The sequence below is a fragment of the Xiphophorus hellerii genome, chromosome 17 (genome assembly GCF_003331165.1).
Source record: "Xiphophorus hellerii strain 12219 chromosome 17, Xiphophorus_hellerii-4.1, whole genome shotgun sequence".
Taxonomy (NCBI): Eukaryota; Metazoa; Chordata; class Actinopteri; order Cyprinodontiformes; family Poeciliidae; genus Xiphophorus; species Xiphophorus hellerii.
Genome location: NC_045688.1, coordinates 2,001,583 through 2,144,205, shown reverse-complemented (window position 1 = coordinate 2,144,205; position 142,623 = coordinate 2,001,583). Strand labels below are relative to the sequence as shown.

The 142,623-nt window shown below is 41.0% G+C and overlaps 10 protein-coding genes across 23 annotated transcripts in view; 2 read left to right on the top strand and 8 right to left on the bottom strand.

Annotated features, from left to right (window-relative positions):
- cpm (carboxypeptidase M) overlaps window positions 1–5,429 on the top strand; it is an 18,946-nt gene extending 13,517 nt beyond the window's left edge. Inside the window, exons 6-10 of one of the 2 annotated variants that reach the window (XM_032589880.1) lie at window positions 964–1,069; window positions 1,207–1,377; window positions 2,546–2,698; window positions 2,779–2,927; window positions 3,560–5,429. In XM_032589880.1, the coding sequence (XP_032445771.1) occupies window positions 964–1,069; window positions 1,207–1,377; window positions 2,546–2,698; window positions 2,779–2,927; window positions 3,560–3,814 (834 nt within the window). In that variant the 3' untranslated portion in view covers window positions 3,815–5,429. The remainder of the gene's footprint in view (window positions 1–963; window positions 1,070–1,206; window positions 1,378–2,545; window positions 2,699–2,778; window positions 2,928–3,559) is intronic. The other variant, XM_032589881.1, reaches the window with a different exon arrangement.
- Window positions 5,430–37,517: 32,088 nt separating this feature from the next.
- Window positions 37,518–61,863, bottom strand: eps8a (EGFR pathway substrate 8a, signaling adaptor). 9 transcript variants are annotated; one of them, XM_032589797.1, is made up of 24 exons: window positions 61,653–61,861; window positions 54,828–54,899; window positions 53,588–53,655; window positions 52,080–52,147; window positions 51,840–52,001; window positions 51,419–51,568; window positions 50,929–51,011; window positions 50,724–50,857; window positions 49,345–49,415; window positions 49,025–49,151; window positions 48,469–48,557; window positions 48,285–48,359; window positions 48,056–48,204; window positions 47,494–47,650; window positions 47,285–47,418; window positions 45,592–45,703; window positions 45,261–45,401; window positions 45,121–45,156; window positions 43,220–43,445; window positions 42,473–42,662; window positions 42,271–42,403; window positions 41,171–41,215; window positions 40,008–40,018; window positions 38,622–38,723 (listed from the first exon to the last, which is right to left on the bottom strand). In XM_032589797.1, exons 2-22 carry the CDS (start codon window positions 54,875–54,877, stop codon window positions 41,204–41,206), a joined length of 2,367 nt encoding a protein of 788 aa, XP_032445688.1. In that variant the 5' UTR covers window positions 54,878–54,899; window positions 61,653–61,861; the 3' UTR covers window positions 38,622–38,723; window positions 40,008–40,018; window positions 41,171–41,203. The 9 variants fall into 9 exon arrangements, with proteins under 9 accessions (XP_032445682.1, XP_032445685.1, XP_032445686.1 ...); XM_032589796.1 differs by lacking the exon at window positions 40,008–40,018 and having other exon boundaries at window positions 38,617–38,723; XM_032589791.1 differs by lacking the exons at window positions 40,008–40,018; window positions 41,171–41,215 and having other exon boundaries at window positions 37,518–38,723.
- A 2,404-nt stretch (window positions 61,864–64,267) lies between these two features.
- On the bottom strand, window positions 64,268–73,306 carry dusp16 (dual specificity phosphatase 16). Of its 2 annotated transcripts, none has more exons than XM_032590148.1 (7): window positions 73,283–73,306; window positions 69,183–69,605; window positions 68,816–68,954; window positions 66,569–66,732; window positions 66,344–66,503; window positions 66,143–66,266; window positions 64,268–66,069 (listed from the first exon to the last, which is right to left on the bottom strand). In XM_032590148.1, exons 2-7 carry the CDS (start codon window positions 69,408–69,410, stop codon window positions 65,007–65,009), a joined length of 1,878 nt encoding a protein of 625 aa, XP_032446039.1. In that variant the 5' UTR covers window positions 69,411–69,605; window positions 73,283–73,306; the 3' UTR covers window positions 64,268–65,006. The 2 variants fall into 2 exon arrangements, with proteins under 2 accessions (XP_032446039.1, XP_032446038.1); XM_032590147.1 differs by lacking the exon at window positions 73,283–73,306 and adding an exon at window positions 71,082–71,441.
- A 45-nt stretch (window positions 73,307–73,351) lies between these two features.
- On the top strand, window positions 73,352–75,427 carry crebl2 (cAMP responsive element binding protein-like 2). The gene is made up of 3 exons (XM_032590152.1): window positions 73,352–73,609; window positions 74,242–74,439; window positions 74,730–75,427. Exons 1-3 carry the CDS (start codon window positions 73,595–73,597, stop codon window positions 74,883–74,885), a joined length of 369 nt encoding a protein of 122 aa, XP_032446043.1. The 5' UTR covers window positions 73,352–73,594; the 3' UTR covers window positions 74,886–75,427.
- Window positions 75,422–81,314, bottom strand: gpr19 (G protein-coupled receptor 19). Of its 2 annotated transcripts, XM_032590150.1 has the most exons (3): window positions 80,108–81,314; window positions 79,184–79,499; window positions 75,422–77,685 (listed from the first exon to the last, which is right to left on the bottom strand). In XM_032590150.1, exon 3 carries the CDS (start codon window positions 77,657–77,659, stop codon window positions 76,391–76,393), a length of 1,269 nt encoding a protein of 422 aa, XP_032446041.1. In that variant the 5' UTR covers window positions 77,660–77,685; window positions 79,184–79,499; window positions 80,108–81,314; the 3' UTR covers window positions 75,422–76,390. The 2 variants fall into 2 exon arrangements, with proteins under 2 accessions (XP_032446041.1, XP_032446040.1); XM_032590149.1 differs by having other exon boundaries at window positions 79,184–81,314.
- Window positions 81,315–81,800: 486 nt separating this feature from the next.
- Window positions 81,801–90,955, bottom strand: tbk1 (TANK-binding kinase 1). Of its 2 annotated transcripts, none has more exons than XM_032590145.1 (21): window positions 90,837–90,955; window positions 88,121–88,225; window positions 87,902–88,042; window positions 87,704–87,833; window positions 87,453–87,634; window positions 87,193–87,353; window positions 87,010–87,120; window positions 86,623–86,802; window positions 86,356–86,552; window positions 86,217–86,275; window positions 85,746–85,837; window positions 85,534–85,635; window positions 85,376–85,454; window positions 84,746–84,867; window positions 84,571–84,647; window positions 84,433–84,472; window positions 84,142–84,243; window positions 83,976–84,072; window positions 83,759–83,853; window positions 83,613–83,684; window positions 81,801–83,469 (listed from the first exon to the last, which is right to left on the bottom strand). In XM_032590145.1, the coding sequence occupies exons 2-21, from the start codon at window positions 88,205–88,207 to the stop codon at window positions 83,430–83,432; spliced, it is 2,166 nt and encodes a 721-aa protein (XP_032446036.1). In that variant the 5' UTR covers window positions 88,208–88,225; window positions 90,837–90,955; the 3' UTR covers window positions 81,801–83,429. The 2 variants fall into 2 exon arrangements, with proteins under 2 accessions (XP_032446036.1, XP_032446037.1); XM_032590146.1 differs by lacking the exon at window positions 90,837–90,955 and adding an exon at window positions 90,238–90,339.
- Window positions 90,956–93,376: 2,421 nt separating this feature from the next.
- On the bottom strand, window positions 93,377–110,867 carry lrp6 (low density lipoprotein receptor-related protein 6). Its single transcript, XM_032589187.1, has 23 exons — window positions 110,403–110,867; window positions 108,170–108,566; window positions 107,762–107,959; window positions 107,493–107,689; window positions 107,235–107,369; window positions 105,715–106,111; window positions 105,474–105,645; window positions 103,771–103,987; window positions 102,693–102,982; window positions 102,391–102,617; window positions 102,133–102,317; window positions 100,839–101,162; window positions 100,561–100,763; window positions 100,063–100,256; window positions 99,737–99,927; window positions 98,755–98,964; window positions 98,148–98,273; window positions 97,828–98,073; window positions 97,543–97,653; window positions 97,241–97,468; window positions 97,036–97,172; window positions 96,872–96,969; window positions 93,377–95,567 (listed from the first exon to the last, which is right to left on the bottom strand). The coding sequence occupies exons 1-23, from the start codon at window positions 110,455–110,457 to the stop codon at window positions 95,273–95,275; spliced, it is 4,833 nt and encodes a 1,610-aa protein (XP_032445078.1). The 5' UTR covers window positions 110,458–110,867; the 3' UTR covers window positions 93,377–95,272.
- Window positions 110,868–114,999: 4,132 nt separating this feature from the next.
- On the bottom strand, window positions 115,000–118,286 carry mansc1 (MANSC domain containing 1). The gene is made up of 3 exons (XM_032589786.1): window positions 118,023–118,286; window positions 116,866–117,006; window positions 115,000–116,143 (listed from the first exon to the last, which is right to left on the bottom strand). The coding sequence occupies exons 1-3, from the start codon at window positions 118,252–118,254 to the stop codon at window positions 115,245–115,247; spliced, it is 1,272 nt and encodes a 423-aa protein (XP_032445677.1). The 5' UTR covers window positions 118,255–118,286; the 3' UTR covers window positions 115,000–115,244.
- A 3,816-nt stretch (window positions 118,287–122,102) lies between these two features.
- Window positions 122,103–124,341, bottom strand: c4h11orf98 (chromosome 4 C11orf98 homolog). Its single transcript, XM_032589790.1, has 4 exons — window positions 124,227–124,341; window positions 123,564–123,688; window positions 123,379–123,476; window positions 122,103–122,459 (listed from the first exon to the last, which is right to left on the bottom strand). Exons 1-4 carry the CDS (start codon window positions 124,263–124,265, stop codon window positions 122,341–122,343), a joined length of 381 nt encoding a protein of 126 aa, XP_032445681.1. The 5' UTR covers window positions 124,266–124,341; the 3' UTR covers window positions 122,103–122,340.
- Window positions 124,342–125,122: 781 nt separating this feature from the next.
- On the bottom strand, window positions 125,123–138,894 carry pthlha (parathyroid hormone-like hormone a). Of its 2 annotated transcripts, none has more exons than XM_032589787.1 (4): window positions 138,674–138,894; window positions 129,865–129,975; window positions 126,696–127,205; window positions 125,123–125,668 (listed from the first exon to the last, which is right to left on the bottom strand). In XM_032589787.1, exons 1-3 carry the CDS (start codon window positions 138,808–138,810, stop codon window positions 126,719–126,721), a joined length of 735 nt encoding a protein of 244 aa, XP_032445678.1. In that variant the 5' UTR covers window positions 138,811–138,894; the 3' UTR covers window positions 125,123–125,668; window positions 126,696–126,718. The 2 variants fall into 2 exon arrangements, with proteins under 2 accessions (XP_032445678.1, XP_032445680.1); XM_032589789.1 differs by lacking the exon at window positions 138,674–138,894 and adding an exon at window positions 130,353–130,530.
- Window positions 138,895–142,623: the final 3,729 nt, after the last annotated feature.

Genomic DNA, 142,623 nt, shown 5'->3' with positions numbered 1-142,623 from the left:
TGAGGTGGTTTATATTGCAAACAGAAGAAGCTCCAGTACTGTGCCTTGGGGCACGACCAGGTTTATGAGTTATGACTGTCATGGTGGATATTTATTAAACATTAAAATACCTGTGTAGCTTTAAGATACCCACAGGCTAGCTACCAACTTCTTTGACTGATCAATCCAGTTTCTGAGAAATATTGCAACCAATTTTAAACTAACATGAATCAAAATAGCGCCATCCTGACTTATCTGTGTTCGATCATGTTTTTCTGCAGCAGCCAGATAAATGCTGGCAGGCATTGAAATGTTGGAGTTTCTGTCTGAACCTGCCACTAAAGAAGGAAAATGAAGTTTATTTTGCTCCTTTCCTCCCCTGCAGCTGAGCAAAAACCACATCCTGATATAAAAATGAGCAAATAAATCCAAACCAGCTCTGCTGAAAACAACACAAGTATTTTATTTAAACTGCCTTCCTAAAATCCTATAGTAGAGCTCTTCTGTAGATTAATCCATATTTAATAAGCAATAAATCAATTAATCGCATGATAAATTAAAACTAGCTCAATAATTTCCAATTGCAGGATTTATCATTTTTCCAAAAACTGGATGATAAATTCTTCAGTTTGGTGATTTGGTCTCAACTAGGCCCTTATTTTGAAGGACAGTTTTGTTTATAGAAACTATACAATTCATTTTGTTTGTTGTTTCTGTTGCTTTATTTATTTTGGGTATTTAAAAAGTCTTCCAGTTCCAGTGTTAAATAATCATTAGTATTTATAGTTTATTGATCTTGAAGAATGTGTTCTTGAATTATTACCATTTTAATACTTGAAAATGGTCAATATTATTGTTTATCACGATAAATTCTGAGATAATTTATCACCCGGCAAAATGTTATTGTGACAGGTCTGTCTGTATCAGCAGTATTTAAGGTGCGACAGTGTTTTGTTCAGCCGATTTTTCGGTCATGTGATCCAGGTCAGAGCTGTGATTGGCTGGCTGCGAAGCGAAACTTTTGTTCTCTCCGCCAACCTTCATGGAGGCGCCATGGTGGCCAGTTATCCTTACGACAACAGCGACCAAGGTAGAAACAAACCCAGAAACCTCTTGTTGCTAAATTCTGCTACTGGTTCTAATGGAGCCATTTATGTCTGGATCTTTTTCTTTAAGGTGTGTTAATTGGTTTTAGAAATGGTTTCAGTTTCCCGGCTGGTTTTGCAGGTTCTGTTTGGACGGTCTCGCCCAGCATCGCGCCTGATGACGACGTGTTCGTCCACCTAGCGAAGGCTTACTCATACAACCACGCCTCCATGCACAAGGGGAACATCTGCGTCGACAGCGGACCTTTCCAGGACGGCATCACTAATGGCTACAACTGGTACAAGCTGGAAGGTGAGCACGAAAACTGTAAAAACTGAACTACAGTATTTTTAAAATCTTTATATTATGTTATAATGTTATTTCTTTATTTAGGCTTGTTTGAAAAAAAAATCTTTACTCTCCTTGGCAACCATTCAGTTGTTCAAAACACTTGGGTGGACCTAGCTCCGCCTTCGACTCACAGCTCTGCCTCCACTCGGCTCCTTCAGACTAGCCGGCAGCAATTAGCAAACAGCTGCTGAGCTCATTAGAGGAGCTGCTGCTCAGAGCAGCGCTGGTAAAAACTTTAAAGGGTTAAAGAGGAGCCATGTTGGGACGACTTCCTGGAGGCGGAGCTGCATATCTGCAGGAGTTTTAAAGAGACAGAGGCCCAATTTCAAGACGTTAAAACATGAAGTAAATTTCTTTTAAGTCAGGAAAGTCAAATCAAGATTCTGAATGTTCTTAAAGGGCCGGTTGTGCCAGAATGATGAAACTCAATAACAAACTGTTAAAATATTAATAAATATTTGTTCCTGCAATCCATAAGTTCTTGTTAAAGTTTCATATTGATCAGTTTCTCTAGTTTCTCCAATCAAAATCAGACTTTGTAGTACTAATTTATAAATATTTGAGATTTTTGTACTCATGTTAAACGTGTCTTTTTGTTTCTCATATCGATCACAGACATCAAGTAAAGCTGAGACAGAAGTGTTGTAAAAGTAAGAAATACTGCCACCTCAATGTTTTTGACCATTTTTATAGAAAATTTGCTATAAACTCTAAATTATGCATTCACATGAAAAACTACAGGGATCTGTTGATTATGCGTGAATTTGACTGATTGATGTAATTTGATGTCTGGAGTCTAAGGGACCACATAACGAGCTGCAGTGGGCCAGATTTGGCCCCCGGGCCTAGAGTTTGACACTTAATTTGTAGAAGAATGGGCCGGTGCTAATTAGAAACTGGGTGCAGCTGTCAGGGGAGAGCAGCAGGCAGGCTGAGTGAGAGAGAGCAGCAATGAGCCGTAAACAAGCATGCGAACAAAAATCTAAAAGCAAAAAGAACACCAGGAGTAAACAATAAACGTGATCTAACTAAAATAAACTAAAAGACAAAACAAAATACAGAAGCTATGGCTAGTCATGAATGGAAAACACATAACACCGCCCCTTTAAGAGCTTCTGTGTGGTCCCAGGTGGGATGCAGGACTACAACTACGTTTGGGCGCAGTGTTTGGAGCTGACGCTGGAGCTTTCCTGCTGCAAGTTTCCTGAACCCAAAGAACTTCCTGCCCTGTGGATGGAGAACAAAAAGGCTCTGCTAGCTTACATCCAGCAGGTCCACCTGGGTGAGAACCCGTGTGTTAGCTTTAGCCTGAAGCTAACACCAGGCGCTGAAAGGATTGATGGGTCTCTGTCTGTCTTTTAGGGGTGAAAGGTCAAGTGTTTGACGGTTGGGGGAGGCCGGTGCAGAACGCGGTGGTGGAGGTCAAGGGTCGCAGGAATATGTGTCCGTTCAGAACCAACCAGCATGGAGAATATTACCGACTGCTGTTGCCTGGAAACTACACCTTCAAGGTAAATAATAATTACACTTTACTATTTTTAAAATTATACCTGCACTTACTAGATCTCAGGTTTTAAACTATGTCTGGCAGCACAAGAAGGAAAAAACGAATCTTTTCAAACAAGGAATGCAAATTCTTAAAAGACGATGTGAATTAGCCGTGTTTCCATCTGAAGAGAATCAGGCGACGCAGAGCGGAGTTTCACCGCAGGATGACGTTACGCATGGCTGTAAAAAATAAATGATGTAGAAATGTTTTAATTTTAATGGCAAAAATTAAAACAACTCAGATTAGTAACAAAATTAACAAAATCAGGCAAAAGATTTTGTTCCAAATCAGTTTCTTTCAATGAGCAACTCATGAAGCTTTAACAGAAACTGCAGGTGTGTGTCTGTCTGCTGAACTTCTGGTTAAAACATTTTTGTTTTTCATTCGGGGGCAGAAACTTTACTGAAGTAAGAGTAGAAATACTTCATAATAAAACTACTGAAGTAAAAGTAAAAAGTAAAGCATAGAAAAAATACTCCTAAAAGGACAGTTTTTTGAGTAAATGTAACTATATCCCTGCATATCAAATCTGCCCTGCAGGAACAAGAAGTCAGAGTTTCTAATTTTTTTCTTTCTTTCTGATTTTGGTCTCAGGTGTCGTATCCGGGTCACAAGGTTCTGACAGAAACGCTCAGCGTCCCGTACGGTCCAGAAAAATATTCTGCAATGAAGCACGACTTTAAGCTGCGACGCATCGCCTCGACAACGGTCCGCGCTCAAGCTGAGCCAAACCCGTCTTGTAGTTACTCATTACTGCCTCAAGGTGGCGGCACCGCGGCCAGATCCGCCTGGTACGGACTGACAGTTGGGTTCAGTTTAGTGACGGTGCTTCAGTCTCTGATGGACTGAATAACACGGTCTGAACCCAAACCCCGAAACCAAACGAGGTGAGAGGTCAATAAAGGTTGGCTTTACTGGCTGCTGACTTCAAAATGTGCAGAGTGAAGAAAACGGAGCTGCCAAGTGAAAACAATGTTTTAGCAACATTAATGACCAGGAAAAACAGAAAAGATTTCAACAAATCAAAGAAATGATGGCTGGATTCCATCTATCTGTTTCAGTATGGAAGAAGATTAGTGCCAAAGAAAAAAAAGAATTTTGATTTTGATTTTTTTTTAAATCAGAATTCTGTATTATTCTGGGATCAAAAATCAGAATTATAATTTTTTAAAAGTCAAATTCTGAATTCTGATTTGTAAAAATTCTGAATTCTGAAGCCAAAATTTTGAAAGAAAAACCTGAATTCTGAGTTTAAAGTCAGAAATTTGAGGTTAAAGTCAAAATATGAAGAATTTTGACTGATTTTAAAAAGTCAAAATTCTGAGGTTAAAGTCAGAATTAAGGCAAAAATTCAAAACTGTTGAGAAAAAAGTCAGAATTCAGAAATTTAAGTCAGAATTAAAGTCAACAACTTGAGGAAAACAATCAGAGTTCTGAGTCAGAATTTTGAGGTTAAAGTCAAAATTCTAATTTTTTTTCAAGGCAGAGAAATCCAAATTTGTTTAATTTTTACTTTTGTCAGAATTCTGATATTTTATTTTTATTTTTTTAAGTCAAAGTCTTGGGATTAAAGTCAGAATTCTGAGAAAAAAATGAGCAGTTTTTTTCACTGGCCCTCATCCTCTCCTCTAGTTTACTGTTGAATTCAGTTGAACAGAAATTGTTTTAGCATTAAAATGTAAAACATATTTAACAAATTTTACGTTTTCCCAACCACTGATACATTTCTGACGTTAGAAGCACAACTTGAGATTTTTCTACGTCTAACATTTTAGTTAGAAAGCTAACAGCTAGAATTTCAGGATAATTGTACAGTATTTAGATGACTTTAACTTCAAAGAAGTTATTAAAAATAACCAAAAATGAATTAGCTTACTTTTGGTCTATTTACATTTATAAAGGAAGAAAAAAGGCAGACATATTTATTTTGAGCTTTTGTACTTTTCAGAACAGACTGTCCATGTTTGTGAACTAAAATTGTACTTAAAATAATTTAAATTAATAAATAAGTAAATTACTTAACTGACTAAGTAAACAGTTACCAGTTAGTCGAGAGCGTTTCAACATTTCTTCTGTATATTCAAGGTGTGTTTTATTCATGAAGAATTTTTATTAATAACATTACTTCTGTAAAAACTGCTTTTATTTTTTTTAATGCACTAATTACTTAGCTTTATTAAGGTAGTAAACTGATAGCTTTAGCATAGATAATGCTAAAGCTAAAATAAGTTTGGTCAGAATAATTTCCATAAGCATTCACATAACATACAAATTTATTATTTAATATTTATACTAGTTACAGTATTTATTAACTAAATTCAAAAATAATTCTGCTATGTTAACTGTTTCATCTTTCATTCTTTTTATAGACAGGTAGTTGTTGGCAAAATTAATATATTTTATAATATCTACATTTATTGTATGTATTTTATTGCAATTTAATAAAAAGTCATATAAAGATTAATTGTAATTTTTGATTTCAGTGAAAAATGTATTTAATTCTATATATTTGAGGATCTAAAGGGGTATCTTGGCTAGCTCTTAGAAAGCTAGCTACAGTTAAAACAAATATTGCTGATTGTTTTATGGTCTTGGCTTTTCACAGAAAGCTACATGTTTGTGAACTAACTGCAGGTTCTACGTTATATCAGTAACTAAATCAAATCAATTGCTGTATAAACGTAACTGGTCACAACTTTTAATTTCATATAGAGAAAATCATGAGCTAAGAGCTAATGCAGGCTAGCTAGCAGCATCAGGTTACCTACAGCGATAAGGTTGAAGAAGATTTTGGTATAATTATTTTTCCAGATTATCCAGTTTTATAAACCAACATTTATCTGTAGGTCATTCATCATAAAAATGATCTTAATCGTAATAAAGCTGTGAAAGTAAAGAAGTATCAGCTGTTAGCCAAACAAATAGTTAGCTTATCGTGTAGTTATTTTTTTTTAAGGAAATCTTAATTTGAAGCAATATTTCAGCATATATGTAAATTAAGTCCAAGTCTAAAGCCAAAACTTTAAATTGATTAATACAAGATGATACTGTATCTATGATGGCGCGTTAGGATCCTTGCAGATGGAGAAAAGGAGCTAATTCCCACCAAAAAAACCTAAATCTTTTTAACTTAAGTTTTCTGCACAAAAAAAAAGTTTGAAAACTTGAACATGTATTCTAGAAAAAAGGGAGAAATTTTGAGATCAATCTCGGAAATTTTCTGGAATACATTTGGAAATTTCTTATATTGAAAAGTCAGAAATTTGCTAGAAAAAACTCAAATTTCTAGATTGATTTCAGAAATCACCTGGAATAAACATGGAAATTTCAAAAGTCATAAATTTTTGACTTTCAGAAATTTTCAAAGTAGCAAAAGTCTTAACATTTTCAACTTTTGAATCTCAGAAAAGTCCATTTTTTCCCCCAGAAAATTTCTGAGGTTTAACCCCAAAATTTGGTTGTTTTTTTTCCAAGAAAATTGTTGGCTTAAGAAGCATAGAAATTTACTTAATTTCTTTTTAGAAAATTATTTGTTTTAGTTTTTTTGCCAGCAATGTAGCCCTCCTCTTTCTTATATCTACAGTATCTCTTAAGTAACTCCAGTAACTGAATTTGAATTTGAAATGCCACTGGGCGGCTGGGAATTGCCGTAATAGTTCAGTTTTTATATAAAAGCATTTATTTTTCTGTATTTCTAATTTAGACGGCTATAAAACTCCAAGATTACACTTGGAGGTAATCTTTATATTTCTGCTCCTCTCAGAAATGAAAAGGGTTTAAATGAGTTTTTTTCCTTCTTCAGAAAACATCAGGGAGGAAAAATCCTCTGCCTCAGGACTTAGTGAAGTCTTTCCAACCTGAGATTCACTCCAGTTAGCTGGAGTGTAATTTTATCTGTGTGGAAAAGCCTTTTAAAATTAGCACTTGAAAGGAGAGAGAGCTGCGTTTAGAACGGCTGGGATTAAAACCAGAGCAGAGCTTTCAGCCCTCAGAGAGGAAAACATGTAACTGGTTTTGTTCCCCTCAGAAATTAGTGTTTTTCATCTGTGTTGAGGATTTTTTAAACACTAAATTGCAACAAAAAAGCAAAAATATATTTTTTAGTTTGTAAAATAGACCAAATGTGCACTAATAATACACTAAAATGACTGAATATAAAACCAAACATTTAACATTTTTGTTTTTTATGTATTTATTTATAAATCTAACCAAAAATGAGAATAAGCAAGAAAAATACTTGAGAGCACCACCTGGTGGCCAATCTTGGTATCTATGACTAAATAATTTCATAAAAACATATTTTAAAAACTTTAACATTTATTTAGAGGTAGAATTAATCCATGTTTAAAACTGTTTCAAAAACTTTATATAAATATTATTTTATTATCTGTAACTGACATACTCAAGTATCTTCTTAATACATCAAAAACATTTTTTATGACTTTAAATCTTTAGGTTAGTCTTTATGTCAATAAACAGAGGTTTATTCGGAACAGCAGGATGTCTGTTTGTTGCTCCAACACAAATCCCGTTTAATTTAATGTTTAATTTAGGGACTTAAACTGAGTTAAGGTGAATTAAGGACGGATTAATTCTCCGGTTTTTATCCCTGAAGTTCCTGGATTGTGGGAACCTTTCAAACCTCAGGACATGATCAACTCTTCAACTGGATCAGGAGGCAAATAGTAATCATGGAAGTCACAAATCATGTGGTAGCTGCTAGCTTATTTGGCTCAGACTTGTTCTTACAACTTCAGGGTAAACTGACTCTTCAAATCTGATGTTTTTCTTGCCATATTTAATTTTTTTCTACTTTTGTTACTGTTTGATATGGAATTTGGCCTCATAAAACCTTCTGTGCCACGCTGGATTGGGAGCGACTGCAGGCTTCAGTCGCTCCTCAAACATCAGACCTCAGTAAAGCAGATGCCTTTCATGTTATTTTGTTTTTGTTTGTTTATTTGCTGTGAAAAACTGATGGAAACTGAAATGTGCTGAACCTGGTTCTCATAATGTGAATAAAAAGTATATGAGTAAAAAACTCTGTGTGGGCGTCTTTATTTCATTCTGGAAATGCTTGTTTTGAGTTTGCTGTTTGATAAAGAGGAAAGTTTGAGATGAAACCAAGAGTATGAGGTCTTAAAAAATGGATTTTCAACATTACTGAAATGGATTTTCAGTTACTAGCAGCTAAAAGCAAAGTTAGTTAACGTAAATCTTTAAACCTGAGGGAATTTGATATTAAAAAAAAAAAGAAGAACCAGCTTTGTATGGTCATCAGATGACATTTAAAGACTAAAAACAAAAATATCAAAGTAAAGAAGCTCATTTTTAGGCACTGCCACTGGAATTGGATTAGCTTTAAAATATTAACTCAATTAGTATTTTACTACTAATTGGGTACTAAAATACCCAAATAGTATTTTAATGGGGTTTTTCAGGTACATATTAAGAGTAAAATGTACTATTATCATCCTAAATTAATCCTGACGCTTCATGATGAAGAAAAGTTTTATTTTAATAAGAACACACTGCCCTCTTGTGGGCAGAATTAGAAACTACATTCAAACTGTATTGAATAAAACTGATTTTTCCCCTTAATGTTGACTGTCCACTTCAGATGCATTATTTTATTTAATGTCTCACTTCTTGACTGTCATACTATGACTCACTTTTGCATATTTTCAACATCATACTAAATATGCAAAAATGACACAGTTGTATGACATCAAAAAACTGAAAGGATTACACATAGGTTACTAAAATCAGTTAGATAGTTAGTTAGATAGATAGTTTGATTGTTTGTTAGTTGAAAATTACTAAATAGGTCATTTTTGCATATTTTCGCCTTGATTAATTTTTTTAACTTTTTCGACATGTTATCTACAAGACTAAATTTTTTGTGTTTTCGACATACTATACTATGACTAAATTTTTCATATTTTTGACATCATACTATACTATGACTAAATTTTTCATATTTTTGACGACATACTATTCTGACATTTTTTCATGTTTTCGACATCATACTACATCATATGATGTCGAAAACATGAAATAGGTCATAGTATGTTGTCGAAAATGTGAAAAATATAGTCATAATTTAGTATGTCTAAAATATGAAAAATTTAGTCATAGTATAATATGATGTCGAAAAAAAGAAATATTTAGTCATAGTATAGTATGTCGTCGAAAATATGAAAAATTTAGTCATAGTATAGTATGATGTCAAAAATATGAAAAATTTAGTCATAGTATATAGTATGTTGTCGAAAATATGAAAAATTTAGTCATATTATAGTATGATGTCGAAAACATGGAAAATGTTGTCAAAGTATGTCGTCAAAAACATGAAAAATTTAGTCATAATTTAGTATGCTATCTAAAATATGAAAAATCTAGTCATAGTATAATATGTCAAAAACATGAAATATTTAGTAATAGTATAGTATGATGTCGAAAATATGAAAACTTTAGTCATAGTATAGTATGATGTCAAAAATATGAAAAATTGTGTCATAGTATAGTATGATGTCAAAAATATGAAAAATTGTGTCATAGTATAGTATGATGTCAAAAAAATGAAAAATTTATTCCTACTATAGCATGATGTCAAAAATATGAAAAACTTAGTCATAGTATAGTATGATGTCTAAAATATGGAAAATTTAGTCATAATTTAGTATGATGTCTAAAATATGGAAAATTTAGTCATAGTATAGTATGATGTCAAAAATGTGAACGTTTTTGTCATAGTATATAGTATGTCGTCGAAAATATGAAAAATTTAGTCAGAATTTAGTATGATGTCTAAAATATGAAAAATTTAGTCATAGTATAGTATGATGTCAAAAATATGAAAAATTGTGTTATTGTATATAATATGTCAGCAAAAATATGAAGAATTTAGTCAACATTTATAAGGTATGTGGTCAAAAACATGAAAAATTTAGTCATAGTTTAGTATGACGTCGAAAATATGAAACATTTAGTCATAGCATAGTATGTTGTCAAAATTATGAAAAATATAGTCATAGTATAGAATGATGTCAAAAATGTGAAAGATTTTGTCATAGTATATAGTATGTCGTCGAAAATATGAAAAATTTAGTCATAGTATAGTATGATGTCAAAAATATGAAAAATTTAGTCATAGTATAGCATGATGTCAAAAATATGAAAAATTTAGTCATAGTATAGTATGATGTCAAAAATATGAAAAATTTAGTCATAGTATAGCATGATGTCAAAAATATGAAAAATTTAGTCATAGTATAGTATGATGTCAAAAATATGAAAAATTTAGTCATAGTATAGCATGATGTCAAAAATATGAGAAATTTAGTCATAGTATAGTATGATGTCAAAAATATGAAAAATTGTGTCATAGTATATAATATGTCAGCAAAAATATGAAGAATTTAGTCAACATTTATAAGGTATGATGTCAAAAATATGAAAAATTTAGTCATAGTTTAGTATGATGTCAAAAATGTGAAAGATTTTGTCATAGTATATAGTATGTCGTCGAAAATATGAAAAATTTAGTCATAGTATAGTATGATGTCAAAAATATGAAAAATTTAGTCATAGTATAGTATGAGGTCAAAAATATGAAAAATTTAGTCATAGTATAGCATGATGTCAAAAATATGAGAAATTTAGTCATAGTATAGTATGATGTCAAAAATATGAAAAATTGTGTCAGTATAGCATGATGTCAAAAATATGAAAAATTTATTCATAGTATAGTATGATGTCAAAAATATGAAAAATTTAGTCATAGTATATAGTATGATGTCAAAAATATGAAAAATTTATTCATAGTATAGTATGATGTCAAAAATATGAAAAATTTAGTCATAGTATAGCATGATGTCAAAAATATGAAAAATTTACTCATAGTATAGTATGATGTCAAAAATATGAAAACTTTAGTCATAGTATAGCATGATGTCAAAAATGTGAAAGATTTTGTCATAGTATAGTATGTCGTCGAAAATATGAAAAATTTAGTCATAGTATAGTATGATGTCAAAAATATGAAAAATTTAGTCATAGTATAGTATGATGTCAAAAATATGAAAAATTTAGTCATAGTATAGCATGATGTCAAAAATATGAAAAATTTAGTCATAGTATAGTATGATGTCAAAAATATGAAAAATTTAGTCATAGTATAGCATGATGTCAAAAATATGAGAAATTTAGTCATAGTATAGTATGATGTCAAAAATATGAAAAATTGTGTCATAGTATATAATATGTCAGCAAAAATATGAAGAATTTAGTCAACATTTATAAGGTATGATGTCAAAAATATGAAAAATTTAGTCATAGTATAGTATGAGGTCAAAAATATGAAAAATTTAGTCATAGTATAGCATGATGTCAAAAATATGAGAAATTTAGTCATAGTATAGCATGATGTCAAAAATATGAAAAATTTATTCATATTATAGTATGATTTAAAAAATATGAAAAATTTAGTCATAGTATAGCATGATGTCAAAAATATGAAAAATTTAGTCATAGTATAGTATGATGTCAAAAATATGAAAAATTTACTCATAGTATAGTATGATGTCAAAAATATGAAAAATTTAGTCATAGTATAGCATGATGTCAAAAATATGAAAAATTTAGTCATAGTATAGCATGATGTCAAAAATATGAAAAATTTAGTCATAGTATAGCATGATGTCAAAAATATGAGAAATTTAGTCATAGTATAGTATGATGTCAAAAATATGAAAAATTTAGTCATAGTATAGTATGAGGTCAAAAATATGAAAAATTTAGTCATAGTATAGCATGATGTCAAAAATATGAGAAATTTAGTCATAGTATAGCATGATGTCAAAAATATGAAAAATTTATTCATAGTATAGTATGATTTAAAAAATATGAAAAATTTAGTCATAGTATAGCATGATGTCAAAAATATGAAAAATTTAGTCATAGTATAGTATGATGTCAAAAATATGAAAAATTTACTCATAGTATAGTATGATGTCAAAAATATGAAAAATTTAGTCATAGTGCTATAGCATGATGTCAAAAATATGAAAAATTTACTCATAGTATAGTATGATGTCAAAAATATGAAAGATTTAGTCATCGTATAGTATGATGTCGAAAACATGAAAAATTTAGTCATAGTATAGTATGATGTCAAAAATATGAAAAATTTAGTCATAGTATAGCATGATGTCAAAAATATGAAAAATTTAGTCATAGTATAGCATGATGTCAAAAATATGAAAAATTTAGTCATAGTATAGCATGATGTCAAAAATATGAGAAATTTAGTCATAGTATAGTATGATGTCAAAAATATGAAAAATTTAGTCATAGTATAGTATGATGTCAAAAATATGAAAAATTGTGTCATAGTATATAATATGTCAGCAAAAATATGAAGAATTTAGTCAACATTTATAAGGTATGATGTCAAAAATATGAAAAATTTAGTCATAGTATAGTATGAGGTCAAAAATATGAAAAATTTAGTCATAGTATAGCATGATGTCAAAAATATGAGAAATTTAGTCATAGTATAGTATGATGTCAAAAATATGAAAAATTGTGTCAGTATAGCATGATGTCAAAAATATGAAAAATTTAGTCATAGTATATAGTATGATGTCAAAAATATGAAAAATTTATTCATAGCATAGTATGATGTCAAAAATATGAAAAATTTAGTCATAGTATAGTATGATGTCAAAAATATGAAAAATTTACTCATAGTATAGTATGATGTCAAAAATATGAAAGATTTAGTCATCGTATAGTATGATGTCAAAAATATGAAAAATTTAGTTATAGTATAGTATGATTTAAAAAATATGAAAAATTTAGTCATACTATAGCATGATGTCAAAAATATGAAAAATTTCGTCATAGTATAGCATGATGTCAAAAATATGAGAAATTTAGTCATAGTATAGTATGATGTCAAAAATATGAAAAATTTAGTCATAGTATAGTATGATGTCAAAAATATGAAAAATTTAGTTATAGTATAGTATGATTTAAAAAATATGAAAAATTTAGTCATACTATAGCATGATGTCAAAAATATGAAAAATTTCGTCATAGTATAGCATGATGTCAAAAATATGAGAAATTTAGTCATAGTATAGTATGATGTCGAAAACATGAAAAATTGTGTCATAGTATGTAATATGTCAGCAAAAATATAAAAAATTAAGTCAACATTTATACGGTATGTGGTCAAAAACGTGAAAAATTTAGTCATAGTTTAGTAAGACGTCGAAAATATGAAACATTTAGTCATAGCAAAGTATGATGTCAAAAATATGAAAAATTTGGTCATAGTCGAAAATATGAAAGATTTAGTCATAGTATAGTATGATGTCAAAAATATGAAAAAATTTAGTCATAGTATAGTATGATGTCAAAAATATGAAAAATTGTGTCAGTATAGCATGATGTCAAAAATATGAAAAATTTATTCATAGTATAGTATGATGTCAAAAATATGAAAAATTTAGTCATAGTATATAGTATGATGTCAAAAATATGAAAAATTTATTCATAGTATAGTATGATGTCAAAAATATGAAAAATTTAGTCATAGTATAGCATGATGTCAAAAATATGAAAAATTTACTCATAGTATAGTATGATGTCAAAAATATGAAAACTTTAGTCATAGTATAGCATGATGTCAAAAATGTGAAAGATTTTGTCATAGTATATAGTATGTCGTCGAAAATATGAAAAATTTAGTCATAGTATAGTATGATGTCAAAAATATGAGAAATTTAGTCATAGTATAGTATGATGTCAAAAATATGAAAAATTTAGTCATAGTATAGCATGATGTCAAAAATATGAAAAATTTAGTCATAGTATAGTATGATGTCAAAAATATGAAAAATTTAGTCATAGTATAGCATGATGTCAAAAATATGAGAAATTTAGTCATAGTATAGTATGATGTCAAAAATATGAAAAATTGTGTCATAGTATATAATATGTCAGCAAAAATATGAAGAATTTAGTCAACATTTATAAGGTATGATGTCAAAAATATGAAAAATTTAGTCATAGTATAGTATGAGGTCAAAAATATGAAAAATTTAGTCATAGTATAGCATGATGTCAAAAATATGAGAAATTTAGTCATAGTATAGCATGATGTCAAAAATATGAAAAATTTAGTCATAGTATAGTATGATGTCAAAAATATGAAAAATTTACTCATAGTATAGTATGATGTCAAAAATATGAAAAATTTAGTCATAGTATAGCATGATGTCAAAAATATGAAAAATTTAGTCATAGTATAGTATGATGTCAAAAATATGAAAAATTTACTCATAGTATAGCATGATGTCAAAAATATGAAAAATTTACTCATAGTATAGTATGATGTCAAAAATATGAAAGATTTAGTCATCGTATAGTATGATGTCGAAAACATGAAAAATTTAGTCATAGTATAGTATGATGTCTAAAATATGAAAAATTTAGTCATAGTATAGTATGATGTCAAAAATATGAAAAATTTAGTTATAGTATAGCATGATGTCAAAAATATGAAAAATTTAGTCATAGTATAGTATGATGTCTAAAATATGAAAAATTTAGTCATAGTATAGTATGATGTCTAAAATATGAAAAATTTAGTCATAGTATAGTATGATGTCAAAAATATGAAAAATTTAGTCATAGTATAGTATGATGTCTAAAATATGAAAAATTTAGTCATAGTATAGTATGATGTCAAAAATATGAAAAATTTAGTCATAGTATAGTATGATGTCAAAAATATGAAAAATTTAGTCATAGTATAGCATGATGTCAAAAATATGAAAAATTTAGTCATAGTATAGCATGATGTCAAAAATATGAGAAATTTAGTCATAGTATAGTATGATGTCAAAAATATGAAAAATTTAGTCATAGTATAGTATGAGGTCAAAAATATGAAAAATTTAGTCATAGTATAGCATGATGTCAAAAATATGAGAAATTTAGTCATAGTATAGCATGATGTCAAAAATATGAAAAATTTATTCATAGTATAGTATGATTTAAAAAATATGAAAAATTTAGTCATAGTATAGCATGATGTCAAAAATATGAAAAATTTAGTCATAGTATAGTATGATGTCAAAAATATGAAAAATTTACTCATAGTATAGTATGATGTCAAAAATATGAAAAATTTAGTCATAGTATAGCATGATGTCAAAAATATGAAAAATTTACTCATAGTATAGTATGATGTCAAAAATATGAAAGATTTAGTCATCGTATAGTATGATGTCGAAAACATGAAAAATTTAGTCATAGTATAGTATGATGTCTAAAATATGAAAAATTTAGTCATAGTATAGTATGATGTCAAAAATATGAAAAATTTAGTCATAGTATAGCATGATGTCAAAAATATGAAAAATTTAGTCATAGTATAGCATGATGTCAAAAATATGAAAAATTTAGTCATAGTATAGCATGATGTCAAAAATATGAGAAATTTAGTCATAGTATAGTATGATGTCAAAAATATGAAAAATTTAGTCATAGTATAGTATGATGTCAAAAATATGAAAAATTGTGTCATAGTATATAATATGTCAGCAAAAATATGAAGAATTTAGTCAACATTTATAAGGTATGAGGTCAAAAATATGAAAAATTTAGTCATAGTATAGTATGAGGTCAAAAATATGAAAAATTTAGTCATAGTATAGTATGATTTAAAAAATATGAAAAATTTAGTCATAGTATAGCATGATGTCAAAAATATGAAAAATTTAGTCATAGTATATAGTATGATGTCAAAAATATGAAAAATTTATTCATAGCATAGTATGATGTCAAAAATATGAAAAATTTAGTCATAGTATAGTATGATGTCAAAAATATGAAAAATTTACTCATAGTATAGTATGATGTCAAAAATATGAAAGATTTAGTCATCGTATAGTATGATGTCAAAAATATGAAAAATTTAGTTATAGTATAGTATGATTTAAAAAATATGAAAAATTTAGTCATACTATAGCATGATGTCAAAAATATGAAAAATTTCGTCATAGTATAGCATGATGTCAAAAATATGAGAAATTTAGTCATAGTATAGTATGATGTCGAAAACATGAAAAATTGTGTCATAGTATGTAATATGTCAGCAAAAATATAAAAAATTAAGTCAACATTTATAAGGTATGTGGTCAAAAACGTGAAAAATTTAGTCATAGTTTAGTAAGACGTCGAAAATATGAAACATTTAGTCATAGCAAAGTATGATGTCAAAAATATGAAAAATTTGGTCATAGTCGAAAATATGAAAGATTTAGTCATAGTATAGTATGATGTCAAAAATATGAAAAAATTTAGTCATAGTATAGTATGATGTCGAAAATATGAAAAAATTTAGTCATAGCAAAGTATGATGTCAAAAATATGAAAAAATTTAGTCAGAGTTTAGTATGATGTCTAAAATATGAAAAATTTAGTCATAGTATAATATGATGTCGAAAAAAAGAAATATTTAGTCATAGTATAGTATGACGTCAAAAAAATGAAAAATTTATTCCTACTATAGCATGATGTCAAAAATATGAAAAACTTAGTCATAATTTAGTATGATGTCTAAAATATGAAAAATTTAGTCATAGTATAGTATGATGTCAAAAATATGAGAAATTTAGTCATAGTATAGCATGATGTCAAAAATATGAAAAATTTAGTCATAGTATAGTATGAGGTCAAAAATATGAAAAATTTAGTCATAGTATAGCATGATGTCAAAAATATGAGAAATTTAGTCATAGTATAGCATGATGTCAAAAATATGAAAAATTTAGTCATAGTATAGTATGATGTCAAAAATATGAAAAATTTACTCATAGTATAGTATGATGTCAAAAATATGAAAAATTTAGTCATAGTATAGCATGATGTCAAAAATATATAAAATTTACTCATAGTATAGTATGATGTCAAAAATATGAAAGATTTAGTCATCGTATAGTATGATGTCGAAAACATGAAAAATTTAGTCATAGTATAGTATGATGTCTAAAATATGAAAAATTTAGTCATAGTATAGTATGATGTCAAAAATATGAAAAATTTAGTCATAGTATAGCATGATGTCAAAAATATGAAAAATTTAGTCATAGTATAGCATGATGTCAAAAATATGAAAAATTTAGTCATAGTATAGCATGATGTCAAAAATATGAGAAATTTAGTCATAGTATAGTATGATGTCAAAAATATGAAAAATTTAGTCATAGTATAGTATGAGGTCAAAAATATGAAAAATTTAGTCATAGTATAGCATGATGTCAAAAATATGAGAAATTTAGTCATAGTATAGCATGATGTCAAAAATATGAAAAATTTATTCATAGTATAGTATGATTTAAAAAATATGAAAAATTTAGTCATAGTATAGCATGATGTCAAAAATATGAAAAATTTAGTCATAGTATAGTATGATGTCAAAAATATGAAAAATTTACTCATAGTATAGTATGATGTCAAAAATATGAAAAATTTAGTCATAGTATAGCATGATGTCAAAAATATGAAAAATTTACTCATAGTATAGTATGATGTCAAAAATATGAAAGATTTAGTCATCGTATAGTATGATGTCGAAAACATGAAAAATTTAGTCATAGTATAGTATGATGTCTAAAATATGAAAAATTTAGTCATAGTATAGTATGATGTCAAAAATATGAAAAATTTAGTCATAGTATAGCATGATGTCAAAAATATGAAAAATTTAGTCATAGTATAGCATGATGTCAAAAATATGAAAAATTTAGTCATAGTATAGCATGATGTCAAAAATATGAGAAATTTAGTCATAGTATAGTATGATGTCAAAAATATGAAAAATTTAGTCATAGTATAGTATGATGTCAAAAATATGAAAAATTGTGTCATAGTATATAATATGTCAGCAAAAATATGAAGAATTTAGTCAACATTTATAAGGTATGAGGTCAAAAATATGAAAAATTTAGTCATAGTATAGTATGAGGTCAAAAATATGAAAAATTTAGTCATAGTATAGTATGATTTAAAAAATATGAAAAATTTAGTCATAGTATAGCATGATGTCAAAAATATGAAAAATTTAGTCATAGTATATAGTATGATGTCAAAAATATGAAAAATTTATTCATAGCATAGTATGATGTCAAAAATATGAAAAATTTAGTCATAGTATAGTATGATGTCAAAAATATGAAAAATTTACTCATAGTATAGTATGATGTCAAAAATATGAAAGATTTAGTCATCGTATAGTATGATGTCAAAAATATGAAAAATTTAGTTATAGTATAGTATGATTTAAAAAATATGAAAAATTTAGTCATACTATAGCATGATGTCAAAAATATGAAAAATTTCGTCATAGTATAGCATGATGTCAAAAATATGAGAAATTTAGTCATAGTATAGTATGATGTCGAAAACATGAAAAATTGTGTCATAGTATGTAATATGTCAGCAAAAATATAAAAAATTAAGTCAACATTTATAAGGTATGTGGTCAAAAACGTGAAAAATTTAGTCATAGTTTAGTAAGACGTCGAAAATATGAAACATTTAGTCATAGCAAAGTATGATGTCAAAAATATGAAAAATTTGGTCATAGTCGAAAATATGAAAGATTTAGTCATAGTATAGTATGATGTCAAAAATATGAAAAAATTTAGTCATAGTATAGTATGATGTCGAAAATATGAAAAAATTTAGTCATAGCAAAGTATGATGTCAAAAATATGAAAAAATTTAGTCAGAGTTTAGTATGATGTCTAAAATATGAAAAATTTAGTCATAGTATAATATGATGTCGAAAAAAAGAAATATTTAGTCATAGTATAGTATGACGTCAAAAAAATGAAAAATTTATTCCTACTATAGCATGATGTCAAAAATATGAAAAACTTAGTCATAATTTAGTATGATGTCTAAAATATGAAAAATTTAGTCATAGTATAGTATGATGTCAAAAATATGAAAAATTTAGTTATAGTATTGTATGATGTCAAAAATATGAAAAATGTAGTCATAGTATAGTATGATGTCAAAAATATGAAAAATTGTGTTATAGTATATAATATGTCAGCAAAAATATGAAGAATTTAGTCAACATTTATAAGGTATGTGGTCAAAAACATGAAAAATTTAGTCATAGTTTAGTATGATGTCAAAAATATGAAAAAATTTAGTCATAGTATAGTATGATGTCAAAAATATGAAAAAATTTAGTCAACATTTATAAGGTATGTGGTCAAAAACGTGAAAAATTTAGTCATAGTTTAGTAAGACGTCGAAAATATGAAACATTTAGTCATAGCAAAGTATGATGTCAAAAATATGAAAAATTTGGTCATAGTCGAAAATATGAAAGATTTAGTCATAGTATAGTATGATGTCAAAAATATGAAAAAATTTAGTCATAGTATAGTATGATGTCAAAAATATGAAAAAATTTAGTCATAGCAAAGTATGATGTCGAAAACATAAAAAAATGTCATAGTATAGTATGTTGTCGAAAATATGAAAAATCTAGTGATAGTATAGTATGATGTCAAAAATATGATAAATTTAGTCATAGTATTGTATTATGTCAAAAATATGAAAAATTTAGTCATAGTATAGTAGGATTTAAAAAATATGAAAAATTTAGTCATACTATAGCATGATGTCAAAAATATGAAAAATTTAGTCATAGTATAGTATGATGTCAAAAATATGAAAAATTTATTCATAGTATAGTATGATTTAAAAAATATTAAAAATTTAGTCATACTATAGCATGATGTCAAAAATATGAAAAATTTAGTCATAGTATAGTATGATGTCAAAAATATGAAAAATTTATTCATAGTATAGTATGATGTCTGAAATATGAAAAATTTAGTCATAGTATAGTATGATGTCGAAAACATGAAAAATTTAGTCATAGTATAGCATGATGTCAAAAATATGAGAAATTTAGTCATAGTATAGTATGATGTCAAAAATATGAAAAATTTAGTTATAGTATAGTATGATGTCTGAAATATGAAAAATTTAGTCATAGTATAGTATGATGTCGAAAACATGACATATTTAGTAATAGTATACTATGCTGTCGAAATTATGAAAAAATGACATACTATAGTATGTCGTCGAAAATACGAAAAATTTAGTCAGAGTATAGTATCATATCAAAAATATGAAAAACGTTGTCATAGTATTTTATGACGTCGAAAACATGAAAAATCTTTTGATAGTATAGCATGATTTCAAATATATGAAAAATTTAGTCATAGTATAGTATGATATCAAAAATATGAAAAAATGAAAAATCTAGTCATAGTTTAGTATGTCGTCAAAAATATGAAAAATTAAGTCATAGTATAATATGATGTCGAAAACATGAAAAAATGTCATAGTATAGTATGTCATCGAAAATACTATTCTATGACTACATTTTTTATGTTTTCGACATACTATACTATGACTAAATTTTTCATATTTTCGACGACATACTATATATACTATGACATTTTTTCATGTTTTGACATCATAATATACTATGACTCAATTTTTCATATTTTCGACATCATACTATATACTATGACAATTTTTCATGTTTTGACATCATACTATACTATGACTCAATTTTTCATATTTTTGACGACATACCATACCATGACTAAATTTTTTATGTTTTCGACGACATACTATACTATGACAATTTTTCATGTTTTCGACATCATACTATATTATATTTTTTCATATTTTCGACGACATACTAAACTATGACAAAATTTTTTTTATTTTTGACGACATACTATACTATGACAATTTTTCAAGTTTTTCAACATCATACTATACAATGACTAAATTTTTCATATTTTTGACAACATACTATACTATGACATTTTTTCATGTTGTCGACATCATGCTATACTATGACATTTTTTCATATTTGTGTCGACAAAGTATACTATGACATTTTTTCATGTTTTGACATCATACTAAACTATGACTAAACTTTCATATTTTCGACTACATACTAAACTATGACAATTTTTCAAGTGTTCAACATCATACTATACTATGAATAAATTTTTCATATTTTCGACGACATGCTATACTGTGACATTTTTTCAAGTTTTCGACATCATACTATACTATTACTAAATTTTTCATTTTTTTGACGACATTATATATACTATGACATTTTTTCATGTTTTCGACCACAAACTAAACTATGACTAAATTTTTCATATTTTCAACGACATACTATACTATGACTAAACTTGTCATATTTTTAAAGACATGACTAAATTTTTCACATTTTCGACGACATACTATATATATTATGACATTTTTTCATGTTTTTGACATCATACTATACTATGACTTTTTTCATCTTTTTGACTACATACTATACTATGACTAAATTTTTGATATTTTTGTCATCATACTATACTATGACTAAATTCTTGATATTTTCGACATCATACTATTCTATGACATTTTTTCATGTATTCGACTGTTATGTGCTCCGGCACATTGTATTTATTTCTGTCTCTTTTTTTTCACTTGGTTTATTTTGTATAGAAGTTAGTTGTATGATTTTTTGTTTTGTTGTTTAATATACTTTGGAGTTTTGATAATTCTTTCTTGTAATTGGTCCGTTAATTTGTGACGCTGTTGGACAGCCTATAAATAGGCTGGGTTGCGCCAGGTAAAGGCGACGCCCTCCCAACCAACACCCAGGATGCGTTCTGACGCTGTGTGCACGTCTCCAGCCTGCCACACGGTAGTTTTTGTTAGCTGTTTGTTTGGTTGATGTTTTTTTTGTTGTAATTTTTGACCTGGTGGGACCGGTTGTCCTGTTTTCGATTTTTCTTTAACAGTAGTTTCTTTTTTCTTGTAGTCCGGTACTAGCAGGGGCTTCGACGGCCCTGTATAGGGTTGGCCCCCTGCTGTACCGTTTTGTTCTTTTTGACCGGCTCATCAGGTCCAACTTTCTGTTTATACTTTGGGATTTTTGTGTTCTTTCTTTTTTGGGACACGGGGAACCGAGGATTTAATTCTCTTTTTCTTCACAGAAAAATCAAAAGAAGCTCATCTTAAAGAAAAGGTCGAGAGAATTGAAAATAAAAATTACTTTTGAATCCTCATTTTTGTCTTCGTGTCCTCAAATATGTTGTGCCCTTTGTGGACGTAACATCGACATCATACTATACTATAACTAAATTTTTCATATTTTCGACGATATACTATATATACTATGACATTTCTTCATGTTTTCGACATCATACTATACTATGACTAAATTTTTGATATTTTCGACAACATACTAAACTATGACTAAATTTTTCATATTTTTGACGACATACTAAACTATGACTAAATTTTTGATATTTTCGACAACATACTAAACTGTGACTAAATTTTTCATATTTTTGACAACATACTAAACTATGACTAAATTTTTCATATTTTTGACGACATACTATATATACTATGACATTTTTTCATGTTTTTGACATCATACTAAACTATGATTAAATTTTTCATATTTTCGACGACATGCTAAACTATGACAATTTTTCAAGTTTTCGACGTCATACTATACTATTACTAAATTTTTCATTTTTATATACTATGACATTTTTTCATGTTTTCAACATCATACTATACTATGAAATTTTTTCATGTTTTCGACATAATACTAAACTCTGACTAAATTTTTCATATTTTCGACATCATACTAAACTATGACTAAATTTTTCATATTTTCGACATCATACTAAACTATGACTAAATTTTTCATATTTTCGACATCATACTAAACTCTGACTAAATTTTTCATATTTTCGACATCATACTAAACTATGACTAAATTTTCATATTTTTGACGACATATTATTCTGATATTTTTTCATGTTTTCGACATCATACTAAACTATGACTTAATTGTTCACATTTTCGACGACATACTAAACTATGACTAAATTTTTCATATTTTTGACGAAACACTATACTATGACATTTTTTCATGTTTTCGACATCATACTATACTATGACTTAATTTTTCAAATTTTCGACGACATACTATATTTACTATGACATTTTTTCATGTTTTCGACATCATACTGAACTATGACATTTTTTCATTTTTTCGACATCATACTAAATGTCATAATTTTTCACATTTTCGACGACATACTATATACTATGATATTTTTTCATGTTTTCGACATCATACTAAACTATGACTAAATTTTTCATATTTTTGACAACATACAATAATTTGAAATATTTTCATGTTTTCGACATCATACTAAACTATGACAAAATTTTTGATATTTTTGACAACATAATAAACTATGACTTAATTTTTCATGTTTTTGACGACATACTGACATTTTTTCATATTTTCGACATACTGATCTATCACTAAATTTTTCATATTTTTGACGACATACTATATATACTATGATATTTTTTCATGTTTTCGACATCATACTATGACATTTTTTCATGTTTTCAACATAATACTAAACTGACTAAATTTTTCATATTTTCGAAATCATACTAAACTATCACTAAATTTTTCATATTTTTGACGACATACTATATATACTATGACATTTTTTCATGTTTTCGACAGCATACTATACTATGACTTAATTTTTCACATTTTCAACGACATACTATATACTATGATATTTTTTCATGTTTTCGACATCATACTAAACTATGACAAAATTTTTGATATTTTTGACAACATACTAAACTCTGACTTAATTTTTCATGTTTTTGACGACATACTGAACTATCACTAAATTTTTCATATTTTTGACGACATACTATATATACTATGATATTGTTTCATGTTTTCGACATCATACTATGACATTTTTTCATGTTTTCAACATAATACTAAACTGACTAAATTTTTCATATTTTCGAAATCGTACTAAACTATCACTAAATTTTTCATATTTTTGACGACATACTATATATACTATGAAATTTTTTCATGTTTTCGACATCATACTAAACTATGACTAAATTTTTCATATTTTCGACAACATACTAAACTATGACTAAATTTTTCATATTTTTGACAACATACTAAACTATGACTAAATTTTTCATATTTTCGACGACATACTAAAATATGACTAAATTTTTCATATTTTTGACAACATACTAAACTATGACTAAATTTTTCATATTTTCGACGACATACTATATATACTGACATTTTTTCATGTTTTCAACATCATACTTAAACTATGACTAAATTTTTCATATTTTCGACGACATACTAAACTATGACTAAATTTTTCATATTTTCGACGACATACCATATATACTATGAAATTTTTACATGTTTTTGACATCATACTATACTATGACTAAATTATTCATATTTTCGACGACATACCATATATACTATGAAATTTTTACATGTTTTTGACATCATACTATACTATGACTAAATTATTCATATTTTCGACGACATACCATATATACTATGAAATTTTTACATGTTTTTGACATCATACTATACTATGACTAAATTATTCATATTTTCGACGACATACCATATATACTATGAAATTTTTTCATGTTTTCGACATCATACTAAACTATCACTAAATTTTTCATATTTTTGACGAAATACTATTCTATGACATTTTTTCATGTTTTCGACATCATACTATACTATGACTAAATTTTTCATATTTTCGACGACATATTTTTCTGATATTTTTTCATGCTTTCGACATCATACTATACTATAACTTAATTTTTCATATTTTTGACGACATACTATACTATGACATTTTTTCAAGTTTTCGACATCATACTATACTATTACTAAATTTTTCTTATTTTTGACAACATACTATTCTATGACATTTTTGCATGTTTTCGACATCATACTATACTATGACTAAATTTTTCATATTTTCGACGACATACTAAACTATGACTAAATTTTTCATATTTTTGACGACATACTATATATACTATCACATTTTTTCATGTTTTCAACATCATACTATACTATAACTTAATTTTTCATATTTTTGACAACATACTATTCTATGACATTTTTGCATGTTTTCGACATCATACTATACTATGACTAAATTTTTCATATTTTCGACGACATACTAAACTATGACTAAATTTTTCATATTGTCGACATACTAAACTATGACTAAATTTTTCATATTTTCAACGACATACTATATATACTATGAAATTTTTTCATGTTTTCGACATAATACTAAACTCTGACTAAATTTTTCATATTTTCGACATCATACTAAACTATCACAAAATTTTTCATATTTTTGACGAAATACTATTCTGACATTTTTTCATGTTTTCGACATCATACTAAACTATGACTAAATTTTTGATATTTTTGACGACATATTATTCTGATATTTTTTCATGTTTTCGACATCATACTAAACTATGACTTAATTTTTCAAATTTTCGACGACATACTATATTTACTATGATATTTTTTCATGTTTTTGACATCATACTATACTATGACATTTTTTCATTTTTCGACATCATACTAAACAATGTCTTAATTTTTCACATTTTCGACGACATACTATATACTATGATATTTTTTCATGTTTTCAACATCATACTATACTATGACTAAATTTTTCATATTTTTGACGACATACTAAACTATGACTAAATTTTTCATATTTTCGACGACATACCATATATACTATGAAATTTTTACATGTTTTCAACATCATACTAAACTATGACTAAATTTTTCATATTTTTGACGACATACTAAACTATGACTAAATTTTTCATATTTTCGACGACATACCATATATACTATGAAATTTTTACATGTTTTTGACATCATACTAAACTATGACAAAATTTTTGATATTTTTGACAACATAATAAACTATGACTTAATTTTTCATGTTTTTGACGACATACTGACATTTTTTCATGTTTTCGACATCATACTAAACTCTGACAAAATTTTTCATATTTTCGACATACTGAACTATCACTAAATTTTTCATATTTTTGACGACATACTATATATACTATGATATTGTTTCATGTTTTCGACATCATACTATGACATTTTTTCATGTTTTCAACATAATACTAAACTGACTAAATTTTTCATATTTTCGAAATCGTACTAAACTATCACTAAATTTTTCATATTTTTGACGACATACTATATATACTGTGACATTTTTTCATGTTTTCGACATCATACTAAACTATGACTAAATTTTTCATATTTTCGACAACATACTAAACTATGACTAAATTTTTCATATTTTTGACAACATACTAAACTATGACTAAATTTTTCATATTTTCGACGACATACTAAAATATGACTAAATTTTTCATATTTTTGACAACATACTAAACTATGACTAAATTTTTCATATTTTCGACGACATACTATATATACTGACATTTTTTCATGTTTTCAACATCATACTTAAACTATGACTAAATTTTTCATATTTTCGACGACATACTAAACTATGACTAAATTTTTCATATTTTCGACGACATACCATATATACTATGAAATTTTTACATGTTTTTGACATCATACTATACTATGACTAAATTATTCATATTTTCGACGACATACCATATATACTATGAAATTTTTACATGTTTTTGACATCATACTATACTATGACTAAATTATTCATATTTTCGACGACATACCATATATACTATGAAATTTTTTCATGTTTTCGACATCATACTAAACTATCACTAAATTTTTCATATTTTTGACGACATATTTTTCTGATATTTTTTCATGCTTTCGACATCATACTATACTATAACTTAATTTTTCATATTTTTGACGACATACTATACTATGACATTTTTTCAAGTTTTCGACATCATACTATACTATGACTAAATTTTTCATATTTTCGACGACATACTAAACTATGACTAAATTTTTCATATTTTTGACGACATACTATATATACTATCACATTTTTTCATGTTTTCAACATCATACTATACTATAACTTAATTTTTCATATTTTTGACAACATACTATTCTATGACATTTTTGCATGTTTTCGACATCATACTATACTATGACTAAATTTTTCATATTTTCGACGACATACTAAACTATGACTAAATTTTTCATATTGTCGACATACTAAACTATGACTAAATTTTTCATATTTTCAACGACATACTATATATACTATGAAATTTTTTCATGTTTTCGACATAATACTAAACTCTGACTAAATTTTTCATATTTTCGACATCATACTAAACTATCACAAAATTTTTCATATTTTTGACGACATATTATTCTGATATTTTTTCATGTTTTCGACATCATACTAAACTATGACTTAATTTTTCAAATTTTCGACGACATACTATATTTACTATGATATTTTTTCATGTTTTTGACATCATACTATACTATGACATTTTTTCATTTTTCGACATCATACTAAACAATGTCTTAATTTTTCACATTTTCGACGACATACTATATACTATGATATTTTTTCATGTTTTCGACATCATACTAAACTATGACTTAATTTTTCAAATTTTCGACGACATACTATATTTACTATGATATTTTTTCATGTTTTTGACATCATACTATACTATGACATTTTTTCATTTTTCGACATCATACTAAACAATGTCTTAATTTTTCACATTTTCGACGACATACTATATACTATGATATTTTTTCATGTTTTCAACATCATACTATACTATGACTAAATTTTTCATATTTTTGACGACATACTAAACTATGACTAAATTTTTCATATTTTCGACGACATACCATATATACTATGAAATTTTTACATGTTTTCAACATCATACTAAACTATGACTAAATTTTTCATATTTTTGACGACATACCATATATACTATGAAATTTTTACATGTTTTTGACATCATACTAAACTATGACAAAATTTTTGATATTTTTGACAACATAATAAACTATGACTTAATTTTTCATGTTTTTGACGACATACTGACATTTTTTCATGTTTTCGACATCATACTAAACTCTGACAAAATTTTTCATATTTTCGACATACTGAACTATCACTAAATTTTTCATATTTTTGACGACATACTATATATACTATGATATTGTTTCATGTTTTCGACATCATACTATGACATTTTTTCATGTTTTCAACATAATACTAAACTGACTAAATTTTTCATATTTTCGAAATCGTACTAAACTATGACTAAATTTTTCATATTTTTGACAACATACTAAACTATGACTAAATTTTTCATATTTTTGACGACATACTATATATACTGTGACATTTTTTCATGTTTTCGACATCATACTAAACTATGACTAAATTTTTCATATTTTCGACAACATACTAAACTATGACTAAATTTTTCATATTTTTGACAACATACTAAACTATGACTAAATTTTTCATATTTTCGACGACATACTAAAATATGACTAAATTTTTCATATTTTTGACAACATACTTAAACTATGACTAAATTTTTCATATTTTCGACGACATACTAAACTATGACTAAATTTTTCATATTTTCGACGACATACCATATATACTATGAAATTTTTACATGTTTTTGACATCATACTATACTATGACTAAATTATTCATATTTTCGACGACATACCATATGTACTATGAAATTTTTTCATGTTTTCGACATCATACTAAACTATCACTAAATTTTTCATATTTTTCACGACATATTTTTCTGATATTTTTTTATGCTTTCGACATCATACTATACTATAACTTAATTTTTCATATTTTTGACGACATACTATACTATGACATTTTTTCAAGTTTTCGACATCATACTATACTATGACTAAATTTTTCATATTTTTCACGACATATTTTTCTGATATTTTTTCATGCTTTCGACATCATACTATACTATAACTTAATTTTTCATATTTTTGACGACATACTATACTATGACATTTTTTCAAGTTTTCGACATCATACTATACTATTACTAAATTTTTCTTATTTTTGACAACATACTATTCTATGACATTTTTGCATGTTTTCGACATCATACTAAACTATGACTAAATTTTTCATATTGTCGACATACTAAACTATGACTAAATTTTTCATATTTTCAACGACATACTATATATACTATGAAATTTTTTCATGTTTTCGACATAATACTAAACTCTGACTAAATTTTTCATATTTTCGACATCATACTAAACTATCACAAAATTTTTCATATTTTTGACGAAATACTATTCTGACATTTTTTCATGTTTTCGACATCATACTAAACTATGACTAAATTTTTGATATTTTTGACGACATATTATTCTGATATTTTTTTTCATGTTTTCGACATCATACTAAACTATGACTTAATTTTTCAAATTTTCGACGACATACTATATTTACTATGATATTTTTTCATGTTTTTGACATCATACTAAACAATGTCTTAATTTTTCACATTTTTGACGACATACTATATACTATGATATTTTTTCATGTTTTCAACATCATACTAAACTATGACTAAATTTTTCATATTTTTGACGAAATACTATTCTATGACATTTTTTCATGTTTTCGACATCATACTAAACTATGACTAAATTTTTCATATTTTTGACGACATACTAAACTATGACATTTTTTCATGTTTTCGACATCATACTAAACAATGTCTTAATTTTTCACATTTTCGACGACATACTATATACTATGATATTTTTTCATGTTTTCAACATCATACTAAACTATGACTAAATTTTTCATATTTTTGACAACATACTATATATACTATGATATTTTTTCATGTTTTCGACATCATACTAAACTATGACTTAATTTTTCAAATTTTCGACGACATACCATATATACTATGAAATTTTTACATGTTTTTGACATCATACTATACTATGACTAAATTATTCATATTTTCGACGACATACCATATATACTATGAAATTTTTACATGTTTTTGACATCATACTATACTATGACTAAATTATTCATATTTTCGACGACATACCATATATACTATGAAATTTTTTCATGTTTTCGACATCATACTAAACTATCACTAAATTTTTCATATTTTTGACGAAATACTATTCTATGACATTTTTTCATGTTTTCGACATCATACTATACTATGACTAAATTTTTCATATTTTCGACGACATATTTTTCTGATATTTTTTCATGCTTTCGACATCATACTATACTATAACTTAATTTTTCATATTTTTGACGACATACTATACTATGACATTTTTTCAAGTTTTCGACATCATACTATACTATTACTAAATTTTTCTTATTTTTGACAACATACTATTCTATGACATTTTTGCATGTTTTCGACATCATACTATACTATGACTAAATTTTTCATATTTTCGACGACATACTAAACTATGACTAAATTTTTCATATTGTCGACATACTAAACTATGACTAAATTTTTCATATTTTCAACGACATACTATATATACTATGAAATTTTTTCATGTTTTCGACATAATACTAAACTCTGACTAAATTTTTCATATTTTCGACATCATACTAAACTATCACAAAATTTTTCATATTTTTGACGAAATACTATTCTGACATTTTTTCATGTTTTCGACATCATACTAAACTATGACTAAATTTTTGATATTTTTGACGACATATTATTCTGATATTTTTTCATGTTTTCGACATCATACTAAACTATGACTTAATTTTTCAAATTTTCGACGACATACTATATTTACTATGATATTTTTTCATGTTTTTGACATCATACTATACTATGACATTTTTTCATTTTTCGACATCATACTAAACAATGTCTTAATTTTTCACATTTTCGACGACATACTATATACTATGATATTTTTTCATGTTTTCAACATCATACTATACTATGACTAAATTTTTCATATTTTTGACGACATACTAAACTATGACTAAATTTTTCATATTTTCGACGACATACCATATATACTATGAAATTTTTACATGTTTTCAACATCATACTAAACTATGACTAAATTTTTCATATTTTTGACGACATACTAAACTATGACTAAATTTTTCATATTTTCGACGACATACCATATATACTATGAAATTTTTACATGTTTTTGACATCATACTAAACTATGACAAAATTTTTGATATTTTTGACAACATAATAAACTATGACTTAATTTTTCATGTTTTTGACGACATACTGACATTTTTTCATGTTTTCGACATCATACTAAACTCTGACAAAATTTTTCATATTTTCGACATACTGAACTATCACTAAATTTTTCATATTTTTGACGACATACTATATATACTATGATATTGTTTCATGTTTTCGACATCATACTATGACATTTTTTCATGTTTTCAACATAATACTAAACTGACTAAATTTTTCATATTTTCGAAATCGTACTAAACTATCACTAAATTTTTCATATTTTTGACGACATACTATATATACTGTGACATTTTTTCATGTTTTCGACATCATACTAAACTATGACTAAATTTTTCATATTTTCGACAACATACTAAACTATGACTAAATTTTTCATATTTTTGACAACATACTAAACTATGACTAAATTTTTCATATTTTCGACGACATACTAAAATATGACTAAATTTTTCATATTTTTGACAACATACTAAACTATGACTAAATTTTTCATATTTTCGACGACATACTATATATACTGACATTTTTTCATGTTTTCAACATCATACTTAAACTATGACTAAATTTTTCATATTTTCGACGACATACTAAACTATGACTAAATTTTTCATATTTTCGACGACATACCATATATACTATGAAATTTTTACATGTTTTTGACATCATACTATACTATGACTAAATTATTCATATTTTCGACGACATACCATATATACTATGAAATTTTTACATGTTTTTGACATCATACTATACTATGACTAAATTATTCATATTTTCGACGACATACCATATATACTATGAAATTTTTTCATGTTTTCGACATCATACTAAACTATCACTAAATTTTTCATATTTTTGACGACATATTTTTCTGATATTTTTTCATGCTTTCGACATCATACTATACTATAACTTAATTTTTCATATTTTTGACGACATACTATACTATGACATTTTTTCAAGTTTTCGACATCATACTATACTATGACTAAATTTTTCATATTTTCGACGACATACTAAACTATGACTAAATTTTTGATATTTTTGACGACATATTATTCTGATATTTTTTTTCATGTTTTCGACATCATACTAAACTATGACTTAATTTTTCAAATTTTCGACGACATACTATATTTACTATGATATTTTTTCATGTTTTTGACATCATACTAAACAATGTCTTAATTTTTCACATTTTTGACGACATACTATATACTATGATATTTTTTCATGTTTTCAACATCATACTAAACTATGACTAAATTTTTCATATTTTTGACGAAATACTATTCTATGACATTTTTTCATGTTTTCGACATCATACTAAACTATGACTAAATTTTTCATATTTTTGACGACATACTAAACTATGACATTTTTTCATGTTTTCGACATCATACTAAACAATGTCTTAATTTTTCACATTTTCGACGACATACTATATACTATGATATTTTTTCATGTTTTCAACATCATACTAAACTATGACTAAATTTTTCATATTTTTGACAACATACTATATATACTATGATATTTTTTCATGTTTTCGACATCATACTAAACTATGACTTAATTTTTCAAATTTTCGACGACATACCATATATACTATGAAATTTTTACATGTTTTTGACATCATACTATACTATGACTAAATTATTCATATTTTCGACGACATACCATATATACTATGAAATTTTTACATGTTTTTGACATCATACTATACTATGACTAAATTATTCATATTTTCGACGACATACCATATATACTATGAAATTTTTTCATGTTTTCGACATCATACTAAACTATCACTAAATTTTTCATATTTTTGACGAAATACTATTCTATGACATTTTTTCATGTTTTCGACATCATACTATACTATGACTAAATTTTTCATATTTTCGACGACATATTTTTCTGATATTTTTTCATGCTTTCGACATCATACTATACTATAACTTAATTTTTCATATTTTTGACGACATACTATACTATGACATTTTTTCAAGTTTTCGACATCATACTATACTATTACTAAATTTTTCTTATTTTTGACAACATACTATTCTATGACATTTTTGCATGTTTTCGACATCATACTATACTATGACTAAATTTTTCATATTTTCGACGACATACTAAACTATGACTAAATTTTTCATATTGTCGACATACTAAACTATGACTAAATTTTTCATATTTTCAACGACATACTATATATACTATGAAATTTTTTCATGTTTTCGACATAATACTAAACTCTGACTAAATTTTTCATATTTTCGACATCATACTAAACTATCACAAAATTTTTCATATTTTTGACGAAATACTATTCTGACATTTTTTCATGTTTTCGACATCATACTAAACTATGACTAAATTTTTGATATTTTTGACGACATATTATTCTGATATTTTTTCATGTTTTCGACATCATACTAAACTATGACTTAATTTTTCAAATTTTCGACGACATACTATATTTACTATGATATTTTTTCATGTTTTTGACATCATACTATACTATGACATTTTTTCATTTTTCGACATCATACTAAACAATGTCTTAATTTTTCACATTTTCGACGACATACTATATACTATGATATTTTTTCATGTTTTCAACATCATACTATACTATGACTAAATTTTTCATATTTTTGACGACATACTAAACTATGACTAAATTTTTCATATTTTCGACGACATACCATATATACTATGAAATTTTTACATGTTTTCAACATCATACTAAACTATGACTAAATTTTTCATATTTTTGACGACATACTAAACTATGACTAAATTTTTCATATTTTCGACGACATACCATATATACTATGAAATTTTTACATGTTTTTGACATCATACTAAACTATGACAAAATTTTTGATATTTTTGACAACATAATAAACTATGACTTAATTTTTCATGTTTTTGACGACATACTGACATTTTTTCATGTTTTCGACATCATACTAAACTCTGACAAAATTTTTCATATTTTCGACATACTGAACTATCACTAAATTTTTCATATTTTTGACGACATACTATATATACTATGATATTGTTTCATGTTTTCGACATCATACTATGACATTTTTTCATGTTTTCAACATAATACTAAACTGACTAAATTTTTCATATTTTCGAAATCGTACTAAACTATGACTAAATTTTTCATATTTTTGACAACATACTAAACTATGACTAAATTTTTCATATTTTTGACGACATACTATATATACTGTGACATTTTTTCATGTTTTCGACATCATACTAAACTATGACTAAATTTTTCATATTTTCGACAACATACTAAACTATGACTAAATTTTTCATATTTTTGACAACATACTAAACTATGACTAAATTTTTCATATTTTCGACGACATACTAAAATATGACTAAATTTTTCATATTTTTGACAACATACTAAACTATGACTAAATTTTTCATATTTTCGACGACATACTATATATACTGACATTTTTTCATGTTTTCAACATCATACTTAAACTATGACTAAATTTTTCATATTTTCGACGACATACTAAACTATGACTAAATTTTTCATATTTTCGACGACATACCATATATACTATGAAATTTTTACATGTTTTTGACATCATACTATACTATGACTAAATTATTCATATTTTCGACGACATACCATATGTACTATGAAATTTTTTCATGTTTTCGACATCATACTAAACTATCACTAAATTTTTCATATTTTTCACGACATATTTTTCTGATATTTTTTTATGCTTTCGACATCATACTATACTATAACTTAATTTTTCATATTTTTGACGACATACTATACTATGACATTTTTTCAAGTTTTCGACATCATACTATACTATGACTAAATTTTTCATATTTTTCACGACATATTTTTCTGATATTTTTTCATGCTTTCGACATCATACTATACTATAACTTAATTTTTCATATTTTTGACGACATACTATACTATGACATTTTTTCAAGTTTTCGACATCATACTATACTATTACTAAATTTTTCTTATTTTTGACAACATACTATTCTATGACATTTTTGCATGTTTTCGACATCATACTAAACTATGACTAAATTTTTCATATTGTCGACATACTAAACTATGACTAAATTTTTCATATTTTCAACGACATACTATATATACTATGAAATTTTTTCATGTTTTCGACATAATACTAAACTCTGACTAAATTTTTCATATTTTCGACATCATACTAAACTATCACAAAATTTTTCATATTTTTGACGAAATACTATTCTGACATTTTTTCATGTTTTCGACATCATACTAAACTATGACTAAATTTTTGATATTTTTGACGACATATTATTCTGATATTTTTTTTCATGTTTTCGACATCATACTAAACTATGACTTAATTTTTCAAATTTTCGACGACATACTATATTTACTATGATATTTTTTCATGTTTTTGACATCATACTAAACAATGTCTTAATTTTTCACATTTTCGACGACATACTATATACTATGATATTTTTTCATGTTTTCAACATCATATTATACTATGACTAAATTTTTCATATTTTCGACGAAATACTAAACTATCACTAAATTTTTCATATTTTTGACGAAATACTATTCTATGACATTTTTTCATGTTTTCGACATCATACTAAACTATGACTAAATTTTTCATATTTTTGACGACATACTATATACTATGACATTTTTTCATGTTTTCGACATCATACTATACTATGACTAAATTTTTCATATTTTTGACAACATACTATATATACTATGATATTTTTTCATGTTTTCGACATCATACTAAACTATGACTAAATTTTTCATATTTTTGACGACATACTAAACTATGACATTTTTTCGACATCATATTATACTATGACTAAATTTTTCATATTTTCGACGAAATACTATTCTATGACATTTTTTCATGTTTTCGACATCATACTAAACTATGACTAAATTTTTCATATTTTTGACGACATACTAAACTATGACATTTTTTCATGTTTTCGACATCATACTAAACAATGTCTTAATTTTTCACATTTTCGACGACATACTATATACTATGATATTTTTTCATGTTTTCAACATCATACTAAACTATGACTAAATTTTTCATATTTTTGACAACATACTATATATACTATGATATTTTTTCATGTTTTCGACATCATACTAAACTATGACTTAATTTTTCAAATTTTCGACGACATACTATATTTACTATGATATTTTTTCATGTTTTTGACATCATACTAAACAATGTCTTAATTTTTCACATTTTCGACGACATACTATATACTATGATATTTTTTCATGTTTTCAACATCATACTAAACTATGACTAAATTTTTCATATTTTTGACAACATACTATATATACTATGATATTTTTTCATGTTTTCGACATCATACTAAACTATGACTAAATTTTTCATATTTTTGACGACATACTAAACTATGACATTTTTTCATGTTTTCGACATCATACTAAACTATCACTAAATTTTTCATATTTTTGACGAAATACTAAACTATCACTAAATTTTTCATATTTTTGACGACATACTAAACTATGATATTTTTTCATGTTTTCGACATCATATTATACTATGACTAAATTTTTCATATTTTCGACGACATACTAAACTATCACTAAATTTTTCATATTTTTGACGAAATACTATTCTATGACATTTTTTCATGTTTTCGACATCATACTAAACTATGACTAAATTTTTCATATTTTTGACGACATACTATATACTATGACATTTTTTCATGTTTTCGACATCATACTATACTATGACTAAATTTTTCATATTTTCGACGACATACTAAACTATGACTAAATTTTTCATATTGTCGACGACATACTAAACTATGACTAAATTTTTCATATTTTCGACGACATACTAAACTATGACTAAATTTTTCATATTTTCGACGACATACTAAACTATGACTAAATTTTTCATATTTTCGACGACATACTAAACTATGACTAAATTTTTCATATTTTTGACGACATACTATACTATGACATTTTTTCATGTTTTCGACATACTATCCTATGATTAAATTTTTCATATTTTTGACATCATTATGACTAAATTTTTTGTGTTTTCGACAAAAAAAATTTTTGGTTCAGTTGCTGACTAAACCTGCAGGAGTCAATAAGAGTCCGGGATTTATGGAAATCCTTTATTGCAGAATGAGCATTTAGATGGAAAAAGGCACGATGAAAACTACTAATGCTGCTTTCTGATTGGCCGCTACACCTGATTGGGTACAAAGATCTCTAATCATGTTTAAAGCAAAGTAGCTCACATTTATCAGTCTCATTACACCGCAGCAGTGCTACAATTCACACGCCAACTTCCTCTTCTTTCAGCAGATGTTTTCACATCGGTACGACCCGGTTCTGCTTCAGCCGGATCCGGTGGGATGACTCACGTGCACATGTGGGTGGAGCTTGGAGAAGACATCAGTGAAGCTCGGCCGGTCGTCTACATTCATGACAGTCCTACAGTCTTCACCTTGAGCTCAAATACATTCTCATATCTGAAAATCATCAAATCTAGAATAAATCGGTTTACAGCAGTTTGATCTTAAATGAATCATTAATATATCACCCTTTCGTTTAAAAGTTAACGCCTACAGCCTCAGAACGGCATCGGAAAGTGAACATGTTGATCTTAAACGGATCAGTCTACGTTTATTAACTCAGCAGCCTCAGTTTGTGCTTCTCATGGATTTTTATCCCATTCGGTCACAGAAGAACTGGAGTATTCCAGGTTATAAACATGTGAATTAAACTTTATGATCCAGAGAAATAAATCCAGCTTCACATTCACGCGGAGATGAATATTATCAGCAGAATTCTTCATATTTACTTCACAATCTGACAAAGTTTCATTTAAATCCAGGAACTGGCAGGAAAATGGAATGATTTTGCTATAAGTACAAATTAGAGAAGAATTTATGCATGAACGTTTTTCTGCCTTCCAGGAAGTGAGAATAAAACCCGAGGCACAAAGAGCTGCCTGCAGGCTGTGCGACATTAATACTGTGAGGCTTCGCTTTGGAAAAATCAGCTACAAGTAGCAAAACGTCCCTGTGAAGTTCAGGCAAACATGGCAGAAGGTTCTGTGATTTCTGGATGTCTATCTGTTGCTACGGCGACGAGCTGAGCAGTTCCTGTCTGCGCCGCATGATCTCCACGAACTCGGCCCGGTCGGCCGCCACCTGTGGGTGGAGAGCAGGAGAAACAGACGGCGGACGCTCAGTGGGTGCTGCCTTCGTCGAAAGACTCCACCCCCGAGTCGACGGTGCTAGCTGCTAGCTTCTCCTGCCGCCTCCTCATGATCTCCTGCAGCTCAGAGCCTGAACTCTTCTGAGGGACACAGAGAGGACAGTGGTGAGGACACGGGCAGGACATGGAGACCTGAGCTCAGGAGACTCTCACAGGGACACGTTGCTATGAAAACATCTCTCCTGCTGCTAATGATCCGCTGAGCTAACAGGAAGTTCACTGAGCCGCTTCCTGCTGGGTCGCCCATTAGCTCTCCAGTAAAGATGGATAAACGGAGGACGGATTCCCACCGGTACAGTTTTAGTTTCTGAGGTCTTCAGGATGAAGGACTCAGTGAGCAGCAGCAAAATGTGAAACCCCAAATCTGATCAAAACGCAAGAAAACAGAGAGCGCCACTGGCTAGCGCTAAAGTAACGGGTTACTGCTCAGGTCTGATGATATTACTACAGAATCAATCCGACCTTTGACCCCTGGTCATCAAGCAGACCGATGAGCCTCCTGTTTATGAACCTTCAGGTTCAGAACAGGCTTCCAGCCACTGGGTCTGACTGCAGATGAGATGTTCTGGTTCTGGACCAGATGAAGCAGAATCAGAACCGTCTGTCCGCTGCCTATTCAGATCACAGATTATTTTCCCAGAAGTCTTAATGATCAGGATGTTACGATGTTTCTGGTAAATGTGAGACGGATCGTTGGGTTCTTTGGGTCAGCAGCGGTTCTGGTCCTAGAGTGTCTCTTTCTGACTGTTGAATCATGACCTCTGACCTTAGCTGAGGCCTTCAGAGCTCCTTCTGGACTTCCTGGATGACTTGATGATGAGCTCTTGGGAAACATTTAAGTGAGACGACCTGAGAAAGTATTTACACCCTTGAGGTTCTTTAGAGTGCGCTTAGTTTGGGGTGTTTGGGTCAAAATATTCTAACCCAGTTAAAGGTTCTGGTTAGCTAACCAGCTAGCTTCATCTGGTTTAACTGGTTCTGGTCCACTTTGAGAGTCTCCCACAGACCTGCTGGCCTCTGAGCCAAAACTCTAATGAGCGTCAGCATCGCCTGGCGGCAGAAGGTTTCCCAGCTGGGCTTTGTTCAGCGGCGCCGACCCGGTCGGGGAACCGCCAAGCAGCCAGGGTCAGCCACAGGAGGATGCATGCTGGGTAACGGCTGGGAGCACAAACATCTGCAGCGGCGCCACGGAGCCAGAACCAGCCGGATAAAACCCAAACATTGAGGGGGGTCAGCGACCTCTGGAGAGTCATGATCCAGAATCTGGGTCTCATTCTGGATCCGAACCGGATCCAGAATGATCTGAACATTTATGATGTTTGTGCTGCAGCAGGTCCAGATCTGAACCAGTAACTGATACTCACCCCATCTGCAGACTAAAAGGAGAGAGAGAGAAAAGGAAGAAAAAGAGAGAGCGAGAAAGAAAGAGAGAGAAAGAAAAAGAGAGAAAGAGACAGAGAGAGAGAGAGGCCTCAGACCTGATCTAGAGCTGCTCTCTGGGGGGGGGGTCACTATGGGGCGGGGTCACTATGGGGCAGAGCTAACCTGGCAGAGGTCAGGGAGGTCATGCGCTGCAGCTACACAGGAAACTCCTCTACACTAGTTCTGCTGGCCAGGTCCGGCTAAACCCTGAGTCTGTCCATGTGGGGGCGCCGTCAGGCCGACAGTCCAACGTAAGGACGGGACGTCCTGGTCCAGATGTAGGTCAATAATCAGGAGGTCACATCAAAACCGGACAGCTCCAACGCTGCGTCTGATTACGATGTTTTTACCCGATCTGTGGAACTTACGAAAAATAAATAAAATCCATCCACCTGGTTGTGGCGGCCATCTTTACTGCGATAAACGGCACTGCTTGGCGACGGCCATGTTTTTCTGCTTGGGTGGGTTTGTTGTCAGAAAGCGTTGAGTCTGATGGCAGTTAATCAGTATCAAGAACGAACATCAGCTCTAAGAGTTTTGGGTTTTTTATTATACTTTGGTTTTATTTCATTGTCTAATTCAGTTAGTTTTTACTGTGTTTATTAAATATTCTTTAGTTTTTATTAGTTATGTTTTAGGTTTTCATAGGTCCAGAATTCAAAAAGGTCATATTATTGTGATTACGTTTACATCATTTGGGTTATAAATACTCAACAGGAGAAACAAAAAGCGTTCAGTTGTTGAACAGCTGATTCTGGGCCAACTTTTGCCGTCGCCATCTTGTGGGCTAGCGTAGCGCCACAGGATGGCGCCGAGATTTACAGATGATGTTAGTGGTTTGTTTCACCTCCATAGATTCAGTAACATGAGAACAAAACATTTTATCTGTAATCTCAGAGTTTTAGTTTTATAAACTAAGTGTTTTTACCTATTAAGGTTTTAATTTCAGTTAAAAATATTTACTCAACTTCAGTTTCTGTTGGTTTTCAGGTCAGAGTCTGTTTAATTTATTCTACAGGAAGCTGCGTCTGGGTCTGGTCTGTTTGACTTTACTGCAGTTCTGGCCAACAGAACCGGGCCGTAGAGGCGCCGAGGAGAAAAGGTACCTGAATGCAGCCGGTCAGAAGATCAGAGGAAGCTCAGAAGAAAACCTGCAGGAGGGAAGCAGACGGCTGGAGAACCGGGACACGGACCGGACCAGACATGGACCGGACCGGACCGGACCGGACCTGGACCGGACCGGACATGGACACGGACCGGACCTGGACACGGACCGGACCGGACCGGACCTGGACACGGACCGGACCTGGACCGGACCTGGACACGGACCGGACCTGGACCGGACCGGACCTGGACATGGACACGGACCGGACCGGACCTGGACATGGACACGGACCGGACCTGGACCGGACCTGGACACGGACCGGACCGGACCGGACCGGACCGGACCTGGACACGGACCGGACCTGGACCGGACACGGACTTGGAAGACTGACTGACTCATAGCAGGTTCTGCAGTGGTACCAGTATGAAACGGTTCTGGGCCTCCAGGTTCTCCTCTAACGGACCAATCAGCTGGAAGTTCCGCCAGGTGAACATCTTCATCATCATCATCAGAAATGAGATAAAATCTGATTTAATTTTTAATCTAATCTTTTATTTGTCACATAATTATTTTATTAATCTGGGAAAAAAAAATTTAAGCCTTCTTCATATTTTTAAAATATAATTCAGTATCATCCAGTTTTCAGGTTTAACTGGCTAAATTTAATTAATCATTCATGTTTTTACATAATTTATTATGTAATAAATAAAAAACTAATTTATTTTTATGTAATATTTTAACAAAAACATAAAACTGAATTTCTTAGTTTTATTGATACTTTGTAATTAAATTAAAACAGTGATTATTTATTCAATATAAAATGTTATTTTAATTGCTAATTTCAATTACATTTGTGAAATTTAAACTTTATTTAATTTGCTAAGTTATTTTTTTTATATATATTTTTAGCCAAATATTAGGACTGAATTTGGAGAATTTCCTTTTTAATTTTCCCAGAAAATATTTTATTTTAGATTTGAATCTATTTCTGTTTTTTAATTTGCAGCAAATTAAGCACTAATGTGCCAACGTGTCAGACGTATTGGTGAGTAATTGGTGAATTATTGGTGAGTTATTGGTGAGTTACTGGTGAGTTCTCACCTCCAGCGCCGCCTTCTGGACCGTCACCTGGCTGAAGACCCGTCCCCCGTCATCGGGACAAACCGTCTTCAGCTCCTCCTTGTTGAGGGAGAACAGCTGGGCTCCGGTCAGAACGCCCAGGCTGCTGATCGTCCTGCAGAGAAACGGCAGGGGGTCACGACCCGGTCCGGTCCAGAGACCCGGGCCGGGCCGCTGCACTCACACTGGGCTGAAGCCCTTGGCCTCCAGCCAGGCCTTCACTTCGTCTGGCGGAGAGTCGTAGGTGATTCCTGGAGCCGGCAGGTTGCCGCTGTTGCTCTGAGACGGAACCTGGAACTTTTTCTGGGCGCTCCGACCCAAAGTCAGCCGGTGGACCAGCTCGTCCTGGACCTCCTCCATGTTGGACTTCCTGCCTGCAGAACCAGAACCGCAACATGACATGAGAGGGTCGAAAAAACACACAAAGCTCAGCCAGAGTCTGGAGTTATTAGACGACAATTTCAATAATGGCTCAATTTTCTTTTTACAACTTCCTGTCCACAACTTCCTGTTTACAGCTTCCTGTCCACAGCTTCCTGTCCACAACTTCCTGTTTACAGCTTCCTGTCCACAGCTTCCTGTGCACAACTTACTGTGAGGAATCAACTCACGTCCTCATAATGGCTCAACTTCCTGTCCACAGCTTCCTGTTTACAGCTTCCTGTCCACAGCTTCCTGTTTACAACTTCATGCCCACAGCTTCCTGTCCACAACTTCCTGCTTACAGCTTCCTGTTTACAGCCTCCTGTCCACAACTTCCTGTTTACAGTTTCCTGTCCACAGCTTCCTGTGCACAACTTACTGTGAGGAATCAACTCACGTCCTCATAATGGCTCAACTTCCTGTCCACAGCTTCCTGTTTACAGCTTCCTGTCCACAGCTTCCTGTTTACAACTTCATGTTTACAACTTCCTGTGAGGAGTGAACTCACGTCCTGCGACGGCGGCTCTCTGGGCAACCGGCTCCCTTGTGGCAGTGCCGCCGGCGTCGCTTGATGTGCTGCTGTTGTTGCGGCTGAGTGCGGCGCCGCTCGGTTTGCCAGGTTCTGCAGTGGGGGGAGGAAGCGGCGGCGTGGGGAGCCGGTTGGGGGCGGGCGACGACGGAACCTCAGACATCTGAGGTTTACCTGGAGGTGGGTCCGACTTTGTGGTCTGTTTCTGGAGGAGAACAGAACCGCCTTAGTGTCTGGTTCTTCCTGATGTTTGGTGTTTATCAGAAGTTCAAAGGTCACAGTAAAAGTCCGCCTTAAAACCTGAAACTGAGGAAACTATTCCTACTCCGTATTGCAGCTCATCACTTTAACAATATGAACAATATGTTCTTCAGATTTCCCATCAGACACTTGAGTTTCAGGAAGGACGTTTTTCAAGATGGCCGCAGTTTTAGAGCCTTTTAAACAAATTACCTTAAAATGTTTCTCATTTTCATTTCTTAGATGAACTTTATGTGACATTAGATGTTTTCGGCTTTGGTCATCATATTCATACGACTTTAATGTGATAATATTTATCAGGATCAGAAACTCAGAACTTCCTGTTAGTGCGTCTCGGACCAGCCGTCAACAGGAAGGAGAAGAAGATGAGAGACAGTCGACTCAATGGTTAGCGTTAGCTCCTGCTAATTTAGTTATGGCTACTCAGCTTTAGACTGATCCAGGCCAGGAATAAAAACCAGCAGATGAAACATCCTGATCAAGTTACAATCAAAAACAGGATTTTGTTCTGAGGATGGATGTTCTGATAAATGGGTTGTGAGATCTCTGGGATCGTCCCGAACAATAAGGAAATGATGGTTTACCTCGTTTAACTCTCCCAGTAACTGCTGCTGAGGTGAAATGGAGCAAAGATGGAGGTCAGAAGATAAAACATGTTTTATTCACCATGAACTCACTAAATCTGACCACCAGGGACTCTACTGTAGGAACCGTCTGCAGAGTCACACAGTCAAAAACTCACAGCAAAAATTTGGGTTATTTAGTCAGAAGAGAAAAAATCAGGGTTCATAAGTCATATTGTGTTTATATTTTTAAAAAGTCAATTTATAAATGCCACAGTTTAAAGCTAAATAGTTAGCTTTCTATTTATGGAGATAAATATTTAGTTAGTAAGTAAGTTAAATATTTAGCCTTTGAATTAAATATTTAACTCCAAACTAAATGTTTAGTTTGGAGTTAAATATTTGCTAAATATTTAAACTAAATGTTTAGCTGTTCGTGTCTTCAGGAAGTTTTACTAAAACCCGTTTTTCTCTGCCAGGCTGAGCAACCCGCGGCTCCAAGCCGATTAAAGGAGCAGTCCAACAATCTGCAGACATACAGAACCAGAACCCGTCCTCTGGACCGACTGGCTACACTGGTTCTGATGGGAAATGACCAGCTGCGGGTCAGAACCTCACATGGACCGGCTCAAAGAACCTTCAGGTCCAGTTCCTCCAGAACCAATCAGAGATCAAATCTACTGGGCTCTGATTGGACAGAAAACAGGAAGTAACCTAGCAGAGGACACAGTCTGACTATGATTGGACAGAGAAACTGGCTAAACCCAAAAGGTTCTGATCATCCCAGTGGGTCAGAACCACCATAACTCTGAGCTGAACATTCTGGAGAAAATCTGGAAAAGGACCAGAATGATAACTGGGTCGGGTAAAGACCCGGTCCGACCCTGAATGATGGTTCTGAGGGTTCTGAGATACAGAGAGATGAAGACATGAATCTGACCCAAACCGTTCAGAAATGAGGGACTGTTCCTTTAAAAGACCCACAGCAAAGCAACCAGGAAGCAGAACCGGAGCATCAGAACCGGAGCATCAGAACCGGAATCCGGCTCTTCCTACCTTAAACAACTCAAACTCCTTCTTAGGCATCATGAGCTTCAGCCAAGAGAAACGAAACATGGATGAAGATGAGCATGATGATGATGATGAGGAGGATGATGATGATGATGAAGGTGATGATGACGATGAAGGTGAGGTACCTGGATGGTGTGGCTGTAGACCGGGTCTCCACGGCCGGTCAGGTCCGAGGTTCTGGTCAGCTCCAGGATGTTGTTTGGCACGTAGCCGGCGGCGCCGGCGCCGTTCCGGACCTTCCACCACTGCTTCCGGTCATCCAAAACCTGTCAGACAGAACCCAGGACCTGTCAGAACCATCAGAACCTGCCAGACAGAACCCAGGCCCGTCAGCTCTGACTCCTGACCTAGAAATTGTTCCTGACAGCTCAGCAGAATCTGTTTGTTCTGGTTCTGTGTTCTAAAGAAGCTGTACATTCATATCCAGAACAGAACCAGAACCGGTTAGCGGTTTACCTCGAGGAGTTCGTCTTTCAGAACCGACAGCTCCGTATTGTTCCTCGCCACAAAGTCGTACTTTGATTTGGCAAAAAGGTTCTGATCCAGTCGGATCTGCGGGTCCAAACTCCTGAGGGACAGAACGGGTCACAATGAGAACCGGACCGCAGCAGCGCCGATACCAGGAGCATCTGAGAGTCTGCTAACGGACCCAAACAGACCCAACATGGGCCGGACGCCCTGGAGAAATGTTCCCTGTGATTAGAAGGTTCTGGATCCAGACCCGACCCAGAACCTTCTGCTGCAGTTCAGAAGGATTTGAAGATGGAGGAAAGTCCGATCATCCGGTTTGAAAAGAGGAAATGAAGAACAGAATCCAGAAAGATGAAGAACGAAACTTCATCAGTTTAAAACATTAATAAATACATGAAGGAAAACATTTGATTTTTATCAACAAATGACTTAAAATTTAACCAAAAAAGTTTAAATTAAAACAAATATGTTCAGATAAAGAAATAATTACAAATAAATACAGAAAAACCCAATAAACTCTTCTTAAATCTCAGAATAACTAATAGCTGTTAATATTTTCTGTGAAAATTAAAATCTAGGTGTAGAAAAATTAATCAGTTAATCTTTATCTTCATTGAACACATAAATACTAAATATTTAGAATTATTACAATTTTCAAATGTAAGTAAAACTAAATCAATATTTTAAACATGTTTAGTGTGATCTGCAGCTCTCGCTGGAGCGGTTCGCAGCCGAGTGTGAAGCGGCCGGGATGGGGATCAGTGCCTCCAAATCCGAGGCCATGGTCTTGAGCCGGAAAAGGGTAGAGTGCCTTCTCCGGGTCAGGGGGGGTGTCCTGCCCCAAGTGGAGGAGTTTAAGTATCTCGGGATCTTGTTCACGAATGGGGGAAGAAGGGAGCGGGGGATCGACAGGCGGATTGGCGCAGCGTCTGCTGTCAAGCGGGCGCTGTACCGGTCCGTCGTGGTGAAGAGAGAGCTGAGCCAAAAAGCGAAGCTCTCGATTTACCGGTCGATCTACGTTCCCACCCTCATCTATGGTCATGAGCTTTGGGTCATGACCGAAAGAACGAGATCGCGGATACAAGCGGCCGAAATGGGTTTTCTCCGTAGGGTGGCTGGGCTCTCCCTTAGAGATAGGGTGAGAAGCTCAGTCATCCGGGAGGGACTCAGAGTAGAGCCGCTGCTCCTTCACATCGAGAGGAGCCAGTTGAGGTGGCTCGGGCATCTGGTCAGGATGCCTCCTGGACGCCTCCCTGGTGAGGTGTTCCGGGCACGTCCCACCGGGAGGAGGCCCCGGGGAAGACCCAGGACACGCTGGAGAGACTATGTCTCTCGGCTGGCCTGGGAACGCCTCGGGATTCCCCCGGAGGAGCTAGAAGAAGTGGCTGGGGAGAGGGAAGTCTGGGCCTCCCTTCTGAAGCTGCTACCCCCGCGACCCGACCTCGGATAAGCGGAAGAAGATGGATGGATGGATGGATAGTGTGATTATTAAAATCATCAGAATATTTTTCGTATTTTGATTCATCATGTATTTACTAATGACTGAGCCAATGAAGGGGCAATGCTAGCCACAGTGCTAGCCACAGTGTTAGCTGTAGTGCTTGCCGCAGTGCTAGCAGCAGCGGCGTTGCTAAGGGGCGGGGCCAGTTCTCCAGGGCGTCATGTGACCTGCGGTTACCGGTCCACACGGCGGCTGACGGCGTGTTTGAAAGCAGCCACGGCCGTGTTCTGGTCCAGGACCTGGAAGCGTTTGTGGGCGGAGTTATGGAGAGCGTACCCGTCAGCCAGAGGAAACCGCTGCAGCGCCCCCTGCTGCAGAAACACAGAACACGAAGCGCGTTAGCGGGCGTCGGCACCAGAGCCTCCGGCGGGTTCCGATCGACCGACCTCCAGACCGCGGGCGTCGGCGTTCACCAGGCTCTCGGCCAGCTGCAGGAGTTCCTGCTCCCGACTCGGAGCCACAGCCGGAACCACGGGGGGCTCCCAGCCGTCCCGGAACCGCAGCCCCACCTGAGGGAAATAGTGATCCTTCGGCCACTCCAGTCTGGAAAACACACGGAGCGGCCGCCATGAGATCAGTAACCATGGAAACAGACAGAGACCAGAAAGGCTCCAACAACTACTTCACAGAAAACAGGAAATTATTCAGGCTGAACAAACGTGAGAGAGAAACTTCTGATGAGAACATAAAGCAAATATGAAAACAAGAAAATCTCACTGAAGCTGACAGAAATCATGAGAAGAGCACAGAACCAGAACCAGAACTTTATTGACCCTGTTCTCTGGTCTGTTACAGGAAGAAATATGAGCCAAATATAAAAACAGACAAAAACCTGAAAAGAACCAGGTCCAGTATAGATCAGAACTGGGTCCAGTATAGATCAGAACTGGGTCCAGTATGGATCAGAGCTGGGTCCAGTATAGAACAGAAGCGGGTAATGGTTCTGACCTGCACTTGGTCCAGCCATCGCCCAGAGTCACCCACAGGTGGCGCTCCTCATCCGTCCCTGTGGCGTGGAGGAACTCGATGGCGTCTCTGCTGAGCAGCGGAACCAGGACGCTCCGGGCCAGCTCGGTACCGCCGGACGCCTGGACAACCTGGGGACAGAGAGGCCCTGGAGTTCTGCTCAGTTCTGTTGGAGTGGGTCCACGTTAGTGATGTCACTTCCTGGACTCACCATCCTGAGCGGGGTAAACAGGAAGTGGACCAGATCCACGGCACTAGGGTTCTGAATGTGGTCCTTCAGCTTCGCCTGCAGGTCAGAGCAGACGGTCAGACGGTTCTGCAGGACCAGAACCAGAAGCCCCTGACTACAGTCTGGATCAGAACCAAACCAGTTTAAATGAACTGGAACCAGTTACCAGCTGGTTGAAGGCATGTTTGAACTTCTGCAGGCAGTCCACAAACTCTTCTTCACTGGGAGGCTTGGACCTCAGGGACAGGACGCCCTCTGGTGGACGAAACGAGCACAGCCACGTCAGAATTGTATATTTTTCTCTTTTTACCTCCTGATTTTATTTTATTTACTTAAAGCCAATTATTGTGGGTTCTTTGTGTTATTTCCTCAAAACAAAAACAATTAGACATTTTAGGAAACAAATAATTCAATTAAAATTAAAATACAAAATAGCACCAAGTAAACAATATTAAAATTGAGGTCCAAAAAGTTTTTTGTTGATAGTCCTTATATTTTAAAATGGAAAACGAACATGGAAAATATTTAGTTGGGATTTAAAAATTAACTAAAACTATCTCTCCATAGTTTTCAAAATGCAAACAATTAAAAAATTGTTAAATTTGAACCAATATTCAAATATATTTCCAATAAATAATGTATATCAAAATAAAAGTCTAAAATCATTATTGAAATTATTTCTAATATGTTGCATTAGATAGAGTAATGTTTGAATTTGCCACCTCCCGGCCCTTTCTTCTTGCCCTTCTTGCCCTTCTTCCTCCTGTTCAGCTCGCCGAACGCCTCGGCCGCCTTCTGCAGTTTCGTCACAAAGAACTCCACGTCGTCCAGGATGTGGTTCAGAATTTGCTGCACAAACAACAACTTGGATTACGAGTCGGTTTGCTGAGGCATTAATGATTAAACCTGAACCAACAGTCCGCCCGCTGCTCTAAACTTTAAGCTGATTTTCCTTCAAACTCTGATTATGTTCAGATCAAACTGGGCCTGCAATCAGCTTAACTTTCTCCATGCAGCAATCTGCGCCAGATGTGAGCCTCACCACATCCCGATCCACCCGCAGCGCCGCCATGTCCGCCGCGCCGTCGTCCTGCGACGGCCGCTGCTGCTCGCCTGCAACGCAACGCCACGCAGGTCATCACTTAGAACAACAGAGGGCGGTCCTGGCCCTGGAGGGCCGGCGTCCTGCAGCTCTTAGTGTCTCCCTGGTCCAACACGCTCCAATCAGCAGGTTCTGATGCTAACGACCTCGTTAGGAGACTCAGAGGTGTGGAAGTGGAGACACATCTACAAGTTACAGGAGGCCAAACCTCCAGGCCTGGAGCCGCCCAGCCTGACTTACAACACATCACTAACTGGACCCATTCCACTAACTGGACCCATTCACTAACTGTGGAATGGGTCCAGTTAGAGTGTGTGTGAAAACTAAACTGGAAACCAGCAGGGAGAGGAGCTCAGACCAGCAGCCTCACCAGTCCATGAAGCTGCAGAAGAACAGATTATAATCCAGATGAAACTGGATTATAATCTGTGTTTTCAGGTTAGCTTCAGGTTATTGTGTTTTACTTATTATGATTTCTAGACGATGGTTATTTAAAGTAATATTTATTATCAGTGGAGAAACTTCTGCTAATAGCAAAGCTAATTTTTAACTTAACATGTTAGCTGGAAACATTTAGCGTGCTTAGCTTCTTTAAATTAATTTAGTCTAATAAACGGTAATTTATTAGAATGTAAAAAAGTTCAAACTCTGTGTTGAAGGTTTGGTTTTCGACTTAATTATTCAAATTAGATGTTTATATTCATGCTCTTATTTTGTCGATTGTTTTCAGCTGTTTTTTTTTCTCTTATTTCCCCAAATAACTATTTAAAACAAAAAACAAAATAAAATGACAGTAGAGAGCAAGATATAATATAATATCTTAGAGAACATGTAGAGTGTAATGTGAAAATTAAATTGGTGCTTGAGCGTTTGCGTCTTGTTGATATATTTTGAGTGAAAGTTTCACTTCCTGACACACAGACGTACAGGTATGTGTGTAATAACTGAGTGGAACCTGCTGGGGGCGCTATTCTTTATTATAGCTCATGTTGTGTCATTGACACATGCTGGGTAACAACATAATATTTGCTAGCACTTTAGCATTAGCTTCCACTAGTATTTATGATAAATGCTTTAGCATTAGCACAGCTAACTTGTTAGCTAGCAGTGCCAAACCCCTGATTATTACTGTGAGTCAAATTTAAGTTCAACTTCTGTAAATGCATGACTTTTATTGTGAAATTCCAGCTTTAAGCGTAATTTTATTTGTTCCCAATACATATATGCCACTCACAACATGGCGGACATTCTGAGGTACTCACTACTCCCCACCTCCAAACATAATTACTCCCCCTCCTCCCCTCTATGACATCACTCACAGTGCTGCTGTTCATTGGCCCATGCCGACCAGGCGGCGACCCGCCCCCTGTTGTCCTGATTGGATGAGGCTGGCGCCTCGGGGGCGGGGGTGGTGGGTGGAGGCGGGATCGTGCCGTCGCTCTTCAGGATCATCCTGTAAGATGGAACAGCCAATCAGCAGCCAGCATTAGAAGCCGCATCAGGAAGTGTCTGAGGTTTTCTTACTTCAGCGTCTCGGGTCGTTTCTTCACTTTGCCCCCTTTGGCATCGATCATGGCACTTTCTACGTCCAGGTGAATCAGATTCGCCTGTTGGAGTACGACACCTTCAACACATTTCAGTCACACAAACTCAGAAAACACCAGCTGCTCTGTGGAGGTTGTTCTGAATCACAGAACAGCCTGTGATTCAGACCTGTGGAGTACCACAGGGTCGTTTCCTCGGTCCCGTCTGATTTCCTTTAAATGAACACATACATGTCTGATCCTTAACTTCAATTAACTTTTAGGAATAAATCCTTCAACATCTGATTCCAGATGAAACATAAAAGCCCCAGGTGTGGAAATATTTCCGTCAGAACCAAACAGACGAGATGGAACACATCTGGAACAGCTGCCATGTACGACAGCGAATACGGAAATAAAACATTGGAGCAACAAAAACCATCATCTGTGCTGAGATAAGATGGGTCAGGATCACGGTCCTGGTCCGGTACCTTGATGTCGTCGCACTGGAACAGGTGCAGGTCCGCCTTGCTCTGACCCGAGTCTTTGCACACCAGCGCCAGGATGGAGTCGTAGCTGCAGGCGTTCATCACCGCCTGGCAGTGCTGGACGGAGCCGATGGGGAAGTTCTCCAACTCGTTCTGAAACACATCCAGACCGCCGGCGCTTTCAGCTCCGGTCCCGACCAATCAGCCGCAGCTCAACCACCAGAACCAACCGTTTCTACTCCAACATAGATCTATGCCTTACAGACTCTAGATATGAATTATTAGAGCTGAATGAATCCAGAGGGATTCCTCAGGGCGGCGTCCCAAGACTCCTACCAGATCAGAGCTGCACGTCCAGATAAGAGAAACACGCTGATCCAAAACCAGCCAGAGGTTCTAACAGGTTCTGGTCATCCCGTCCTACCTGTGAGTCCAGGTCGATGAGGCTGACCGCCTTGTCCTCCACCTGCAGCAGCATTTCCTGCGTCCACACCTTCCCCTTGGCGTCCAGCAGGCGCAGCCGCCGCACTCCGTCGTCCACCGTGATCATCCCATCTTTCCGGTCCAAAACGAACGTGGTGAGGTGCTGAGAGACGGAGAGGTTCCTGAAGTTTCAGCAAACCCGACCGGTGGCCGGAGTCGGACCAGAACCAGCAGAACTCACCTCCACCTGGTACTGCGACGTGTCCGTCAGGCTGTTGATGCTGCTTCTGGAGAAGTTCTTCCTTTGTTCTGAACAAACAACACATTCATTCAATTTGGGGATCTGATAAGTTCATCCTGCAGGACGTTCTGACGGACAGTACGGAAGATGGTTAGGGCCAAAAAACAAAACATAAAAATCCTAACAATTCTGGGTAAGTCTATGTCAAAATCCAAATAAACATTCTTAAACATCTAGCAGATATGTTGCTAGCATATAAAACTTATGAATACAAAAACTATTTCTTCCTGGTTATAAGATTTGTAAACCTGAATTTTATCAAGTTTACAAATCTGATAAACCTGATAAATTACAATCTGGCCCAAATGTAATTTTCAGACTAGATTTGTGTCTGGGTGCAGAAACTATCTAAACAATTATGATTCTGAGAAAAAAAAAACAAGAGTGTGCATTGTTTTTTATTGTTTGTTGGCACTAATCCGCTTCCATAGGAAAGAGACACATGAGAAATTCCAAATTCCTGATCCAAGTGTCAGATTTTAGTTTTTGTAAAGAAAACTGAATCATTGAATCAGTTTGAGGAAAATCCTGACCGACGGCGACCTTTGCTGAACCCACAGATTCTCCGCCGGGTTCTGATCACAGACGGTTCTGGAGAATCCAGTACCTCTCTGGGTACGCCATTGCTACGGTAACGAAGTTGTTTTAACTCGAGGTCACATGACTTCAGCTGCTCGGAGGAGATAAGACCCGGAACGGATCATTCAGTATTGATCCATCAATCAGCAATCAGTCCGCTTTGTTCTGACGGTTATCAGTCGCTCACAGCGGATCAACAACTCCTGATGCGTTCAGGGACGCTCCGTAAACCTCAGCTGCTGTCTGCTCTCATCTCAGCTTCACTGCAGAACTTGTCCAAACATCTCAACAGGAAGTGGCCGGTTCCAAGGCAGCAGGAGCCAATCACAGACGGTTAGGCTCCGCCTCTCCAAAGGGACGGACAGAACCACACTCGGAACCGCCGTCACTCGGAACCACAACATGCTAGGAAACACACCGCCTCCCTCTGTGCTGCGACCTGATTGGGACTCCGACTGGTTTTACTGGTGGTCCAGCTTTCTTCTTCATGGTTCTGTTTCTGGGTCTGTGTGACTCCAGAACCAGAAACGGCAGCTGCAGCACAGAGGGCAGAGCGCTTTTCAGGGTTCTGATCCGGTTAGACGGTTCTGGTGGAGCAAAGCAGCTTGTTCCACCGGAACTGCTTCAGGACAGAACCCAAATGTCAGAATCAGAACCACACACCGGGTCACACCAAGTCGGATCGAACCGGGTCGGATCGGACCGGGTCACATTGCTCACTTTTCTGACTTTTCTTTTTCTGTTTGGAAGACGATCGAAGGAAATACGATTCCTCTGGTCCTGTCAGGAGGACAGATAACAGCAGGGGGCGTTGATCCAGGTCCACAGAACCAGAACCAAAACAGAACCAAAACCAGAACCAGACTCACCATACAGAGCTTTGGCACCACTCTTGGCTTTATTCCTGGGGGGATCCGGAGACGGAGCGCCGAGTCCGCTGGAACAGAGACGGATCGGTCAGAACCGCCTGGAGGCCGACCGGGCATCCAACCAGGCATCCACCCATCCAACCAGGCATCCAACCATCCAACCAGGCATCCACCCATCCAACCAGGCATCCAACCATCCAACCAGGCATCCACCCATCCAACCAGGCATCCAACCATCCAACCAAGCATCCAACTATCCAACCAGCCCCAGTGAGGATGGATGAACTCCTCCTTCTACAGACTCATTTAATAAATTACATAATTATAATAATTTAATGAGAAACTTCAAAGTGAAACTGATTGATATTTTTCCTTCATCAGGATGATTTTCTGTCACCAATAAAATAATAAAACTATATTAAAATCAAGAATAAACAGTTTTAAAAACAGAAACATTGTTTGTTACCTGCTTAAAGTTTGTTTCCAGATTTACTGAACGATGAATTAATTTATTGATGCGACAGGAGCAGCCGGCAGATCAATGACTTATCAATATAAACCAATAATTGATCAGATCGTCTGACCTCCGATCAGCTGAATGAGATGCTGATGAAAGACGGGATCAGCTGACAGATGGCACACACACACTGAAACACACACACACACTGAAACACACCCACTGAAACACACCCACTGAAACACACCCACTGAAACACACCCACTGAAACACACACACTGAAACACACCCACTGAAACACACACACACACTTCAACACACACACACACACACAAACACACCCACTGAAACACACACAGTGTGAGCGCAGCGTTCTGAAGCTCAGCAGCTTTTCGGGTCAGAGTCTCCGTCTGGAACCAGAACCGATTCTTCCTGCTGAGTTTAACTCTGAATTAAAACTCTGAGTTTATATTTTTATTATTTTGATCAATAACAGAGATTCATACTATAGATGTTCTGACCTTTGACCCTCAGGTACAGAATAAAACAAACTGAACGCATCCAGACTTAGAAATCCCCAAACGATCAGGAATTCTTCTGGTTCTGATCCGTTTTATTCCAGTTTAAAAACGTTTCATCTTTTGGTTTTTCCACAACTTTAAAATTTGAACTGAATAATAAAAACTGTAGATGATGTAAAAGATCAAAGCTTTGAGTTAATTAAATGGCATGATGATGATGATGATGATGACATCATGATTATGTCATCATCATGTGACTCACTTGATGTTGGAGCTGAAGATGTTCAGAGCTGGAGGATCGAATCCGTTCATCCTGTGGCACAGCGACGCTCAGCTGGAACACACACACACACACACACACACACGTGTCAGGGAAACAACCAGAACCAGAACCAGAACATCCAGGTGTAATGAACACCAGAATCTAAACTCCCAGCGGCTCTTTTTCTTTGGCCTGAGAAATCTTGATTCCCTCTTGGTTTTTTCCTTCCACCAAACTTTTCCCTCACTTCCTGCTGGTATCTAATTTAGTGCTGAATTTGTCTATAATAGTGAAGGGACTGAACCTCTAGTTTAACGCTGCTGATCAGTTACTGATCCCTGATTGATCCATCAGCCTGAACGTCGGTTCTCTCTGGATCAATTTCAGTCTGGCGCGTTTACCGTTACTGATCCGCTGAAAAACAGCAAACCTCCTCACCGCGCTTCAGGTTCCTGAACCCATCGCTCGACCCGTCAGAACCTCCCATCCGGGCTGAATGAACCCAGAGCTGATTTATGACCCAGTTTGCACCTTCAACCACGTGTGATTACTTTTCCCAAGACCGGCTTTTATTCCCAGTCCGTTTCCATGGAAACCTGACTGTATCTGTTACAGAGCCGCCTGCAAGGCGGTGATTAGGGAGGAAAAGCCCACAGCTAGACAAAACAGAGAGACAGCAGAAAACACATTGAAACAGAACCAGAACCAGTTCAAACAGAACCAGGACCGGTTTAAAAGCATTCTGGAACGTTTTTCAACTGGACCTGATCCGGTTTAAACAGTTTAAAACCGGATCACTTTTTCTCGTAATATTACAACTTTATTTTTGTAATATCAAAAACTGTAATAAAATTTCTTGTATTACTACAACAATTATTCTCCAATTTGTACAACCTTTAGCGGATTTTATTTTTGTACGACTTTCCTTGTATTTCCTGCGACTTTATTCTGGCGGGATAACGACGATGATGTCATATCACTACAGATTTGACCTCATTTTATTTAGACTTTGTCGTAAAACTTCCCGGATTATTTCTGTTATCATACGACCGGTAACATGTTCTGGTAACATGATTTTATTCTCTAAGCTCACCTCACAGCCAAACTGTAAATTCTAACTTTTTCCTGACCAGTGAACGCACCATGCTAGCATGCGGCTACAGGAGGAACAAACAGGAACTTCCCCCAGCCAACAAGAGGAAGACAGGCTCTACTTCCTCCAGAACACCTGCCACACCAACGCCCCGCCCCTCTGATGATGTCATAGCATTTACTGGATGCTTATTAATAAAGAGTGGGGGTCAAAGGTCAGAGTGGTTCCTCCTGTTTGTTCTGGGTGGAGAAAGTGAATGCTCCCACATGGTTCCTCCTGACAATAGTTTTTATCTGAAGAGGAACTCAGAAGGACACCCACACCCACACCTACACACACCCACACACCCACACACACACACACACACACACACACACACAGAGCCAGTCAGTGGTGTGTGAATCAGCTCCAAGCTGCAGGTCTCCTTCATGTTCTGTTTACCTGGATTTCATCGGCGGGGGAGGAGATTACCGTGTGTGTGTGTGTGTGTGTGTGTGGGCGTGCGTGTGTGTGTGGTCAGAGTCCACATGGGTGTAAATCTTTTCAATCCTCTTTAGTTTCCACCACAGAACTGAAACTCTCAGCAGCTTTGTTCTCTTTGTTTCTGGTCCGATTGAAGCGGGCCGCTCCGCTGCATGACCAGGTACAAACACCTGAACAGATACAAACACCTGAACAGATACAAACAACTGAACAGGTACAAACACCTGAACAGATACAAACACCTGAACAGATACAAACAACTGAACAGGTACAAACACCTGAACAGGTACAAACACCTGAACAGGTACAAACACCTGAACAGGTACAAACACCTGAACAGGTACAAACACCTGAACAGATACAAACACCTGAACAGATACAAACAACTGAACAGGTACAAACACCTGAACAGATACAAACACCTGAACAGGTACAAACACCTGAAAAGCTATGAATGCCTCCTCCAACTGGTACCAACTTGCGGTAGATCACGTGTCAAACTGAAAGCCAGAATATTTTATCAATCAAATCAAACAGTTTTTATCAAATTCCATCAACCTGTCTCTCAAGTTTGTCACAGGAATTCTCACAAAATCCACAGCCCCCCACACTTTCTAGCACTAATGAATAATTGTGAGCTTATTGCAAATTTTCAGCAAAAAAGGTGCCAAACATTCAGTCTAAGCGATGCTTAGACTGAACCTGCAGGGGGCAGTATTTTTTCCTTCTACTTCTCCACTGACTTCATGTCAAGTAACTGTCAGTGATTGATGCAAGTCCACCTCAATAAAAATAACAAGTCCACCTTGCTGCAGCAAACAGAGAGCGGCAGGACGGACAACCCGGGTTGTTAAAAAACATACAAGCAAAAATTCACATTTTTGTTTTTATGATGCCATTTATATTATTGTGAGGCAGAGTCTTTTATATAGTAAAAAATAAGATTAAACTATTTAACCTATCATAGTGGAAATTTTCCTTTGACTCTAAAGTCATCAAATAAAACACATTCATAGAATCATATTATCAACAATTTGTGAATAGAGCAAATTAACAAGCTATAGTTAAATATTATGATTTAGTTTGGTTAAGAATAATTATTGCACTGTCAATAAATGACTTCTAATGGATGTTTTATAGTTAGCAGAGGAACACAGTAACGCCTTCAGGAGCTCAGACATTCAAACTGACAAAAAATGAGGATGGATGCTCTCTGCTAAATTATTCCTCTCCTCTTTCATGTTCTTTCAGCAAACAGTTGAGACAGAGTTGTTCTTGGTTTCACCACCATTTACCTGCTATTTTACCTGCCATTGAAAATATTCTTAAAAGATTGTCTGCTAGTCTGCAGTTCTTGTGACCAAACCAGCTGAGGAGATGAAAAGTTAAAACACTCAACATTGTCTTGTACAGAACCTCTGGTTGGCTAACCTCAAGATCACTGGGTCTTCTAAAAGATGGAGTCTCTGAAAACATTTCTTAAAAACATAGCCAGTGTTTTCAGCAAAGTTGAGCTGATCCAATACTTTGGATCACCAGGAATGATCCAAAGTATTTCAAATTAGCCAGTTTCAATAGATAATAGATATAGATAGATAATTAGCTCTACCACCTTAAGAAAATGAAAAAATATGGTGTTTTGTGATGGAATTTATCTTTTACGGTTCCAGTAATGCCAAAATTAATAGTAAATAATAAAAGACTTTGTGATATTCTCGTTAATGTAATTAGTTGTGTTACCACCCCCATGCCACTAGAGGCAATAGTAGATCCAAAAAGATGCGACTAAGGAGCAGATTTAGAAGTACACAGAAAGCTACAGAATTTGTTAAAAACTGTGAGCTGCGCTGAAGTAAATAAAAGAGAGAAGTTCAAATACACGCTGAGAGTGAAAATCCTTCCTAAAGGTGAAGATATATCACAGATTTCAAAAGAAAATAAAAAGGGGAGGCCATGGATAATATAGGAAATAGCGCCCCCTTTACTTTTGGAGTGCAATGGTCCCATTTCCAAATAAGGTCTGAGACTGACAGCGGTCCGTTTGCTGCAGCAAGGTCCTTGTGACAAAAAGCAGCATTTACTGTCATACATAAACGCAAATTTTGCTAAATGTCTTGCAAATATTTCTAAATTAGCTTTTTAAAAAAAAATAATAAAGAAGTGCTTTTTGATTGTTATTTCTTAATGTTTTATGAGTTTAATGGGTTTTATATATTCTGGCTCAACCAGCTCTTGAAGAGAGTGAGGATGTTTGACTCCCTGGTCTGAACCTCTGCTTCCCCTCCAATCCGCCATCTTTGTTTCTTTAGACAGGTTTTAATACAAAGCATCATAGCCTAGCCTAGCCTAGCCTAGCTTTTCCTTTGTTTCTGTTGTTGATTCTAGACTTTTCTTTCTTTCTCTGGTGATTTTCCTGGAGCGGTTCGGTCGCCTTCGCTGGGTGAGCGATAAATAAATCAATAAGTCATCAGAAATCATCAGAACCGAGCTGTGCCAGAAGGAACCTGGTTCCGGTCCGGTCTCTGGACTTCCCCTCCAGTCATTCATTAAGAGATGACAGATTAGCCGTTAACACGACCTGCGACTCGGTTCTGCTTATTGGCTAATCATTACACGGCTATTCATCAGCTTGGGCTCAGCAAAACCACAGAACCAGAACCAGCAGTTCTACAGGTCAGCTTGGACCAGAACTGAGAGGTTTTACGGTTCTGATCCAAGCCAGAACTATGACACAATCCAGATGATGGTTCTGACCCGGTGCAACAATCACAACCTGGTGGTTCTGATCCAGTTCTTGTGTTGTTCTTCTGATTTATTGTCCTACTGTGGGTTTAATTCTTAGAACCATTTAAGCTCCGATCCGGGCTCTGTTTGGGTCCGGTTCGGGTTCTGGCTGTCCTCCATTCGTCCCAGTCCCATTTCAGATGCAGAGGACGGGAAGCGCTGGGATCACTGGGTTTACTGGGCCGGCCCGATCGGTCTATTGACGGAGCCAATTGATTAGAACCTCCAGAATCCAGGCCAACCGGGCCACTTTAGCCCAGAAACCTACATGCAGCCTGCCCAAGGGCCTGGGACCAGAACCACCTGAAGGCCCAGACCAGAACCTCCAGAATCACTGACTCAGCCTCTGAAAGGAACCAGAACCTGTTCAGGCCCAATTCTTCCTCACACAGAACCAGTGAGGTTCTGTCCACTCTCAGACTAGTTCTGCTTGGATGTTTGATCAGGACGATGCTCAGATCAGAGCCCCAGTACCAGAACCAGATGAGTCCAAAACCGGTTCAGAACCGATAGGAGTCTCCTGGACAGGTTCTGATCAGTTCTGATCCGCTCAGGGTTCTGTCTGATGAAACGGGTCATTGAAGGTTTCTCCTCTTCCAGAACCGGTTCTGGTTCTGATCGAGCGGTTCTGTTTCATTCAGAGCCTATTCGGACCAGTCTGGCCTTTCACAATAAAAACCCTGCTTTAGCCGGCATCAGAAGGGATTTTATTTTGGAAGGAAGCAGGCTCTGTGACCTCTGACCTCTGCTGCAGAGCGGTTCCATCACATGAGGCAGACTGCAAGGTCCACACAGAGCGCCTGACCCGGTTCCAGCCCAGAACCTGTATGCAGAACGGGCCTAAAGATAATCCATAGTAATCCTGGAAGAGCCAGGTCGGCATTCCCGCTCAGAGGGGCGTGGCTAAAGGGGCGGGGCCAGAGGGGCGGGGCTTGCACACAGGAAGAGAAAATAAAGAGTTTCAATCAGTAGTCTGCTCTGATTGGTTCGTTTGGATCTCAGAAGCAATATGTTGAGCTTGCGGTTCGGACGGGTACCGACCATCAGCAGAATATGGATTAGAATAGTAAATCTCGCAGTAGTTTAACATTTAGAGTGGATCTGGACCGGACGGTTCTGACCCGGTTCTGAAACGGACCATGAAGCTGTTCTACTGGTTCTGCTTTAATTTATTAAACCCCAAAATACTTCCAGTTCTGATCCACCAGGTTCTACTCTGGTTCTGGTTCTGTCAGTTCTAACTGGATCCAGGAGCTGAGTCGACCCAGTGAGTCAGAACCAGAACCAGACTGCTGTCAGTCCGCTGGCTGCAGGAAGGAGCAGATTAGCGAGGATCAGCTCGTTAAGCCTCTAATTGGCGACGGCAGGTGGGGGCGGGGCTTAAAGGTGAGCCAACAGGTGGCAGATGGCTGAGGAACTGTCAACCGGGTCAGAACCAACCCAACAGAATAGACTGTATCAGTTACATCCAGACTCTCAACACTAAATTATTCTCTTATTGTAAATAATAATATTGAAGACTGGGTCGAGGGCGGCCATGTTGGTTCTGGGCCGACCCGGCCCGTCCTCACAGCGATCCGGTCCGGGAGCAGCAGGTAAAGGAGAGCTTCCTCTGCAACTCGACTCCTGATCTCTCGGCACTGCTGCAGCACACCTGGCAGGTACAGTTACATCACACCGTTGCCCCGGCAACTGCACAAACAAGGCGTCTCCCGGGAAACGCCTGGTAACAGTTACAGCGGCAGGACAACGAGCCGATTGGTCAGGGAGGTCATGTGACTCAACGAGCCCCGCCCCCAGGCCGACCAGAACCAGAACGAGGCAGGTCAGAACTCCAGAACCCGAACAGAACATGGAAACATGTCCTGGTTCTGATAAGATACTGACTGGACCAATTTCAGTCAGAACATCCAGAACCAAACATCTGGACCAGAACCAGAACTCCTGGTCCTCAGGAACCGCCCACTGTCGCCCCATGCTTCCTCCAACAGAACCCGACTGCAGAACCCCGTAAAATCAGAACCAGTGGAACTGAACCTGAGAGTGGTTCTGGTACGAACCGTACCGCCTTCACTTCAGATCAATCAGTTCTACAGTCAACAGAACCAGAACCCCAGGAACTGGGTCCAGAACAACCAAGAACTCCTGTTCAGAACCAGGGTGAGTCCAAACGGGACCACTCTGGTTCCTGATTGGATCAGCTGCTCCTGATTAGCAGGTCAGCTGACCTCAAATCTGCTCAGGTCACAGAACCAGAACCAGAAGCTTTCAGTGGTTCCATTTGGTTGGTTCCTGTCCATTCAGGTTCTGTCTTTAAATCTTATGATCCGGTACCAGCTGGAGGTTCTGCTGGTGTTCTGACGTCCCTCCGTGTCCGTCCAGAACGTCCAGAACCTCCAGGTCCACTTGTGTGTTTGTTTTTGGGAGGAGCTGAAGCGGCTCTCGGAGAATTAAAGCGAGCTTACCTGCAGCTCTGGACTCATCCACCGGTCCGGACCGGGTCAGAACCGCATGGCTCAGTTCACCGGTTCGGGTCGGTTCCGGTTCCGACAGCGGCGGCTCAGTGGAAACTGTTGGGCTCCGGTCCGGTTCGGCTTACAGCAGCTTTCTGCGGAGCAGCGAGGGTCAAACTGTCCCTGAGCGCTGACTGACAGGCAGCGCGGCGCCCTGGCCACGCCCCTCCGGACTTCCAAAATAAAACCGCAGCTTTACCAAATAAAACTGCAGCTTTTAAATAAACATTAAAAATATGAATATTTTAAACTTTATGGCTTTCTGCAGTCATAATGTTTTCCTTTAACAAGAAGGAAAAATTTTAAATTTGAAAATATTTAAAAATATAAAAATAATCTAAACTTCAGTAACATGATGCCAGTAAATAATCATTTATTGTCCAGAAGAAAAATTAAACATTTTCTACAGATTAAAATAAAAATATGGAAAGTGTTCAGCTTTAAACTGATTCTCTGCTCATAATTTGTTGAAACAATTTTATAAAATTCATTTATTTTACTATAAAATAGTTTTAAAAATCGTATCTTCCAACTAACACTTTTTAAAACTCTCCAGAACCAGAACCCCAGTTTGAACAGGAGGTTCTGTCCAGTTCTATTTTCCCATAAATAGAACTGAATCTATAAAAATCATAATTATGGTGCTCCAATGTGAACGTTTTCTCATAGCTAAGTTTCAAATATTCCGTCTCAAAGTAAAACCTGGGAATAATTTTCGGTTAAAAGCTCAAACGTTACAATAATTTCAGACTAAATCAGATGAAAAATAATTAAAAACCTGCAGCATCCTCACCATCTGAGACAGAAATCCTCTACCGCCCTCTGCCGGACAACTAAAGCCCTGCAGCAGAAACAAATGTGCTTCTGTGGTTGCAAATCATTGTTGATCAGTTCCATCTGATCAGTTATTGATCGGTTTTATTAGATGAACAAGAGTTCAGATCATGCAGGAATAATTTTACGGCTGATCTTAAACAAAGATAATTATCAAGACTGCTGCTTGGTTTATTAGACCAAAATTATTTCAATATTTAAACCAGCTGAAGCTGAAGTTGGTTCCGATTCGGGAAATGGCAAAGGGCGATTCCACCTAATTATTCACTACCTTCCCCATCTTTAATCAACCCCAGTTAAAAAACTACGACACCTAGACTGGATTATTCTGCTCTAATAGCAGAATATTTAAAACCACGTTTGGGATTTGTGAAACCTTTAATTGATTTGTGAAACTTCACTTAACAGACCGCTGCAGATCTTTCATTCCAGCAGCCATCACCATCTACAATAACTCTTTGAAAAATTAATGAGTTACACCAACATTTAATTTCCCTTTGGGATTAATAAAGTAGTTTTGAATTAGAATTGAATTTGAAAAAACAACTACATGGAACAAGTGTGAATATTAATCTAAACTTTATTGAAGTTTCACAAATCCCAAACATGGTTTTAAATATTATACTATTAGAGCAGAATAATCCAGTCCAGGTTTGAAGTATCCAAGTATTGTAGTTTTTTAACTAGAGTTGATTAAAGATGCGGAAGGTAGTGAATAATTAGGTGGAATCGCCCTTTAGCCATTTCCCGAATCGTAACCAACTTCAGTTTCGTGACCACGGAACCATTATGACTGAAGAATTCACCATGCTCTGGGACTGCTTCTTCTTCTTCTGGGGATGAAGACCTGCAGCGTCTGGAGAACCGGGTGGACTGGTCAGAAAACAGCTCCCGGTCCTAGAAAATGTTCCTCCGGAAGGCCGCAGTCTTTGCGTGACAGTTAACGGCCAGCGGTGCTATGCTAGCTGCTAGCTATGCTCGTCACGCAGGAGTTAACTCATCCTACCGTATTCAGGGCTTTTGCACACGTAGCCGAGTCTTTACAAACACCAATATCTCTTCCGCATTGATGAAAATAATATCATACACACGGGATCGATTTCTGAACGTTTTCATCCAACTGAACCCGAGCAAATCCGTCTGATCGCAGTTTTAAACTCCTCAAACCCAAAGCGGCCAGTGTAGCTAAAACCTGCCAGCCAATCAGATCGCTTTGAGACAACCTGCACTTCCTGTTATGAATTAAACATGGCGCCAGTTTTTTTTTTTACGTTTGGTTTTTATAAAGGTTTATTTGTAAATGAAACTGCCTTTAAGCAGCGCATTAAAACTCAAGACAATGTTGATTAGGAATTGTGTGGAAATATTTTTTTTGTCTCAGACTATAAAGCACAGAACCGGAATTTTCCCATAAACAAACACAAATACTGAGTTTTTTCACATCTCATCTCCACTTTGGTTGGATTTGTATAAATCATTTTTAGTGATATTCAACTCAGTTTTCAACTGGATTTAAGGAAAAAATCTAATAAAAATGTCTGTTTTCCCAGATATGCAGCTGTGTGTGGACTAACCTGGAATAAGAGTCTTTAAATCAAGTCTGCTAGAGACAGCAGTTCTAAAGCCTGAGCGGAACCAGAACCACACACTGGGTCAGGAAGTTTTCATTAAGTTTTTATTGGTCTAAATGTCCCACCCGGCTTCCCGTACCCACAGAAACACACACACACCAGTCCTGTCCTGGAGACTCACCTGAGGCCATGTGACTTCAGGTGAACCTGTTTATTTCACCATTCAAACATAGTGCAACATTACCTGTGAGCGGAGGGAGGTCACATGACCCGCTGACCCTCAGACACCTGAGGGTTCACCTGGAGACGGACCCAGTCTGACCAACCAGAACCTCCAAGAACTTCTGAGCCTCTTATAGATTACAACACCTATTCATACCTGCAGGTCAACACTATCCTGATGATCAACCAATCAGAACCAACCAACCAATCCGAACCAACCAACCAAACAACCAGAACCAATCAACCAACCAGAGGCTTTCTAACGTCTCACTGTGTCTCCAGAACCAAGCTCAGGTCCAAATGTTGGAGCGTCTCAGCCTGAGATCACAGAATCATGATCCGGGTCAGAACACAGAACCGCCCAGGTGAAGTTCAAACTTTCATTGATCATCTACTCAGACCCAGTTCTGGTTCGGATTCAGAAGCAAATCCAACCCGGCTCTGCACCAGAACCAGCTGCTACCTACTAATCACAGGACTTCTACCAGAATCAGTGGCTTTGGTTCTGTTTGGATCAGTCCAGATCAGAACCGCTCTGTGATTCTGATTCGGTTCTGGTGATTCTCCATGAGCCTGGTGACTCCAGGCTCTGCCGGGTTCGGTCGGGTTCTGCCGGCTCCCAGATGCCTGTCCTAAAGTGGGCGTAGCCCTGTCTGTGATGTCACGGTGCCGCTGCAGCTCAGGACACCTGGATGACCTCCATGCTGCCGGAGAAGCCTGGCCGGGTCGGAACAGGCCTCATGTCCTCTCTGGACCCGTCCAGCTGGCAGCTGCGCCTCTTCAGCTGCTTCTCAAAGCTGCTCTCCTCGTGCCAGCTGCGCCGTGAGTCGCCGCGGTCGCCGGCCCTTTGCCGGCGCCGGACCGCCTCCAGGCCGGCGCCGCAGCCCAGCGGGCCGAATCCAGCGCCGCTCAGGACGGACCCGGACGAGTAGAACCGCGTAGTTTCAGAGGACAGGTACCAGCCGGCCGTCAGCGAGGAGGCGGAGACCGCCACGGACCCCAGCAGGATGTCAGAGTGCCAGCCCTTCAGAGCCGAACCAAAACCAGACCCGGAACCGGGTCGGGCCAGCTGCTGCTGGCTGCAGGACAGGCCCAGCAGGAAGCTGGTGTTGCTCTCCTCCATGCTGCCGGAGCGCTGCAGGTGCTGTGGGCCGGCCGGGGCTTTGGGGGCGGGGCTAGAGCCCGGCTGGTCTATGGGGGCGGGACCGGAACCTGGCGAGGCCGCCCGGTCCGGCCCGGCCGCCTCCTCCTGGTCCGGGCTCGGCTCCGGGGTCGACTGCTCCGACACTTCCTCCACCGGGGAGAACTGGCACGCCTTGCTGCTCGGCGCCGCTTTGTAGAAGTCATCGCCCGGGCCGCCATGCGGCCCGAAGGTGCGGTGGGCGGGGCTCGTACCGGGCCCGGTGTGCGGCCCGAAGGCGCGGTGGGCGGGGCTCGCGCCCGGCTCTCCGAATGCCTTGATGTCCAGGGAGAAGGAGCGCTTGAGGCGGGCGCTGTCCTCAGACCCGTCCACCAGCTGGGCGGCGCCCAGAGCCTCGGCCAGCTGCTCGGCCGGGTCGCAGGGCGGGGCCTGGGGCTCCAACGGAGGCTCCGCCCCCTGCTGGCCGGCCAGAAGCCCGGCGCCTGGTGGGTCGGGTCGGCTCTCGGAACCATCCGGACTCTTGATGTTCTTCTCGAAGTCCAGCAGCTGACCCAGGAAGTTGAAGTTCGGCGAGATGGTCGGCCGCTTCTCTTTCACGAACCTGACAGAGAAAGAGAGGGGTCAGAGGGCGGTGGCCATGGTAACACTGTGCTGGTGGCAGTTCTGGTTCTGACCGGTACGCCTCGTCCAGAGACATGTCCATCCGCTTCATGATGTAGGCGATGGCGATGGTGGCAGAGCGGGAGATTCCTGCCAGGCAGTGGACCAGAACCCGGCCGTCCGACGCCTTGGCCTTCTCTGAAACACACAGAGTGGGTTGAGCAGAACCAGAACCAGAACCAGAACCAGAGAGCCTACAGAGGGTGGACACACACCTATAAAGTCCAGGGACCGGTCCAGCCAGGGCAGAATCTTCTCGCAGAAGGAGTCGTTGACGGGGACCCGCAGGAAGTGGGATTCTGGGACGAAGTCCGGTTTGGGGCAGGTGTTGCTGGCGTTCAGGACGAAGGCGATGTCGTTCTGCTGCATCAGCTCCTGCAACAGAACCGGGTCAGTACCGGGTCAGAACCAAGGCATCCGGCTGCTGAACAGCTCCTCACCTTGTTCAGGACGTCCCTCTGGCAGCCCAGGTACAAGTGCGGCAGGATCCGGGTAGGGCCCAGGTTGGAGACGGCCGGGCCGGGCTGGGACGGGCAGGACGGAACCAGAACCGACTTCCCCTCGCACAGGCCCGGAAACAGCTGGGAGAACTCACAGAACCCACCTGACACCAGAACCAGAACCAGAAGATGAGAAAGTCTGAAGCTAGCTTATGGCTAATTGATGCTTCATGACATCATCCGCCATAAAGGAATCAGAACTGGACTTTTTATTCGTGACATTTTTCAGTTTCTCAACTGCAGAACTTTCACTAGAACATTATCATGTAGCTAAAGGCAACCAGCTCTGGTTCTGCCCAGCCTGCAGCTGCTGGCGGTGAGCAGCGCTGCGCTCCGCGCTGATTGACTGCGTTTGTAACACCTAAGCCAGTGGTCGCGGACCGGTGCCGGTCCGTGGCCCGGGGGTTGGGGCTTTATCCCGGTAGGTGATTCCCACATTCCAAGCTCTGCATGATATGGTGACCGGATGTTAACGAGGCAATGAAGCTTCAAGCTGCTTCTCCACTAGAGACCAAGAACCCTGAGCATCAGCAACACTTCTGGTCTCATCGTCTCTCGTCTCTCCCAGATGGACCGTCTGGTTGCAGAGAAACAAGCTCAGGGCTCCATTAGTCGTTATCCTGAGTTAAAGTTTTCACAAAAGTAAAATGTTTGTTTTTGTGAGCGCATCTGTATTTTACTTTGAAGGGATGTGTAAATGTTACCATAGCAACCAGAGTCAGAGAGCGTTGGGCTCTCTGGTGGAGACGAGATGAGAGAAGTAGAGCTTGTGAGTTTTAGGTCTGGTTCATACGGCACGATTTAAGGATTGTCGGCCGATTTTCCAAACCTCTGTGACCACAGAGCCGATAAAAGTCCAACAGGTTCGATGGGTTCGTGTGTCCAGGAGCAACACACCACAGAACCGATTCCACAAGAAAATCCAGTAAAACCCCCAAAATACGGTGCGTGAATTTAGAGTAACAAACCTGTCAGACGTTGTAGAAGCAGTAGTGATAGTTTGTGGACTCATTTTAAGAGAGCTAGTGTCAGAGTCAAGCCCTGACTGAATGAAGCCTTATTGATATAACTATATTATGTCAGGTTAATGATGGATAGCTGAAAAGTTACCGGGTTTATCAACTGTGGTACCAGTTTCGCTCCAGTTCCTCTCATTATCATTTCTGTTGATATTCCTTTTACAAAATGCTGAATAAACATTCATGCTGTTTCCACATATCATCTGATGTTCACCGGACTCTCAGTTGCGCCACGTCACCGCGCTTTCTGATTGGCTACCTGTCACATTCAACAGGCTGCGTTCTCGTTCCCAGTCAGGGAAAAACCCCACAGGCTGCAGTAATCGGGCCGAGACAATCCAACATGTTGAATATGCCCGATTTTAGATCAGAACGTCCCGACGTTCTACGTAACGCACCACACTGCAGGATGATCGGTTAGGATTATCTTAGAACTTGGAACATTAGAAGATTGTCATAAGGGGAAAATCGGGGCAAAAAACTGAAAATTGTGCCATGTGAGCTAGGCTTTAGCAGACACAGCTACATGTGGAAGCCTGTCTGACAATTCAAACCCTCTCGCCCCCCAGCTGCAGTGAAATCGATAAAACGGTTGGGGACCACTGACCTAAAATGCAGTCATGATTTTATTGCTTATTATTTATTTTACATGAAGTTGTTTTTCTATGTCTGACCAGCTGGTGGAGCTGTTCTGGTGCAGTTATTACATAAATCACTTTCATTTATGTCTGTGTTTAAAACGCTTTAAATCCATTCAGCTGTTCTGTATCGGTATCAGATATCGGTATCGGATCGGTGCGTCTCTAAGCAGAACCTGGATCATCGGTCCGGTCAGAGCAGAGAAACTGTGGTACCGACCTGGTTCTGCTCAAGAGCAGCAGAACCTCCTTCAGTCCGATTCTGTGTAACAGCTGGAGGCAGTTTGGGGGCGGAGTCAGAGAATGATGATGTCATCGTTACATAAGAAGCTCAGAGGAGGAGGAAGACTCCTCATCTTCCTCACCATGCTGGTCTGGGACCGGTGAGCTGAACCGGTCCTGCTGAAGGTCCGGTTCAGCTCACTGGTTCTGTTACTGGCTCTGCTTGGCCCAATCAGCATCCAGCAGACAGGTAATCCGGAGGTTATCTAGAGGTCATCTGGAGGTCGTGAGCAGCAGGACGAACTGACCTGACAGCAGGTGGACTGAGGGGAAGCTCCTCTCCAGCTTCACCAGCAGAACGCTGAGGAACGAGTCGGCGCCGAGTACGGCCGGGTCCGAAGAGTTCTGGTCGTAGACGACCACTTCCTGGTCGCCCTGCAGCGCCACCTGGACAGAAACAACAGCTTGCGGGTCACTTCCTGTCAGGGGTTAACTCTGAAAATACGACTGATAGATTAGCTGGGTCACTTTCAGCCCCCCAACCTGGCTGCCCCCCCCTGCTCACCTGGCTGCCCCCCCCTCCTCACCTGGCTGCCCCCCCCTGCTCACCTGGCTGCCCCCCTCTCCTCACCTGGCTGCCCCCCTCTCCTCACCTGGCTGCCCCCCTCTCCTCACCTGGCTGCGGGCGCAGTGCTGCAGCAGCTCGGTGATCTGCACCTTGTCCTGCTGCAGCCTCCTCTTCATCAGCTTGGAGCCGTTGACGTTCAGCGCCTCCAGGATGTGAGACGTGTTGTAATCCACGAAGGGCCGGCTGTCGATAAGAACCACCCGGTCCAACCCGCCCTCCAGCAGAACCACCAGGGCCTCCGGCCCAATGGGCCGCACCGCGCTGGGCCTGGGCATCGCGCTCCGGTCCGCTCCGGCTCTTCCTCCTCGGTGGCGGTCAGGTCGGGTTCCAGAACACGAGAAGCTCAGAAGAACTTCATGGTTCTGGACGGGTTACAGGTCCTGAGGAGGAGGAGCAAGTGAGGAAGATGAAGGCAGGATGATGTCACATCTGGGGGCGGGCCATCATCATCTTCATCACGCCAACGCTTCCTGAAACAGAAACATCCAGACCATCAGAACCACAGCGAGTCCGACCCGATCCGGCCCGACTCAGCTCACAGAATAGAATTTAAATACTTTGATCAGTTTCTAATCATCTGGTTCTGGTTCTGCTCTGCATCCAGAACCAGAACCAAATGAGGAGAAGCAGCATCCAGCTTCTATGTTCCACAGATCTGGAACAAACTTCCAGAAAATTGAAAAACAGCCGAAAAGTTCCTTTAATCCAGATTAATTAATTAATCTGAGTTATGATCAACATATTTGATGTTTACTGATTTTATTTCCTTATTTAATCTTTATTTCACCCGGATAAAAAACACTGCAGTCAAAAACTTATTTTAATGAATCCAAGAGGCAGAAACACCTTCGATGTTTAGATGAGATCAAATGTCGTTTCTCCTAGAATGATTTGTGATTTTATGTTTTTATGGTGTAAAACATTTGCAGTGCCATGTTGCTGCAACGTGATTCACTAATAAACATCTGGTTCCATGAAGGAGGGATGAATATTTTCTGATAAAGTAATCATCTGGATCCAGAACCAGACCACTGGGCATTTACAGAAAGCCGCTCAGTTTCAGGAAAGGCTTAGATGGGTAATAATTAAAACATTTCTTCCTTCCACTAAATTTTTCTGAGCCTCACAATCTACAGTGTTAAACTGAAGCTTGGACCAAAATGAGAGCTAAACGCTTTAGAATCAGAACCACAGGCTGACATCTGACCCGGTTCAGGTCCAAACTTCACTGTAAACCTGATTCTGTAATAACTCATTTATTACAATAACTTCCCTTAAAGGAACAGATAAAACATTTGGCCTCATTGGTTCCTGAAAACAAAGATCTATAATCAGCAGATAGAATCGGTTCTAATGTGACTGAACATTAAATGAACCAAAACTTTTTAGCTTTATTACCAGATGACGTAAAACCGGAAGTGGCGCTCATATTAAAGCCAATTTAGAGAAAGTGAAAGCTATAAACTTTTCTGGAACACCACCCGAACCTCAACCAGAACCCCATCTGGGCTGAAGTGGACCTGGTGTTTCTGTCGGAGCCGGCCGATAATAGAACCGCTTTAAGGTGGACTTAGGGTTTATTTATGTAGTTTTAGTTTACCTGATGCCTTTAAGGTGGACCTGCGGTTTAACTCCAGGCTCCAACTAAATCTGGATTATATTTGTTATATTTAAAATAAACTTCGTGAGCACTGATAACTTCAGGGTGGATATTGAGTAAAGAAATAAAGCTTTAAGGTGGACCTGATGGATTCGGACCGACCTTTCCAGAACTTTTGGGTTCTGAACTATCGACCCCGATCATCTCTGACATTTCCCCGGACTGACCATCGGAACCAGGCCCATGGAACCGCTCAGGAACCAGGACCCGAACTTTAGGCCCCGGTAACGGAACTCCAACCGCCGCCGAAGCTTCGGACCTCAACGAGAAATTTCGGTGAACTCACCGCCTGAAAAGTCTTCGTCACAGTCCGACTAACAGCTTCGCCGTCCCGCCTGATGTTCCGGGGGAAGCCCGCGGAAATGTAGCGGAAATTAAAGGCCGAGAAAGGGAATAGAAGAGGCGGCAGAAACCGAGCAGAAAGCGGATGAGTGAACCGAAGTCCTACCGCTGCCATAAGAGATGAGGTCACCGCGGTAAAAATAACAGCAAGTCGTCATCCGGAGCAGAGTCCGAAGAACTCGGAGGACTCTTAAAGGGCCAGCGTCCCAATTACTGACGCTGCGATATACAGCAGAGCAGCTTCAGCTTCCTGTTGCTTTAAGAACACATTCGGCATGGGCTGTGGAACTCTAGAACTGCCAAAAATAAAATAAAAATAATATACTAAAATAAAATGCAATAAAGTGCAAAAATAAATTCAGTATTTAATGGTAACAATAAAGAGAATACTGCAAAAATATCAAAGCAATAAGTTTACTGAAAACAACAGAAAAATCAAATAGAAAAGTAAATATTTAAAGTATGGCTAAACAAATATGTTCTTAAAATAAAATTAGATAATAGAACATACATATTCATTTCCAATTAAATGGAATGAATATCTAAAACTATTTGTATTTGAATTAACAAATATCCCCTTAATTATACAAACAACATTTAAATTAAAATAGAAAATAATAAGACATACAAATTTAAAACAGAACTATCATAGGTTTATATGCAAATGGTCTATGGAAGTAAAGGACACCCAAAAATAAATCTCTTCTAATTAACATTTATAATAAATAAATATGATAAAAAATGTGGAAAAATAAAAAAGAAACCTGTAATAAATAAGTAATTATAACAAACATAACACTCCAAAACAAAAATAATGATTATAAACAATAAGGTATTATGATAAATAAATAATCTTACACTGAACTACACATCAAATTAAAAGAAGAATGAGTCAAGTGAAGAAATACAGTAATAAATAAACATGGTCCAATAAAATTAGATTAGCGTTTTAAAGAAAACATCAAATTACATTTAAGTTTTTAAAATATTTTAAGATTAGTAATTAAATTAATAGTCCAATAATACATACATAACTAAAAGTTAGAAAAACATACCAATTTAAAACAGAGCAATCTAATGCATGAATATAAAAAAATTATTTTATTTAAAATATTCCATCAATTGTATAAGGAATACATCATAATATACTTTTATATTGCACCATAATAATCTTATTTTATTTAAACCCATCTTGTTTTCACACAGATGTATTTATTTTCAGTTTTTTAATGGTACAGTTGTATGATGTGTGGTGTGATTGAATGCTTGTAGCTCTGCTAATCCACCTCCTTTGCTTTTGCCACTCCTCTTTAAACCTGCCTGTCCATCTGGTTAGAAAGATGGTGGAGTAGGGGACACAGTCCATTATGATGAAAAGATGGTTTGAACTTTCTACTTCTCTCTCTGCATCCATGAAACAAACATCTAAAAGAACCAATCAGAGCTAACGCAGCAGCGCTGCTTTCCCTCGACACCTGAGCTCTGAAGGAGAGAACCCAGCAGGTGATGGAGGAAACCCTCCGAGTCTAAATGGTGTTCTGGATCAAACGGCCGGCTGAGCTTGATGCTGGTTGCAGAGAGTTGTCCTCTCTGGTTGTGTAACAGGAAGTCAGCTGAGCCTCATGCTGCTCCAGAGGGAGCAGCGACGGGACAAAGGAACGCTGCACATAGGAAACCTTCTCATTCTGGAGCAATTAGCATGCATGGATAACTCCCTGAGAAAATCTGATGCATAGATCATTGAAAAAAAAATAAAAAATAAAGATCAGAGGAAGAGATGATCAGATCATCAGACCCGGTTCTGGTTCAGATAAAGCCAAACCACAGAGAACTGCTGTTCCACATTAAGAGTCAGCTGAGGAGGACCATTAGTCAGAACGTCTCCCTGGTTCTGACAAGATTCTGGGAAAACTAAAAGCAGAATTTAACCTGATTATCACCCGTTCATTTCTAACATACAGAATTAACATACAGGCATTTCCAGTTCAGGAAAACGTCGTTCAGGTCTTCAAACGGTTTCTATGGGAACAGTAAGTTTTAACATTTATTTAAAGAAAAAGTTATAAAATTAAAGAAATAGAGAATAAAATGAACATAAATGTGAATATGTTACAGAACCGTGCAGAATCAGTCTGTTCTTTTTACCTTAGTTTGGTGTTGTGCCCTCTGCGTCCGGCAGGGGGCGGTGCGCTGCAGGCTGCAGCGAGCGATCCACAGGAGGAGAAGAAAAAGAAGAAGAAGAAAAAGAAGAAGAAGATCGGCAGGAAGCGAAGATGTAAACAAATCAGAAACTTTCCTGATCTGGATCAAACGGAACCATTTTCCATCTTTAGCTGGATCAGTTGGGTTCGACACTAAAAGCAATTCCTGAGCTCGGTCAGCCGAACCGGCTGCTGTTCTGCTGCTCGGGCTGGGTTCGGACTCCGATCCCGGGTCTTTGTTTCGCTTTGGATCGAAATGGACGATAACAAGGTAATGAGTCACCCTATCGAACCGGGCTCGTCCAAAATCAACTGGATTAGCCCACCGAACTCGGTTAGAACCCACCGAACCCCGGAACAGAACCTTTGTACCGTAAACCCGGTACAAAGGTTCGGTTCTGATTGGTCAGGATTCTGTCTCCGGATCGGTTCTGCTGAAACAGAATCGATCTCCTGTACTGTGAACATAGCTAGTGGTTCCACCACTTCGGTACAGACAGAGGCTGGGCTTTGGTTCTGATGCCGCGTTGCTAGTTCTGGAAGGTTCTGCAGGTCCATTAGTAGGTAATCAGGGGTGTGCGCATGCTCAGTGCGGTTCAGAATGGAGGTCTGGAGTCGGTTCTGAACTCTGAGCAGGTTTTGTTTTTTCTGGGTCAGGGGTTCTGAGATAGAGTTCTTTTGGACCGCAAAGCACCTGGAAGGGTGTGAATACATTTTACTGTTCTGTAACATGAATCGGGTTTTATTCTGAAAATCAAAATAAGAACCGGAAGTAAAGCAAATTTCAAAGGTCCAACAGGTGAAAACCATTAAAGTTCTGGTTCTGTATCTTATACTGGATTTAGCTCCATAACTACAGACCCATTCCTGAACCCGTCCTCTGGTTCCGTCCTGTCCCCCCAGATGGTGGCTGGAAAAGTGAAGAAGCCCGGGAAACGCGGCCGGAAGCCGGCTAAGATCGACCTGAAGGCCAAGCTGGAGCGGAGCCGGCAGAGCGCCAGGGAGTGCCGGGCCCGGAAGAAGCTGCGCTACCAGTACCTGGAGGAACTGGTTTCCAGTAAGGAGAGGGCCATCTGCGCGCTGCGGGAGGAGCTGGAGATGGTGAGCTGCTGCGGGACACTTCCGGTTCTGCAAGGGACAGAACCGGAAGAGCTTCGCTTCCTGTTACGGTTCTACTCACTGAATCTGGACCGATCAGAACCAAGACACTAGGTTCTGACTGGTTCTAGTTAAACCTGGGTTCGTTCATCCATCCATCACCTAAAACACCAAAGTTTCCCAGTGAATTCAGCCATTTGAATTGGACTCATTTAATCAGAACCAGTTCATTATCAGAACCCTGTTGCTGTGGTTCTGGTGCGGCTCGGTCTCACCTGCCTCTCTCCCTGCAGTACAAGCAGTGGTGCTCGGCCATGGATCAGGGCAAGATCCCGTCGGAGATCAAAGCTCTGCTGACCGGAGACGAGCAGAAGATTCCTCAGAGCAGCGCCGGCACCAAGGCGGCCAAGAACAGCAAGAACAGCAGCGCCGGCGCCGTCCAGAGCTAGGCCGCCATGTCAGCTACAGACTCCATGACCGCAAACAACCCGGAGACCGCCCGGATAAAACCCAGATTCCGGGGACCGCGCCATCTGCTCTGATCTCTCCTCACGTTGCTGAGGTCGGCCATCTTGTCTTCTCCCCGCTTCCAGCCTCCCACCTGTTCAGGCGACACTCTGAGCGGTTACCTGGCTGTTTCAAGGTCACATGATCCGCTCGGCTTTCAGCTCCTGAGAAAAATACGTTAAAGTTTGATCGTCTCGCTAAACGTTTGTGCTCTGGATCGGCCGGTTCTGGATCTGACTAATCCAGTCTTGGATCCGTTTTTTGCTTCATTTTCAGGTGATTCTGTCTAAATCAGCAGATCCAGAACCCATTTCCCGAGGAATCCCAGATTTTCTGTTCTGGTTCTGGTCGTAATCCTTCCTGAATGTTGTGCACTTTCTTTATTGTAGCAGACGCACTTTGTGAGTTCTGAAGAACCTTTGTAGCTTTTACAGAACTTCAATTTGTCAAAGCAAATAAACCAGAATCATGATTCTGATGAAAATTCTCGGCTTCCTTTATTTCATTTTTACATCATTTACCAGAACTGGGTTCCCTCTGATTCTGGTTCCGGTTCTGAGTGGTAACAGCTAAAGACAGCCTCCAGCGCCACCTACACTACAGCCAGTTAACTCTTCGGCTTCGGTCGAGTTGGTGAGGTAATCAGAACCAGCTTCACGGTTCTGCTAGCATCTCTTGAAGCAACACATGATGTCAGCGCTACGTCAGTTTTTACTAACGTTAGTTTCTAGCTCACAAATCACACAAGTAGCTGTTGATGTTGATTACTGGCTGCGCTCATGAAGCAACATGAAAACATGAGGCGTGACGTAGGAAACATGGCTGCCAGGAGCGCGGTCCAATCAGAAAGAAGCCCTTTAAACCAACAAACAATCTGGGAGTCTCAGTGTTCGGTCACACAGGAAGACATCAACGCAAATCATTTGGTTTATTTAGCCTCTCAACGAAAAAAATGTGGCTGTTTGTTTTTTTAAAGTCATATCTTCAAGTTATTCATATATGTATAAATGCCAGGGTTCCAACTTCAATGTTTAATTACATATTTTGTTTACAAGCTAAATATTTAGCTTTCAAATTAAGTATTTAGAGAACAAATGTTTAGCTAAATATTTAGTTAGCTAAACTAACTAAATATTTAGGTTGTAACTCAATATTTAGTTAGCAAAATAAACATTTAACCTGGATAGTACCTCCAAATCAAATATTTATTTCAAATTAAATATAACTAAACATCTTATAGTAATATTAGCTAAATATTTGGTTACAACCGAAATATTTAAGTAGCAAGTATTTGGATAGCAAGCAAAATATTTAGCTTGCTATCTAAATGCTTGGCTTGCACATTTTGTCCTCTATGTCAGGCTAAATAACCCAAATTATTGTTGGTAATTTTTTACTGTGTAACTTGACAAACGGCGCCCAATAACCGTGGCGTTGACTCAGTCGCTCAAACGAAAGTGTTGGGCGGGTTGGTGTTGGTGGGCCAGGCTACCTTCTTCTCCTTCGCCTCCCGGTCAAACGCATTGTACACCGAGTCCTTGGTGATGGTCTTAGCTTGGACCGGGATTTCCACCACCCCAACGTAGTTTTTCTTGGCCATCCGGGAGCTGGCAGTGATGGTGTAAGCGTTGCTGCGGTAGCACTTCATGGATGACATACAGAAGGTCTCCCGCATGCCGCGCCTGAAGTTGGCATTGTAGACGGAGTACAGGGTGGGTTTGGAGGCCGTGGAGCTGAAGCAGATCCAAGCGATTGTTGTGAAGAACAGCAGCTCCTGCCTGCCGGGGGTGTCGGCCTCCTCAGGGTGCCACAGCTGGGCCACGTAGAAGGGCGTCCAGGTGAGGAAGAAAACTGAGTTCAGCATGAGGAACATCTTGATGGTCTTAACTTTAGTCCGCGGGACGATGTTCATGGTCCGACGCACCGTATGGCCGTCAGCTCCGATCCTCCAAATGTAGCGAACCACCCGCTGGTAGAAGGAAATGATGAGTCCAACTGGGACCAGAAAGCCGACCAGAAGGTGAAATGCAGCGTAGGTGATACTGCCCCAACTGCTGGGGAGGAAAAAGTCACAATGACTGTCTGCAGAGCCATAAAAGAAAAAACAAGGGGCGATAAAGGCTGCATCAAACAACCATGAGGCCAGAATCATCTTCTTGGCCTTTTCTCTGGACACCTTGAAGCTGAGCGGATAGACGATGGTGTAGAAGCGGTCCACAGAGATGGACAGCAGGACATAAACCTGGACGCCGGGGCACAGGTGCTGCAGGTAACGAACAACCTTGCAGGCAGCAGCGCTTAGAGGCCATTGTCCTGCAGTCACCTGCAGAAGGACAAACGGAGCCCAGCCCAGGCTCATGAGCAGGTCTGCACACGCCATGGACACCACAAAGTAGTTGGTAGTGGACTGAGTCCGCCGGCTCCTGTGGATGACCAGGCAAACGAGGGCATTTCCCAGGATGGAGACCAGCCAGAGGAAGCCGAACACCAGGCCCAGGATAGCGACCTCCCCTGAGGACAGGTCACCGAAGGCGGCGGTGGCGTTGGGCTGCCTGGGGGTCGAGCCCTCGAGGCTGTAGAGCGCAGAGGTGGGCAAGGCAGCCAGCACAGTGAAGTTCTCTTTCTTGGAGAAGTTAAATGACATCTGATTCTTGAAGAACGGGGAGTAGAAGGAGGGATTCACACCAACTCTGTTTGTGGACTGAGCATACACCATTTCTATATCGCAGCGTCACAGATGAGCTGTGGAGACAGAAACAGACAGTCACTAGACAGACAGAGCTGAGAGAACAACCTTCTGGAACTTATTTATAAAGCAGGTCCAGTACCATCAGAGGTACCGGACCTGCTGAGGTAGGCAAGAACCTAAACATGGAAGGTTAGTAAAACTCAGAGTTGGCTCTAGATTGGATGATCAGTCAGTAACCAAACAAGTTAACAGACTGGCCAGTGGTTGGATGTTGGTAAGGGTAACGGGTTGCTAGGTAGAGGAAGTTGTTGGGTGAGTTTCATCTCCATGGAAAAGCCCGCTCCCTTCCAGCCTTCTCATTGTTTAATTGGTCAAAAGATTTTAATGTAATGCTAGTTAGTAGTTTGGTTCTTTGGCCAGTTCAGTTGGTAAATAAGACTGCATTGTAATTTGCGGGGCTAGTAAGGTTTCCCCCTGCTGGTCGGTGAACAGACCAAGAGTAGAATGGGGAGGAGTTGCTAGTTAGGTTGACTTACTGACTGCTGAATGGTTTGGTTGATGGTTTTTTATCCTGGGTAGACTGGTTGCATTCATTGACAGGTTGGTGTTTTAACTGGGTGGATGCATTAGAAAGATAAGAAAATGACGGCCATGTTGGTTTTACTAGATTGATCCATAAGCAGGCTGGAGCAGGATGTGTTCCTCCATCAGTCGGTGGTTGAGTTAATCAGGTCACTGGTTACCAAACACCTCCTCCTCATAACAGCCACAGATTTCATTGCTCCTGATTTCCAGTCCCTCACTGGGACCAGTTAGGACTCTGCAGGGACCTGCGGCTCCTCTGGGGGAACCCATTAGCGCTGGGAGGGACCCATGAGAGAAAACTGTGTTTACAGACGCCGACCTGTTGGCACGGCTGGATTTACTCGTTAGTAACCTGTTACAGCGAGCCAAACGGGTCGGAACCGGAAATCCAAACGCCGATCCGGATCGTCTTCTTGTTAGAAAACACTTTTCTGGACGGATTCCCTCTGAGCTTAAAGCTCCCGAATTAAATCGTGGTTAAGATTTTCTGGCTAAAGAAATCCTGGACCTGCCTCAGATCCAGAGGAAATATGCACAAAAACACAAACCAATCAAATAAGAATCAATTCAGAGCAGAATGACAGAGTTCTGATCACAGCAGCAAAACAACAAAATCAATCAAACTTATTGATTTTCTCCCAAATGAAAGGAAAACATTCAGACTCATAAAAATATGTTTTAAACTCTTTAAAAATAAGAAAATGAAGTCATAAATTGAGATCAGGACAGAAATTATTTTGTTTGGTCCAGTAAATATTCAGGTCCGGTTCTGATTGAGACCCAGACTCTCCAGAATCTGGATGCATCATGAACGAAACCAGCAAACCTTCCTCCTTAAACTCAGCCTCCATCTTCATCACCGCCTTCACGTCCAACCTGGACTCGTGGAAAAATACTGGCGCCACCGTCACAAGCGCACATGTTTCTAAACCCAAACCATTAAGACCGAACCGAACCGAATCTTACATGTTCGGCATCACTGGAGCTTCCTGTCATCGTTCTTCCTCCTGGACCTCCGGATCTTCATCCTCTTCACACGTAAACAAACCGTGTCGCAGCGTCAGCGAGGCGGCCGAACATCTGCTGCTGCTAGACGGAACCGAACCAGCGGTGCGGCGGGTTCCGAATCCGCTACAGAATCCGGACCAGCGGGAGGAAGAGGAGCTTCACCCCGGGGTTTTCAGCAGCAGGAGGAAGAGGAGGCGGCAGACATCATGGCTGTCCGTCTTCAGGATGAAGCTGACGATGAAGAGGAGGCGCAGCAGGGCGGGCCGAGCGCTTTCTGGGGCCCGGGGCGGGAAAACAAGGGGGGGGAGGATAAGGAAAATGTTCCGTTCATTTATTAATCAGATTTCATAAAAGTCATGAAAGAAACAAAAGTAACAAAAGAAGACACACCTTTAAGGAACAGGCTTAAAACAGGTGAAGAACATCTCCATTAGGACCCAGAAATGGTTCTGCTTTTCTCATGATTTCTTGTCATGTAATTGTTAATGAAGCGCTATTTTAATTTTGTTAATTTTTATAGAACAACTGCTAAATGGACTATAATCGAAAACTAGCTTCCTTTAGCTAGCTCAGGTTAACTTAAATTATATTTATTATTGAGCACTGTCCCTTTAAAATTACATTTGAACTGAATGAGTTCGTGTTCATAGTTCTTTAACATGTAAAACAACATCCAAGGTTCTGTTAGAAAGTCCGAAGATTCAGTCAGCAATAATCTGAAGATAAAAATAAATAATCTGCTATTTCCACAATATTATACAATCTGGACCTCAAGAACAGACCGGTCCAGATGGAGGTTCTGGTTCTGAGCCCAACCGTAGAGCACAAGACACAACCAGAACCAGAACCAGTTCCCAAGCAGAAGAAATTGATGCTTTTTACCTGAGTGAATGAAGTCAGGGTTCGACTCTGAGCCAGGTGAGCTAAACGGACCCGGAAGTCCGACCCACCTGCAGGATCCAGACCAGCAGGGGGCGCTGTTCCGTACCTTAGAACCTGGCCGGTTCATGGAGATGAAACCGAGATCCGAAGGAGAACCGGAACCGAGGCATTAGAGGGACCCAGCAGCAGAGGAAGAGCTTCATCAGCTTCATCTTCATCAGGATCAAAGATGCTCTCATGAAGACAGATGCATCACTCCTGGTGATGAAGAGGCCTCATCTTTATCTTTTCTGGGCTCTGATTGGTTGACCTCATCTAGAAACTAGAACCTGACCTGTTCTGCAGCAGCAGAACAGGTCAGGTTCTGACCTGCATGGACCTCCGGCTGGATCTCGGTGAAATTCTCCAGACTGAGGCAGAATTTCATGAACAGGCTCAGATCCGGTTCAACCCACAGCATGATGCAGCCGCTGCTATAGAGGGCGCTGTTCACACTGATAGCTCTGACCTTTAACCTTGGGCTGCCTGGACCTGCAGCCTCTATGTGGCTCTATAAAAGGAGACGACCGCCTGCTCTGATTGGCTGTGGTCTCAGCTAGTTGCCATGACGACCGCAGCACAAGCCTGTTGCCATAGGAAACCAGCAGCGGAGTGGAAAGGAGCAAAACAAAGGCTCCCTGAACGAACAGATTAGAACCAGGACGAGAAAAAGGAACCAAAACCTCCAGAACGTTCTGACAGCGGAGGAAAAATCAAATCTGGTTCAGATTCCAGAAAATGTTTCAGAGCACAGCAGAGTACAAACCAAATGAAACTGGTGATCAGAACCGATTGGACCTGTGAGCCGAGCGGCACCGAGAGGACCAATCAGAGTGAAGAAGAAACAGAAACATGTGAATATGTGAATTAACCCATTTATCGTCATCAAAAGCAGGAATAAACATTTGGCAGGCTGGCAGCACGTCGGCGCCCCCTGCTGGACGCCAGAGAACAGCCAGTCCGGCAGGGGGCGCTGTTGGCCCGGCCTGCCTTCAGCCATCCAGAACCAAGTGTTACAGGAGGCTGGTTCGGATCGGTCAGAGGACTCGGAACCACATACAAAGTTTTGTTAGAGGTTTCTAAAAGAGTCAGAACCAGGTCAGAGTTGGATCAGAACCTGGTCAAAATCTGGCCTGGAGCACAAAGTTCTGGAAAAACAGAACCTGGCGCCCAGTTGCACGCCCGCGCCCACCCAACCTCCCCCCCTCCCCCAAATCAGACAAGGTAGATGTAAAACGTTTGTGCTCCGTTTGTTAAACTTTTAGTTTGTGCTGCTTTGTCTGTGAAGATATTAATAAAAGTTTAAAGGCCATTTTAAACTTTGTTTGTAAAAAGGGGGAGGGGGAACCAGCCGATTCAGGCAGAATCAGATATTCTGCCTGATTTGAAGTGTGGGGGAAGCAGGGGGGCTGGTTGACCTTTCATGACCTCTAGAAGCATTTCTTAGTGTCTTTAAAATGATGTGAGCAGCACAAAGGAAACTTCTTGCTGCACAAACGTTGCACAAGTGTTTGATACTAATTTTGTCTGATTTGAAGACGGTGGGGAGCCAACGTCACTCAGGTTCTGGCTCTGCTTTCACTTTATTTCTGTATTAAGCGGAACCAGGAAAGTAACGAGGATTACTGATAAGAAAAGAAGCAAAGAAAGCTGATTGGACATTGAACTGGGTTTATTCTAATGTTTTTCTGAACAATTAAAGCTTTCACCAAAATGATCCAAATTACTTCCCAAACATCCTGGGGAACTTTATCTGATCCAGAACGTTCTTGGCGATTTATTCAGCTGAATTATGTGGGTCGATGAGTGCTTTGGTCTTTAACAGAACCGTCATGTAAACTGGGTTTACTGTTTAGCACCTGTGAGTCTGGGAAACAGTCGGGGTTAGTTCCGGAAAAATGAAATAAAACCGAGCAGATCTGATCCAGGGCCTGATGTGTAAAAGCTGCAGAGCTGATCTACAGACCAGGGCTGCGCAGTTTGTTGGTCAAAAACTAACAGCAACAATTTGGGTTATTTAACCTGTCAGAGCAAAATAATAATAATAAAAAATCATAATAATCATATATTTATGAAGATCAGTTGTAAAGCTAAATATTTAATCTGACACAAATTTTGCCCCTAGCTAATTATTTAGCCAATATGCTAATTCACCGGCAGATAAATGGAAGTAGACTGCCAAAATAAACTATCAACTGCACTCTTCTAATCGATTTATGTTACCTGTTTATGATCGTTTCTTCTCCAGAACATGTCGAACAAAGGTTGAGTGGTTTTAAAGGCAACACGGCAACAGCAACAGCAACGCATCGGCATTTCTATCTCACCAGCAGTTTATATTAAAGTACTCAATGTCCAACTTTTATTTTGATAGTCAACTTCCGCCTATCGGCAAGGAAATTAGCATATTAGCTAAATATTTAGTTCTGAACTAGCGAAGTTTGTAGACTAGATAGTGAGCTAGCGATAAACTAAATAAACAAGATATTTACCCAGCTGTCAGCTAACGATGCTAAATACTCAGAGATAATTATAAATAGTAGTTATCTAAATATTTAGCTCCAATTTCTATAGTTAGCTTGAAACAGTGACATTTGTAAATTAATGAATAACGAAGAGAATGTTAATTTTTGTCTCGTCAGGCTAAATACCCAAATTATTGCTGCTTAATTTCACGTTTTTGCCTTCATGAATATACAGAAATATGCTGATCTTCAGAAAGGAGGGGGATATGCAAACATATCGATTTATCAGCTGGAGCTTTATTAAACCTGAACCAGACTGCTGCTGTTTCTGTGTCTGTATTTAGCAGTTTGGGGTCTGCTGTCACTGTGATAATGAAACATTGTCAACATATTTAGAACATTAAAAATAAAATAGAAATAATAAAAACTAGATGACTAATATCCTCCAGTAATGCCAACTCTGAGCTGCAGGATCTCAGTAATAATCCCATCAGGTTATGGCAGCATAATGCTGTGATGCAGATTATATTGATGTGATGTGTCTGACAGCATTCAAAGGAAAACACCACGACTCAAACGTTGTTCCGTCTTATTTTTGAACAAGCATTCAGCTAAAGATCCGGCCCTCGGTGTGCAACGGGAGGTTCTGCTGGAAGTTCTGGCCCGGCTCTGTGTTTCGGAGAAATGGAGTTGGAGATGGAAGGTTCTGGGTAAAACAGAGCGGTTCTGATGTATGGTTCCCCAGCAGGTCGGGTCCGGGGACCCGTCAGAGTCAGACAGTATTTACAGAGCGTATGTACACGGCGCCGCGGACCGGGTCAGCCTCTCAGCCCTCCGTCCAGGGTCAGAGACCCAAACCTGCAGGAGAACCAGAACTCAGATTAACCTGGCCCACACACGGATCAGAAACGACCAGAACCTGAGCACAGGGTGGCATTCAGAGGTCTGGTCCTGATCCGGTTCTGACCCAAACAGAACCAGTAACGCAGGGGGAAGCGGACCTCTCCAGGAAATGGTTGTTCTCCGCCAGCTCCTTCATGACTCCCTCCATCTCCTCCTTCAGCTTCTTCATCCTGAGGAAGAAGAACAGCAGCAGGTTACCGGATCGACCCGGTTCTGGAGTGGGTCGGCGGTCCGACGGGCTTACCCCAGCGTCATCTCCACCAACGTGTTGGGGCTGAGGTACTCCTGGGCCTTCATCGCATTCGGAACCACAATCTTCTGGGGAAGCTGTTCCTGCAGCTGCAACCAACACAGGCTCAGATGGTTACCATGGCAACCAGAGAGAGAGGAGGCGTCTCAGCCTCAGGTTACCATGGCAACCAGAGGACGAGGAGGAGGGACGGTTCCGGGTCGGGGTTCACCTTGACGGCCCGGTCCAGCAGCATGGTCACCTCCTTCTCCACGCCGATCAGCTGACCGGTCAAACCGAGCAGCTGCTTCCGAATATGGTGGACCTTCCTGCGGGCAGAGGGAGAACCGGGTCACCGGACCGGAACCAGGACCAGGACCAGGGGACTAGAACCGTACCTCATCCACTCCTCGCTCTTGGATATGAAGAGTCGGTACTTCATGGCGCACTCGTCGGTGAACAGAGAGCGAGCTTTGCCAGCATGGATCACCAACTTCTGCCTGTTGGAGGAACCGGGCCAGAACCAGAACTAGTCAGAACCAGACCCACTCATCAGATTAAATACAAATCAAATGAATATTTAATGCTCTGTCAGATTTCTCTGGTTGTTCTGTAGAACCGGGCCGATTCGGGCCAGGTCAGAACAGAACCAGAGATGTTTCCTGGTTCCTTCATGTTTCATTACTTACTTATCAAACTTGTGGATCTGCTCCTCATTGTATGGAAGACCTGAAAACACAGAGGAGGTGAGGGGTCAGCGGTGACCTCAGAGGTCAGCGGTGACCTCCAGGTTGTCCCGTCCTGCTGTGGAGGGAAGCGGGTCTTACGTCGTTCTGCTTTGTCCTTCTTGAATTGCTGGTAGATGGCAGTGATGGCGTCCAGCAGGACCTTGATTTTCTCAACGCTGCAGACAGAAACACAACGGCGTCATTAAAAACCCCAGTCCCTTCTTTGCCCCTCCCTGCCCCCTCCCTGCCCCCTCCCTGCCCCCTCCAGCCTTACTTCCTGTCCTCGGGGTGCGTCCCGACCTGCAGGGTCCAGGTGTCGGTCAGAATCGCTAGAGGCAGGAACTTGCTCTTGATGTCCTGCGTTGTTCTCTCGATGGGATCCAGAGAACCCGAGATCTGCAGAGACATTCTCAATCAGAACCAGAAACCCGACAGCGTACACAGAACCACCTGAATGGACCGGCAGCTGCAGCCGACCAATCAGAACCCAGAGATTTCCCTCTGGGAAGCAGAACTATGTGTTCAGGTCTGAGATGTTGTAGATATTTTTCAGTTTTTCACTAATAAAACAGTTCAGAAAACTGCATTCTTTGAGTTAATTTAACTTTCTTTACATTTTTTCCACAACTGATCCACAACAAATGGTGCAAACTGTCCATGCATATGGAATAAATGACTCGTTTATAAACCACTGTGACAGATTCTGAGTTCAGTCCAGAACATTCAGAGCAAAACTACAGTAATTCACACATTTTAATCAGATTTTTCCCTTAAAGGTCCAATGCATGGAACTACTGATGAAAACCACTAAACGCTTCTCTTGCCACACCAGGTTTCTTAGTAATTCTACATATTTAGTTGAGTTAATAGGTTAAATATTTCGTTTGGAAGCCAGAGGACTCACCTTGAGGGCCTTCTTGTGCAGGTCTGCCATGTCTTCGTACTCCGAGGTCAGCATGTTGGTCTGCAACAGAGCCTCCAACCTGCAACAGAACAAGCCTCCAGTCAGTCACAGAGCTGGATCAGCCGGTTCTGGTTCTGATTTCAGCGGGTCAGACTCACAGGTGTTTTGCCTTCTCCAGATGCTCCGTGCAGATGCTGCACAGGCGGAAAACCTCAGACTTCTTGTGCAGAATTTCATTGTAGTCTTCCCTCATCAGCTCTCTGTGGGGATCAACACGTTACAGCGCTGGCAAGTTAGGCCTTCCAGGCCACCGTACATCACCACACGCTGCAGCATGGGCCTTCCAGGCCACCATAGGAGTCACACTCACATCAGTCCCCTGACTCCTTTCCTCACCAGCTCCTGATAAACCAGCAGAGACTCGGAGGTTTTCCACAGGTGGCCCACATCTCCAGCAAAAGTCTACAGGACAACAGCAGGAGTCAGAGAGGTCAAAGGTGAGTCAATGTGAGTGAACCATTACCTTTTGGGTCAGAGCGGTCAGACACATTTTCATTTTGTTCCACATCAACATCTTGAATGTTCTTATAGGGCAGGTTGTCCTAGAATTTATTCTAGCAGTATCTTGTTCTAGAGTAGCTTAGCGTAACCAGCTGTACCTTAGAATAGCTAGTCGTACCTTAGCGTAAACAGCTGTACCTTAGCTTAACCAGCCGTACCTTAGCGTAGCTAGCCGTACCTTAGCGTAACCAGCATAAGATACAGCATAGCTAGCTGTATCTTAGCGTATCTTAGCGTAAACAGCCGTACCTCAGCCGTACCTTAGCAGAGCTAGCCGTACCTTAGCGTAGCTGGCGTCCAGGTCCAGGTCGTAGCGCGGCTGGACCTTTGGTGGACTCGCTGTGGAGACAAAGCTGCTGATGAAGTGTGAAAGTCAGTGTGAAGGTCAGTGTGAAGGTCAGACGGAGGTCAGGTCTTACGGTCTTCGAAGATGAGGCCGACGGTGACGACGACCTCACGGCTCACCACCATGATGGGGTTGTCCCTGGAGGTCTTGGGGAACGTCTTGGCCTGGCGGTTGGGTTCCAGGACGAGGCGCCGGCCCTCGTACAGAAGCTCCTGGTTATGCAGTGGAATGCTGGTCCTGCGGAACAGCAGGTCCTGGAACAGCGCCGCCCTGTGGAGGTGGGAGGAAGGGTCAGGGCCGCGGAGCCCGGATCCTGGACCAGAACCGTAGCTGGACTCACGTGTTGTACTCGTGGATGTAGACGTGGTGCAGCGTGGCCTGCTGCAGACAGAAGGCGTAGACCACGGCGCGGTGCAGGATGTCGTTGGTCTCAGCGAAGAACTGGTCGAAACCCCAACACTTTTCCTGATCCGCCTCCAGGATGTTGGCCAGAACCGGGGTCAGCAGGCTCTGGAGGCCCCTGGAGGGCGAGACCAGGGTCAGCCTGACCTGCAGGGGGCAGCACCAACTAGATGCTACATGTGATCCTAATCTTTACAACCCATCTCTGGATCAGCTGATCCTTGTTCTACGGACACAGAACTCTAACTAGACCACACAGACTTCTGCAGCTGTTCCAGCTGTGTTTGGTAATCTGATCCGGATCAATAATCTGAGTGACCCATACTTGGACAGGCTGCAGGACACTGGCATCTCGGTGCTCCACTCGATCTTCCCGTTCTCGCTCTTCTGGTGGCCAGAGATGGTTCCTGACGGTTTCTCTGTGATGATCTTATACCTGAGAAGGAGAGGGCGGGATCAGATAACCTGTGACCTGCTAGGATTGGTTGCTGTGGAAACCTGCTCTTACATCACTTCCTTGTTCCTACGTGGTCCTTCGAACGGTCGGAACGGGAGGCTGCCGGTGGCGGCGTGGTAGAACGTCACGCCGATGCTCCACAGGTCCACCGTGGCACCGTACTTCTTCTGATGGTCCTTCCGCAGGACGGCGCGCTCATACATGTCGGGGTGCTGCAGACAGCCACCAGGTTAGCTACAGATTAGCTACTCACTGCGACAGGTTAGGTACAGGCTGCGGCACACAGTTCTCTCCCCAGGTGTGTGTCTCACCAGGTATTCTTCGGTGCCATACAGAGACTGGAACTGCTCGTCATCTTCCAGCTCGCGGGCGGCACCGAAGTCCGTCAGCTTGTAAACGGAGCGCCCGTCCTCTCCGATCACCCTCATGATGTTTCCCGGCTTGATGTCGCGGTGAACGATGCCGTACTCCCTCAGGTGGTTCATGCCTGCCACTGGGGGACACAGCAGACCGGGTCAGGTGAGGCGGTACCCGGTGGTCCCGGTCCGGGTCCTGACCTTACCGACGTCGTGGAGGACGATGAGGAACTCGTCCTCGGGGAGGCCGTAGGCGTTGGTGGACTCCTCCAGGACGGTGTAGAGGCTGCCGCAGGGGCAGTACTCCATCACCAGGACCTTGTGCCGGGCGTTGGTCTGCCAGCAGAACCGGGTCAGAAACATTTCTACATCTGGACCTCAGCCCTCAACAGAAACGGACCCACCTCTTCTTCCACGGCGAACAGCTTCACGATGTTCTTGTGGTTCAGCTTCTTCAGAACCTCAAACTCTCTCATCTGGACGTCGAGCGGCCGCAGGAAGCTCAGGTTGTTGAACACCTTGACGGCGTACAGGTCGCCCGTTTTCTGCACAGAGACACCGCTGTAACCACCTGACTGGGTTCTGTTGCATCAGAACCGGCTCTGACCGGCGGCCGGCCGTACCTTGTGTCGTCCTCGGTAGACGTTGGCCGTGGCGCCCTGACCCAGGAGGTCGGAGATCAGCCACAGGTAGTTGGTGGTGCTCTGCATTCTGACGGCGGGCGGATCCTGGAGAGACGGGAGGCGGATCAGGATTGGGCCGGTTCCGACCCAGATAGTCACACGCACAGAACCAGAAGAACTGGACACATAAAACAAGAACAGACCGGGTCCACACCGCTGTATTTTACAAAACCTCATGTTGAAAAATCTCCGGAGGAACTCCTGAACAAGCTGATGAGTGTCTGAACTCACTAGAACTACCTTCTATGAAAAATGACTTTAGACGTCACAGAGAAACAACTAAAACACAACGAGTCGATTAAACCATGTCTGTCGGTTACAGCAGCTTTTGATTAGGAATTTCTGAGAGTTGATTCTGGTCCTGAACTAAACTGGATCCTAAATGCTCAACAGCAACATAAAGATAAACTGCACTGTGGATCAAACCGTTATAATTACCGATTAACAACTTTTCACTTCTATGGCCAGACGAGTGGAAGAATCCTTTCCTTCCTGAATCCATAACCATCAAACTGGATTCATACGTCAAACACAGTATAAGAACATTACATATTATAGATCACACACTAAAGAACAAATAGAAGCTATTATAATCAGTACGGATGCGGAAAAGGCATTCGATTCAGTTGATTGGAATTTTCTCTGGGTTTTACATAAATTTGGACGACATGATGAAACAATAAAAACAATACAGCCATTAAACAATAAACCCACAGCGAGAACTAAAGCTAATGGACATTTATCTGACAGATTCACTTTACAAAGAGAGTCAAGACACCGTCACTTTACTTAGTACCGTTAGCCCAAATGCTAAGACAACACAAGGATATGAAATAAATATTGAAGGGAAGAACAAATGTGCTTGTTATGCAGACGATATATTAATTTACAGCCATCCTACTCTCTTCCAATCTTGCTACAATTATTCAAACAATTTGGTCAATTATCAGGGTACAGAATGAATATTAACAGAACCCTTAGCTTGGCACACTGAGCAGCTCAAATATCTGGGAGTTAGCACACCAAAACACTTCAAAACTATTTGAATGCAATTATGTTCCCAAACAATGAACTGACTGAATAATCAAAGACCACTGGAAAGAGATTAATTGTGCCTTACAAGATATTTCCAAATAGGACATTCCTTTACAGATCAAGCTCATGTATTCTGGCATAAGCCTAAGAAACAAATATTTGATGACTATTTTATTAATAAGTAGAAACAACATTACAAGAAAATGGTTATCACAGTACAAACTAATGGAAATAACATTTAACTCTCAGACAGAGGCAGAGTTGGGTGAAACTAAAAGATCTGATTTTATTTTCAGAAACCAAACACCTCATAATTACTTAACAATATGCTTCTACATTTCTAACTATTTCAGTTTTTCTTCTTTACATTCTATTTTTACTCTCACTGTGAAAATCTTCCTCAGGGAAGCTGAGTTGTATCATGAGGTCAACTTGTCCTCTTTGTGAGGTTGAGCCCAAATGTTATGTAAAATGTGCTTCCTTGGGAATAAATAAAGTTAAAAAACTGATTCAAAAAGGAAAAAAGATAAATAATAAAATAAATAACTGCTTTTCTCCAGGCCCCTTTAAAGAGGTGTTAACGGTCTAGTCAAATCACTGATGTTGCCACCTCCTGTTAGACCTCAGCACCAGTCTGACAGATCAACCTCTGAGATCAGGATGCATTCAGGGTGTTTCCTGGCATCAAACAGGATATGACCTCTGTCTACTTCCTGTGTAACCTTCCTGGTTTTCCTCCAGGACCCGCGTCGGGAACGTTTGGCTCCTTCTTTTAACCTGAACCAGAAACCTCCAGAAGCCCAGGCTGATCAATCAAATTCAGAAATACTTTATTGATCCCAGAGGAAATGAAATGTTTGATCTGTTTCCCTCACTGATTTAAATAAAGTTTAGATTTTATGATCCTAAACTCTGATTTAGCCTTTTGCCTTATTATCCATCAGTGAAGACATTTTAGTTTATTAAGACACCGAAACATTCCACACTTATTGTTTTGTTGTTGTATGAAAACCAGAACCGACCTGTGACCTGAAGAAGAACCAGATCCAGAGCAGGTAGGTTCAGAACGGGCGAGGATGTTCCATCACAGGGTGAACCGGACCGGACCGGGCTGCTCTGGGTCACAATAAGAACAATGCTCAGCTTTAAGTGTTACAACTGAAGCGAGCTCAATCAGCTCAACGTCAACCTGGAGCAGGTTACGTGATCTCCGCCTGTCGCCATGGTGACAAGGCAGGTTCAAAAGGTACCGGACAGCCCGGCGTGACGTCACGCCGCCTGGAAAGTCCCGTCCTGGGAGTTTAACGCAACGAGTAGTGACGTCATGACGGCTACGCGTATTATTGTGATCAATCACGGATGAATTAAAGAATTGATTTGAGTTTAATTCTGGCTGACTGAGCCGGGAGCGCGCATGCGCCGGCCGTGAGCCAGTCTATGGATGCGGGGACGCGCACCTCGGGCCCTCGCGCAGAACCGAGCCAAGCAGAGCTCAGAAAACGGGTCAGAGTACTGGAACTGTTAGCTAACATCTTCCCACACCAAACCATATTAGGGTCAGAACCAGAACCGCGGGTTTACCTGAAAATAAAGCGATATTTAGTTTTGTTTACTTCCTTACCTCCTCTCTGCTGCTCTCGGCTCCTCTTCCGCTGCTGCTTTGTCAGCTGACCGCGACTGACCAATCAGCGAGCAGGCAGAGGCGGGGTGGGGCCAACAGGCTACCGTAATAAAGGAAGGAGGGTACCATCTGTAATCTGAGCCCTTCTCATTACCTCGTGGACGAATTCAGACCAAAATAAAGTTTAAAGAAAACAAACGGGTCACAATTTATGAGTTTATACCTGGAGGATGTGAGTTCATAATTAAAACTGCATAAACTGCATAAACTGGGCATAAACTGCAGGAGCGCAAAGGGACTAGTTACTACGGTAAAGAGAAAAACTTGAAACTAAAAGTGAAACTGATCAACCAACCTAATAAAAATAAAAACATGGAGGGTCAACTAAGTAAAATATTTAAAAGTTAAACTGGAGGAGCTGCAGTTTCAAATAAAAACATATATTTATATAAACATTTGTAAAGTAGAAGAAATAAAACCACTTGCAGAAAGAAACGGAGAGCGATCACACATGAAGGAGAGAAAAACTAAACTAAAACTGATTTTGAAAAAGGTTAAATTAGCTGCTCTGAATGCTCACAGACGACCCCTGCTGGTTAAAATAACGTGAATTGACAGAAACTTGGCTTCAGAAACATCTGACAGCTTTATCTCCCACACTATGGGTTTCTGAGTCTTCTGAATATTAAAGTCCATCAATAAGAACAAAATATATTCAGATCTCTGCTTAGTTTAAACAATTTCTAACAAATCAACTGAAAATCAAAACTGAAACAAGGAAATACTACAAAACTAAAAACCTTCAAAACCCGGTAAAATCAGTGTTGAAATCACACAGATCCTGATTCATCCTCATTACTGTTCAGTTGTCTAAGTCAGCGTTTCCCAATTCCGGTCCTCAGGCCTCCCTGCTCTGCATGTTTTAGATGTGCCTCTATTCCAGAGCAGCTGATTCAAATGATTGCATGACCATCAAGTGCTGCAGAAACCTGTTGATCACCCATATATTCAATCCAGGTGTGTAGCAGAAGGGAAACACCTAAAACATGCAGGGCAGGGAGGCCTGAGGACCGGAATTGGGAAACGCTGGTCTAAGTTATATTTTCCTGACTTTTCCTCATTTTGGACCCTGAGCCTCAGAAACCTGGTGGAGGCTGTATTATGATCTGGGGTTAGTCTTTGTAAAGATTGATACTTTTATTATTACAATGTTTTATTGTCAAGTAGTGTTAATGCCAATACATACTGGTTGTTGCTCCTTTAATTTACTCGTCAGTTTTTCAGTTGAATCGTACAGGATGAATATTTGGGAATAATTTGTTCCGTTGTCTCTAATGTCAGAAAACATTTCTTCATTAATTAAAGTGTTAAACTCTAAATGTGAGGCCTTTTATTTCTTATTTAATTAAAGCCTTGGATGTGAAAACAGCTTCATGATTCGTCTCTGACTGACAGAAGAAATGCGATGCTTACCTTCTGATTGGTCGATCGGGCAGTGCGACGCCTCCTTCCCCAAAAGCATCAAGGCATCACTTCCCATTGAAATCAGAACCAACTGGGCCTAACCAGTTCTGTCCCTGCTGGTACTAGACCTCAGTTCTGAAAACAGAGATAACTCAGAAATAACTAAACTTATTAAAGTTTATTTATTCAACTCAGATTATTTACAGGAACTCCAGTTTCTGGTTTGTTTAGCTGTAGTTTGTAGTTAGAAATGCTATCTTTAATTTTATCAGCTCTTGCTTTATGTTTTTAATCATTTAAATAGTAATTAACTGTGATAAAATGCTATTAAATTATAAGGTTCGTAAGGTCCTGGATCATCTTCTAACAACAGTTTTTATTAAACTATTTTTGATTTATGCCAAATTGTTCTCGATCCTCAGGACTGAATTTTGACAGATTACAGCTGCAGTAATAAAAACATTCAGCAATGAAGCTAAACATGCAGAGAAAACCTGCAGGCTGTTACCATGGTAACTAGAACAGGACCATTTCTCCTCTTCCTCCTGATTGGCCGTCTGATTCCAGCTCCATCAGATCCAGTTGAACAAACCTGCAAAGCTCATCCTGAACAGACGTTCAGGTGGAGAACTGGTCTCCAATAATAACTCAGGTTTGTAGAATCAAATATTTTCACATTTCAAACATTCCTGCTCAGTTGAAATGGAAACTTTTGGTTTAAATGTTTGATTAATTGTACTGTGTTTGTGTGAAATCAGCACTCGGACTTTGCAGGAAAAGTTCACTCAGTTTATGGTAAACAGAAACAGAATCAGCATCTGATGAGTAATGAGCTGGAACCGAACCCGCCCACCTTTCTACTTCCTGCGAGCCTCTACTGTCCACTTCCCCTCTGTCCCACAGCACCACCTGCAGGCCGGAAGAGGGTCTGCAGGATCAATGAGCAAATCATCATTTAATCTTCATCTGTAATCTGTCCAGAAACTCAGCAAACAGAAAATCCTCCAAAACCCGACAGAGAGTAATTTGGTGGAAATCTGTGAAAAACATCTCATATAAAAACACAAACACCAGCATCAAATCAACAGTTCTCATTTATTTCACTGTAACTGAATTATTTCCCTCAGATGGTTCATTAGTGGCTTTTAAAATCAGATCACAGGTTTGATTCCAGTTCAGCTTAAAGAGGTTTTTAAAGATTTTTGTTCACATCTGATGTCCCAGATCTTAAAAACCGTCAGAGCAGAGAGGACTCTTAGCATCGCCTCAGCTTCAGTCACTTGGTACCGAATAAAATTAGACAAGAAAACCGTCTAAAGTGCAGAAATGAGAACTTTTCCGCCAGAAGAGAGCACATGTAGAGGAGCAGGGTTGAAATACAGGCAACATTGTCTGAGGATGCATGGAGGAGGAACGAAGGCTCAGAGGGGCCAAAAACTGATTGTAGAGAAGGTACGGTGAAACAGGAGGGTCGAAAACTGAATGAAGAGAAAGTATGGAGACTCGGAATGGTCAAAAACCTACATTTGGAGGCTGTACGAAGGCTCAGAAGAACTACAAACGGAACATGAAGGACGTATGGAGGCTCAGAAAGGCCAAGATTTAAATGTTAAGTAGGTAAGGAGACCCAGTGTGGTCAAAAATTAAATGTGGAGGAAGTACAAAGACTTGGGATGGTCAGACACTATGTGGTCATGCAGTACCAGAACTCAGGTCACAGAGACTCAGGCTGGTAAAAAAAACTGAACGTCTGAGCTATATGGGAGCTTCCAAGTGACAAAAACTTGGTGATGTGGCAATACAGAGACCAAGGACAGACAGAAACTGTGTGTGACATTCAGAGACCCTGCACTGCCAGAATCAGGCGACCCTAAAGGACGTATTTAAGGTATATGGAAGTCCTGCAGTGCCAAGACGTTTTGTGGAGGCCTTAGAGGTTCTGGACTGGCAGCAGACTGTGAATAAGTATCAAGGCTGTATGGAGACAGCGTAGAAAAACACGTTGGTCAGATTTTGGTCTTAATGTTTAAAAACTCGTTAAGGTCTCCATGTAATCAACCAATCAGAGCTCTCTGTGAGGGGGCGGGGCTCCAACCCGTCCAGCTGCCCTGGGTTCTTTGTGCTTTCTCAGGTCTGAGCCAGACCTCTTCGGTTCTGGTCAGACCTGCTAGAGATTGTCTGGACTGGTGCTGGTGCAGTTCTGACTGGGACTGGGCTCAGGGGGTCAGAAAGTGACCTCCGACCCCTGCGTCCTGATGCTGAGGACAGTAAAAACGAGGACAGGTTGTGAGATTGTCAGCGATTCTGTAGAAAAATAGAAGGAGGGAATAAAAAAGAGGAATGAAGAGCTGCAGGCGAGACATTTACATCGATTCTCTATATAGCTTATAAATACGTATCTACACAGTATGTGGTACAAAAATACTAGAGCTTTCAGTGGGGATTTCAAAATAAAAGCACATGTAGCTGTGGCACTGCTCAGGCACAGGTTGTGATGATGATGAGGAGCAGATCTTCCTCGTGGTGTGAAAACAGGCGGGGGCGGGGCCAGCATGTGGTTGTATGGAGGCCCGACAGGGACAAAATTATGATGCCCCGCCCCAGAACCCCAGAGTGGGAGGGGCCTGTGGCTGCTGCTTGTATTTGGCATCAGGAGTCCGACTGGCCAGCGCCGCCGCGGTCCCGTTGGGCGGCGCCGCGGTCCCGTTTGACTTTAAGGCAACTTTTCTCTGTGGCGAGTTTAATAAAAGTTTCTATTAAAAATGTACAAATTACAAACTCTATGGCATCATCATCATCATCATCAGTATAGAAAATATATAAATATGATTTCTCTGTTCTGTACAAATGTTTTGCAGGTCGCCGTTCTCCGCTTCCCTTTTAGCGCCGCCGCCGCCGCAGTCTCTTCCCGTTTTCTCTTTTCGCCTCAGATGTCAACAATTGTTATATACAGGGAGGGGGCGGGGCTTGGCTCACGAGGAGTCCGTGCACGGGGACGGCGGCGGCGGGTACAGGTGGTGGGAGTAGCTGCGCTCTGTGTACGGCGACGGCGGGCAGCTTTCGCAGTTCTCCTCCGCCGACAGGTACTGGCTGCGCGGTGTGGGTGGCGGCGGGAACGGCTCCGAGTCATAGTTGAGGTCGCTGGTGTAGCCCTTGGCGGCGGCGGATTTGAGCGGCCGGCGGCCCGGCGTGTAGTCGCTGTCGCAGACGTCGGTGCTACAGGGAGTGGTGGGCGGGGCAAAGTGGCGGTAGGTGTAGGGCCGGTAGCTGGAAGGACGAAAACATCAGTTTGTATTCACCAATCTATGGAGAGCCAAATGTATGGCAAGCTAGTTTAACATAACTTTCACTGACTGACTTTCACTTTCTGAGCAGACGGAAAAACAGCTGAAGATTTATTCAGTTTGAACGGATCAAATGCTTTTCAAGATGGCGTCACCGAGTGGCCAAGCATCTGTGATTACAATTCCAGACATGACAAACCTAATCATTACTCAAAGTTACACTTTAGATTCTGAATTGAGAAATTTCATGTAAAGAGCTGCCACTGAGCTGCCCAAACAGCTGCCAGCAGAAGGCAAAAAACGCATGGAAGCGTTTAGCTGAAATTCAGTAAGATTTTAAAAACATGTTAAGACGAGATATGTATCTTATTAAACCCAAAATGTGTTCAGTTTTCAGCTGAAGCTGTGAAGAGAGAGAGGGAAACGATTTATGGGTCTTTAATAACTCAGGATCTGTCAGAGGATTGTATCTTTATATTGTAACAAGAAACTTTACTGTCGTTTTGCATCTCATATAGACAAAGTTCTAATAAGATTTTTCTTATTAGAAATAAGAAAATTGATTGAATTGATTTCCAACCTCTGGCAGCAAAATGCTTCCATAGAAACTGCTTCATAAATCTGAACATATTTAAGGAGCAAAAAGTGCTGCTGTCGACAAGCTGGAAATGGAGCGTTTTCAAAAAATGTTTCATTTCTCATTGAAATTTGAAAGTGTTTCATAAATTTGGGACGTTTTGACAGAATAATGATTCAAGATATCAAAGATGTTGTTTTCTCTGCCAGGCTACCAAAGTTATTTACACCTAAAAACGGCTTTAAGGAGCAAAAGCTGCTGTGGTACCAAACATTCCCCAACGGAAAATCTGAGCAGTTTGACTAGAAATAATAATTACTCCAGATATTAGTGACGTCATTCTGACTGGTCAAAATATCAATTCAAGATATCAGCATAGAAAACTAGTCTAGATTAAAACCATCCATGATCTCTTTAATTTATCAGAGAGGATTTAAAAGGAATCATGACGAGTCAGAACTAAAGTCCAGAAGTTTCTGTTTGTTTCGTTGAGTCATTATTTGTTTTTAAGTTATTAGTTTAATCTGTTTCTAAAAATAAATTAATGGCATCTCAAATTTACATTATGATAATAATTCAGTTGCAGATATATTTAATAATCTGACGTCATTTAGTCCAAATATAATCAGAAATCTGAATTAACATGTTTGGGTAAAACTGCCTGCCGTAGCCCTGATCCGTCTGGTGGTTCCGACCCGGCCCGTTAGTACCTGTAGGAGCGGTGGGTGGAGGGGCTGTTGGAGGAGTAGCCGAACTCCAGGGTGTACTGGGAGCGGACGGTGGCGGGCGACGGCGGCGGGTTCAGGATCTGGAAGACAGACAGCATGAGACCAGAACCAGAACCAGAACCAGAACCGGACGGGTCGGGTCTCACTGGGGGGAAGTAGGTGCCCTTGGTGCTGGAGGAGCTGCTGGACGACGCTCCGGTGACGTGGGCACGGTCGTACGGAGGGCCGCTGCTGCCGCCCATGATGCTCAGGGAGCCAATCACAGACTTCCCTCTGGACATACCTGCAGACAGAGAGCGGGTCAGAACCGGGTCACAACTGGCCCCGACCCCCCGGCGCGACCCGCCTTACCCGGCAGCGAGCTGGACAGCGACCCGGGGTGCGGCACGTATCCGAGCGGCACCGAGGCCTGGCCGTGGACCACGAAGTCGTTGGCGACCGTCTCGCCGTCGTCCTTCATGTGGGGGCAGAGGACGCGCTGGCACACGAAGTAGATGGCGCCCACCACGAACAGCGCCATCACCACGGCAACGATGGAGCTGATGGTGCTGTTGGTCGGCGCCGGCAGCTCCGGCGGGTCTGTAAGTACAGGAGAGCGTCGGCACAAAGAGACCACCAGAACCGGGTCGGAGCCGGGTCGGGACCAGACTCACAGCAGTCCATCTCGTCCGAGTTGTCGCTGCAGTCCGTGTTGTGGTCGCACTTCTGGTGGATCCCGATGCACTGGCCGTTGGCGCAGGAGAACTGGTCCGCCAGACACCGGACTGGGAACAGAACCAGAACACATCAGTACCAGAACTGGGAGACATTCCCAGTTTCTATTGAGGTTTTTTCCTGTTTTTGGTTCTGGACTGGTTTCGATCCAGTTTTAGACTAGACTGACGATTGTGTAGTTGAGAATTGGTTTCATGGCTTAGAGATTATTTTAGCCTCTGGACCTGGATCATCTTCACACTTGTTCTCGTCGGACCCGTCCTGGCAGTTGACCTCCCCGTTGCAGCGCTCGCTCTGCCCCACGCACTGCCGGCTGTCGCACTGGAACTCAGACTCGGAGCAGACGGGACATTCCTTCTCGTCGCTGTGGTCGTCGCACTCGGGGAAGCCGTCGCACCTCCAGGTGTTGGGGATGCAGTCCACCTCTCCGGAGACGCAGGCGAACTGATCGGGTGAGCAGGTGGGCGGTTCTGAGGAGAGAGAGGACGGGTCAACGGGTCGCCACCGGCGGAGCGGCGATGGGGCGGCTCGGCGACAGGCTCACCTCCACAGGTGAGCTCGTCGGACAGCAGCACCAGGTGGACGGGGCAGGAGCAGCGCGTGGTTCCGTCGCCCTTCACGATGCAGATGTGGGAGCAGCCGCCGTTGTCCCGGGTGCACGGATGGTTTCCTGCAGGAGGAAACAGGAAGTTAGAGCTGAACCCAGGTAAACCAGAACTCAGGTTTGTCTTGTTTGGTTCTGGACTCGCTTTAGCTTTGGTCTAGATTGGTTTTAGATCATTTCAGCTAGAAAACTATTCAAAAACTGTTGTTATTCTGGTTTAGGTTTGAAGGTCTTGAAGTTTCAGACATTCCCAGTTTAGTTTCAGGTTTTTCTGTCGTTTCGGTTGTGGACTGGTCTAAGATTGACTGTGGAAATGTTTTCAGTCTAAAACTGGTTTTTAAACTGATTCTGGCCTCAGTTTGGGACAGGCCTAGTTTTCAGTTGGAAACTGGTTTTGGGTTTGAGACGTCTTTAGAGAGGTTAATTTAGACTCAGGTTTTGGTTTTGAGGTTGTTTTATTCTGGGTTTGGGTCTGGTTCTGGACAGTCTTAGATGAGGTCAGCTGCTGGTAGGTCAGTCTACGTTCTGTCAGCGGTGGTGGACTCACGGTACTCGTTCATGTCGATCTCGTGCACGGCGTGGATGTCGCTCAGGGAGGCGACCCGCGCCTGCACCTTGGTGCGGTCCTCCCTCGTCGTTTTGTCGATGCGTTCGATCATCTGCTGCTGCTTGTCGATCCAGTACAGGTGGTTCCCGAACACCGTCAGGCCCACCGGCTGCAGAATGTTTGAGTCCGCGATCACAATCCGATTGGCTCCTGCAGTGCTCACCAAAATAAAAGCACCAGGGAGAAAAAACAAGGGCGAGAACTTCAGGAACAAAGGCAACAAAATGGGAGAGGAGGCAGGAGGGAGAGGGGGGGACACCGTTAAACACACCTTTCACCTGAGCTCAGGAGGATCAGAATGAGCTTCAGTCAACATTTCGCTCTGGTCATCAACAGGAATTTAAATATCATTTATTATATATTTCTGGGTTAAAGTTTAGTATTATTTTGTTCAGTTTTTGTTTGCTTTTTCAGCATCCTTTGACTTGTGCATGGAAAGGTTAGAAATGACAGAAATAAATATTTTATTGATCCAGTCATCCTCTTCACTCACATGGAGGAAAACCTAAAGCCTCTCCAGCTTTAGAGAACATCAGGATTCATGTTTATCTGACAGAACTTGGAAATAAATTTAGGAGAAGTTTCTCATTTTAACGAGATTAAAAAACCTTCGAGGTTTATATCTCATTAACATCAAAATATCTTCTTTTCTATTATTTTTTGTCTCGATGGACACACTGCTGTTCCTCTGGATGGCCTGCAGGGGGCACCAACTGAAACTAAAATATCAGATTTATCTGATATCTCTCTGGAGTCTTCCAGAGTTTCTACATCAAAGGTTTTTTCGCCATCTGGGAGGGTCAAAGGTCATGGTTTCCAGCAGGCTGAATGGAAACAGCAGCAGGTAAGTCCAGGATGGCTTCCTGTCGGGTCCTGCTTCCTGTCAGATTCTGCTTCCGGTCGGATCTTTAACAGAACTCACCTGACAGGTCGCTGCTCTCAATGCGGCGCAGATCTGAGTCGACCCAGAACAGTTTCCCCGCCTCGTTGTCCACAGCCAGTGCCACGGGTTTTCCCAGGTTGCTGAAGAACAGCACCTCGCGCTCCGTCCCATCCAGCGCCGCCCGCTCAATCTTGGGTGAGCGGTCTTGCAGGTTGGTGAAGTACATGTACCTGTGGAACAGGTTCCGTTAGCGTGACTGACCTGTTTGTTAGCACCCAGGGCTAACACCCATTGCTAACAAACAGGTCACTTATACAAGTTTTGTTGACCCAGGGTCCGGCACTGGGAGAACCACTCGGACTCACCCTCTCTCTGGGTTCACCACGATGGCCCGCGGCTTGTCGTGCTCGCCCCGCAGAACCACGCCGACCCGGCTGCCATCCGTCCGGGTCACGTTGATGACGTTGGTCACCTCGCTGGTCCAGTAGATGAAGCGGCTGAAGATGTCGATGCTGAGATCAAAGGGTCCGAGAAGGGAGCTGGACACCACCGTCACAGTCTAACAGAACCAGACAGAACACGGCCAACTGGATCAGGACCCTCCGATATTAGTGTCAGCTTCCGTACTGTTCATTTTCATTATTTACTTTTTCTCTTCATCAGCTACTTATTCTTAGCTGATAATCAGTTGTGAAAATTGCTGTGGTTAAGCATAAGGCTAATGCTAATCCATACAAACCCTTCCCGCTTCAGAAGCGGGAAGGGTTAGTATGGGTCCCGTTGGGTCTCCAACCTCCCTAAGCTAACCATCAGAACCCAAAGGAGTTGGATCAAAATTGATTCGGTCGGGTCAGCTTCCCCACCTGGTTGCCGTCCTCCTGGGCGCGGCGAATGACGTTCTGCTTGGAGTCGATCCAGTACAGCTGCTTGTCCAGCGGGTCATAGTCAATGGCCCGGACGTTCTTCAGGTTCTGAATGGGCAGGACGATGTCGGGGCTCTGCTGCTCGTCGATCACCATGCGGTTGATGGCCGCCTTCTGGCTGAAGAGCAGGAACGCCGTGGGAGCTGCGTGTGACAAGCAGACCGATCAGAGACCTGAGCAAAACCTGTCCAGGTCGCGGTCGAGTCCGGGTGGCTCACCGCTGCACGTCTTGTTGTCGAGGTTGAGCGAGAAGTGGGCGGGGCATCCGCAGACAAAGCTGCTGGGCACGGCGAGGCACAGGTGGGAGCAGTGGCCGTTGGTGGAGGCACAGGCGTTCCAGCCGGCCTGCCGGGACGAGTGGAACACCAGGATGTCCATCACGTAGTCCAGGTGTCCCTGGATCAAGGTCCGGTTCTGGCCGCTAGTCTTGTTGGCCCGCTCAATGCTGCGGTGGCTCCAGTCCGTCCAGTAGATGTAGTCCTGGTACTGGGTTAGGCCGAACGGGTGAGGCAGGTCGTCGGCAATCACCTCTCGCTCCTTGCCTGTAAGATGAGAAATCGGAAAAATCATGACGAAACCAGAACCAGAACAAGACCGGGTTCGATCGGTACCAAGAAACAGCCGGTTTCTGTTCACACAGAGCGTTACGAGTCCAAGACTAGGCAATGAAAATGGTCCATAAGTCTTAAACCCCACAACCAGTCCAGTACCTGTCCAAAACCAGTTCAGAATCAACACTGGGACCACGGGCATGTAATCATTCCAAAACCAGATCAAAACCAGTCTGAACCGAGTCAAAAAAAAGTCGAATACTTTCTACATTCAAGACCAAAACCAGTCCGAAACCAGTTCAGAAAGAAAGTGGGTTCAATCGGTTCTGTGAAATTCAGCCAGTTTCTATTCACATAGACGAGTCCAAGTACCAGTTTAAAACCCGCCCAGTACCTTGCAGAATCCAGACTAACTGCATGAAATTTTTGAAAACAATCTCAAGTCAAACCTAAAACGACTGAAAGAACTGATCCGAAAGCAGTTGAATCCAATCAGAACCGTTCTGGTTCTATTCAGGTTAGCCAGAGCTGTAGAACTTTCTGAGCAGCGTTTTAACAGACGACCCAAAAACCCGACTGCAGCTGCAGAACCTGATCCGAGTTCTCTGAAGGTCCCATCCAGGTGAGCGAGGTAGACTTAACCAGAATCTTTTTTTTTCTCCGAAGAGTTTTTGCGGCGCTAGTGGCTCGTATTTTTCTACAGTAGGCAGACAGGAAGGAGGGTGAGGAGAGGGGGGAAGACATGACTCTCGGGACCGGGAGTCGAACCCGCGACGTCCGCATCGAGGACTAAGGCCTCCAAACGTGGGGCGTGCTAACCCCCTGCGCCACCACAGCACGGCCCTTAACCAGAATCTTAACCGCACCCAGTAGCAGGTTCCCCTGGTTCTGCCCGGAGGAGCACCTGCTGGGTTTGGACCCCGGGGTTCTGGAGGTTGTTTCCGGTTCTGTGGATAATTACCCAGCATGTTGGAGGACTCGATGAGCGTGGTGTCCAGGTCGGCCCAGTACAGGCGCCGCTCGGCGTAGTCAATGGTGAGTCCGTTGGCCCGGCCCACGTTCGACACCAGCGTGATGCGGCCGGTTCCGTCCATGGCGGCCCGGTCGATCTTGGGCTTCCCGCCCCACTCGGTCCAGTACATGTACCTGCAGGGATGGAAATGGGTCAAAACGGAAACGGGTCGGAAAAGGACCGGGTCCAGGAGAAGCGGAGCCTCACCCCTCGACCGGGTCCAGCGCCAGGGCCCGCGGGCTGTCCAGGTCCTTCCAGACCAGAACCTGGCGGTGCTGCCCGTCCAGCTTGGCCACCTCGATGCGGTTGGTTCCGGTGTCGGCCCAGTACAGGTTCTTGCCCAGCCAGTCCACCGCCATGCCTTCTGGGTAATCCAGGCCGAATTGGACCACGTGCTCCAGTGCGCTGCCGTTCATGAAGGCCCGACTGATGGTCTGCAGAACCAAAAAGAGGACAGGTTAGAGGCCGGTTCCGGTGGTTCTGGAGGTTCGGGCCGGGCCCAGATTCACCTTGAGAGTGATGTCGGTCCAGTAGATGCGGTTGTCGGTGATGTCGAAGTCGAGGGCGGAGGCCTCCTTGACGCCGGTGAGCGGGATAGCCATGGTGTTGCTGTTGGTCTCCAGGGAGATGCGGCGGATGTCGGTGTGGCGCGAGAAGAGCAGGAAGGCCTCCGGGACGATGCAGCTCTGCAGGTCGCCCAGCAGCTCCAGGCCGTTCGGGCAGCCGCACCGCACGCCCTGAGGCGTGTGCAGGCACAGGTGGCTGCAGCCGCCATTACTGTCAGCGCACGGGTTGGTCCCTGCACAGGCAGAACCAGAACATAAACTACAAAACCAGAACCAGAACAGACCCTTTCCCATTTCTCTCTGCTACGCTGCAGTTAGCATAGACTGTCATGAATGCTAGGCTAGTTAGCATGGCAGAAACAGATTTCCTGTCACTGTAAGCTGTTTCTCCACCATTATCACATTTAGCAGCGAGTACACGAGGATGATTGACAGCAAGAAGCCCCACCTCTTGGCTCTGATTGGCTGTTTTTGGTTCATATCGTCAGGCAGCAGCTCAGGGAGATCCATCTGACTCAAACAGTTTGAACAAAGATGTAAAACTTTTTCTTTAATAAATGTTGCAAAGCTAGGATGGAAGTTCATAAACAAAAATAAAAAATACAGCAAAACAAAAAAAAAAACTCTGTGGGTCAGAAAAGCCTACTATAAGATTGCTTATTCAGCGCTCTAGTGCCATAAAAATGTTCACTGAAACAGGAAGTCCCTAAGAAGGTTCAAAGGTCACAGTGCTGACACTGACCAATCACACGTTAAACTGCTGGTTGAAGGACAGAGGTGGAGCTGAAGTGGAATTAAACTTTATTCACTTTTCTCTTTCTTCTGGAAACTGAGATAATTCACATCAAACTAAACGTATTTGAACAGTATTGCCATTCTTCTTTCCCCGTCACTAGGTGGCGCTAATGCACACCTAATAGATGTTTGCCAACAGCCAGCAAACTCAAGAAGAAGAAGGGAAGAAAAGAAAGGAGATGCTTCCGGGCTAGGCCCCACCCCCTTGTGACATCAGCGGACTCACCGCCGGCGCGGTGCAGGTGCGTGGCCTTCAGGCCCATGAGGTCGGGCAGCTGGTCGATGATGAACTCGCGCTCGGCGGTGCGTTTGTGGACGCGCTCGATGCTGCGGCGCTGCCAGTCCGTCCAGTAGACGAAGTCGCCCAGCAGGCTGAAGCCGAAGATGTGGGGAAGTTTGTCCTCCACCAGCACCCGTCGGCCCGTCCCGTTCATGTTCATCACCTGCACAGACACACAGACACACACACACACAGATTTAAATCAAGCCAATGAAATATTCCAATTTTATTTTTTTGTGAAAATTCATCACAAATCCAAAACTTTTCAACATCTGCTGCATTAAAAGACTTCTAGTTTTTAAATTCCTTTGGGTTGATTTAATAAATTTATTCTGTTCTAAAAACAGAATTTGTGTCACTTTCTTTCAAAACATTTGCTATATTTCGCAAAGTTTAATAAATTAGATGAAAGCTAATTTGAGTTCAGTGAAGTCGCTTTATGGAAAAGTTTGGTTATAAAAACATGAATATTTTCTGTCAAATATGATCCACTGTTAGGAAATGATGTGGGTAATAATTTAATTAAAACAAACTGCAGCTGGACCACAGACGGCCCCTGAACCACACTTTGGACACCGCTGCTCTGAAGCAAAGCTGATTAATCAAAACGGACCGGATTCATGATTAACGTTCAGCTGAAGGAGATACATGAAGATTAATATAAGAACTGATTTTAAGGAGGAAACCAGCCGTCTTCCGGCTGGGCGGTGGCAGCATCATGCTGAGGACACAACGACCACCTGAAACCAGCAGCTGGACGGTTGCAGGTCTGACCCAGTTGGACTGTCCAACAGAACCAGGTGACCTCTGTTCCTCATGAGGTCACCTGCCTCATAATAATCTGGAATAATCTGGAATAATCTGGAATAATCTGTCCCTCAGCAGATCCAACCAGATCTGTTCTGATCAAGAAGATAAAACCCGGTTCTGATCCAGTTCTGATGAATGTGCGGGTCGGTGTTGTGGAGCGCTGCGATTGGCTGCCGCCGGGTCGGCCCTCTTCTTCCTCCTCCTCTTCCTCAGTCTGGCAAATAAATAAGGAGTTTCCATCGGGAGCGCCGGACTCAGCAGGCCGGATCGGACCGCAGCGCGGTTCTAAACAGAGCAGACCACAGCTGGAGAGCCGGGCCACAATCAGAACCAGATGTGGTTCTGAGCGGGGAGGGGAGCTGAACGGACCAGTTCTGATCGGATATATGATCCAGATCAGTCCGTGTTTTCAAAGCTTCCAGTTTGAATGCCTGGTTTCTCCCCGGTCTCCAACTCTGGACCAGAACCAGAACCAACAAGAAACTTTTACAGCTTCTTCATTTTTAATCCAGATCAGAAATGATCTGGTTCTACACCACCCGGTTCTACACCACCCGGTTCTACACCACCCGGTTCTATACCACCCGGTTCTACACCACCCGGTAGTTTGTAAATCACTGAACAAAATAAGATCTGATGCTGGATCAACCTGCTGGTTCTGGTTCTGCTCTGCATCAGAACCAGAACCAAACATAGAGAAGCAGCATTCAGCTTCTATGCACCACAAATCTGGAACAAACTTCCAGAAAACTGAACAACAGCCGAAACCCTGAGTTCCTTTGAACCTGACCCTGGGTCTGACCCGGTTCTGTTGGACCAGAACCCGAGCCTGGACTGACCTCGATCTTGTCCGTCTTGGCGTCTCCCCAGTAGATCTGCCGCTGCTCGTAGTCGAGCGCCAGGCCGTTGGGCCAGCCCAGCGAAGTGTTCACCATCACCAGCCGCTCCAGCCCGTCCAGGTCGGCCCGCTCGATCTTTGGAACCTCGCCCCAGTCCGTCCAGTACATGTACCTGCGGGTCAAACGGAACCGTCATGGAGCCGTCCCGCGGCGGGTCCGGCGGGCCGGCGGCGGGACTCACCCGGCCACCGGGTCCAGGACGATGGCTCTGGGCTCGTCCAGGTCCTCGGAGATCAGGATCTTCCTCATGGTTCCGTCCAGACGGGTCACCTCGATGCGGTCCGTCCCCGTGTCGGTCCAGTACAGGTTCCGGGCGATCCAGTCCACGGCGATGCCGTCCGGGTGGCTGACCTGTGAGGTGACCACGAACTGGGCGTCGCCGCCGTCCAGGCGCGCGCGGCGGATGGCCTTCACGTCGTCGTCCGTCCAGTAGACGTATCCGTCCACCGGGTCGTAGTCGATGGCGATGGCGTGCCGGATGTCGTCCACCTGCAGGATGACGTCGGTGAAGTCGGGCGTGTCCAGGGAGATCTGACGCAGGTCGGTCCGCCGGGCCAGCAGCAGCATCTGGGTCGCACCTGTTAGCATGTTAGCATCGACCAGGAGTCATTATCACAGCAGCTAAAAAACAATAAAATAAATCATCAAATATCCATCAGAATCAGGGCTGAATTGATTAATCAGTTACTGAACTTATTCAGTAATTGTAACGGTTTACTGATAGAACAAGACAGAGCAGGAAGACGAAACATTTATGGTTGAAAAGGCCTTTGACTGGTCCACAAACTGGAAACAATAATAATTATTAATCACCTTTAGTTATCCAGTTATTAGTTAATACTAAAATTAATCAATCTTTAAATGATCAGGTGTTCGCTAAAGCAAAGCTGTTTTGGTTATTTATTTATTTGTAATGCATTACATAAGTGGCTAAATGAAAATTCGCTACGTTTTCCCGATCAGTCGTCTAAATAATTCATTACTAATAAAACTGTTTGCTGCAGCCTTAACATAAAATAAAATAACCTGAAAATAAATATCTGCTTCCTGATAAAAGCTGTCCAGAAGTTTCTGTGAATTTTCCCAGTTTTCCTGCTGGACCTTCATCCCATTCCCAGTGCAGAGCTGGAAGGACTTCCTGGTCCTGGAACGCCGCCGCCACATTCCCACCGCCGAGCCGCAACAACGGCCTGAAAGGCGGCTTTGTCCGGTAGCCCCGCCCCCGAGGCCGGCTTCCCACCGAAAAATGTAAACAGAGGAGCCAGAGGGAGGGGGAGACCGGTGGGGGGAGGAGCGGGTTGCCATGGCAACGGTAGGTCGGCCCAGCACCGGCCCGCTTCCAGATCAGAGGAGAACAAAGTCTGGCTCCAAACGTCTCGATTGACTCAATCTGCAAACTGAGAGAGATTCTGCAAACGATTCAGATCAGAACCAACAAACCAGCAACTGGACCGGTTCCAAACATACCCGGTCCGGGTCCAAACCAACCGGACCAGGTCCAAACAGACCAGACCGGGTCCAGAACCACCAGGCTGTAGCAGCTTCCAGTTCAAACTGATAATCGTCACAAATAAAGTTTTTCAGAATAACTAACGACTTCTAACCAGCTGACATTAGTTTCCTTCTCTGAGACAGACTGAGACCAGGAAGGGCCCATATGGTGATGATGATGATGGTGATGAAGATGGAGGGCGTCCTCACCGTCTCTGCAGGTCTGTCCGTCCTCCAGCAGCTGGACTCCGGTGGGACAGGCGCAGCGGTAGAAGGGCCGGCTGGGGGACAGCAGGCAGAGGTGGGAGCATCCCGCGTTGCCATGGGAGCAGGGGGTGCTCCGCGCTGCAACACATCGACACGGAAACGGGTCAGAACCGGCCGGGAGGAGAGCGTAGCAGGTCTGGACGGGTCCAGATATGCAACAGACACAGTCGATACGAGACCCTGCAGGCGGCTGAGACTTACAGACGGGTTGCCTCTTGGGGCTGAAGACGTGCAGGTCCATTGGGGAGAAGATGTGGGAGTGGACGATGCGCTGGTCCCGACCCGTCTGCTTCCTGCAGGAGTGGATGGAGTGTGTGTTCCAGTCGGTCCAGAACAGAGTGTCCTCGTACAGGGTGAGGGCGAAGGGGTGAGGCAGCTCCCCTTTAACCACCACCTCTCTGCAACACAGCACACACACATCAGATCGGGTCTGGGCCCGGCAGAACCGCGTCGGACCCGGCAGCTGGTACCTGGAGGAGCCGTCCAGGTTGCAGCGGTGGATGAAGTTGTGCTTGGCGTCGGCCCAGTAGAGCTTCTGCTGGCCGTAGTCGACCGTCAGCCCGTTGGGCCAGTGGATGTCCTGGTCCACCAGCAGGGACCGGTTGGTCCCGTCCATCCCGGCCCGCTCGATCTTTGGGACCTCGCCCCAGTCCGTCCAGTACATGAACCTGAGGACGACACACAGCTGAGACCATGGGGACAACCCAGAACCAGAACCAGAACCACCGGGACCACCGGGTCCGTTTCCTTCACATCCAACGAATAGAAACGTGGTACTGATCCGACTCGTCTCCAGGCCGTTTAGAAGCAGCAGAACCCTTTTCCCCCTCGCCTCTGGTTCCAACCAGTCCAGCAGCAGCAGAACCGTCCGGACTCACCCTCGCTCCGGGTCCAGGGCGATGGCTCTGGGCTGGTCCAGCTCCTGCCAGAACAAAACCTTCCTCAGCGACCCGTCCAGCTCGGCCACCTCGATCCGGTTGGTGTCCGAGTCGGTCCAGTACAGCTTGAGGCCCAGCCAGTCGCAGGCTAGGCCGTCCGGCGCGGCCAGGCCCGGCACCACAGTCTGGGCGGCGCCGGCGCTGGTCCGGTTGAAGAAGGTCCGTTTGATGGCCTCCTCGCTGACGTCGCTCCAGTAGATGAGGCCCTGGGCGTAGACGTAATCCACGGCGGCGGCGTCCTCCAGGCCACCCACCACCACCGTGGCGTTGGCCTTGTCGCGCGCCGCGTCCACCAGGCGAAGGTCCCGCCGGTTGGCGTACAGCAGCAGCGGCTCGCCTGGTGACACACAGGAAGTGTTAGCAGGGAGACAGGAAGTGGAAACAGAACCAGAACCCGGTTTCAGAACTAATAAAGAACGAATCATTACTGCAATAAACCAAAATATCGTTTGGAGACCATTTTAAGTAGAGATGCGCGAAATATCGGCATCGGTATCGGTCCAATAAATCAAACTGAGCCGATATGAACAACAAATATTTATTATTCTCTTGTTTTTTGTTTCTGGACATTTTTTCTCCAAAAGTGTCGAAACGGAAGTGAAATATGCATAATATCGGTAATAGCAGCAATTTTAATATTAATATCAGTGCATGCCTAATTTTAAAGAAATATATTGATAAAAGTATAATAATGCAAGTTCTCCTAAGGTTTAATTTTGTAAAAAAAAAAAAGTTTTATTATAATATGTTTTACTACTATAATGATAAAAGTGGCTATAAGAACCATTTATGACTGGAACCACAAACATATTTCTGTTTCCTTTGGACCCCAGTTTAATTTAAACTGCTCACAATAACTGCATTTAGTCAGAATATTTCCTAATTTACTGATAATCTCATTAAACACACATCATAAAAGGTAGTAAAATAAATCTGACAATACAGACGATTCTGTTTTTTTTATCTTTTATTTACTGAGACAATAAGAAGTTCAAATTCTTATTATAGTAAGAAATTTATCACAACAAAAGACAAACAGTATGATAGATGTCCACCTTTATATCCAAAATAAATAAACAAAGCAACAAAAACAATAAATAAAACAGAGTGGGAATAGTTTATCTGTTTTATCTGTTATTGGGCTGCTTAACGCTGCCGGTCCAGTTCCTGCTCAGAAGGAAAACTGGATCTTTGGTACCAAGAGGAGATTTCAGCACCAATAAAGTTATTCAATAAAATAAGAGAATATTTCAGCTTAGTGTTGGAGTCTAAAAAGAGCAGCTCACAACCCGAGAGATCCATCAGAACCACCAGAACCGACCTCTGACACTGTTTTACTGAAGGAAAATGCGGAAAAAGCCCAAAATTCCCAACATGGCAGAACCTGGAGGCAGCAGGTGTTCCTTCTAGCGTCAGTGAAGCACAGTGGAGGTTCTGTCATGCTGAGAGGCTGCAGTGAACCAGAACCAGAACTCATCAGCTACCTGGAAAGCTGTCTGCCCCTTTAAATCCAGACTCAAACATTTCTGTTTCTGAGGTTTTCCAGGGAATATTTCCTGGACTTCCTGTTATTCTGTGATTCCGCTGTGCATTAAAGCTAATGGAGCTGATGATTCCCAGCTGAGGTTTTCCTGTTTTCCTCCAGGTTTTCCTGTTTTCCTCCAGGTTTCCCATCAATCTGCAGGTTATGGATGAATCTCCATACCTGGAGGTTTTTCCAGGGAAGCATCCAGTCTGAGTTGCTCTGCTGGAAAACTGATTTTTCTCTGTAATAATATTTGGATCAGAACCAGAACCTACCCTGGTTAACCAGCTGAAAGGCAATTAGCTAGTTACTTAGTTGGTTAGCAGCTACAACCTGTTAGCTTTGATGCTAACTAGCTTCAATAGCTCCTGTTGTTGTTTCCAACATTCCCTCTCTGCTCCAAATAATCAACCCAAACTCCCGAATCCAACCAGAACCAGAACCAGACCCCACATCCCGTCCAGAACCGGAACCTACAACTGGACTTATGAGCAGAATTCCCAGGAAAAAGCCTTTTCCAGAACAAGCTGGATGTTAGCTGGAAGCTAACGTTAGCAGGCCCTGGAAATCTAAACACAAAATCCGAATCCAGCTGGAACCCCGCCACCCTGGTCCAAACAGCCGGAACCTCCAGAACCAGAACCTTACCTGAGATGAGCCAGCAGGAACCCAACAGCAGCAGGATCCGAAGACACATTCCCATCTTTCTCCCGATCCTGGGCCCAGCCGCCGCGGATCCTCAGCGGAGGATTCCCAGCATTCCCATCATGGCTGCGGCCGCTTCCTCTCAACAAAAACGCTCCGCTCTGGTTCGGTTCGGTTCCTATCAGACTCGGATCCTTCCAGCTTCCATCACACGTTTCTGTTCGCTTAAGAGTCCGATCCAAAGACTCATATCGTCCCACAGGATCGTCGGTGTCGCTCCGCTGCCAGAAGCCGCTGGTGCTCCTCCTCCTCCGCTTTCTATTGTTGTTCTGCCGCACACGGACTGCGCACTGCCGCAACAAAAACACCGCAAACCGCCCGCAACCGCAGAGACCTGCGCATCCGGTCCGAACCACCAGGAGGGACTACTTTATCTCCCCAACTAGCTCTGAAAACGGGCAGGAGAAACCGCTGGGGGCCGCGGCGCTTTAGAAAACACCTGGAGCCGAGAGCTGGGGGCCACAACAGGTGGGGGAGGGGAGACAGCGGGGGGGCCCAACCACGAACCTGAAGGAGGGAGAGACAGGTTTCCAGGTGTTGGTTCAGTGATGTTTTTGTCTGTTCTGTGAACTCGACCAACAGCATGATGCTGCCACCTCCATGCTTCACTGCAGGGCCGCGCCTCCGCTTCAACTTCCGCCTTTTTTCTCCTGATGTAGCGAAGCTTCAGCTCTCCGTCTGTCAAGGATTTACAAACCAATCCAGATGTTTTTCTGTTCTGACTTCACTCAGCGGCCATGTTGGAGCTGGACTCTCTCACCTCCAGAACCCGTCCAGAACCCGTCCGTCTCAGTTATTTAGCTCCACTTTATGGGTATCTTACCTTTCTGTGTATTTGCAATGACATTAGGGCCATTATAAATAGAAAAAAAGTAAATTTCACCCCCCCCCCCCCCCCCCCCCCCCCAAAAATCGTGCATTTTGAGATTAAGCTAAAACAAAAATTTAAATTCTGAAAAAACGCTAACATTTTAAATTCTTTTCGGAAAAATTTGAGATTAATCAAGAAATTTTCTTTTGAACTTTATGGTCCATATTTAGCTCCATATTAATCTACTCTTTTTTTTTTCTACCTAATGACCCTGAACGCCGTCGAACATCTGAACCCTCCGATGATTTAGTTTGTAGAGAAAACACGAGATAAAAATTCAAAAATCACATTTTTTTAATCTTTACGACAAAACATTAAATTCAAAGTTATGTGAAAGCATCACTTGACAAAACGGCACCAAACATCACCATCCATGTCGATAATTAGAGTAAAACTAAAACGTGACCAGCCCGCTGCTGCCCCCTGCTGGAGAGGTGCCGCAGTAGCAGCCTGTCTAAAACACACACCCAGTAAAATGTGTTTATTATAAGAAAATAGTGGCGGCCATTTTCCTCTGAGCTATGAAAACCAACCAGGAATATATACAGCAGCTGATTATCAAAAACACACAACACAGTAGTGCATCATTTATAAAGGATTGGATCCACGGCGGGAATCCTGGTGGAAATACAAAAACACACAGTGAATATGACATCTACAGTGAACCTGCGGGTTCAAAGGTCACCACAGGCCCAGAGGACATGCAGGAGCGTGCACAGCGAGTTCTGATCTGCATCTGGAGTCTCCGCTTCAGAGGCTTCCTGAGAGGCGCTGGGGGGAGGGCAGTATTGCTGTCGGGTCTTTACGGAACCCGGAGGAACCAGGAGGAACCCGGAGGAACCCAGAGGAACCAGGAGAAACCAGGAGGAACCCAGAGGAACCAGGAGGAACCCAGAGAAACCAGGAGGAACCCAGAGGAACCAGGAGGAACCCAGAGGAACCAGGAGGAACCTGGAGGAACCAGGAAGAACCCAGAGGAACCAGGAGGAACCTGGAGGAACCAGGAGGAACCCATTAGGAAGTCATAGGTTCACGTCTAAAGGTTGTGCTGCGACCCAGTGGAGCAGGAAGAGTGGATTGAGAACCAGGATCCATCGTGGCGATGAGCTGCTGCTGTTGATCACCTAGCAGGTAAGAAGCTCATCATGCTGGAGAAAGCAACACACTGACCATCATGTTCACATTCAGTATGAGTCCTCCAAACCGGGCCGGTTCCTCTCGCTCAGTCCAGATGGTTGGACCGAATCGGGTTTGGAAGAACCTGGAACTTCCAGCTGCTCCTCTGCCTCACAGCAACGTCTGGGTTGTGGGTTCAACTCCCAGCTGGGTTCACTGATCTCCTGCCAGTTTTAGATGATTTCCAGCTCCAACACGCCTGAGGCAGTAAATCATCTCCTCCCGTCTCATCATGTTTTTCATGCTATGTCTAGAATGGCCACCAGAGGGCATAAGCATGCAGAGCGCCGGAGCGTCCGACAATCAGGACAGAGAGGAAAGGTCAACAGATCCAGAGGAAACCTCCCTGACCAGGATTATGGTCTTTTAAAAGAGAACGCGCATCACTGAACGCACCGTTTCTTTTGTGACTAGCTTAGGTGGTCAAAGCTACGTTACCAACTAGCTGCATTACAATCACCAAACTCACAACTGTTTTATTAAAGTCAGACTTTAAAAAACCCACAAATTAACTGGCCAACTCAAGATTCTAGTTACAGTTTCAGGACTTTGTTGAGGTGTTAGCAGCTAACATTACCACTATTGGAAGCTAAGTGCAACGCTGTTAGCAGCCGACTGTAACTTTGGTAGCAGTTATTTAAATCTGTTAGCAGCTAACTTGTTAGCCAGTATTCTCACAGTGATTAAAAATGGCTGCTAATCCTCCAGGTGGTTTAGTGTTGGAGGTTTCTTCACTGGGTTGTGTCCATCAACTCAACAGGCCAACTAAGGAACTATTTCCCTTCTTATTTCAAAATAAGAGTCTCAAACATACATAAAGGAAGTCAAAGTTCATATCTGGGGTTGATCAAAATATTAAATAGCTTAGAGGTGTTACGTCAGTCCCATTTTGACAGGAGACGGGAGGTTTCATGGTCTTTTAACGTCTCACCGTTATTTGTCACGATGATGCCCTCTGGTGGCCACTGTACATGTGGCAGCTTCATAAACCAGACCATTTCTGTGTTCACATCAGAGAATTCCCTCTGGAGGCCGAACTGGTTTTAGCAGTATATTTATCAGCAATAAATTAATTAATCTTGGTTAGCTTAAGATTTCTTTAAATCACTGAAATGAACGCAGAGAGGTCTTCACCTCTCTGATGTTTGGAAAACTTTACACAGTTTTGGTTCCTTATCAGAAATGAACAAATATTTTTATACAAATTTTAAATGTGTTAATAATTTAAGGTACACTATTCAGAAATTTTAATATTTCCGGCTTAACACTAATAATCCTAAGTGCAGTGACGTGCGGTCAGGGGAGGCGAGTGAGGCAGAGCCTCACCTGTCATCATGGAAAAATAATATATAATGATAAAATAATTTATATTGCTATTTTCACCCTGTGGTTTGTACTGTGAAGTATTTATTTTTCATCTTAACCAATTCTGATTTTTTTTTTTTTTCAAAATCGCTGAATTTTTGCATTTTCCCATTCAAATGCTCAGAAGCGAAGCTGGTGAGGCAGCAGCGAGTTGAGCCTCACCTGGGATTGATCAACCTCTGGCTAACTGCACTGGCTGCCATTCGATGTTCCTCCTGTCTGTACGCCGCCAATAAAATGCTTAAAAAACATTTAATGTATGAACTGATTTTAAATAATTTAGCTTATGTATATAATGTACAGTGTTTATTGTCACCAACTGTGTGTAACGCGATTCTGATCGATCCTCAGCACACGAAACGGCAGAGAACAGATTGGAGGTGAGGCAGGCAGTTCTCTGGCCTCATGGCAGGGGGCGCTCATGATCCCAGACATTGTGACTCCACAACTGCAGAGTAAGAGACAGTAACAAGAGCTGGTCATACAGTAAAGTGCAGCGATATATTTATAGTTTTCTCCTCTTACCACAGCAATCACTTATTAATAATCACAAAATAAACATTAAGCATAAAACCATGTTACTGCAACAGACTGAATGTCCTGCTCTTTGTGTGGGAAATATCTGAGTGTTTTTTTTTTGTGTGGCGTTGTTGTCAGTTGCTATGGCAACGAGCCTGCTGGTAGCTGCTCTGATACAGAGAGCGAGAAAGAAGTGGTTTTGAGTTGTACTTTAACGGCTTTTCCCTTTGCTGTGGAGCACGAAATTAATAATATCTACACGTCCAAGTTTGATTGAGTCAACGGAGTTATTCTACGGCGGCAGCGCGGCTATGGATGACATGTAGAAGAATTGTCTTTTTGCCCTCCAGCTTGTCCTCATGCGCAAAATTTCCTTATGTAAACAATAACATGCAGGGGGTCTATATTTGTAAATCTGATTATGATTAAGTCAGTGCCTCACCAGCTATAAACCTCACCGCATGTCACTGCCTCAGTGACAGAAACTGAATTAACAGAAAAAAGGATGACATCTAGTGGTGGTTATTAGAACTGCACAGATCAGATCAATGAACTGATCAGAGATCAGATCATTGTTCCAGTTTAAAAACCTAAATAAACCAGATCTGATTTAACTCGTCTGTAAATTTAATCTGTGTAATCCTTAAAAATGACTGAACACAGTTTCTCCGTCCATGCCAAGGGGCGGGGACTATCTCTGTGGCCAATGGAGAGTCGGGAGCTTCAACAGCCGAATCTGACCAATCAGAGAGCAGGATTCTCTGACTTCGTAAACAAAGCGTGAGCAGACGTTCAGAGTTGTGTAGCTAATACTTAAACAACCTTAAATAAAGCAGAAATGTTGGATTCTCCTGCTAAATCTCATAGTGCAGGTCGTTGAGCTCCAGTCTGGTGTAATGGCGCCGGTCGAAGGACTCCATGGCCTTCCGGCCGCCCACCGCCAGCGCCAGCGTCAGCACGGCCAGCGCCAGCACCATGAAGGCCACCACGCCGCCCTTGAGCGCCCCCTGGGCCGCCACCGCTTTCCCCCGGCTGGAGCTGGAGTTCAGGGTGGGGTGGCCCGGTTGGAGGTCGGGCTCTGACTGGACTGGGTCTTTGGGAATGAAGATCAGACTTGGCGGTTGAGCTGTCACTGTGGTGGTTGGCTCAGTGGTGGAGGTACGCTGGGTGGTGGTGGTGGTGGTGGTGGTTGGAGGCAGGGTGGTGGTGGTGATGGGGAAGGTGGCTGTAGTCGTTGTGGCTGTAGTGGTTGTACTGGTTGTACTGGTGGTTGGAGCCACAGTGGTGGGTGTAGCTAAAGTTGTAGTTTCTAGAACACTAGTATGTTTATCTTCCACCTCCTTCCTTCCTGTTTCAGCAGGAAGTGATGTCATGGAGCTGGGAGCTGTTTGGGTAGTGGTGGTAGTGGTGGTGAGGGCTGGATGAGATTTTCCTTTCTTGATGGTTTTGTTTTGCTTCTTGCTGGTTTTGTTGGGTTTTCTGGTGGTGAAGGTGGGAGAGGATCCCATGGTGGTGGTGCTTGTAGTGGTGTTGGTGGGTGGAGTACCTGCAGGCTCTGTGGCAATGATGATGATGGGTGGGGAAGGTTCTGGGGTGGAGTGCAGTGCCTGGGCGGTGGTTGGTGTGCTGGTTGTGCTGGTGGGCTGGCTGGTGGTTGGTGTAGTTGGTGCTGATGTGGTAGAGGTGGAGGTGCTGGTAGTATGGAGTGTGGTTGTCATGGGAACAGGTCTCAGTGTGGGTGGATGACTTAAACCTGAGCAGGAGAGAAGAAAGTTGAAGTGTTATGACATTTTGGCCACAAGAGGTCAGCAGAGATACAGAATTATCTCTGCTGACTTGTTTATGGAAGACCATAACTGCCATGAAAGACAAAAAAAAGTCTAAAGCAAGCCATAATTCTGACATAAAGAATCATAATTTAAAAAATGAAGTCAATTTTTGAGGTAAAAAGTCTTCATTATGGAAAAAAAACAACAATCTTGATAAGAAGTTATACTTTTGAATGTTAAAGTCATAATTCTGAGTTTTAAAGTCAATATTTTGAGACAGTCATAATTTTGAAAAAAAAAAGGTATAATTCTGAGAAAGAAAGTCAAAATGTTGAATTTAAAAGTCGTCATTTTGAGTTTTAAAGCCATAATTTAAAAAACAGTCAAATGTTTACATATAAAAAAAGTCAGAATTTCACACTTTTAAGTAAATTATTAAATTTAATAATTTAATTTTTTTTAATTTAAATTATAATTTAAATTATAATTTAAATTTCAGGAGCAAGCCTCAGAAAATCAACATGACTTTCTCTCTCAAAATTATGACGCTGAAAGTCAAAATTATGAGAATTATTCTGAAAATTATTATTTTTATTCTCGTAATGAAGGCTTTAAAGTTGGTGATTCTGACTTTCTGCTGGGCTTTTATGTTTTCTTTCATGGCACAGATGGGCTTCCATACAGGTGAAACAGAAAAGCAGCAGACCTTTGTAGATGTCGTAGGTGTTGCTGCCCTCGGCGGCTTTCATCAGAGGACAGTCCGACTCGGTAGGACAGTGGAACAGCAGGCAGTTGTCTTCGCCAGCGTGTTTGTTGGCTTTGAACACGGCCATGTTGCACCGAGAGCCTTCAGAGAACAGAGCACAGGTGGCACTTCAGTTTACTGACCACTAGATGGCAGTAACTGTTACACATTGAACATTTAACTGCCAGTAAACACAGTCAACCTGCTATGCTGCTGGTCCACCAGGCTCAGCTGGGTCATGGTACCAGAACACTTTCTGGTTCCGGTTGTTGAACTTTTCATGCAGCTAGCTTCACAGTGAGAACGATCCGAGTTAAATTCTGTTTAAATTCAGTTTATGGTCAAATGGTTAAATGAAAAATCTGCAGATTGGGAATTTTTTTTATCTTTTTAATCATCAGAATAATCAATTACTAAAACAATCGTTAGCTGATAAAACCTTACAGTCCAAGTCAGAAGCTCTAGCCACCATCTCTGCTCTGAACAGATTCCTTAAAGGGACAGTATCATGTAAAATCAACAAATGTTTTTCATTCATCAGAAACAAACCTGCAGTGTTGCTTTGATTCTTTAATGCAAATCCTTTCATCTCCATGGCAACCATTCAGCTGCACAAAATGCCTGGATGTACCTAGCCCCGCCTTCGAGGCTTAGCTCCTCCCCCACTCAGCTCCTTCAGACTAGCCAGCAGCAATTAGCAAACATCTGCTGAGCTCATTATAGGAGCTGCTGCTCAGCGCAACGCAGGTAAAACTGTTAAAGGGTTAATAGAGGAGCCATGTTGGGATGACTTTCTGGAGGCGGAGCTTCAGAAAGAGCAGGAGCTTCTTAAAGAGACAGAGGCCCAATTTCAAGAAGTTAAATCCGGGAATAAAATTTCTTTTAACTCATATATCATATATACAGAATTTTCTAACAGCTGAAGGTAACATACTTACTGATTAAACTATAAAATGGCTGAAAACAGAGAATATTGCCCCTTTAAATGGGACAGATTTCTGACCAGAACCAGTCCGGATCAGCGGTTCTCCTCCTGAACGGCTCAGGTTCGGTAAAGTTCCAGCATGAAAACACTGAAGAAGCAGAGCTGATAACCAGCGGTTCTGATCTGGTCTCACCTGTTCGGACCTCTTCGGAGCAGCAGGCCAGGACGCAGTCCCGCTCCGACCGGACCGTCCGGGCCATCATGGCCACCGCGTCCCGGCTCAGCGCTGCCCTGACGTTGATGGCGGCGCCCTGATGCTGCCGGGAGAAACACGTCTCTGGTTCCAGAGCTGCAGCAGGAAGTGACATCAGCAGCATCACGACGAGCAGCCCGGGCAAAGGTCGGAGGTCGGCCGGGGGAGTCATGGCTGTGGAGTGTCTGCTGGAATCACGAAGGCCTCAAAACGGATCCAGTGGAGGTTCTGGAGAGGAAGAACAGAACGCAGTGAGTTCCTCTGGAGGTTCTGGAACCGACAGAAAACATCCTCCAGCAGCTGCAGCTCCTTCCTCGGTGCTCAGATTATGTTCAAACGCTCGGTGTCCCAGATCTGTCCCCTCCTCTGCTAGGCGCCACAAAGAGAGCTAAATCGGACCCGGACAAAGGAGGAAAATAGAAATCTAAAAATGGATCTGCTCCTGAAGGAGGAGGATCCATTTTTAGACTCCTTCATCGAGGTCAGGAAACAAACGAGGCTGAGAACCACAAAAACACACCTGAGAGGAAGAACAGATCAGAACCGGGCCAGAGTCAGAGTTCTGCTGCAATACGACAAGTCCTGTTCTGGATCAGCCAGAACACAGAGATCTGCCGGGTCCAAACACAACCCGCACAGAACCGAACAGGACTGGACAGAAACAGCCAGAAAAAACTCAGTAGAACCAGAACCAAAACTCACCGCCTCCTCAGAACCTCGGGGGCTGTGTGGGTCCAGAGTCCGGTCAGCAGAACTTTGACCCGTTAGCAACACGGTTCCTCTTATCAGAACTTCTCAGCAGCTGATAACATTTGGACCTCCAAAGTCCAGTTGACGTGAGCAGAACCGCCCGATCTAGAACCTGTTGGGTTCTAAGATTAACCGGTTCTGATCCGATCACACTCTGGGCTTTATCAGCTCTAACTTCATCAGAAGAGCAGGTGACGGTTCCGGTTCTGTATTCTCAAAGGTTCTACAAACAAACTGCTACCCAGAACCATCAGCAGTAGAGGTTCTGGTTCGGGTCGCTTCTGAAACTCTGTAAATTTTCCTCAGAATGACGTTTGAACACTGGGAACAGAACCGATACCCGATGTACTGGTTCTGATCCAGTTCCGTGAGGCCTGAAGGTCTTCCACAGAACACGTTTGGGTTAGCCTTTAGCCCGTCATAATCACACTTTCACGATTTTACTCATTAATTTATAAATGTTATGTTAGAGTTTGAAACTACATATTCGCTAGAAAAATAGTTAACCTAACTGGTTAAATATTTAGTCAGAAGCTCAATATTTGGCTCGGAGTTAAATCTTTAGCTAATATGCTAAAACAAAAAATCACATGCCGACAACCAGACAAATAGACTACCAAAATAAAAGCGGGGACTTCCGAAACTTCTGGATTCAATGTCGCCTCTTTTCCATCTGTCTTGAACATTTGTGCTTAAAACAAAGGATGAGCCGTTTTAAGGTAATAGAGACGTTAACCAACGGATCTACAGCAACAGAGATGCACTAATTTACCTGCAGGGGTTTAGAGTAGTATCCACTTCCGGTTATCGATAAGCGAATTAGCATTTTAGCTACTTGGCTCCAAACTAAATATTTAGCTCGATAACTTGTTATTAAGCTAAGCTTGTTGATTAAATATTCAGTTTGAAACGGCAACATTTATAAATGATTAATTAACATATTAACAATAACCATAGTAATAATAATAATACTCAGCTCAGGTGTGTGCGGACCTGCAGGCTCCTTTATGGTCCACATGGAAAGCCCCTCATGGGGCCCATTTCAGGAGGAATCAGCTTAGTTCACTAAGAACATGTAAATATAACAGCTGGAAACAGCTGATTGGACCCAAACCAGCGTTATTGTTTCCTAAACGGTTGATTTCTAGGCCGCCCATATGGTACCCAGATAGAACTTAAATATGGGTCCCAAACAGGTTCTGTGTATCTTTACGAGGTTTGACCCCATTCCTGATGGCTTTTCAAACTTACGTAGTAATGGGCCCAATAAGGAGGCTGTGGGTATGTGGGGCCCATTCTCCAACTCTTATGGGTCCCACAGTGGCTATGAACTGAACCGAGTCAATCTGGACTTTGGAAATAAAATCCCAGGATCTCTAGCAGTACTAGACTCTCAGACCATATGGGTCACACGGTGGCTGAGCTGGTTTTACTGGTAACCGGTGTGAAACCAGTTCAGTGTGAGTGAATCGGTTCTGGATCTCTGCTGATTATGTTCAGAAAAACTGGATGTTTCCGGATTGTGGAAAGATATAACAACCTTTTTTTTAAAAAAAAAAATCCCGATCACAGCGCGTTAACTGGTACGTACTGGTTATACTGGTTATACTGTTTACACTGCTGCCAATAAGCAGCACAAAGCGGCGGTGTACCTGAGCGGTCAGCGGGGACTCCGTTCAGCTCAGTCCGGCCTCCATCGTCCTCCGGCGGTCAGTGTGGGGGTGGATGAGTCGGTGTTTCACTAAAGGCTGGAGGAATTCAGCGGGTCCAGTTCACCAGAACCAGTTCAGTCCCAGTTAGCGGCGTCAGCCATCCCAGGACGACATGTTGGGAACCAAAGAAAAGCGAAGCAGGAATGAGGGAAACGCCGGTGAGCTGAGCGGGGATAAAGGGCTCAGCAGGAGGAACCAGCGGAGGAAAGCAGCAGCAGGTCCCCGCTCAGAGAGCCTGGAAGGCGGCCAACAGCTGCTCTCTGCCTCCGGATGCTGGTGCGCAGGATCCGCTGCTGCTCTCCTCAGTCTGACCCATTTTAGTCTTTGTCCTCTGGAAGGGGGAGGGAAAAGCCTGCACCCCTAGTCTGAGCAAAACAAGCCCCGAAAGCAGCCCGAAAATAACAAACACTCACATTAATTATTACTATAAAGAGGCTTTATGGTCCTCAGCTGCCAGAGGACGGAACATTAAACCAGTTTATTAATCAGACGAGCTGCTCAATAATTAAAGATCTGATTGAGAAAACATCTGAAAGAGAAGATGGTATCCATGTAGAAACCAGTATCTGCTGTATGGAAGGCCGTTAGAGCATTAAACAACCGCTAAACTGCGGAAACATTGCATACAGGGCCGGCCCCAGGTCCTACGGGCCTGAAACAGAATGTGATCTGGGCCCCTTCAGAGCGTCTGGGGACCAGGATTACAAATTATCCAAGGCTATAAATGTTCTAGTGCTTAATATTATGAACATTAAACACTGTCCCCATTCATGTCAACAATAACAGTGATTTAATCCAGGAAGGTTTTGTTAGCTGGAAGCTAGCTGAACATCACTGCTGGTTATCACGGTTAAAGTTACCAGTTTACCAAATAAATATTTAGTTAGCAAGCTTTAGCTCCAAAATAAATGTTTATGGAACTTGCTGATGAGCGGAAGTGGATTATCAAAATAAAAGCTGGAGTTGATTCTGAATCCTTCAATGCTAATGAAGTAACTGTCTTTAAACGGTCACGCTCTTTTAAGCTAAAATGTACAAGAGGAAAAGAAACAAAACAGGAGTTTTTAAAGAGGTTCAGAAAACCCAGCTTTTATTTTCATAGTCCACTTCCTGTTATCAGCAAGTGGATTTCTATTCACTTGCCAAACTGAATTGGTGGCTAACTGAACATTTAGTTTCCTAAATAAACTGTTTAAAACATTTAGAAAAAAATATGGTGAAAATATGAACCCACATTTTTTCTCTTCGGCTAAATAACCAAAAAAAAGTGAATCTTTGTAACTTTATTCATCTCTTCATGCTGGTTGGACGACGTACGGAAAAACATTAATAACAAAAATGTTTTTTTCGTTTTCAGACATGATGGACTGAGAAATTTGATTCAGAACAAGCATACCTCGGTCCAAATGAAGTCCAGATTCTGTCTCTGCTCCACCAGAACCTGAAACCCAAACAGCTGAGACGTTTGACCTTCACTCTGACCTCTGCGGGGGTTTCAGGTCCAAATGACCCGATTTACTGCCAGTTCTCCTGTCCAATCACAAACTGAGACCAGAGATGGAACATTTGGACCTTTTTATTACAACAGAGAAACAGTAAAAATGTCCACTGGCGTCTGACCGGGTTCTGACCAGGTTCTGCCCTCAGAAACAGAAATTAATCTGCAGCTTCGGTTCCTCAGCGGTTCTGAAAAACTGGACCAGATGAAGTTCAGAGAAGGTTCTGGTCGCTGGTTCTGATCCACACTAGGTGGTTCTGAGTTCATGCAGAACCTTCCTGACTAATCGGACCTCGGCTCACTCCACATCCTGCATCTCCACATCTCCATGGCAACCAGGCCCCTTCTTCTTCCTCTTCTTTGGAGCAGCTGATGATGATGAAGAGGAGATCTTCTTCTTCTGTGGTTCTGGTTCCACTGAGGACGAAAAATTTCAGACTGAAGTTAGACAGACGGTCGGACCTGAGTTCTGCTGCTGGCAGCCAGACGGGTCAGAACCAGAAGCAGGTTTCACCAACTCAAATCCAAGATCTTTTTAAAACAGTTATGAATTAAATGCAAGACTTTTATCACCACAGAAATGTACAAAGGAAAATTTCACATTTATACGTATATAATATTTAAAAGCACTGAAAACCACTGAGGAAATGATGGCACTGCTTTGTGACGTAGCTAGTCGCTAGTCGCTAGCGTCATCGTCCAGCTAACCGGCGATGAACGCAAATAAGCTAGCTGGTAGTGATGCTAATCTTCCAGAACCTAGAAATTCATTCAGAAATTATTTTTAATTCAGAAACAAATTTTTCTGTTCAAAATGTAAAAAAAATTTTTGGGACCAACAAGAGAAAAATGAATAAAACATTTATAAATAAAAATCTATCAGGTTTCAAATTCCATCAGTTCATATTTAAACAAAAATAGGTCTGTGCATAAAATTCTGTTACTTAAAATTATCACTATTATGTTAGCTTTGCTATCTGTTTTTTATTAAATTATAACAAAAACAAAATCAAAGTATTCAAAAATATAATTTTACAAAAAAATTAAGCAGAACAAACTTATTTTTTGTAGACTGTTGAATTAATTCAGAACTCCCAGGACTAGGAAATGCCATTCCCTATATAATCTTTTTTTTTAACCTTTATTAGCTAACTAGCTAGCATTAGCAGCTAGTTAGCGGTAGCCCCGACCGGCTCAGTTCACAGTTCATAACGAAGATGTCTGCGTGTGTCTCAAGCATTTGCCAGACAGAAAAATAAAAAATATAAAATAGTTCTGCTGTGGCTCAATGCAGGCGGAGCGTCGTTTGGACCTTCAGGTGAGTCTCAGGTTCTACCTTCCATGGATGACTTCTCCGTCTGCAGGTGCTGCAGCTGCTTCAGCAGCTTCCGCCTCTTCTTCCCAGAGAGCGTGATGTTGGCTCTGGGGCTGGACCTGAGGGACATGCAGGACACGGAGGACAGGTGAGAGGAGGACAGGTGAGAGGAGGACAGGTGAGTTCTGTCCGTCTGCAGCACTGACCGTCTCTTCTTCAGGTGATGGACGGTGATGAGGTCTTGGTCTACTACGGCTCCAATGATCTGGTTCTGCTTCTTCTTCTGCCGGCCCAGAACCCGGCGCCGCTTAAAGAGCTTCTTCCCGAGCTCCTGAAGGAAACCAGGACAGGTCAAAGGTTAGGAGGCTTCAGAGCAGAGGTGACCAACCAGGAGGAGGCGCTGTTTTGGAACATCTGCGTCAGAACAGGAATACTGACCAGGATTATGTTGTCATAGTAACCGATCTAAAATCTGTTCCATATTTTCATATTGGAGGAAAAAAGAAAACATTTGAAAAATAACCGGAAACGTGTGAAGAAAACTGACAGGACTTTTCATCTGGCCCTTGTGATGATCCACAACCAAGTGGACAGGGCAGCTAGTTTTCAGGAGGGCAGATATTAATCAATAACTGAACTTTTAATTGATAAATAAACCTCACATCAGGTTCTGACCAAATGGACCTTGAAGGATTCTGACGGACTTTCCAGAAACATCTGGCCGGTGGCTTTAATGTTCTGTCAGCTTCCGTTGGTTCAGCAAGTGGATCGGAACCGGAACCTTCTGGACCTCTGACTCGCAGCTTTCAGTTCGGCTGACCCGAACCCTGAACCAGAACCCGTCAGAACCGTTTGCTCCGGCTTCTTACCGTCTTGGGTCTGTTTATCTTCCCCCCTGGAGGCGCCATGTTGCTCCTCTTCTCCCACGAGGACCGGAACCGCCCTTCTTCTTCTGCTGTTTCAGCGCCAGACAACGCAACACCGCCCCCATGTGGCCAAACTCTAGATTAGTTTGTAAGCTCAACCCGTCTCATGCAGAACCAGAACCTCTCTCTGTTCAGACAGCACATAAGAAAAGCAGCAGAACCTCCCTTTAAACTACAGTCTGAAAGTATTTATAGGTTTAACATATTTTAGTCAAATGCTCACCGTCATCTAATTTTATAAGATAAAATTTAGCTTAAATACTGTTGTATATTTATAGAAGATCCTTGTATATATATATTTATAATCTTGTTATTAGAAACTGACATTTATAGATTAATTAATATCATGGTAAGAATTTAACTTTTATCTCCTGGCTAAAATTACTGCTGCAAAGCTTTGACTGTGTAACCATACAAACGGCGCCCCATAGTGGACAAAAAGAGGCACTGCTGCTGTAAAATATTTAACAGATTTCATAAGAAATAAATGAATAGTTAGATCATACAGATTACTAGACTTACTAGTATAATTATATTTAGGATTTATTGAAATGCATTTTTTAAACTAAGTTCTATTTGAAACAGGAAATTGAACCGTGAGATGTTTTATTTTAAACTGCAGCTTCTAAAATGAAATCTGGTCACCGTTGATTAAAGGTGATGTTTGAAAATGTTGGAGTTTCAGACTTTTACTACTAAAAGAAAAAATAAACAATCTAAATGTTGGAACCTAAAACCTTAGATCTAATGGGACTAAGTTTCCAGAACTGAACTTGAGGTTCTGATGGACCAGAGGTTCTGATGGACCAGAGGTTCTGATGGACCAGTCGGACTCGGACTCAGATATGACGACATGTTTAATCAGCTCAGAACAACAGGCTTCACCAACATGAACACGTGAACTTTGGCCTGGCGAAGAAGAGCGTGGAGAAAACCGACGGTCAGTGAAGGCATCACGAGGAGGAAAACAGCAAACAGCTTCAACAAAACAACATGTTTAAACAAATGAAAGAAAATGACAAAAAAAGTCGAGTTTTCTTTACTTCAGTCAACAAAAACAAGTTTATAGATTATAGTCAGATATCTAAAGTGCATTATGGTACAAAAATATAGAAGGTCAGCAGCACCTCGATACGTTTCAAAATAAATACACCAAAATAAATTACTGGAATTAATCAGACATTACTGGAATAAAAAAGGATTCACAAAGATTAAAATCTGCGGCTGCACACAGCGCCGATAAGGTTTCATTTAAACATATTCTGCTTCTTAATCTCAGATATTTACACACAATAAATATTTTCTTTCTGCGGTCCAAATGCTCCGTGACAGGAGAACGAGTCGTGAACATTTAGGAGTCCAAGAGCCGAGGCCAAGATTTCTGTCTGCAAGACACAGAGAGACAGAAAACCTTCAGAGGAGAACCTCCAGCACTCAGATTATCACAGATTATCTCAACATCACAGGTCAAACAGCTAATTTATTCCATCCATCACGTTTCTGATGGAAATCCTGAAAATCTAGAGGAATATTTTTAGATAAGATTCAGCCGTTTTTATTAGTTTAATCCAGATTATTAATGAAATAATTTCAGAGGGAAAAGATCAGATTGTGGATTTATGAAGAAGTTTTCAACTTTTCTGACAGCAAAGAACAAAGAATATCAATCAATCAATCAATCAATCAATCAATCAATCAATCAATCAATCAATCAATCAATCAATCAATCAATCAATCAATCAATCAATCCCTGCTGCTGGAATCTCTCCAGTATTTCCCGGTGAAGACATTTCTCTCATTTTAATCTGGGCTTCAGAACCAGCCAATAGGATCGGCCCAGTACATCGGTTCTGATGCTGTAACCACAGCAGAACCAGAACCTTGTGGTCCAAAGCCTCACTGACGGTACCGTCTGGTTGTGGAGGCTAAATTCGGTCTCTGGTCTCCATGGAAACCTGATCAGCTCCGGACCGGACCAGAACCGTTTGTACCAGCGAGGTTCTGCAGGTCAGAACCAGAACCCAGCAGCCTGGCAGCCAGAACCCAAACAGATCCGGTACCAGAACCTCTCAGTTACTGCCCAACATTTCCACAGCCTGCTGTTTGAAAATCTTTTCTGTGAACTTTTATTCTGAAGTCCAGATGGAGTCGGTTGGTTCTTCCAGTTTTATTCTACAGAATATTTCACTGGAATTTTATGTTTTTATCTTTTAATTGTTCAAAAGAAACAATTATTTTGGCGCCCGCAGTAGCAGCACCCCATTGCTTCTCTGCCTCACCGATCAGGACCGGTGATCGGGTTCCTCTAGCACCGGACCAATTCTGGACCGCTTGAGGAGCCGAATCATGGAGCAGAACGTTCTGCTACGCCTCTATGACCTGCCGTTACCCCGGCGACCCAAACCAACTCACCTCCGTCAGAGGCTGACGGCGTCTCACTGCAGCGCCCCCTGCAGGCCCAGCAGCGGCCTCCACTCCAGGTGGAGCCCGCTGCCCGCCTCTTCCCCTGGCCTTCGCCGGACGGCGCGAACCGTCCTCTTCCTCTTCTCCGCTTCCTTCCGGCGGCCGGACTTCCCCTTCCGCTTCCTCTTGCTGGGAACCTTCTCCTTGTAGGACTTGTTGGTCTCCTGCGGCAGGTGGGTGCCCTCCTCCTCCTCCTCCTCCTGGAACATGACGGGGAGGTTCTTGGTTCCTCCAGGGGGCTTGGACTGCAGGGTGCTGCCTGTGGTGCTCGGGTTGACCCCCAGGCCCGGTCCGGGCGGCCCGGCGCCGGCGCCGCTGCTGCCCCCGGCGCCGCGGACCGGGAGGATCTCGGCCGTGTGGACCGCGTCCAGGATGCCCTGCAGGAACATGCGCCGCCGGAAGTCCTGCAGCATCCGGCTTTTGTCGTGCATGAGCTGAGTGTGGGTCACAGAGCGCCTCCTGGTGGCAGAGAGAGAAACAGCTGAGCCTCGGTCCACCAGCAGGGGGCAGCACACACTCGGTAATAATAATAATAAAAGTCTTCATCTACCAGTGAAGACCAGGTTTTTGATGTGCCGTTTGCAAAGTTAATCAAAAACAGAAATAAATCGGGTTCTTTAGCGGCGGTACATCTTTCAGTTACATTTTCACCATTTCTTTTATTCATTTATAAATGTCACTATTTATAAATAGTTAGGATGCTAATTACTGCCATTAATTTTATAATATTAGAAAGCTAAATATTTAACTCCAGTTAAATGTTTAGCAGTGATTCTTGAGAAGAGGGACAAAACAGGTCCTATGGCTAAAGCACAAAATTTGAATAAAATATACATAAAACAAGATTTTTTCATATATCTGACTAAACTAACCTGGGCCATGTGAGACAACAATGTATGTTTTCCTGGTGTTTGCTGAATATTTTTTATTTTAAACATTGTAGTAGGTGGATGGTGGCTGTAAAATCCCTTGTTCTGGGACAAGGGATTTTAAAGATACATTACAATACATACATTATAATAGTTTAAAACAATTACAGGAATATTAAGATAATATATTATGACAATTAAGTATAAGTATTCAAATAAATAATTAGAAAAGTATCAATAAATTGAATTAAAAATCATTTTTATATATATTTTCAAACTCCATTGAAATTTATCCCAAGTTTTTGTCAACACCATCACACATAAAAAGAATGTAAAAAAAATCAGGCATTATTGGGGGCATCAGAACTTCTGAGGACCCCATGACCTCTTCCTTTGCTAACAGGGCCAGGCAGCTCTAGTTAGCTTATGTTATTCTTTGGTTTTTTCTTGTTTTATTCCTAAATTGTTCGTCACAACTATGATGTGTCAACACCAGAATTGACGATTTACTACATTTTCATGAAGTTTTGTGAACTAAATGCTTAATTTTAGTAAACTGTAAAGATTTCATGGACCTGACGAGCTACAATATGGCCTCCTTCAGAATAACATCATATAAATTGAGGTAGTTTGGCATTTTGTCAACTCCAGAGTTTTTAACTGACATTGTGACTCTTTCAGTGATAATGTTGACAAATCTCACTTAAATGTGCAGTTAATTCATTTTAATGTTTTACATAAATGGCATTACTTCGCATGTATCTTTTTACTCACTAGTTTGTCAAAACCTTCAGTTGTGTGTCAACTCCGTCAGATGGATTTTATGTTGTTTTTTGTTTTAAATAATATTTATTTTGTTTCTTCAGAAGCATTTGTCTATAAAGCTGAGTAAAATATCACTAATAGGGTGATTAAACATAATTTTATATTTATTTTTGTCAGATGGTTTTGATAAAGTTCTGGGTCAGGTCCATTAAAAATTTAATTTTTAAAAAACGTTGCAACTGGGAGCCTGCACCTTATCATCTTTACATGTCCAAAACATTATTTGTCATATCTGAATACATAAGCTTGAGGAATAATTAGAAACGTTTTTGAAAAAATGTAAACCCATTTTGTCCCACTTCTCGAGAATCACTGTTAGCAAGCTTGCTAACCAAATGTTAGCATGCTGAATATCAACTCCACGTGCCAGTTAAATATTTGATTGAATCTGACATTTTTAAACAAATGAAAAACAAAAAACATTTTTTCTATTTTAATACAAAAAAATTAGTGAAATTAGTAAAAATTAATGGTAAGCTAGCAGGTTTTGCTAACTTTTAGCTCCAATGTAAATAATTAGCATGTTTGCTAACTGAATATTTACTTTTAACTGTGACATTAATTACTGAGTTAATAAAATGTTGGCCCACCAGAACCATTTTTGTAGAAGTCGAACTCATCAGAACCGCTTTAATCTGCTTCCCGATCCAACAGAACCTCCTCCAGAACCAGCAGACATGTTATAAAAGTGACCACAGGAGGGCGCAGTCTGCTCAGAATCTGCCGTCCTCTCTGGGTCCACCTGAGGTTCTGAAAGTTTCGGAACCAGCGGGATAGATGCAGCCGAACCGCTGAGGAAGAGCAGCTCCTCTTTATCAGGTTCGGGAACTTCCTGCTGAATTCTCATGACTCCGCAGGTTCGGTTCTGATCCAAATGTTGAGCAGCAAGAACCTCCCGGGGGAGCGGTTCCAGTTCCGATCCATCTTTCATCCCTCTGAGACCAAACTCATCAGAACTTTGCTCCGGTTCCGGTTCTGTGTGAGGGGAAACCGATCCCTGCACTTTTTGATCTAATGGAGCGGTTCTGATCCAAATCCCTCCATAACAACATAAGAACTGTCGGGTTCGGTTTAACCCAACAAATCAGAACCGGAAAGGTGTGGACCATCTAATCCGAACTGCTGCAACTGAAATGTTTTATCTGTCAGAACCAGAACCGAACTCTGGTTTCTGTTGAAATAAAATATCCAGAACCTCAGCGGTTCTGTTTGTTCCCGTCCTGATCCCGTGAAGTGGACCTGACCCGACTGGACCCGGATCACATCCAGAACCGACCCAGAGATAATATGGAAAAGTTCTGCCGGACCGGCCCGGTTTGCTTTAGTTCCGAGCCGAACCGGCTCCTGCAGGCGGTCCAGTAGACCCGCAGGGACCGGCCGAACATTTGCACTCTGGTACCGAACAGGAGGAGAACTGGACTTACATTCTGCCGCTCAGGGTGTCGACGGGCCGGCCCGCGAACGGAACCGGGGAGCAGAGCAGGAAGACCGCGAAGAACCACCGCTGCAGGAGGCTGCTGGAGAACAACATGGTTCTGGAAGGGAAGAACAGAACACAGGCCGGTCAGAACCCAACCAAACCGGACAGAGCCGAGCCAGAACTCTAACGATCCTTTAACCCAGTCAGAAATAAACAGAACTGATTCAGATATGTGTAAGAACCGAGTCAGAACTCTTTAAACTGGACTCAGCAAAACCAGAGTCAGACATCTGCAGAACTCAACAGAACTTTGCAGAAACTAATCAGAACCAGGTCAGAACTCTACACGGAGCAGAACAACCAGAGCACAGCAGCAAAACAGTCAGAACTCGGTCCAAACTCTGCTGGGGAGCAGAAACCTAGAACTGGTTCTGGTTCCGACAGAACTCCATCAGAACCCGGTCAGAACTCCATCAGAGCGGTTCCACTCACAGGTCCGTCCCCAGGGTCACCGGGTCGTCAGCAGGAGGTCCAGTGAGGCTCAGCGCACCGCAGAGCTGCAGAACCGCTGGGCTGCTGCTGCAGATCCATCTGAGAGCTGCGGCGCTGCTGCAGCAGGAGAGGAAGAGGAGGAGGAGGAGCAGGAGGAAGGAGGCGCTGCAGCTGAGAGGAGCTGAGATCAGGGGTCAGCGGGGGTCAACCTCAGGATCCAGAACCAGGAAGGTTCTGCTGGAGGTTTAAACCGACCAGATGTTCTGATCGGCCGACCGTGACCTCTCGGATTGACCTTCGTTGCCATGGTTTCTCCATGTGTCTGTGGAGCCATGCTGCTCTGCAGGGCCGGTCTGAACCTTTCTGGGGCCCTGAGTTCCCAAGCTACGCTATGAGTAGCGTAGCTGCTAGCGTTAGCATCAATTATAATTAGCTCACATCATTCCAGAGATTTTAACCTGACAGGAGAAACAAACTAAAAAATTACTTTTGAAATTGTAATATTTGAACTATTTGAATTTTAAATCAGATGATAAAAAACAAAGTAAATAAATTTGATCTTTTAAATTTCCCCACAGCAGGAAGAAATTCTCCATTTCTGCAACTTCTATAAAAATAATACAGAAATTATCTTCTCGTGTGTGTATATCTGTCTCTAAAGATACATACATCTATCTCTCATCATGCTGGCTTTGTGCTCCCCCTGGTGGCCTGGAGGCCCTAACCTGCCCCTTACCTCACACATGCCTTGGGCCGGCTCTGTCTTTTATTATCACTAAAAACAAAACTCTGACTAAAGTGGAGATGATCTAATAATGTGATAAAACACGATTCAACATCGTCTTGTGTTTTACCAACTTTAAATTGTAATACTCTGTTTAAAAGCTTAACAGATATATCTGTACACCAGGCATGTGGGCCAAAATCATCAACTCAGATTTTTAAAAAAATCTAAAATCAACAAAAATATAACAATAGACTGAACATAAACTATTTGAATTAAATGAGAATTTTTTTTCCATTAAAATTTCTATTAGTTTTCCCGTTAAATGAAAGGCGTCCATTTTGATTAACATTTTTGGCTGAACTGGAGAAACTAAATAAATATTGAATCTTTTCTCAGCAATAAAAACAGGATCTGGTCGTTTATTTAAAACCTCTTCCTGTTTTAGTCCAGCAGTTAAAGCAGGTTTGCTTCATTACGATGAACTTTATAAGCCACGCAGTAGACGGGCCCTGGTTACCATGGCAACAGGAAGAAACCAGCAGAGCACATTGTGTTGCATCAAACATTTCTGTAAGTAATTTTTTATTTCTCTAAATACATTAAAAAACAACACCTTTGATCCAGGCAGATGAACCTCCTGAGGTTTGAAGCAATCTGATTGGCTGTTAGCTTAGCGCTACGCTGCCCCCTAGGGGTGTGGCAGGTTGAAAACATTCAGTAGGGGATGAAAACTGATCTGAAAACAACCCGTGTGTACGATGTTGTTTGGAGACGCGGCTGCGTGTGGCGGTCTGAGGTTTGGGATAAAATGGCCGAAGCGCCGTGGCGTTCCTCAGGGCGCCGCTGCAGGTCAGAGTGGAACTGTGGATCGCTGAGTCGGATCACAAACTTCCTGAGATGTTTCTCCATCAGCTGAACAGAACCAGCAGAGGTTCTGGAAGTCCAGCTGAGTCAGACCCGATTATTGGACCGGACCGGACCGCTCTCTGAAACCTGAGTCCCCGGTGCAGCTCCAGGACCCGGTTCGGAGCGGACTCCTCCTGCCTGTGGATCAAACGGACCACCAACCCAGCGCTGCTCTTACATAAGCTCCACACTGCTGCTGTTGTTCTGCCCGGCCTGGAGAACCGGCCAGAACCACTCCCAACATTAAACCCAGTCCACTCGGAACCAACTCTCTCCAGCTGCTTCATTAGAAGCAGGAAAACCCGATGACATCAGAACCGCCTTTAGGAATATTAAAAGCTAGTGATGCAGATGTGACGGACCGGGTCTGGAGTCCAAGTTCTACCAAACGACCTGGTTCTTCTGAACCGTTAGAACATCAGAGATGGGGTCCAGAGAAGTTCTGAGCCGGATGGGAAGAACGGGATCTCCACGGTGCAGCACGGCGGTGGCACCATCATGACCCAGAGAAACCTGAACAGAGCGGTTCTGTTTGAAGAGCGCACAGCGGTACCGAACTGGGCCGGACGGAACCACAACACCAGAACATCCAAAACACTTTATTGATCCCAACAGGAAATCAAAGGATCTCCAGTAGCAGTCAGTCTTGCATCTGAAAGGCCTCTGACTGAAGACTGCTGCTGTATGACGGCCCCATGCTAACATGCTAACAGCTCAACATCCTCAGCAGCATGACCTGGATGACATCATCAGTTGCTAGCCAGCTCTGCTAATCCGCCTCTTTTGCTCTTGCCGCTCATTAAAACTTCCTCCTCCTCTCTCTGCTGTTTGGGGTCAAAGTTCAGCTAATATTCAAGCTTTTCAGATGCTAATCAGCTGGTTGGAAAACCAATGCTGTCGCCATGGTTACGTATCATAGCAACCGTTTGAATGTAAAAAGTCAGAATGCATCCAGAACCAGAGAGAATAAATATTCAAACAGCAATAATGGTGAAACAAAGTCCAGAACAGAACCAACAACAAATGTTTCTGCACTGGAAGTTCGGTTTGCAAAAATGTTGGCAGCGTTGCGTAACAGAGGACCCGTCTCCATGGCAACCTGTCCGCCTGTCCAAGTGGACGATGAGTGACGTTACGTCAGGCGGTCAAACGAAAGCAGAAAGGTCAGTTATGTAAGTCTGCTGCTCTGCCGGTTCTGGTTCTGGAGGGAACAAACCCGAGTCATAACGTGTTGAAGCTCCAACGGGTTCCGGCGGTGGAGAAACGTTCCGGCGGTGGAGAAACGTCCCGGCGGTGGAGAAACGTCCCGGCGGTGGAGAAACGTCCCGGCGCCGACGGCTAAACTCTGAGCTCCGACTAAAGATTTACCTGGAAACGGCGACGTTTCACCACCATGTTTCCTCCTTCGCTCAGCTCAGGTTCCACCGGAGGGAACCCGGTTTACCACCGGACCTCCCTGGGGTCAGCAGGTGTTCTGACTCCAGAACCTTTCGGACTGAGCTTCTGGATCTGCAGTCGAGTTGGGATGGAGTCTGGCCTGCAGCAGAACCCCTCGGTTTGTTTTGGGCCGGGTTTAATGACCGCTGATGGAGGTTCTGAATGTTTGAGGTTCTGCTCGGCCTCCCAGGGTCTCAGACCGGTCCGAATGTTTATCAGAACCTCCCTGCAGCTGCTGGTCCAGTTCGCTCAAACTGTTTTTAATTTAAAATATGTCCAACATTCTGGCGGTTCTGATGCGTCTTTCATGACCCAGAACCAGCAGGAGCAAGAAAATCACCCAAGGAACACAGCAGAGCACCAGTCTGGATCAGAACCCGCTCCGGGTTTGGATCCACCATGAATGGAGCTGGTTGTGGTTCTGTTTGTACCTGAACAGCAGCAGAACCATTTGGGTCCGATCCAGCAGAGCTGATCCACATTCTCACCCATTTGCTGCAGTTTGGCGAAGCGGCTGATAAACGTTCAGTTTCCATCAGAGGTCAACTAGAGTTCACACCTCACCAGACTTTGACTAGGCAGACGGAGTAGAGTCGGATTAAATCAGAATAAATCCAGCTGGTGTGAATGAACCAGCTGGACCAGCCTCTTCAGGTTACATCTGTCTGAACCTGAAGAGGCTCAGTGACTGGAGCTTGGTCTGGTTCTGGTCCAGTTCTGGTCTGGTTGTGGTCCGGCTCTACACCGGACCAGATGTGAAACAGGTGATCAATCTGGCAATTGGTTCCGTTAATATTCAATACAACAGGTGGTGATGCAGCAGAAACTAAAAAAATTAAACTGAAATAATTTCTTCTTTTATTGTCAAAACAATAATAATGTTATTTTAAACATTAAATTTATTTTAAACATTTTAAAATGTTTTTAAAATAAAAAGGCAACAAAAGTTACATAATTACATAATAATACATTTTAATACTCAAAAATTAAAAACATTAGTAACTACTTAATTTACGCTAAATGTTTTTGTTCATGTATACTTTAGAGGGAACAGCGCCACCTACAGAGCCATATGAACATATCACCATTTTTTATTTCCTGTTGCAGGTGATTTTTTTTTTTTATTTCACAGATGTAAAAAATAAATAAATAAATTCTTCCACATTTTTGACCAGAAAAATTAAAAATCAAAGGTATTTTAAAATGAACACAAACTTAGTTTTATTATTTTTAACTTTTGGTTTCTGATCAGAACCCAAAGCCCAGAACAGAACCGTGTTTTCTAAAAGCCTGGCCCGTCAGGCTCATGTTCTGCAGACACGTCGGGGTTTTATGGACAGAAACATGAGAGTGGGTCGCAAATGAAAATCAGTTTTGTTTTATTTCATCATAAACGTGTCGGTAAAACCTCCACCTCTGCTCTGGAGACCGGCGACATTAGAGCTCATTAAACCGTAAAACATTATTCGTCCCTGCGAACATTAGCTGCTCCGAAACATCACGTCACTCTGGAAACAAGGGCCCAGCTCTACCGGATCAGAACCGGCCATCAGAGTGAGTAAACCCAATCCTACCGGATCAGAACCGGAGGGTGGCTGATTCTGGAGGGGAACCGGACCGTGTGAAGTTTTCCCTGGATGACCAATCGGAGGAAACCCCGGCAGTAAATCAGGGGCTCTCAGGGCGGGAAAACGGGACGCAGCGTGATGGATGATGATGGTGGAGGGGACTGACCAGAAAACGTCTCCGGGGTGGCCGCCATTAACCTCTGGCTCACCTCCCGTTCTGCGGCCCGGTTCTGGAAGAATTTACGGACGAACAGTGGTTGTGTTGTTGAAAAACATCCATCTTCCTGGTTTTATCCTGGTTACATGAAACAGTTTGGTCCCAACATGGACACCCGTAGTTTCAACCAAATGTTAAACCAGACTTTAACTTTAGCCCAGTAAAACCCAGAGTCTGCGTTTTACTGGGAACACTGGCTCTGTTACTGGAATATTACATTTAAAATTCCAATGCAGGATGTAGTTTGGTGTATTAGCCTGCTAAACCTTCCTGCTGTAGTTTATCAGCAGGCCGGTGTCCCGTTTATCTGTGCTACCCATAAATCTGTCCTACCTTGCGGTGATGACCTCATCGATGCTGCGTCACAATCTGCTGACTCAGCAGATTTCTTATAAATACGTCCTACCTGTGGAAGTTTTGTTTCATGTGTTTTATTTCATCGAAGATTATGGTAAGTTTATTTAATACCTGGCTTTCATTAAGCTGCTGTATTACTACATGGTTTTACTCTACATGACAGGCAGCTTATAAATTTATCTATAAATGTCTTTAGTTTGTCGTCTGCAATGTTGTTACTGTAAACAAGTTATTATTTGGCGGTTAATCAGGACAAAATAAGTTGTTTTGTGGGCTTTTTTGTCCCTATATTTTAAAATATTTTAGTTTAATAACACTCGATTACTAAACCTTGCTAGATGTTGGTAGCGATAGTATGTGAGATTGAAACTGTGTAATAGCCGTGTAATATTAATCATATCCTATCATTTTAGGAACACAATGACCTGTTCATTTCGGTGATATATTGTGGCTGAGCTGCATTTAATAAAATCTGTCATACAACGGATTAATGCGCAAAAAAGAGTTGCGTTGATCTGTATTTATTTGTCTTTAATTTAGTCCAATAAAAACGTGTTTCTCTGTCTGATACCGTTTTATTCTTACTAACGCCTCCGTATTTAAAATATTTTTTAACAGGTAGGATATTGTAATAAAAGGATTAGTGCATACAGCTACAGCTTTTCATTTTAAACGGGTAGGATATTCAGATGAAGGAAGTGATCTTCTTGTGGTTTCGTCATGATATAAATTGTTCCAATGCTAAGCTAACCATAACTTCTAAGCTTCTACTTCAGTCACTCAAATATTGTTATCCAATATATTTAACATTAACAAGCCGCTATAGTTTGTAAACATGACGGTAGCAGTTTTAGACGAGTAGCACCAACAGATAGACTTAGCCATCTATCCGTGTTACGGTAGGAAAATCTGACGAGGTAGCACCGATAGTCAGAACACCGCCTCCAGGCGCCTGCAGTCTGCTCGTCTCGGGCGTTCTGCGGGACTCTCAGATGTCACCAGATGGATCTCCATAATGCGCTGCTGTGTCACGTTCCTACGCTCAATTAGGTCTGATTGTGGTGAGCGCTGCTCTGCCAGCAAACTGCATTAGAGCTCGGAGGGGACGCAAAGTGGTTTTGACTCTCTAAACAGTCTTTATGGGTTTAGGCGTGTGATTATTTTGACATTTAAACACATGAGGTGTTTAGATGATTCTGTAAAATAGTTCTTAGGGTAATAACAGCATCAAGCAGCATTCCTGTCTCGTATCTCAGACCACAGAACCATGTATTGTTCGTTTCTCTGAAATGTTATAATTTAGCACTTCAGGTTGATGCTGAAGGTTTTTAAACATAAGCTTTGTGTATAAAGTTTTTAGAGTGACTTTGATGTGTAAAGAGTTAAATACTGGCTCTGGTTTTCATGAACTCCAGGAGTTCAGGAGGTGAAAACTGAAGTAGTGAAGTAAACATCAGGAACCAGTTGGATGCTCTACTGGTCAAACTGGAAGTGCAGATAATATTATTTCCACCAGGCATCATCAATATGTCAACATTTATAACTAGAGTAAAGTTAACTTTAAGGTGATGTTACCTTAAACCACACTAACCAGTTCACAGTCACACCAGCAGAAGCTACGCTACATGTGGCTAACTTACACGGCTAAAAGCTTAACATGAGCAGCATTATTGTTTACTTTATTGTTTATTTGATATGGACAAATAGAAATAAATATCATCTCAAAAACAATCAGATGCCTGCATCAGTGTTTATAATCGTGGCTAACATCCGTCCTTATAGCAAACTTTAGCAATTCATTTAAATGGAAATGAAGATTAACAATAAATACAATAAAATGATCCGAAAGAGATATGGCTCTGGCATATGGCTGACACACAGAGCAAAATACTGCAAACCTGACTAGCTAAAGAGCTAGCATGACATACATGTGGCTAACAAAGAGTTAGCAGGCTACATTTTCATTGTAAAGCGTCTGAGAAATCTTTCAGGGTTGAAAAGTGCTAACGAAGTCTGATGTGATTTCATTACGTGTGGCTAACAGCTAACAGGCTAACATGAGCAGCAAATGGCTAACATAAAGAGCTAATGGGCTCATATGAGCACAATATTGTAAAGTTAAACAGCTAATGAGCTAAATGAGCTACATGTGGCTAACCTAACCAGTTAAAGAGCTGGTTAGGTTAGCTGTTTATAGCGAACATAAACAGCTAACTAAATACTGGAGTTTTTCCAGTATTTTGCATTTTAAGGAGTTTAAAATGCAAACAGAAATCCCAGAATGCATCTGGACTCCTGGTTCAGCTTGGATGGATCTGGAGCTCTGAAGGTTTTAGGAGTTTCTAAACGGACAGAAAGTGCTGAGCTGATTTTAAACCGGGTCAGAACCTGCAGAACCTTTTCTAGTGTTTCCAGATTCAGTTCAACCAACATCAACCAAAGCAGTTTCTTTCACTTAATGCAACAGTTTAGTCTTTTCTCTCAGGCTTGTTAATATGTCTAATAAAATATCTGAATATCTAAACTAAAATCAGAATAACAGAAAACGGATTCAGCAAAGCCACACACTTGAGATTATACACCAGTTTACAGAAATCTGATTTGTAAACAAAATAATTTACTTAAAAATGGCCTGAAACCAATAAAAAAAAATTTTTTTTAAGAAATATTTTTTTATGAATGTTGGACATAAAAATAACTAAAACCTGCAGGAAGAAATTAAAGATTAAGATTTAATTTTCTAACTTTGGACAGAGATGCTAATAAAACAGCAGAAACTAAATATAATTATTTAGTTAGCCAATTAAATGTCTAAATGTTGGATCAGAACAGAACCCAACGGGTTCGGCTTCTGACCCGTTTACTGATTCAGAATCAATCAGAACAATAAATAATGACAGAAATAAAGTTTTTAGTGAACCAAAAACGAGTTCTATAATTCTGCTCCAGCAACCAACCCAACCAGAACCACAGTTAAGACCAGACCGGGTCCAAAGTACCCATCAGCTCTGCATGAAACGGTTCTGATCCACTCTCACTTCAGAAGCTTTGGATGTTCTGTGGTTCTGGTTCCGGCTCTGTCCTCTACAGGTGAGTTAGAGGTCCTTACCTGGAGGTTCTGTTGGGATTAAGAGTCGTCCTTTGGACCAGAACCCGTCTGTTGTCCCGGGTCTCTGGTTCTGTGAGGGTTGGTACGGTCCCGGACCAGGGAGCTTTATAAACCGGGCCAACACCTCCTGATGACATCACACAGAGGTCATCAGCATCATGGCTGCTTCGCAGCAGGAGCCGCCATGCTGGATGGAGTTAGTCACTATCTGCTGGCTGCCACCCACACGGCGCCCCCTCCAGGAGGAGCCGCGCCGCAGCGCTGGTTCTGGTTCCTGCGGTCGGTTTCCTGTCACTTTCTTGCAGGTCTGAGCGTCACTGAGCTGCAGCCGTGGAGCCGCCGTGCTGCCAGCGGCCTCATGCTGGTATTCCTGCGCCGCTTAACCTTTATTTGGGCTGATTAACGGCGCTGCTGGTTTTGTCGGTTTGAGTCGACTCTGTTAAATAACGGCCTCCTGCTGTCAGGCTGGGAGAAGAAAAGAGTAAATGTGGTTTTCTCCGTCACGCCTTCCCTCCTTACGTAGCCGCGCTGCTCCTCTATGTTTAGCTGGGAGTCGTGGTTTGAGGTTGGGACCATCAGGTCAAAGGATCCCAGCCGCTGCCTGGCTGCTTTTAGACACTCGGAGGTTCTGGACGGGTTCACAGCTGGAAACCAGCAGATTTCATCTATAAAAAACACTAGATAATCTCAGAATCCCAGCTGTCGTCACATCAGATCTGCTGCTTCATATTTACCTCCAAACAGGAAGTTTATGATACTTATATGAAAACTAAATAATTTAAACACAAATCACTGCAGACCTGGAAACAGAACCCTTAGAACCAGGTGATGTAGAACTGAGGGTAAATCCTGATCTGGAGCAGAAGCTGCTCATCTGTTTTTATTTCAGGAAGGTCGCTGGAATCCAAACCTTAATCTGTCTTTAGAAATGTGCGTAAAGCTTTGTCCATATTACACTAATGTTGAAAAATTTCACAATGGCGGTGTTTCCATGAAATAACAAACGTAATAAAAATCATAAGTTTGTTCACACAATCAGTCTCTAAAACGCTGCGCCATCATCCTCCTGCCACTTCCTGTCGTCTTCTTCGTGGTTTCTGTCAGTAGAAATTAATTTCTATACAACCAAAAAAATCCCAGCAGCAAGAGTTTTATCAAAAATCAAGAGGTTTTCTTAAATTGCCATGTTTCCATTAAGCAAGTGTAGTTTAGAAATGTGCTGTATGACATGTCCCGTGTCCAATGTGTCCCGTGGAGACATTCCAATGTCTCCACGGGACACGTTGGACAACCAGAGGCAGCTTTTCAGGGAGGATGACACAAAATACAATCTGGTCTTTGGAGAGTTCTGCAGGAAAATGAAAATCAGGAATGATCCTGGTTTCAAACTGACTGAAAGGAAAACAGTCTAAGAAAAAAAACTGATTGGATGTTTTTGAGTCGACCTTTTCAAAATAAAAGCTGCAGAAGGTAAATGAGAAACTGGGATCAGGAAACAGAGATAAAAAAACTGAATAAAATCACAAAAAGGAGAAAATAAAACATGGAAACAGAAAAGCTTAACAGCAGTAGAGTCTGAATAAACTCTGGGTTCTGAGGACAGATCGGGTCAAGGCTGAAACTTTCCGGTTCAGATCAAGTTCAGCAGCTGGAGGTGACAAACGTTCCCTGATCCAGGAAATCACACCGGCGACCTTTCAGTGACAAAAACAGTTTTCACTTCTGATTCTGCCAAATGTCAAAGCGGCGGCTCATCGGCGCTGCGGGCTGGGCTCATCCAAACCCACTCTGACCGGCCGGTTTCCCATCAGGCATTGCACCGCCGGCCGGAGGCGTCGTTCAGCCCTGCGGGAAGGAAGGAAACCATTTTAGGATAAAATGATTATTTAATTTCAAAAACTCCAAACCAGAAATATTGAGGACAAGTTTTGAAAAGACAAATGATCAAAAATAATATTCTGGTTGAATGAAAGTTGATTTAAAGACGTGGAACCAACGTTTGAAAGATAAAAACTATTTTTATATTAGTTTGTATTATGAAAAGTAATATATAATTCATTCATCTTGCACAAATTAAAGAAACACAAGCAGAATACTGTAGAAGAAACTTAAATCACACATCACAAAAAAAATACAACATATGATAGCTAACATATGATAGCTATCTAAACATGTTAAAATCTAACTGTGGACACTAGCTTAGCACAACAGAAGCTAGTATTTACACTTCATTATTTCGCCAATGCAGGTTCAGCCAATCAGCAACAAGGAAAATAAATGCAGCTCCTGGATTGGCTGCTTTGCTGACACCAGCTAGCATTGCTCTGAGGTTTTTCAGCTTTCCAAGCTGCTTTTACTTCATAATATTTTAAATTTGCTTTACAAATAAAATAAAAAAAATCTGGAGTTCCGATCCACAAAAAACCGAGCAGTCTGTGAATACTGACCCGTTAATAGGGGAGGGTTCCCTGCACTCACCGAACCAAATGTCACATTTCTATTTAAGTTAAGAACGGGTCAAAGTGACTAACTTTAAAGCAAAACAGTAATGAACTTTAAGGTTCGCGGTATTAAACGAAGTAATAAAATAATTAGGATATTTACTTCAGTGGTAGTGTTTAAAGCTTTATTTGGTGCCACATGGCCGTCACATATAAAACGTGCTGGCAGCTAATATTCTGAGACATGCTAATGTGCTCAAGAGGAGCCAAACGCAGCCGGATCCAGGTATCAGTTTCAGCAGGACATGAGCATGTAACTGCTGAGTGATGCAGACGGAAACTGAGGATGGAGTGAAGAAGAGCCGTTCCCGTCTGAAGTCATGAAAGCGCCGCAGTAAAACGTTTCCGTCCCGTTTATTGTGAGGAGCAGATATTACCAGGCTCCTCTAATGAAACAGAGACGCAGGCGCCGGGATTATTTCAGGTTTTAACAAGGTGTTTGAAGATAAATGAGAAACCGCAGAGTTTCATTGGCGTTTCCACATCACAGCGACCCTCGAGGTGGGACAGAAAGGAAAACATGGCAGCCGTCTGACGAAGGCTGGAAAACAGGTAAAATCATGAGGTCTGTAGCGTCAGAAGAAGTTCTGACTGTTTTCTGCTCAGGTAGCAGCTGTTCATGCTAGCAACAGGCATGCTACCTCTTAATAAAGATAATTAGCTGCAGTGAATCATCCACATCCAGGCTGTCAGCAGCCAGAAACAGCCCAGTTTCAGCTCTCAAACAGAGGTGTAGTTTTGACTGGAACCGGGTCAGAGCCATCTGCCCTCCAAACAGATTCAATGTTTTCAGCAGGGGAGCTCCAGAGCAGCTGAGGGTCAGGATGAAGGATTAAAGCTGCGGAGGCATCAGCAGCTTCATGATGGTGAAATGTCGCCACGATGCGAGGAACTTCTGCAGGCTGCAGAAAACAGACGCTGGATACTTTAATCGGCTCTTGGACCCTGGATGAGAATTCCTCCAGAAAACTTCCCCTCATTAGACTGCGGCCGTCGCCGATGGCCCGGCAGGATGGGAGTTCCCGGGACGCAGTCCAGAATTCCCAGGCTGTAAATCTGATGAGTCTAATCCCAGTGAAACATGGAGATGAGGCGGCAGGGGAAGGGAGCCGAGTCGCGTTATTGTGACAGACAGCAGAGCGATGAATCATGACGGGAATATTATTCATTTCACACTTTTACTGATGAAAATCTGAAAAGTGTGGCATGCAATTGTTTTCTGCTGCAGTGAGATATCTGATAATCCGCTAAGGAAAAAGCTTTTCGCTTAGCGGATTATCAGACTCATCTTCCCCTAAAGACATTTTTCCAGATAAATTTTGAAGAGCTAATTTACTTGATTGTTTTGTAAACTTCCAGTTGTGTTGAAGGTTTTGTTTTTTGACTGTTAGGAAGTAGTTAGCCATTTATAATCATGCTCTTATTTTGAAGTCTGTTCCGTTCCCTCTA

Coding starts and splice junctions, on each gene's coding strand:
- eps8a (XM_032589791.1), bottom strand. CDS start 54,877: ATGAACGGATTCGATCCTCCAGCTCTGAACATCTTCAGCTCCAACATC. Junction 51,569..51,839: donor TCATCGACCTGGACTCACAG/GTAGGACGGGAT, acceptor GATGTGTTTCAG/AACGAGTTGGAGAACTTCCC. Junction 50,858..50,928: donor AAACGACCCGAGACGCTGAA/GTAAGAAAACCT, acceptor TCCATCTTACAG/GATGATCCTGAAGAGCGACG.
- dusp16 (XM_032590148.1), bottom strand. CDS start 69,410: ATGCCCAGGCCCAGCGCGGTGCGGCCCATTGGGCCGGAGGCCCTGGTG. Junction 68,955..69,182: donor AGCACTGCGCCCGCAGCCAG/GTGAGGAGAGGG, acceptor GTTTCTGTCCAG/GTGGCGCTGCAGGGCGACCA. Junction 66,070..66,142: donor TCTCTGGACGAGGCGTACCG/GTCAGAACCAGA, acceptor TTTCTCTGTCAG/GTTCGTGAAAGAGAAGCGGC.
- crebl2 (XM_032590152.1), top strand. Junction 74,440..74,729: donor TGCGGGAGGAGCTGGAGATG/GTGAGCTGCTGC, acceptor CTCTCCCTGCAG/TACAAGCAGTGGTGCTCGGC.
- gpr19 (XM_032590149.1), bottom strand. CDS start 77,659: ATGGTGTATGCTCAGTCCACAAACAGAGTTGGTGTGAATCCCTCCTTC.
- tbk1 (XM_032590145.1), bottom strand. CDS start 88,207: ATGCAGAGCACCACCAACTACCTGTGGCTGATCTCCGACCTCCTGGGT. Junction 85,455..85,533: donor CTGGAGAAGGCAAAACACCT/GTGAGTCTGACC, acceptor GTTCTGTTGCAG/GTTGGAGGCTCTGTTGCAGA. Junction 83,470..83,612: donor AACAACCATTTCCTGGAGAG/GTCCGCTTCCCC, acceptor GTTCTCCTGCAG/GTTTGGGTCTCTGACCCTGG.
- lrp6 (XM_032589187.1), bottom strand. CDS start 110,457: ATGGGAATGTGTCTTCGGATCCTGCTGCTGTTGGGTTCCTGCTGGCTC. Junction 107,370..107,492: donor CCCCAAGAGGCAACCCGTCT/GTAAGTCTCAGC, acceptor GATGTGTTGCAG/CGCGGAGCACCCCCTGCTCC. Junction 100,764..100,838: donor CGACAACAAGACGTGCAGCG/GTGAGCCACCCG, acceptor TGTCACACGCAG/CTCCCACGGCGTTCCTGCTC.
- mansc1 (XM_032589786.1), bottom strand. CDS start 118,254: ATGACTCCCCCGGCCGACCTCCGACCTTTGCCCGGGCTGCTCGTCGTG. Junction 117,007..118,022: donor CTCCGAAGAGGTCCGAACAG/GTGAGACCAGAT, acceptor TGTTCTCTGAAG/GCTCTCGGTGCAACATGGCC. Junction 116,144..116,865: donor CACCTACGACATCTACAAAG/GTCTGCTGCTTT, acceptor TCTCCTGCTCAG/GTTTAAGTCATCCACCCACA.
- c4h11orf98 (XM_032589790.1), bottom strand. CDS start 124,265: ATGGCGCCTCCAGGGGGGAAGATAAACAGACCCAAGACG. Junction 123,477..123,563: donor CATCACCTGAAGAAGAGACG/GTCAGTGCTGCA, acceptor CATGTCCCTCAG/GTCCAGCCCCAGAGCCAACA. Junction 122,460..123,378: donor GGAGAAGTCATCCATGGAAG/GTAGAACCTGAG, acceptor TTTCGTCCTCAG/TGGAACCAGAACCACAGAAG.
- pthlha (XM_032589787.1), bottom strand. CDS start 138,810: ATGTCATCAGGAGGTGTTGGCCCGGTTTATAAAGCTCCCTGGTCCGGG. Junction 129,976..138,673: donor AATCCCAACAGAACCTCCAG/GTAAGGACCTCT, acceptor CTTCCCTTCCAG/AACCATGTTGTTCTCCAGCA. Junction 127,206..129,864: donor GACACCCTGAGCGGCAGAAT/GTAAGTCCAGTT, acceptor CTCTGCCACCAG/GAGGCGCTCTGTGACCCACA.